General features: G+C 44.0%; 2 protein-coding genes across 2 annotated transcripts; one reads left to right on the top strand and one right to left on the bottom strand.

Annotated features, from left to right (window-relative positions):
- Positions 1-51,019: 51,019 nt before the first annotated feature.
- On the bottom strand, positions 51,020-117,961 carry pla2g10 (phospholipase A2 group X). The gene is made up of 5 exons (XM_041206919.1): positions 117,915-117,961; positions 64,493-64,647; positions 57,081-57,243; positions 55,224-55,330; positions 51,020-51,159 (listed from the first exon to the last, which is right to left on the bottom strand). Exons 2-5 carry the CDS (start codon positions 64,530-64,532, stop codon positions 51,020-51,022), a joined length of 450 nt encoding a protein of 149 aa, XP_041062853.1. The 5' UTR covers positions 64,533-64,647; positions 117,915-117,961.
- On the top strand, positions 115,700-121,845 carry mrps34 (mitochondrial ribosomal protein S34). Its single transcript, XM_041207116.1, has 3 exons — positions 115,700-116,146; positions 120,859-120,901; positions 121,452-121,845. Exons 1-3 carry the CDS (start codon positions 115,829-115,831, stop codon positions 121,742-121,744), a joined length of 654 nt encoding a protein of 217 aa, XP_041063050.1. The 5' UTR covers positions 115,700-115,828; the 3' UTR covers positions 121,745-121,845.
- The last annotated feature ends 22,334 nt before the right edge of the window (positions 121,846-144,179 follow it).

The raw sequence follows: 144,179 nt of genomic DNA, 5'->3' as shown, positions 1-144,179 counted from the left end.
CTGATGACACCCATGTAGCATCCTCAGACTGCAGCGGAGAGACAATACAACAAGGCTCATGCCGCAATCCAGACTTTGGTGGAGCAAATAATAAGCACTTTGAAAATGAGGTTCCGGTGCCTTAACAGGCCTGATGGAGCACTGCAATACAGTCCCCAGAGGGTGTCGCGCATCATCGTCACTTGCTGCACACTCCACAATGGCGGGGGAGGCGTTGGCTGCAGAGGAGGTGGAGGAGCTGGACGTTTCCTTCGATGAGGAGGAATTCAGAGGGGATGAGGGTGATGAGGTCCTCAAAGGTTAGGATGCCTGCAATGAGGCCATCACACTGGCCAGACGAGGCAGGTGTGCTCGGGAGGCCCTCAAGCAGTAAGGTTTGTGGAGGATGATGACAAGATGCAGTGAGGACACTCCATTAATCTTCACACAGCCTCTGAGAATGCCTGACTCCTGTCTGGCTGAGGGCAACTCGCTTGCACTCTGTGATCAGGGTCATATCATAGAGACACAGCCGTGAAACTTTAAATATACCTGATCCTTTGTCTGCCTTCAGCACCTGAGTCCTTTCAGGAGCACAGTGCCACTGGTCACAGATGCTGAAGAGTTGGGGGCCAGCCCACAGAGCACACAGAGAGAATGGCGGAACTCTGTGATGCCTGCTGACGACATTCTGGCAGCAATGATCAGCACCATCGAGGCACAGGTATCAGTAACGTTTCCAGGGAGTGTGAAGCCAGACCATCACTTTGGCCTGAAGGCACATGGAAGAGGCCCTGGACTGGCCTTTATCTTGTGCAGGAACCAAGGTTTCACATCTGAGTGACATGAACACTGCTCATCATAACAAGGAGACACAGACAGGGAAATATTCTTGGGAATTTATGTACAAGTGATTAACACCTGTGCCCAGGCTGTTCAACTACATCTTCTTAATCTTCCTAACTCTGCCATTACATCTTGATGCTCCCACAACATCCACAGTGGAGGTGGAGATAACCTGCTGACTGCTACACCCTGTCTGTCATGACCTTGGTGGGCATCCTCTGGAGGGCTGAGACCTGGAGGGCTCCAGCCTGCTTTGGGTGTCCTGCTGTGTGGCAAGGGAACCCTCCTTGGCTTGTGGAGCTAGAGCTGCTGGGGTCACAGGAAGAGGGGATTCAGATCGGCCAGGCATTCCCAGAGTCAGCTGGGTGGATGACCCTGGACTGTGCATCTGCTAATCCTCCTCCCTATGGGTGCCCAAGGGCCCCTGGCTGACTACTTGGGGAATAGGGGAAGCTAGAGTGAGATCGAGCTGCCCCGGACCCCTCTCACGTACACACAGTTGGAAGCCAACTATGGCATCAGTGATGGAGTTCAGTCTGTGCAGCCATGACCAATGTCCTGGACCAAGGTCTCCATGGCAGCCATCATCCTGCTAGTGTTGACCTTGATGCATTGCAATGCTGGCGCTATCACCTCAGCCTTGCAATCTGAGGAGTGCAGCGGACATCACTGCTTGATGTTCCCGAGCTTGCTTTTGCAGCTCCAGCAACTGAGGTATGACTGAGTCCAGAGGCTCCTCATCTGACTGGGACTCAGCAGACTTCTAGCCTCCAGCAGTCCTCCGAGTGCTGGAGACCTGTGAAGTCCCTGCTGCCGCCTGCTATGGATCGGACAGTGCAATGCGCTCACCAGATTGTGATCCCAAGGCTACTCTAGAACTAGGTCCCACTTAGGTGTGAGTCTCTGTGCTGGTGGAGGGTGTGGGTGAGCGCTGTGATGGGAATTCAATGAGGGTGTCATCAGATTCTTCTTCCTAGGGGTCTTCGGGGATCTGGGTCATGAACCCACTCGGCTGCTTCCCAGATGTGCCTGCGAAAGCAAGGAGAGATAATTAGTGCATGGCAGGGGACTGAGGAACAGCTGGACACACTCACATCATGGTTGTCTATTGGATATTGCACTGCTGGATCCTCACTTGGTAGAGCAGCGTCGACATCGTCATCAGCACAGGAACGGTCCAAATTGTTGCCGGCCAGCTGGATGTCCCTGTTTTCAAAGTCTGTAATGTCAGACCTTCCTTCACCAGTCTGCGACCTCTCCCTTTTGTTGTGTGCCAGCTTGTCCTTCTTGAAGACAGATGGAAAGCTTTTAAGCAGGATGCCTACCAGGCCACATGAGAAGGATGCCTGACATATGTGGGTGGTGAGTGGTGACATGGACGGGATGAGGACACGATCCACAGAGAGATGAAGGTATGTGTGAGAGACTGAATGCTGATGTCCCTTGAACTGGCAGTGAGTGCGGGCCCTGTGGGTGTGTCATTGGTTTGTGAGTGTGTGAGATAAGAGTGATGAGAAGAGTGACTTACCCTGGCGGAACGGAGAACATTCATCCTCTTTTGGCACTGGGTGGCTGTCCTCTTGTGCAGGGCGTTGGCACTGACCATCACTGTCACCACTTCCCATGCTGGATTGGTGACCTTGCTTGCTGGTCTTCACCCAGAGCGGGAGTCGAGGACTTCATGGTGGGCCTCCCCTGCATCCAGTAGGTGCCCGAGGGAGGCGTTGCTAAATTTTGGGGCAGCATGTTTCCTTCCTTTGGCAGCCATGACTTTCCAGCAGCTTCCGATCCATTAGAGAGTGCTCGCTCTGTACAGGGGCGCACTTTAAATATGGAGCCCGGATTACTGAAGGCCTGAGGTACTGAAGGCAGGGCAGGTGAATCAGAGGCCGCCCCGCCAGCGACCTGGTGTGCTTACCGTGATTGCATTATTAATGAGGTGGGACATGCCAGGAAAGGGGTGATATGGCGCAAAAAACCGCCATTGCGGCCAGCAGGTAAAAGGACTTTCTTCATGCCCGCTCCTGCACTTTGTGAAAATCTGGGACGGTTCCGTCCTTAGTTTGATAGAATTTTGAGCACCAAGGGAATCAAGGAATGTGGGGATCGGCAGGAGTTGATTTTGGAAATGATATTATAGTGATTATGTTACAGGACTAGTAATCAGCTCCAACGATCCAGAGACATAAGTTCAAACCTCACCACAGGAGTTGGGGAATTTAAAGTCAGTTGAGTAAATGAATCTGTAATGTAGCGGTCATTGTGACCACCGTAGCTACCAGATCGTTGTGAAAATTTGCCCTTTCGGGAAGGAAACCTGCCCTTGCCCATTCTGAGTCAAGACAGAGAATGCCATTGTTAACTCCAAAATGCTCAATGGCCGAGCAAGTCTCTCAGATGCCAAGAAAGTGGCTCACTGCTATCTTTTCTAAGGCTTAAGGGATGGATAATAAATCCTGGCTTTGCCATTGACACCCACATGCTGCGAATGAATCAAGAAGAATTTAGGAGTTAAACCATGAATGACAGAGCAGGCTCAAGGGCACATATGGCCTACACCTGCTCCTATTTCTCTTATCTTATGTTGAAGAGTTTGCAATAAAATGCAGCCAAAAGGCATCAGCCTTTAACTCCACTATTGAGAAATAGGATGTTACAGCCTCATAGCAAGATAATCCCATCCCCTTTCTAACTCACCCAGTTTTATCAAGGGTTAGATGTGTGCTTATTCACCACAAGTCTGCTTTAGGCAAAAAGGCAGAAACTGGTTGGAGGTTTAATCTGCTGTTGATGAAAGAAAACCGGCTGTCTGTCCACCTGACATTGCTGAAATTCCAAGCTCTGCCTGAAGGCTTTCCCAAGTTAAAATCAGGTCATAGTTTTTTTATTCTTTCACAGGATGTGGGCAACGCTGGCTAGGCCAGCATTTATTGCCCATCCCTAATTGCCCCTGAGAAGGTGGTGGTGAGCTACCTTTTTGAACCGCTGCAGTCCATGTGCTCAGGTCCTCCCACAATGCAGTTAGGAAGGGAGTTCCAGGATTTTGACCCAGTGACCAGTGAAGGAACGGCGATATATTCCCAAGTCAGGGTGGTGAGTGGCTTGGAGAGGAGCTTGCTGATGGTAATGTTCCCATGTGTCTGCTGCCCTTGTCCTTCCAGTTGGTAGAGGTCATGGGTTTGGAGGGAGCTTTCGAAGTTGCTGCAATGCACTTTGTAGATGGTACACACTGTTGCTACTGTGCATGGACTAAAAAATTAGGCAGAATCCATTTTCATGGTTTTTTGCTTCAAATTGATCCTGCCTTGAGTTTGAACATTTGATCTGGTGCTTTCCATGATTAGTCCACTAAGCCCTTGGGCAGTTTGTCATATATATGCAAATAAGGTCTATTTGATCAGAAGCATCCTGAAAGCCTAGAATTGCACCCCCTGCTGTTTATTCTGGACACATTTGCCATCAGAGCTACATTCTGTCTTTCCCTGAAGGTACAGACTGGTCCCTGGCCTCTTGGTGCCCTCTCTCAGGTACACACACGCACAGATGCGCAGCAACCTGGAAAGTACCATGCAGGCTACTCACAAGTTATCCTATTTAAGATAATACATGTATGCTACCCGGCAGAAAAATTAAAAGATACCGCGCATTGAAATGAAGAGGCTGTGCACTGCAAAATAAAATTAGAGGGAACATTGTTGGAGATCTTCTTCAGATTCCACTGAAGCTGCCTCATGCCTCATTAATGTCTGTAATGAAGAAAAAGCTTCCCTGATGTTGTTGCAAATGAAGACCAGAGACTTGAGGGACACGTCTTTTAGCTGCTACGCCCACTCCGCAGAGCCTCTATGTCGGTGTGATGTTCCTTGTATAGCCTTCTTTTCCAAAAAGCATCCCTGGTTCCTACAACCTTGGAATCATTGGGTAGCTTTCTCCCTGGCCTTTGTTGGGAAGGTGTCACATTTTCAGCTATTCCCGACTCCATTGGCTTTCTGGCACTCCGGAATAACCCGGAGCCACATCCTCACTGACGCCACCTGGGTGAAAGTACCTGCACTGGCAGGACCGGTGAAAGCTCACCTTGACCTGAAACCTTAGCTGTTTCTCTTCACACATGCTGCCTGACCTGCTCAGTGTTTACAGCAGTTTTGATCATTTTATTTCAGAGTGTGTCAGCATATTTGTGTTATGGTGTCAAACAATATCATGACACACATGCTAGAACCAGCCACATCAAAAGTGGCACTCCCTTATTGAAAACCAGCTAGTAATAGTTTTCTCATTCTTTATTCTTTGAATATTCCTGCTTGAGCAGTATGGTGGAGGGGTTGAGAGAACTGGCAGGTGGTGTTTAGAAGAGGTGATCGTTTTGAAACATATGATATTCTGAGGGGGCTCAACAGGATAGATGCTGAGAGGATATTTCTCCTCGCAAAGGAATCTAGAACTAGGGGGCACAGTTTCAAAATAAGGGGTCTCCCATTTGGATGAGGAGGAATTTCTTCTCTCAGAGGGTTGTTTGTGTTTGCAACCCTTTTCCATAGAGAGCAGTGGAGGCTGAGTCATTGAATGCACTCAGGGCTGAGTTAGACAGACTTTTAATTGACAAGGGAGTCAGGGGTTATGGGGGGACAGGCAGGAAAGTGGAGCTGGCCACATCAGATCTGCCATGTTTGAATAGTGGAGCAGGTTTGAGAGGCTGAATGGCCTATTCCTGCTCCTTTCCTTATGTTCTTATGTGATGGACAAATTGAACATCTAGACGGGCGGGAAAGGAACAGGATCAATAGTCTGGTTGGGCAAGCTGGGAAAGTCAGATGCGGAGAGGCAACAGTCTCCTTTGGGAGGTTTGACGGTGTGCACAGGCAAGCAAAGAATACGTGTTAGGGAACTGGAATATCTGTAGCCAGTGAAAGCAGATGGGCATTCTGGAAGGATAGGAAAGGAAGAGTGTAAATGGTACAAAAATTGAAAGGAATCCAGCATATGTTATTGAGTTATACTGTCAGGGAAAATCATAGATAGGAGATAAAGGCAGAATACTGCGGATGCTAGAAGTCTGGAACAAAAACAAAAAATGCTGGAAAAACTCAGCAGGTCTGACAGCATCTGTGGAGAGAAAGACAGAGTTAATGTTTCGAGTCCGTATGACTCTTCTTCAGAGCTGGATAGGAGTCTGCAGTTTACAAAATGAAACTGGAGGAAAAGATGAGATTTAAGTTCCAGGGCACCAAGACACCTGTACATAGAAACTGCATTGCAGGGATATTGAATATGATACAGGGAATACAATGTACAATTTATTGTATAATGAATTATTACATGGAATTGCATAGAATGTGCAGCCCAGAAACAGGCCATTCAGCCCAACTAGTCCATCTGATGTTTATATTCCATACCAGCTTCCTCCCATCGCTCATCATCCAACCCTATCAACATAACTCTGTATAACTTTCTCCCTCCTGTACTTGTCTCACAGCTTCTGCTTAAGTGCATGCAGGCTATTCACATCAACAACAGCTTACATGGTAACAAGTTCGGTATTCTAACCACTGTCTGGGTAAAGAGGTTTCTCCTAATCTCCATGTTGGATTCATGAGTAACTATCTTCTGGGCAGAAATTATCGTTCAGCGGGCAGGCATGCGCCGCTCTGCTCAAGTGTGAAATGATGCTGAGCGTGCCGATGTCCATGCGCAGTCGTGCAATTGTTCAGTCGGCGGACGTGCGCTAGAGTCAGCAGCGCGCTCGCCGACAATTAAAAGGCCTGTTAAGGCCATTAAATAATCAATTCACTTAAATTTTTCACTGGTCATCCATCCTAACAGTCGGTGAGCAGGCGAAAAGGCAAAATGGCCTTTGCATTTTTTTGGAAACCTCATCCACAGACAGGATGAGGTTTCTAAAAGCAAATAAAAATAAAATAAAAGTTTTTAAAAGTGTAATATAAAAGCAAATAAAAATAAAATAAAAGTTTTTAAAAGTGTAATTAATAACATGTCCCTGCTCATGTGACAGAGTCACATGAGAGGACATGTTTCATTACATTTTTATTTTCTTCATTTCCTTTTTTAAAAATACTTCACCTCCCTGAAGCAGCTCCGTGCCTCAGGGAGATTATGAAGTGCTCACTCGCGCGCACGTGCAAAGTTCGTGCTCGGCTGGCTCGCCCTCCTCCCCTTTATCTCCCCCTCAATGCACAGGCAGCGCTGAGCACTGCTGCTCGCCTTTCACATTGGGCAGGCCTTAATTGGTGCGCCAATGTGAAATCACGGTCCGGTGCCAATCATGGGCGATGGTTGGATTCCCAACTGCCCCTGCCAAGCCTGCCCGCCAAGGGCAAAATTCTGTCCATATTTCTGGCCTCCAGTTATGGTCTCCCCATATGTGGCAATATTTCTTAACGTCTACCATTTTGAATCCTCTCATGATTTTAAAGGCCTCTATCAGACCACTCCTCAGCCTTCACTTTTCTAGAGAAAAGACCTTCAGCCTGTTCAATCTTTTCTGATCAATGTGACTTCTTAGTTCTGTTTTCATTCTTGGAAATCATCTTTGTACTTTCTCTGGTGCCTCAATAAACAACCTGTACTATAGAGGACAGGGCCAGGATTCTCAATCATCCATGAGGGTGTGAATGAGAGCAGGGGGGGCTTTGAAAATCATGCTCCCAGATGGCATGTCAGTATCCCAACACCTCTGGGATGCACTGCTATTTTCAAATATTGGGATCTCGCTCACCTCCACTGATAGGCTGGAGATGGGACAAAGGCAATTTTCAAGAACCTAAGAAGAAACAGGAGTAGACCATATGGTCCCTCAAGCCTGATCCACCATTCAACACGATCATGGCTAAACATTGGCCTTAATCACACTTCTGTGCATGCTCCCCATATCCCTTGATTCCCTTAGAGACCAAAAATCTGTCTATCCCAGCCTTAATTGCATTCAAAAATGGAGCACCCATAACTCTCTGGGGTAGAGAATTCCAAAGTTCACAACCTCTTGATTGAAGAAACTTCTCCTCATCTCAGTCCTAAATGATCAGCCCTTTATCCTGAGATGGTGTCCCTGTGTTCTAGTCTCCCCAGCCAGGGGAAGCAACCTCTCAGTGTTACCCCATTAAGCCCCTTCAGAATCATGTCTGTTTCAATGAGATCACCTTCCATTGCTCTAAATTCCAGAGAATATAAGCCCAATTTACTCAGCCTGTCATCATAGGGCAACTCTCTCAACCCAAGAACTAATTTAGTGAAAATTCACTGCACCACCTCCAATGCAAATATCTTCTTCTTTAAATATGGAGACCAAAATTGCACACAGTATTCTGGGTGTCGTCTCACCAAAGCCCTCTACAATAATAGCAAGAAGTCCTTTCTACTTGTACTCAAATTCTTTTGTAATAAAGGCCAACATGCCATTTGCTTTCCTAATTACTTTCTGTACCTGCATGCAAGTATTCTGTGTTCTTTGTACAAGTGCATCCACCTCTGAACATCAATATTTAAACATTTCACGTCTTTAAAAAAATATTCTGTTTTTTCTAATCTCACGACTAAAGTACATGACCTCACACATCTTCACATTATGCTCCATTGGTATCCGGACACTTAACCTTTCTATATCTTTTTGCAGCCTCTTTGTGTCTTCCTCACAGATCATAATCCCAACCAGCTTTGTATCATCAGCAAACTTTGATAAATTACTCTCGGTCACTTTGTCTAAGTCAGGGGCATAGATTGTAAATAACTGGGCCCCAGCCCTGCTTCTAATTGCATCACTCCATAAGTCACAACCTGTCAACTTGAAAATGTCCCCTTTAACTCTACTCGCTGCTTCCTGTCCATTAACCAATTCTCTGTCCATGCTAATATACCACCCCCAACTCCATGAGCCTTTGTTTTATGTGCTTTTTGTGCGGCTCTTTATCAAATGCTTTTTGGAAATCCAAGTATACTACATCAACAAGCTCCCTTTATCCACCCTATTAGTTACATCTTCAAAACAACTCCGATCAATTGTCAAACAAGATTTCCCTTTCATAAAACCACGTTGGCTCTGTCTGATAATGCAATGATTTTCTAAGTGCATTATTAAAACTTCCTTAACAGTAGATTTCAGCACTTTCCCAATGATTGATGTCAGGCTAATTGCCCTGTAGTACCCTATTTTCTCCCTCCCTATTTTCTTAAATAACAGAGTTACATTTGATAACTTCTAATGCACTAGGGCCATTCCAGAATCTAGGGAAATTTAGAAAATCATAACTAGCGCCTCCACGATCTCTGTAGCAATCCCTTTTAGAATCCCAGGATATAGGCCAGACTTGTCCAACTCACGGCCTGTGGGCCAGATTGTGGCCCCTGGGCCCTCTGGATTCAGCCCCACCAAACTTGTTTGACTATAACTGACTTACATTTGAAAAATGCTGTAAAGCTGGTGAGCCTATCATTAGCCAAAACGGGGGGAAACCAGCCTGTGATTGGATGAACAGCAAACAGTGGGAAGATAAGTTTTCAAGGTAAGTTCCAGGGCCCGTTGTGAAAACAGGAGTGGGTTGTGCCTGGAGCAAGAACGGGAGGTGGGGGGAGGAGGCCGGAGCAAGAGCGGGAGTGCGGGGGGGTGGTGGTGGGGGGTGGCTGGGCAGAGCGAGAGCAGGAGTGGAGGGGAGCCAGGGTGAGAGCAGGGCCAGGGCCTGGAGTGAGAGAAGGGCCAGGGCCAAGAGCGAAAACAGGGCCAGGCCCAGAGCGATGGTGGGGCTGAGGTGGGTGTCAAGGTCTGGAGCAACAGCCTGGAGCCAACGAGAATGTTTTCTCTGAGGAAAAAGGTTTGGCAGTAAGACTTTTTGCCTCAGATCAGGTGTTGCTTTCTATTTTGGAGGTGTAACCACTTCTATGTGCCACGAGGATGCTGGGCCTCTACTGTCCTGCCTTTTCTATTCTGACAGGTAGCAGCAGGCCCCATCATGGCTGTCATTTGCTTTTGAGGATTGTGCTCCACAGGCTGCTACCGCCTCCTGGCAGAGCTTGGTGCCATTAATTGAGCCAGCCCAATAGGGCATCCGTGTGAAGGGAGCATCGTGTGAACAATGCAGGTTTGAGAACATTAAATTATCCATATTTTGAGTTTCTGACTCTGGGTTGAAAATCAAACCCCAGAGTTGTGCATAATTGTTTAATATGTTTAACCAAGATACTATACAAGCTTAAACATGACATACCTGCTTTGCAGTTCTGTCCTGCTAGAAATGAAGCCCAGTGCTTTTTTATTTATTTAACGGCCTTATTAACCTGCATTGCTATGCTTAGTGATTTATTATCTGTGCCCCTGAATTTCTTGGCCATCTTATTCTTCTCACCAAAATGAACCACTTCACGTTGAATCTATGTTAAAATCAATTTCCCATTTACAAACCCACCCTGCAAGTTTATTCATGTATTCTCGCATCATGTCTATTAAGATGCTTGTGACATTATAAATGCCCTTTTTAGGATTATTTATTCAGTCAGAAATTAACAGATGGCTGAAGTAATTTTGAAATGGCAGATTTTCCAAAATTAGTTCGTTTCTCCTAGAGCTACTGTAAGAGCAAGTTTTCCATTGATTCATGCGGCTTAATTGTTAGTTTTAGTCAATTTGGAGAAGAATGACATGACTTTTTTATAATCGCTCCACCATTGGTGGCCATGGCTTCAGTTGCGAGGGACTAAACTCTGGAATTCCCTCCCTAAACATCCCTGCCACTCTCTCTCATTTAACTACTTTACAACATTCTTTAAATCCTCTCCAAGGTTCTGGCCATCTACTTTAATATTTCTTTATGATGTTTGATGTCATATTTTGTTTTTTTAATGTTCCTTTGGAGCACTTGGAACATTTTATTATGTTAAAGTTACACTATAAACACAGTTGTTGTTGATATTGTTATATGAAATGTTACACACAGCACATGGATAAATTTGAAAAAGATAGAGAATGACTTCAAGGCTTTAATCTAATTCTCAGAGTGAAGGTAATATTTAGAAACTGCTGATGTACTTGTGCTTCATGATGCCATCGGAATATATCAATGAGACTGCAATCTTCTAACTTATTTCCATCTTTCCAAACAGGTAAGCTAAAAATTGCGAATTATTTCCTCCAATTATAAAGCTAGTGGGCTGAATTTTACCCCTGTTGGGGGGTACGCTGAAGGGTGGGTGTGCACAGGTGCGCTTCCGATCGGCGCCATTTTATGTGGGCGGGCAAGTAAGGCCCGCCCAGCGTGATGTCTGCCAGGAAGTGCTGTGTGCTCCCTGTGCAGGGGGAGGGGGAATCCCAAAATCGAAAATACGCACTTTCGCACATGCGCACGAAAGAGCACACTCATCTCCCTGAGGCTAAGCGCTGCCCTCAGTGAGATCGGCTCTACACTCAAAAATATTAAAAATAGAAAAAAAAAATTCCCTGACATGTCCCGCCACATGAGTTGGGACATGTCCATAATTTTTACGAAACCTTTATTAAAATTTTTAAAGCCTACATGAAACCTCATCCCGCCCGTGGATGAGGTTTCATGTTTTTTCTAGTTCCCGCCAGGGCTCCTGGCCTTCCTGCCAACCTTAAGGTTGGACGGGCAGGTCCTTCAATTACTTAATTGACTCCATCAATGGCCTCAACTGGCCATTGACAGGTCGGCTGATTTTGCTGCACCCCTGCCTCCCTGAAAATTTAAATGGGGCGCGGTGACTTCGGGATTCACCGCGCATCATTTTACGCCTCGGTGAGTGAGTCCTGCCCCCGCTCGCTGACGTGTAAAATCCTGCTCATTGTCTTCAGCCTCTGACCCAAACTCCATTCCTTAGCTATCTCCCTCTCCCTGGTCTGATGCTAAACAAGACCACTCATAATTCGGCAGCCTGTTTGACCTTAAACTAAGTTTCTGACCCCATATCCTCTCCATCACCAAGACTTCCAGCTCTTGAACACCTTCTTACCTCAGCTCATTTGCTACTGAAATTCTCATCCATGCTCTTGTTACCTTTAGACTTGACTATTCTAACACTCTCTTTGTCGACCTGCCACCCTCTGCCCTTCATATGCTCGATGCTATCTTAAACTCTGCTACCCATACCCTAACTCGTAACAAGACCCACTCACTCAATGCCCGCACCCCCCCAACCCCCCCGTCACCGTGCTCCATGAACTATGCTAGCCACCAGATCGCAAAGTCTCAATTTTAAAATTCTCATCCTTGTTCTTAAATCCGTCCATGGCCTCGCTCCCTCCCTATCCCTGTAATCTCCTCCAACCCTGCAACTATTGCCAGTCTGGACAGTGGAGCACCTGTAACTTTCATCGCTCTGCCATTGGCGGTGGTGCCTTCATCTGCCTAGTCCATGAGCTGTGGAATTCACTCCCTAAACTTTTCTGTCTCTCTTCAGCTCTCTTTCCTCCTTTCAGACGCTCCTTAAAACCTACCTCCCACCAAACTTTTGGTCATCTGTTCTGACATTTCCTTATGTGGTTCAGTGTCAAACTTTGTTTAATGCAACTTGGGAGGTTTTACATTTTAGCAGTATATTAAAAAAAGGTTGTTGATATTTGATGTAGCATGACAGCAATTCATTGCAAAGACCAGCTGTATTGTAAAAGTGAAAGGTATAAATGGAATCATTTACATTGCAGCCGCTGCATGTTTACAGAAGAAGTAGGACTTTTAAATGTGTAAACAGTTATTAATCATGTTTAGAAGGCCAATTCTCTTGATTCACATCAATGATATATTGCGACAGCCCTGGACTCCTGCATAATGTTGCTGTGGCAATACAAATCTATAGCTTATTACAAGGAGGTTCTAGAGGAGCCCAAAATCTAACAAAACACGTCCAGTATGTTCTATTCTATGGGAACTCTTAGAAAGCCAATTTGAAATCTCAAATGGGACCCACTTCATTTTATTGGGAAGTTGCATGAGCCTAGCTGTGCTTGCAAAGCAGAAAACGCAGAGCAGAAGTAAAGCCAATACAGTGAAAGATAGCCGAGGAAATGTTTGGCAAACTGCAGGGGAACGCAAAACAATCACCGCGTGTTTTAACAACTTTCCAGGTGATTTTAACATTATCTGTGATTCTAGTGAATTTAGAAATGCATAAATTGCAATTCATTTTATTCAACACAACATGACAAACACTTGGGCACAAAGGAGAAATGATTGAGTTGATATCTATCTATGATATATTAAAACAGTTGAGTGGACTACAACATTTCATTTTAAAGTGCATGTAATAGCCTGATATCATCAAAACACAAGTGTCAAATTTTAACTACAGACGCAATTCACTCCTGTAAGTGACTCTGTAATAGTGTTTCTCAGTTGGATGTTATGTAAACTTTGCTATTGAAACAACAGGGATCGCATAGTGAATTGTGTCAAATGTCCAAATAACTGGCTTGTGTCTGTGAAGAAGCCTAATCGTCTGTGCCTGCAGTCATATCAGTATAGGTCAATACAGACAATATCAACATTTATAATTAAATGCAAAACGTCACTGCTGAGCAGGGACCAATGTTTACTCCCCAGTTTCAAAGGAAAGAGAGGTTAATTGACTTTGGCCCAATTCAACTTCCTACTGAGCAGGGAAATCATCCCTGGCACAGGTCCACTTCCATCCTTCATGCCAACTAATCATCCAGACATTGTCTATGGCACCCACCTTCCCCTGTCCCTTCTCACCCCAGTCCTCATCCCCTCCTCCCTCCCCCACCATGATGTCCATCCCTTTGCCATCTCCTATAGATCCCCCCTCCTTACCCATTCTAAATTCTCCTCTCTCTCTCATCCCAGTTCCCTTCTCCTTTCTCCCCCAACCTGTCTGGATTGGTTACCCCACCCCACTCCCCCATCACTTTTGACTGAACACAGCATTTAACTTTGACTGCCTATAACGTGCTACTGGGAAGATCAGCTTGAAGTGTGTTTGATTGAAGCGACACAGTAAATGTCAGCAGCTAATTAACACTCAAAGTCCAGCTGTGCAGCTGAGGTGGATGCTCATGGTGTTAATGTCAATTTGGTCTCTAGACTGCAAATTCTGAGCCCTGAAGGAATACTCACATTGCAGGCTGTGGATGTAATGATCGCAGGGACACCCTGGTCTACCATCACTACAAATCGAATGTTGAGAAAGTTGACTTTAATTCAGGGCCATCAATGACTCCTGGGCCAGCTAAAGCCAGATCCCTTGGTCAAATGGTCTTTATCCCATTCAAACAGCCTGTGACCTCCAACATAGCTACAAGAGGCTTCCCAATACCTCCTCAAACCCCTGTGTTTCAAACTGCAAAGTAACTTCATGAAGTATTTTTATTATAATACATAATAAACTTGGGATAAGATACGGGAACAGAAAGAGATACAAGTTAAATAAACATTGAGACAACAAAAGAAAAATAAAAGTTCTGTACACTTTCTGTAAATCATAGATCAGCCATGTTGAGAACCACACAGGTCTAGGAATTAAAGTAAAAGCCATTTTAAAAATCACGGACATGTCCTTACAAGAACACAAGGAATAGGAGCAGGAGTAGACCACAAGGCCCATCGAGCCTGCTCCAACATTCAATATGATCATGGCTGATCTTGGGTTTCAACTCAATTTTCCTGTCCGCTGTCCATGTCCCTTAGTCCCCTGCGAGACCAAAAATCTGTCTATCTCAGCCTTAAATATATTCAACAATGGAGCAACCACAACCTTCTGACGTAGAGAATTCCAAAGATTCACAACCCTTTCAGTGAAGTAATTTCTCTGCACCTCAGTCCTAAATGATCGGTCCCTTATCCTGAGACTGAGACCAGTCATTAATATAACTGTTGAATAATAGCCATCTCTGGCTGCATCGATTTCAATGGTCTTCTGTCATAGGAACATAAATAGGAGCAGGAGTAGGCCATTCAGCCCTTCAAGCCCACTCCACCATTCAATGAAATCATGCTGATCTTCCCATGCTGAGGTGCAAGGGTACAGGGAAAAGCAGGGCAGTGGCACTAGGTCATTATGCTCATTTGAAGAGCCGGTACAGACATAATGGGCCAAATGGCCTCCTTCTGTGCCATTAAGATTTTGTGATTCTGTGATTCTACTTCAACACCATTTTCCTGCACTATCCCCGTATCACTATATGTTTGTAGTATGTAGCAATCTATCGATCTCAGTCTTGAACATACTCAATGACTGAGCCTCACAGATCATCAGCATTCCCTTCTGTAACAGAAAGACAAGTTTTTAAAAATTCAATATAAATAGGTGTAAATAGATTGTAGCTGGACACATCCAAGTAAACTCCAATCTGAATCTATCACAAGCCAAATATTTCAATGTGAATCTTTGAAACTTCCCCTCAACTTTAAGTGCAATGAATGGGCACCCCCTGGTGGTTTTGCCTGGTAATGTTGTATTCTGGTAAGGATTTTCCAACGGCAGCATTCCCAGGAATGCGGGGAAATGCTTGTTCATCTGGGGCAGGGTTTTTCATCCCGCAGGTGGCAGTGCACCCGCTGACAGTTAAGAGGCCTATTAAGGTCCTTAAGTAATTAATTAAAGTGAACTTCTCACTGCCTCCTTGACCGTTCGGTTGATGGGCAGGCGAAAGGGCCAGGCGGCCTTCGGGTTTTTGGCAAAACCTCATCCACGGGTGGGATGAGGTTTCGAACAGTAATTAAAAAAACAATAAAACATTTTAAAACTCATTTTTAACATGTCCCAGCTCAGGTGACAGAGTCACATGAGGGTACATGCTTTCCTTATTTTTGAAGTCTTTATATTTTAATGTTAAAAATCTTCAGCTCCCTGAGGCAGCTCTGGGCCTTCAGGGAGCTTTCACTGAGAGCACCCCTGCGCTGGCGGTCCTCCTGCCCCCACCCCGGCAGCGCTGAGGTGATCAGCGCATGTTTCACGCTGGCTGCCCGCTAAGTGGCCGGCCAGTGTGAAACTGCGGCCGGGGCCAGACCATTGCGCGTCCACTCCTGGGCCCACCTGCCACCCCCGCCCAACGTGGGGAAAATCCTCCCCCTAATTCCTACACATGTAGGCTAGGAATCTCCTGAAGCTGTACCCACTCCATCGGCGGAATCCTTGTTTACAGCTCAAAGAGAGTTTCCACAGCGTTTCCAGTGAAGTTCTGGGAACAGAGCGCTTCAGAGGGAATTCCTGCAGATTTTTAACATGAGCCGTTGGTTATTGATCAGGAATACTAGCACTGGCTGACTTTCTTTACTCACCAACTCAGAAACGCTGAGGTAGACTGATTGGTGTCTTAGATCAGCTAACCCAGCATTAAAAAACACATGTAGCCAGGAGCCAGCTATTCATTGGTTTATCCAACTGATTCTTTGGAAAAATATTACAAGTAGTTTCAGATCAAAACATTGCACAATTTAAAGCATTGTCCATTAGATTTAGTATTGTACTTAGTTGTGATCCTGATTAAATATTGAATCTCCATATTCATTTCCATACAGTGTGATATTTAAACTGTGGCCCTTTGTTCTAGATTCCCCATGAAAGGAAACGTCCTCCCTCTCAAGCGCACCCCACCCCCAGCAGAATCTTCTATGTTTCAATAAGATCACCTCTCATTCTTCTAAACTCCAATGAGTATTGGCCCGACCCACTCAACCTTTCCTCATAAGACAACCCCTTCATCCCAGGAATCAGCCTAGTGAACCTTCTCTGTATATCCCTCCTTAAGGATGGAGACCAAAGCAGCACACAGTATTCCAGGTGTGGTCTCACCTATTTCTGTAGTACTTTTATACTCCATCCCCCTTGCAATAAAGGCCAACATTCAATTGCCTTCCTAATTACTTGCTGTACCTGCATGCTAACTTTTTGTGATCCATGTACAAGGACATCCAGATCCCTCTGTACTGCAGCCTTCTGCACTCTCTCCATTTAAATAATATTCCACTTTTCTATTCTTCCTACCAAAGTGGACAACCTCACATTTTCCCACATTATACTCCAACTGCCAAATTTTTTGCCCACTCACTTAATCTATCAATATCCCTTTAAAAACTCTTTGTATCTTCCTCACGACTTGCATTCCCACCTATTTTCATAACATCAGCAAATTTGAAAACAATACGCCCCATTCTTCATTCCAAGTCATTAATATAGATCGTAAATAGTCAAGGCCCCAGCACTAATGCAGCAATGTAACTGTAATATGTTGTAGACTGTATTAAACAAAAGGCAGGATATGTGTATTCTAAATGAGAGGGGTAATTCTGCGGGCGGGATTTCCCTCCATTACACTACGTGCAGGAGTGGGCGTGAAAAACAGCATTGTGCCAGGCGCAATGATGGGTTTTCGCGCCATATCATCTGGTCCCCGCCTCATTAAATATGCGCGTGTGTGAAAAGCGCCAGGCCGCTGACAGGAGGCCTCTGATTCACCTGCCCCACTGTCAGCTCACTGCAGTGCCCGACATCAAGGTCCTCGCAGAGTTCGAGAAGTGTGCCATCAAGTTGACCGGAAAGGATGTGGGCCTTGCCTGCGGTGACGGTGAGGTGGGCAGCACACACCCAAGTGGGGCTCCTGCACCAGCTCATCCCTCAGAGTACCATGCCATGAGTGCTTTGCCATGTTTTAGAGTCGCCTGCCATACACTAATTATCTCTCCTTTCTTTCATAGCCACCTCTGGGAAGCGCCCGATGGCATCCACAAGCCTCAGCTCCAGCCCCGAGGACACCTCGAATGAGGAACCAGAGGAGAGCACCGTAGAAGACTGTCATAGCGCTCACTCACACCCTCCAGCAGCACAGAGACACACACCTCAGTGGGACCTAGTTCTAGAGCAGCTTCGGGGTCACAATCTGGTGAGCACAGCAGGTGGAGGCAGGGACATCCGAGGTCATCAGCACTCGGAGGACTGCTGGAGGCCAGGACTCTGTGAGTCCGAGTCAGGTAACGAGCCTTTGGACTTGGTCCTAAATCAGTTGGTGGAGCTGCAGCGACAATCACAGAAACATCAGGAAGGGATGTCAGCTGCATTCCTCAGATTGTAACGGATGATGGAGGAGTCCATCTGAGGTGAATGGAGTCTGTTCAGTCTGAGCTGATAGCACTGGAATGCCAATGTACCTGGATCAGCACTGGTAGGATGGTGGCCACCATGGAGACCTTGGTTCAGGACATTGGCCCTGCACTGCTGCAGGAGCAGCACTTCATTGCTGTAGCCATTGGTGGCATCCATCAGTGGCTATGCGAGAGGGGTGTGGGCATCTAGATCTCACTCCAGCTACCCCTTTCCCTCAAAGAGCCTGCCAAGGGCCCTTGGGTACCATGGGTACCCTCAGAGTACCCAAGAGGAGGACCAGCAGCTGGACACCCCAGGGCCATCCATCCAGGCAACTCCGGGACTGTTTGGCTGATCCCAATCCCCTCTTCCTGTGACCCCATCACCTCCAGCTCCACAGGCCAAGGAGGGTGCACCTGTCTCACAGCAGGACATCCAAAGCAGGCCGGGGTTCTCCAGAGAACCCTCGCCAAAGTCATCATAGACAACAGGATGTAGCAGTCTGCAGGCTGCCTCCACCTCTGCTGTGGATGTCGGGGATGCACCCAGATGTAGCGATGGGGTGTGGAGAGTTAAAAAGATTTAGGAGCACAGCGGTGGCATGGGTGTTCACAACATGTATATAATGTTCTCAAATGTAAATAGAATCGCATCCATTTCACATCTCCTCTTGGGTAAGCCGCCTTTTTAATGATGAGCTGTGTTGCTGTCTATCAAGTGAGATACCATGGTCCCTCCCCGCACTTATCGCAGGTGTCACTATCATGGGCCTCTTGTCTATGTTGTGTGCTTCCATATCTCCACAGTGTGTGTCCCTTTTGCCCATCATTCTCAACATCAGTGATGTCTCGACCTTAATGTTAAGTGTGTTCGTGGAATGAACCTTGTTCAGTTGCTTTGCAGGTTATGTCATCTTTATTCTTGGCTGTGTAAGATTGAGGCAGAGGTGTTTCCCTGTCTCGTCTGCATTCTTGAAAGGTGAAGGTGTAGTGTACAAGGAGAGATGTGTTAATGCATGGGGAAGGGTCATATATTGTGCAACTCTACGTGCTCTCTGCAGGACTTTCATGCTATGACCCATACTCAGAGCTCGTGTGTGCTCCTGTCAGCCACTTTCCGAGTGTACATCTGCTAATCTCACCAATAAGTGGGAGTACCTTGCCACCTCAAGGTGACAAAGCTTGGCTCCTCTCATTGCATTATAGTCCTGGCACCCAAACTTCCAACTTTGAGTGTCTCTCACCCTGCAGTTGTGTGTCTTGGGGGATAAAGCTCTCATCACAAACTCGGGACTCGCCTGAGTATTCGCCCAGGTCACAGCTGTTAATTCCAAAATGGTGTTTTCTGGCAGGCAACACAGGCTTTGAGCAGGCTCTGGAAGGCTATTTGGTTGCTTTAGACAGTGTGGAGGGGAGCAATGGGATAGGAGTGAGGATGTACTGAAGCTGAAGTGTGCTTTTTATTAGCAATGACGCGGGCCCTTGAGGGCCCATGGTGTATGTGCATTGTGGACTTGACAAGGGCCAGGGCTGGCCATGAGGCCGCAATGTCCATGTTAAAGAGGAGAGATTTTAATGTGCAGCAGGGAAGTGTTTGACATCATCACGCTCAGGTGCTCTGCATCCATATCAAGCTGAGGATAAATGCAGCCCAGGGCCCCTAACTGAGAGTGCCAGATATCAGTGTGATTTGGAAGAATGCAGCATAGATGACTGAGTCATCTCTAAATGGATTCACAGCTACGTAACATCATCAGCTGCCTTGCCCAAGTGTGAATTATTTGATTCACCATCGACATCACACAGAGTGCGCAGTTCTGTTGCTTCAGATGGATCTCCATGAGATAGCATGAAAATCCTGCCGGATGACAGAGAGCATATAGAGTTGCACCATATATAACCCTTCCCCATGCACTAACACATCTCTCCTTGTACATTATACCTTCACCTTTCAAGAATGCAGACGTGATAGGAGAACACCTCTGCCTCAATCTTACACAGCCAATAATAAAGATGGCATGACCCTGCAAAGCAACTGAACGGATCATGTCACATTGAAGGCATGCAGCTACGAGCCCATTGAAGATAGTGGAACAGCTCCTGGCTTTTGGCTGCAGCTGTGACTGGGATGCTGCAGAGACGCTTGAGGAGGCAGCACCTTCTGACATCTGATGCCAGGACTCCCTCCTCCAGTTAAGACCTCATCTCAGCGAGGACACAGGCTCCCAAGGCTTTATCATCCTTCAAAGGATCAGGACAATGTGAGCCTGATGTAACTATTCACTCTTACATTGAAGTGCCTGAGTGAAATGAGAGGAATAGCAACACTGGTGTTCGTGTGGGCCCATGATGGAGGGCACTTGTCCAAGAGGGTACTCACTGCAACTCGTCCTCCTGGTGGAATCTGGTGGCTATCAGAGCCTCATGCGTACAATTGCCTCGTCTGGCCCGTGCAATGGCCTCTTGCCCTGCAACCTCGGCTTCCTCAAACTCATCACCCTCATCCCCTTCAAAGTCCTCCTCCTCAGAGGAGACTTGCAGCTCCTCAATCTCGTCATCTGGTAAGCTCACCCCCCTTTGCAGTGCCAGGTTGTGGAGTGCGCAGCAAAACACACTGATCCATGAGACTCTCTGGGTAGAGTATTAGAGTGCTCAGCCAGATCCGTCCAGGCATGGGAATTGCATCTTTAGCATCCCTATGGTGTGCTTCACCAATGCTGGACTAGCAGAATGAGCCTCGTTGTACCTTCTCTTTGCAGGAGTCTGAGGCTGCCGCATGGGACATCACATCCTTTGTGGGCATTCTTGTCACCAAGGAGCCAGCCCTTGATCCTGTGTGGTCCCTCCAAGATGTCCGGGATCTGTGATCTACTCAAGATGATTGAGTCATGGATGCTTCCTGGGTATCTGGCACAAACCTGCATGATCAGTTTCTTGTGGTCACAGACCAGCTGTACATTGAGCGAGTGGTAGCCTTTCCTGGACATTTTTGCAGTGCCTGTTTCCAGGGAGCTTTGGAGCTTTTATAGTCACATGAGTGCAGTCGATGGCTCCCTGCAGCTGCGGGAATCTGGAAATCTCAGCAAAGCCCAGTGCTCTGGCGTCCCGGCTCTCTTGATCACTGTCGGGTTGTGTAATTGTGGGCCTTGGCAAAAAGGGTGTCTGTGACCTCTTGAATGCATTTGTGCATGGACTCTTGGGAGATCCGCAGAGATCCCCAGTGGGGCTCTGGGAGAAACCTCTGGCGTAGAAGTTCAGAATGGCCATAACCTTCAGAGCCACTGGCAATGGATGCCCTCCCAGTCCCTGTGGCGCCAATTCCTGGAGAATGTGGCAAATGTGAGTCACCAGATCTCTGGACACATGGAGCTGATGGCGACACTGGTTCTTTCTCATCTGCAGATAAGACATGCGAGTTCTGTAGACCCTCAGTCTTGCGAGCCATCTATGCACAATGTGTCTGTGAACTTCATCCCCAGTGTCCAGAGGGGGTCCTGCTGGCCCTTGGTCTTGAGGGTTTTGCTCTTCCCTTGGACAATCCAGGCACCTCCATCACAGTCTTCTCCTTCTTCTCCCCTGCCTGTAAGCAATTATGCAGCAGCGATAAATCCAGCCTCCATCTTCCTGATGGTCTCCTCTCTGCAGATCAGTGAGAAACAGACATGAGTCAGCATCAGCCTCCAAAGGCCCTATTTCTGTCAATGAATTATCAGTGAGTGTGGGTCCACAGGCTTTGCTCCCATGTTGGAGAGTATTCACCCCTGAAATGGTGCCCAGTGCATATCAAGGTGTGTCCCCCTCCCCCACCATCCCCCAACATGACTGACTGCTAGGACATTGCTTTGGCCAGGTGCTTGGATGTGCTGCTTTCAGCCCAGGTGCTGAGAGCCTCACTCACTGCCCTCTAATGCTGCACTCTTTGGAAAAAACATGAGGGTAAATGTCCATTCAGGAAATGAGATTATTTGAGGGGGGCCTGAGGCTTCTCTTCAGTGAACCCGTCCAGGGCCAACTTTCTAACAGGCTTCTGGAGCATGTCCATTTGTCCAATTGCTCTAGGGTCCATTATTACTCTGGGGATTAAGGGGTTAAAACAAGGAGATCAATTCATGCCACTTTTTGGGATTAGTTTCATATGAATGGGCATCATTGCTTCACTTCCCTGGTTCCTGCACTGTCATTAAAAGGCTCCTAACATGTCTGGGCTTTTCCTCTCTCCTCATTTGGGAATGCACAGTTCTCTTGGGTGCCCCTTTAATTGTCCCCCCCCCCCCCACCACAGTGCAAGAACCTGGCCTCCAATCTGCTCGCAGAGCCCTCACCAGTAGAGCTTCTCCTCATTTTAACTTTGCACTGCGCCGCCATCGATGCAGGTTAGAAGATGCTGTTGCAGAACTATCACTGCCAGACCAGCTTGGACTCTCCCTGTGTGAGTGTGGAAACCCCTCCCATCATCCCGGAGGAGTTTCATGCTCAGATTTCCCTCCCTCACAGACTTCCCCATCCACCCTCTGTATTCCTTGATCCTGTTGCGCTTCTGCTGCATGTCTGTTTGTTAGCCCCTGAACATTTTGAAGCGGATGTGCCTATGACCCGTGTGGACCTCATCTATCCCCTCTTACACTGTTCAGCTTACACTTCCCACTCACCCACCCCCCCAGTCATGTGTTTGTGTGCAACCTTCCCCAGTTGTAACCCCCACTACAGTCTTAGCCTTGCAGCATGAGGCCACTTGCCCCATTTCCCCAGTGCAGGCCAAGTCTTGCCATTAAAAGCCACCCCCGCCTTACCACTGGTCTGGTAGGTAGACACTTGCCTGTGACACCCCCTGAAAGTGAGGTTGTGCTGCCTGCGAAGCCTGGCGCTAATTCCCACAAACGCAACACCATGCAAGATAGGCCAATGAACCTCAAAGTGACGAGTGAAGTGCAGGTGCACCTCACTTATACCCTGTTGTGAAACACGTTGTTCTAATTGAGCATTGACATGCCCGGATGATCCAGCGTGGAGGGATGATTCCGGTGAACTAATAGCATGCAAATATACTGAAGTAACATTCCCGATGTTCCATGGCGAGGAACGTGGCCCGACATTGATGGCTGGAGCGTACATTTGCGACCTGGTTTTACGACATTGTAAAACCAATTTTTGGCCTTCTTGCGGTATTTTCCACTCTTGCCCACCATGACGCCCACTGTGACCGGGAGCGGAAAATGCCAGCCTGTGACTCCGCTGATGAGCTATACTCATAGGGAGTGCAGGTTGGAAACTCCGACCTGAGGTCCCTGTGTGCAGCTCCATGTTGGGAGCACGGTATCAGAGAATGTCTCCTTAGGTCATACCAGCTCAGTAATTTTCACTGTTTGCCATCCACTGACACAGGGAATACTGATTTAAGCTGTGTTACATCAAACAAATTATTTTATTTATTTTGTTACTTACAATGACTTACTTAAATAAAAACAAAAATGTTGGAAACACTTAGCAAGGCAGGCCTTATTTCTGGAGAGATACAGATTAGTATTTTATGCTCTCCCCCTGGCTAGTTTAGAGGTGAGGGAGTTTTTAAGTGAATGGGCTGCGGTGGGGTGGGGACCCTGCCAACTTCATGCCTCCACTCAGATTAAGTCCGTGGCCTCCCCACCCTGCCACCAGTTGAGGCTCTTAGCAATTAAAGCCCACTTAAGGGCTTCATCTTGCCACCACTGGGGCCACGACAAGCAAAACTGCACGGGATGCCCCAGCAGGGGTTCCTTGTTTAAAGGCACTCAGTGCCTGATCGAGGGATGCTGTATCAGGAAGGGGGAACTGCTGAGTGCCAATCCCCTGCCCTTGCTGCCAACCCCCCAACACCCCCTCCCCTGTGACCCCCACCCCTCAAAATCCCTCCAGCCATCACTTACCTCTGGCCTGGGTCATTCTGTGATCCTGAGCCTCTGCTGGGAGTATTACCTGCAGCAGCCACCACCTCGCCAGTGGCACTGCTGAGCACAAGAGCTGCAGGTCTCTGATTGGTCAGTTGCTCTCTGCCAGTGGGAATTCATGGCCCTGGGGTCCTACCCCCATGGAATGCTCACCGATGGCCTGTTGATTGCCTGATTGGCTTGTAATTCAGTGGCAAAGGAGGCAATGAGGCTGTTTCACCAGCTCTCCAGTGGCTGAGACCTTCAATGCCTCCATAAACCACCCCCCCCACCCCCAACCGAGTTTTTGGTTGCTGACCTTTCATTAGAACTGGGAGAAGTTAGATAATGGCTTATAGGCAAGCACTGAGGCAACTGGAGGAGGAAAGAAGAAAGGTCTCAGATAAGGTAGAGAGAAAGAGTGATTAAATGCCAAAAGGGTGATATGGAAGGTAAAAGTAGCTGGTAATGTAACAATAAAGAAACAAAAATATGAGGAAAATACTGTGAATGCTGGAAATCTGAAATAAAAACAGGAAATGCTAGAAGTGCTAGGTTTGGCATGTATTTCTTTCTCCACTGACCTTTCCTGACCTGCTGAATACTCCCAGCATTTTCTGTGTTATATTTAATAATGAAAGAAAAGATTAGTTCAGAGGAGGTGTAAATAGTCACAGCAGAGTGATTACCAGTATTGGCTGTCCAAGAACATGGGATTGGTGATGATAATCTGAAATTGAACTCAATGTTCAGGCTAAAGACGTTGAAAGATAAGGTGCTGCTCTTCGAACTTTCATTAAGCTTCACTGGAACAGTACAGATAAAACCTGTAAATGTTGAGAGAATCTTGGGGTACTTGTGAAAGGAACACAGTAAGTTAGCAGACAAGTACAACAAACAATTCGCAAGGCAAATGGCATGTTGACCTTTATTGCAAGGGGATTGGAGTACAAGAATATGGAATCTTGTTACAATTATACAAGGCTTTGGCGAGGCCTTGCCTGGAGTAATGTGTGCAGTTTTGGTCTCCATATTTAAGGAAGGATATACTTGCATTGGAGCCAGTACTGTGAAGGTTCACTGGATTTGTCCCTGAGGCAGGAGGATTGTCCTAATATTAGAGGATAAAAGGGGGAGGAAGACATATACTCTCTGGAGTTTAAAGGAATAAGCAGTGATCTCATTGAATCACACAAGATTCTAAAAGGCTTGGCACTGAGAGGCTGTTCTCCCTCATGGGGGGGAATCTAGATTATGGAGGGAACACAATCTCAGCATAAGGGGCTAATCGTTTTACCAGAGATGAGGAGAAACCTCTTCACTCAAAGGGTTGTAAATCTTTGGAATTCTCTACCCCAGAGGGTTGTGGTTGCTCATCTTTGAATATGAAGTGGATTGGAGACTGAAGCTTAGCCATGATTATACTGGATGGTGGCGCAGGCTCGATGGGCCATATGGCCTACTCGTGCTCCTATTTTTTACATTATTATGAAAGTGGGATGGCGAATTAAAGTGGCAAGTGACCAGAAGTTCAGGTGACTCTTGTGAACTGAACAGAAGTATTCAGCAAAGCCATTACCCAATCTGCATTTGATCTCTCCAGTGTAGAGAAGACCTCATGGTGAACAGAGAATACACCATACAAAATTGAAAGAAGTACGTGTAAATCACTGTTTCATCTGGAAAGGGTGTTTGGGGTCCAGGGTGGTGCCAAGAGAAGAGTTGAAAAGGCAGGTCTTGCATCCCCTTGTGTTTTCATGGGAAGTGGAGGGGATCTTGGGAAGTGGAGGGGACGTTGGGTAGAGGAGGGGGTGTTGGGTAGGGGACGGAGTGTTGGATAGAGGAGGCGGTGTTGGGTAGAGGAGGGTGTGTTGAGTAGAGGAGGGGCTGTTGGGGAGAGGAGGGAGTGTTGGGTAAGGGAGGGAGTGTTGGATAGGGGAGGGGGTGTTGGGTAAAGGAGGGAGTGTTTGATAATGGCGGGGAATTGGGTAGAGGAGAGGGTGTAGGGTAGAGGAGGGAGTGTTGGATAAAGGAGGGGGTGTTGGGTAGAGGAGGAGGCGTTGGATAGTGGCGGGGCATTGGGTAGAGGAGGGTGTAGGGTAGAGGAGGGGGTGTTGGGTAGAGGAGGGGGCGTTGGATAGTGGCGGGGCGTTGGGTAGAGGAGGGGGTATAGGGTTGAGGAGGGGGTGCTGGGTAGGGGAGTGGGTGTTGGGTAGGGGAGGGGGTGTTGGGCAGTGGCAGAGTTGTTGGGGATGATTGAGGAGTAGACTAGGGTCTCATAGAGGAATGGTCCCTTTAGAATGCTGTAAGGGGCTGGGAATGGAAAATGTTGTTGGAGATTATGGAAATCAGGGAGGATGATCCATGAATGTGGAGGCTGGTGGGATAGAAAGTGAGGACAAAGGGGATGGCATTGTAATTCTGGGAGAGAGGGGGAAAGATGAGAGTAGAATCGCAGGAAATGGGATGGATACAGTCGAGTGTCTTGGAACAGTGGAGTGGAATCCTCGGCTGGCAATTAAGGAAGCACCATTGTGGAAGGTGACATCTTCAGAACAGCTGAAACAGTGAGCGCGAAACTTGGAGAATGAAACTGCATACCTACAGGAAGTGGGAAGGGAGGAGGCTGAATAAAGTCTGTTGTGGTTGTTGGCAGCCTTATAGATATTGGTGGATAACGTATCCCCAAAAATAACTCACTTGTGCCTGGTTTTTTTCTTGCCATGCTCAAGGATATACAGGAGAAGATAAACAGCATTGAGAGAAAGTCTAGCCTTGCTCTGAGAACCATATTGTGCAAGTCTGTTGTCCTGCCCAAGTCCTGACACTTGAAGCAGTGAAGAGAGACAAAGAGACATTGTAAATTTAAAACAGGGTTGGGGAACCTACAGCCCATGGGCCGGATCCAGACCATTGTCCAATTTCATCTGGCTCACAGCAAGATTTCTAAAAATATAGACCTACAACAACTGTACCTTCAAAGTAGCATTTATAAATTTGCTTTGGATAAAAGCATCAGCTAAATTGCTATAATAATATTTAACAATATAATATTCAAATTCAGCCATCACATTAAAACAGCAAGTGAGTTGAACATTTCTATATTCCCTCTAAAAAAAAACGAAATTAAATTGCTTTTTATGTGTGTGGCCCATGAAGTATTTTATCTATGTGTAAATGAAGTGATAAGAAAATTCCCCACCCCTGCTTTAAGACTTTGCAAGACTTTGTGGTTAAACAAAGGCCATGTAACTTGAACTGCAATTAGACCTTGACCAGTAAACGAGATCTTCTATTTCCTTCAGTACAGGTGCCACTTAGCTCTATGAGCACCGGTGTTCAGCATTCGCAATCATTCCAGGAATGATATTTCCCAGGGGTGACATTCCTCACTGAACTGTAACGTGCAGAAATAGAAGACACACTTACTAATGGTCGTTGTTTTGTTTTGTGGCATTCATCATATTTCATTTGCGCACATTTTACTTACTGGAATTTTTAGTTTAGTAAATATTTTATGTTGATTACGCTGTAGTTCAGCTATGTGCTGACACCTGTAAATGATGCAGGCTACAGATCATCTGTAAATAGGTCATTGCTAAACGCAGGGAGTGGAAACTCTTATGCTTTTTGAATTTTACGTAATCTAGATAAAGAGGAGATTAACTGGAAGAAATTATATCTTGTAAAAACAAGAGTCCTGGTTACCTTTTTAACACTGAGGTCAAAGGCCCAAACTACATTTTTTGTCTGTGAAATTTCACTAAATTCATAGCAACAGCAGTTCAACATTTCCTTCGATATGCTCAGTCTACATTGCAGCTACCAGTACAGGCTAAAAGGATTAATCTGTGGCAAAGAGACATTCAGGCCCAGAACTAATTTTGTTGAAGCAAGGTTTTAAATCTCTGGAGCAAAAATCCATTTTAAAGCACATTTCTTTCCAACTCATTTTAAATATATATATATATATATATATATATATTTAATTATTAAGATATGGGCAACCCTGGCTGGGGCAGCATTTATTGCCCATCCCTAGTTGCCCTTGAGAAGGTGGTGGTGAGCTGCCTTCTTGAGCAGGTACACTCACAGTGATGTAGGAAGGGAGTTCCGGGATTTTGATCCACTGATAGTGAAGGAACACTGATATGTGTCCAAGTCAGAATGGGTGGGGCGGTATTTAATGCAGGCGACAGGGGTCACGCCCACCAGCTGGAGAGCCACCTGTCACCACTTTTCAGGGAGGCCTGCTGCTTTAAGTGTCAATTAGGCACTTAACTGGGCAGAGGTGTGCCTTGACCAGGATCAAGGACCCCAGGGTCAGAAGACCAACCCACCCAGAGTTGCCAGCCAATCAGAAGCCATCAGCTCTTCATTGCTTGGCAGCACCACCAAGGAGATGCTGGCTGGTGTTGGTAATGCACCTGCAAGAGGCCAAGGATTGCATCAGGACTGGGGGGGGTCCCCGAGAGCTACCCCTCTGCTCTTGTTGCTGACCTCCCCCTCACCTGTGACCCCCATTATCTTAGCCTTCGACAATAAGAATGTTGCAGCTTAACCAAGACTGGATGTTGAACACCCAGCCCAACAGCACACAGGGAGTAGAAGGATTGAGAGAGGTGGTGGAGAGGTGGAGCTGGGCATCTGTGTGAAAGGTGCCCTATGCCTGTAGATGTTGCCAAGGAGCAGTATAAAAACAAGGAAGAGAAGACAGCCAAGGATCGATGGTTAAGGTGACAGTATAGGGTTAGGAAAGAAACCCATAGATTATAATTAGATAGATAAGATTGAAACCAGAAGACAATAGTGTTCCTCACTGTTGTGGACAGAAAAGGAGAGATGCTGGAAGAATACCATCTAGTCAACCATGTCAAAAACTACAAAGTGTTTGAGGAAGAGCAAAGTGCCAGAGCTTCAGAGAATATCATTTATGCCAAATCGATTCACTCCACGTGATATAAAGAAACGACTGAAGGCACTGGATACCACAAAGTCTATGGGCCCTGACAATATTCCGACAATAGTACTGAAGACTTGTGCTTCAGAACTTGCCATGCCCCTAGCCAAGCTGTTCCACCACAGCTACAACACTGTTATGCCCTGCACAAAAAATGCAGGACAAATCCAACTCAACCAATTACTGCCCCAACAGCCTACTCTCAATCATCAGTAAAGTAATGGAAGGGGTCATCAACAGTGCTATCAAGTGGCACTTGCTTAGCAATAACCTTCTCACTGACGCTCAGTTTGGGTTCCACCAGGGCCACTCAGCTCCTGACCTCATTGCAGCCTTAATTCAAACGTAGACAAAAAAGTTGAACTCCTGAGGTGAGGTAAGAGTGACTGCTTTTGACATCAAGGCAGCATTTGACAGAGTGTGGCATCAAGGAACCCTAGCAAAACTGGGGGAAATCAGGGGGAAAACTCTCTGTTGGCTGGAGTCGTACCTAGCACTAAGGAAGATGGTTATGGCTGTTGGAGGTCAGTCATCTCAGTTCCAGGACATCACTGCAGGAGTTCCTCAGGGTAATGTCCTAGGCCCAACCATCTTCAGCTGCTTCATCCTTCCATCATAAGGTCAGAAGTGCCGATGTTTGCTGATGATTGCACATAGTTCAGAACCATTTGCAACTCCTCAGATACTGAAGCAGTCCATGTCTAAAATGCAGCAAAAGCTGGACAAGCTTGGGTTGACAAGTGGCAAGTATCATCCGCGCCACACAAGTGGCAGGCAGTGACCATCTCCAACAATAGAGAATCTAACATCACATTCAATGGCATTACCATCGCTGAATCCCCCACTATCAACATCCTGGGGTTAGCATTGACCAGAAATTGAACTGGACTATCCATATAAATACTGTGGCTACAAGAGCAGGTCACAGGCTAGGAATCCTGTGAAGAATAACCTACTTCCTGACTCCCCAAAGCCTGTCCACTATCAGGTGTGTGATGGAATACTCTCCACTTGCCTGGATGCATCTCCAACAACGCTCAAGAAGCTTGACACCATCCAGGACAAAGCCATCTGCTTGATTGGCACCACATCCACAAACATTCACTACCTCCACTACTACCGAACTGTGGCAGCAGTGTGTACCACCTATGAGATGCACTGCAGGAACTCACCAAGGCTCTTTACACAGCACCTTCCAAACCCACGACCACTACCGTCTAGAAGAACAAGGGCAGCAAATACATGGGAACACCACCACCTGGAGATTCCCCTCCAAGCCACTCACCATCCTGACTTGGAAATATATCGCTGTTCCTTCACTGTTGCTCAATCAAAATCATGGAACTCCTTCCCTAACAGCATTGTGGGTCTACTTACACCACATGGACTGCAGTTGTTGAAGAAGGCAGCTCACCACCACCTTCTCAAGGGTAATTAGGGATGGGTAATAAATGCTGGTCTTGTCTTGCCAGCAATGCCAACATCCCATGAATGGATGAAAGAAATGATCATGGCTGGTGCTATGTCAATGCCCCAGAAGGCATTGAAATCTAATTGGAAGGATTCAAACAGAGTTCCAGATGACGTGGCGTGAATCTGGGAGCAGACAACAGTTCAGCGAGTGTGAAGAGGATGAAGATGAAGCGGTAGTTAGGAAGGTGAGGTGTTGAGGGTGGATTATTTAAGAGGGGGTGATAACATTGATTTTGAAAAATCGAATGGGGAAAGTGTCTAAGGAGAAGGAACCATTTACAATGTCACCAGCATGAGGGTCAGGAAAGGAAGGACTTCATCTGGTCTAACCATATCTGGAAATGTATGGTTAAGACATACGTGCTCATGTCTATGCCCAATAACTTGAAGAAATTAATAATGGAGTCGTAATGGGAAAACACCCAGTGTGGGATTTCACTGATTCCAAGAAATCTGCAGCAGGCCTGCTCCATGCCAGTTTCAAGAACCAACTAGAGATTGTTAATGGGCCTCTACAGATGGCCATCAAGAGGTTGGTAGGAACAAGCCAGGGTGATGGACACCTTCAATCTCTTCCCCCTTCCCTGTGTCTCTGCTTCGCATGTCTCGTGGTGACACTGTTGGGATTGAGAAGTGACCCTCTGGGGAATTGTGCATGTAAACATGTGTTTGTTTTTATTCTGTTATGGGATGTGGGCGTCACTGGCACAGCCACCATTTGTTGCCCATCCTTAATTGCCCTTCACTGAGTGGCTTGCTAGGATATTTTAGAAGGCAGTTAAGAGTCAACCACATTGCTGTGGGTCTGGAGTCACATGTAGGCCAGACCAGCAAATGATGACAGATTTCCTTCCCTAAAGGAAGGAATTAGTGAATCAGATGGGTTTTTACAAAAGTAATGGTCACCATTACTGAGACTAGCTTTTCAATTCTACCAGCTGCCATGGTGGGAATTGAACCCAGGTTCCCAGGGAATTCTCCTCTGGACTAGTTTACTAGTCCAGTGAAATTACTCCTGTGCTGCCATCTCTCCCTCCATATTATGGTTTGGTGGTTAGGGCTGCTGCAGTTTGACAGAACAGTGTCTCTCTTCAGTTTTATTTAGAAACATAGAAACTAAGACCAGGAATAGGCCATTTGGCCCCTTGAGCCTGCTCCGCCATTCATTATGATCATGGCTGATCATCCAACTCAATAGCTTGTTCCTGCTTTCTCCCCATACCCTTTGATCCCTTTCACCCCAAGAGCTATATCTAACTCTAACTTTCTTTATTCTTTCATGGGAAATAAGCAAAGGCAGCAACTGCTGCCCATCCCTAATTGCCATTGAACTGAATGGCTTGCTAGATAATTTCAGAGGGAAGTTAAGAGTCAACCACATTCATATGGATCTGGAGTCACATGTAGGCCAGACTGAGATTTCCTTCCCTAAAACAGATGGATTTTTATGACAATGAATGATAGATTTGTTGTAAGATGTTGGGTCTAGTTCAGTAGGCCTTATTAAGGTATATGTAGTTTGAGGTAGTTCAACAGGAAGTATTTATTAACTGCTAGTAGCTATAGGCTTGTAGCCACTGGAGTTTAGAAGAGTAAGAGGCAACTTGATTAAAACATTTAAGATCATGAGGGGTCTTGAGAGGGTGGATGTGGAGAGGATATTTCTTCTTGTGGGAGAATCTGGAACTAAGGGCTCACTGTTTAAAAATAAGAGGTGGCCCATTTAAGACAGAGATGAGGAGAATTTTTTTCTCTCTGAGTCTTTGGAACTCTTCCTCAAAAGGCAGTGGGAACAGAGTCTTTGAATATTTTAAGGCAGAGCTAGATAGATTCTGGATAAGCAAGGTTATTAAGGGTAGGCAGTAACATGGAGTTGAGTTTACAATCAGATCACCCACGATCTTATTGAATGACAGAGCAGACTCAAGGGGCCTACTCCTGCTCCTAATTCGTATACATGTGTACAGTGTCAAATTACTTGACAAGGTTTCCAAGCTAGGAGCTATCTCCACACACAACTCTGACCTCTAGGTGCAAGTCATGTGTTCTCTTACATCACTGTGGGCAGTACTGCACCTACATTAACCCTTTATGTGCCAGACCCTTATACTACAAGTTTTATGAGATAATCATTCTATGCCTGATTTTTTTTTAATTATTAATTTGAATTTCAATTCCACTTATATTATGGTGGTATGTAAACTCATTTCCCCAGAGCATTAGCCTGGACCTCTGGATTATTAGCCCAGTGACATTACCACGACACTACCATCTCCCCTTACAGTCCCTTGGAGACTGAATTTATGTCAGCCTGTACTGCCCAAAGTTCAGTTTTTCATTAGTCCATTCTGCAGGGATTCAATTATCCGCTTGACACAATTTCTGCCTTTCAATTTACAACTATATACAAAATCAAATGTCAATATTAATAACCAGCACACTTCTCCTACGCCCAGTGTCAGACAAGCCCAGAATTGCAGTCAAGTATCTTTTCTGTGGATCAGAGTCAGATTAGTTTTATACATGTGACTATGCCGAACACTACCTTTAAATGCATCACTCACGTGCACTTGGAGCTAAAGAATGAATAGGATATTGATTTGCTGAATAAGCTATTCACTAATGGCCTTCTCCAGCTCCTATTTCTTATGTTCTTGTGTTCTTAAAATTAGATCATTTTTCTATTGTTGTTCATCCCTCTGACCTTATATCCCTTTTTTCTGTCATATGCACCATAATTGTACATTAATGATCAAGGCTTAGCAAATAGCCTCAGAATGTGTTCATAGCTTTCATCAAAAGTACACAGAGGTTCCTGCGTCATTTTACTTCAATAGCTTAGAATTTTCTTCAATAACCTATTTCCATTATTGTCCTCTGATTTATATGAACAGTACACGTGTAGGCAAGCACAAGTGGTGGAGGTAATTTTAAATGGAAGAGACGGTGGGTTTGGGCCAGCTGAGAAGACACAATTTTAAAAATTTCAACCTCGACCCCAACTTGCCCACTTCCAGTTTTAACCGCGGGGGGATAGGCCACCAACCTGCTGTCAGGACATACAAAAATACGAATTCGGAGCAGGAGTAGGCCACTCGGCCCCTCGAACCTGCTCCGCCATTCAATAAGATCAAGGCTGATCTGATTGTAACCTCCCACCTACCCCTGATAACCTTTCTCCCCCTTGCTAATCAAGAAGCTGTCTAGCTCTGCCTTAAAAATATTCAAGGAATCTGCTTCCACCGCATTTTGAGGAAGAGAGTTCCAAAGACTCACAACCCTCTGAGAGAAAAAAATTCTCCTCATCTTTGTCTTAAATGAGTGACCCCTTATTTTTAAACAGTGATCCCTAGTTCTAGATTCTCCCACAAGAGGAAACATTCTCTCCACAACCACCCTGTCAAAACCCCTCAGGATCTTATTTGTTTCAATCAAGTCACCTCCTGCTCATCTAAACTCCAGCGGATACAAGCCTATCCTGTCCAACCCTTCCTCATAAGACAACTGCTCACTCATTCCTGGTATTAGTCTAGTAAATCTGACTCATTTACATCCTTCCTTAAATAAGGAGATCAATACTGTACACAGTACTCCAGATGTGATCTCCCCAGTGTCCTGTGCAATTGAAGCATAACCTCCCTACTTATATATTTAATTCCCTTGAAATAAACAATAACATTCTATTAGCTTTCCTAATTACTTGCTTTACCTGCATGTTAACCTTTTGGGGTTCATGCACCAGGACCTGAGGTTGGATGTGGAAAGAGGGGGGGAGGGGCGGTGGGGGTAGGATGGTGGGCAGGGTGGTGTGTGTCAAACGGTAACAGTTTTTAAGAAGGCTGCAAGCTTCCATTTTAGCAAGATTTTTTATTTTTAACCTATTTTTCATGGCTTTCCCAGGCTTGGAAAATCCGTCAGGTAAAAAGGGGGTGAGAAGGAGTGCATCCATACGGTAGGTGTATTTACAGCACTGCTTGTGGGATAAGAGAAGTGACTTCCCCAGCCTTATAAACTGATCTGCTTCCAGCTCCGTGATCTCTGACAATCCCATGATCTCTCTCCCCTCTGACCCTGATCTTACCTGAGAGACGATGGGACCCACCCCCAAGCTCTCCCTCCCTCCCTACCTGTTTGACTGTGGCAATATCTGCAAGGTGTCTGAAAAATTCATACGTCCAAGTTTCCCATCCAGAACATCCCTCCCATCCCCCTGCCCCCTCTTCCCCTTCCAAGCTCTGAATATAGCTCTCCCTGAATATCAGGGCTATTAGGAGAATTTTGTGAATGTGTTGAAAGCATCCGCTAATGTTTTCTCATATAGGAGGTGCTGAATAGCTGACTCTTTATGGCATTTTCTGTTTTCATTTAAGTTTTCCAGATTGCTCAGTGGGAGAAAGTATTTTACCCTGTTGGGCTAAAGTGGACCGACGGGAAGCTCCCTGGTTTGACTGGTTACCTGGTTACTGATATAAGCCAGGATAGCAGATGAGTTTATAACCAACTATAGTGCAGGGAAGTGGAATTATCAGGCAGGATTCCTCTCTTAATTACTATCCGGTGATCCCTGTTGAAAAATGTGATGCTGATTTTCATCTTCAGGCATAGGACAGTTCTAATTTGATTTAATAGAAAGATTTTGCATTTCTAACACCTTTCATGACCACCCACAGATGTCCCAAAGTGCTTTACAACCAATTAAGTACTTTTGAGGTATAGTCACTGCTGTAATTTAGGAATCTGCAAAATGTCTGAAAAATTCATACTTCCAGGTTTCCCATCCAGAACATCCCCTGCACTCCGTTTGACTCCCCCTCACCCAACCACTGTGCCCCCTCCCCTCCCAAGATCTGAACATGACTCGCCCTGAATATTGGGGCGATTAGGTAGACTCATGATATTGTGATAAAAACAAAAAACTGCGGATGCTGGAAATCCAAAACAAAAACAGAATTGAACCATGACCCCACCACTGAATATCAAGCCATTGTTTCCAGGACTGTCACTGACCTCATCTCCTCTGGAGATCTTCCTCCCACAGCTTCCAACCTGATAGTCGCCCAACCTCGACGGCCCACTTCTACCTCCTACCCAAAATCCACAAACAGAACTGCCCCAGTAGACCGATCATGTCAGCCTGTTCCTGCCCCACGGAACTCATTTCTCGTTATCTTGACTCCCTTCTCTCTCCCCTTGTCCAGTCCCTTCCCACCTACATCCGTGATTCCTCTGACACCTTACGTCATATCAACAATTTCCAGTTCCCTGGCCCCAACCGCTTCCTCTTCACCATGGACATCCAATCCCTCTACACCTCTATCCCCCACCAGGATGGTCTGAGGGCCCTTAGTTTCTTCCTCGAACAGAGGCCCAAACAATCCCCATCTACCACTATCTCCTCCGTCTCGCTGAACTTGTTCTCATACTGAACAATTTCTCCTTTAACTCCTCTCACTTCCTCCAAATAAAAGGTGTGGCTATGGGTACCCACATGGGCCCCAGCTATGCCTGTCTCTTTATGGGGTATGTGGAACATTCCTTGCTCCAGTCCTACTCCGGCCCCCTCCGACAACTCTTTCTCCGGTACATCAATGATTACTTCGGTGCTGCTTCATGCTCTCGTCAGGACTTGGAAAAATTTATTAATTTTGCTTCCAATCTCCACCCCTCCATCATTTTCACATGGTCCATCTCTGACACTTTCCTTCCCTTCCTTGACCTCTCTGTCTCAATTTCTGGTGATAGACTGTCCACCAATATTCATTACAAGCCTACCGACTCCCACAGCTACCTCGACTACAGCTCCTCACACCCCGCTTCCTGTAAGGACTCCATCCCATTCTCTCAGTTCCTTCGCCTCCGTCGCATCTGTTCTGATGATGCTACCTTCAAAAACAGTTCCTCTGACATGTCCTCCTTCTTCCTTAACCGAGGTTTTCCACCCACGGTCGTTGACAGGGCCCTCAACCATGTCCGGCCCATCTCCCGCGCATCCGCCCTCATGCCTTCCCCTCCCTCCCAGAAACATGATAGGGGCCCCTTGTTCTCACTTATCACCCACCAGCCTCCGCATTCAAAGGATCATCCTCCGCCATTTCCACCAACTCCAGCATGATGCCACCACCAAACACATCTTCCCTTCACCCCCACCCCCGGCGGCATTCCATAGGGATCGTTCCCTCCGGGACACCTTGGTCCACTCCTCCATCACCCCCTACTCCTCAACCCCTACCTATGGCACCTCCCCATGCCCACACAAAAGATGCAACACCTGCCCCTTCACTTCCTCTCTCCTCACCGTCCAAGGGCCCAAACACTCCTTCCAAGTGAAGCAGCATTTCACTTGCATTTCCCCCAACTTAGTCTACTGCATTCGTTGCTCCCAATGTGGTCTCCTCTACATTGGAGAGACCAAACATAAACTGGGCGACCGCTTTGCAGAACACCTGCGGTCTGTCCGCAAGAAAAACCTCCCTGTCGCTTGCCATTTTAACACTCCACCCTGCTCTCTTGCCCACATGTCTGTCCTTGGCTTGCTGCATTGTTCCAGTGAAGCCCAACGCAAACTGGAGTAACAGCACCTCATCTTCCGACTAGGCACTTTACAGCCTTCTGGACTGAATATTGAATTCAACAATTTTAGATCTTGAACCCCCTCCTCCATCCCCACCCCCTTTCCGTTTCTTCCCCCTTCCTTTTGTTTTTTTCAAATAATTTATATAGATTTTTCTTTTCCCACCTATTTCCATTATTTTTAAATCTTGTATGCCCTGCTAGTCCTTCCACCCCACCCCCACTAGAGCTGTACCTTGAGTGTCCTGCCATCCATTCTTAATTAGCACATTCGTTTAGATAATATCACCACCTTCAACACCTCTTTGTTCCTTTGTCTGTGACATCTTTTGATTATCTGCTCCTATCACTGCTTGCTTGTCCCTATAACCACACCACCACCTCCCCCCCAACCTCTCTCCCCCCCCCACCCCACCCCCGACCCCCTCCACCCCACCTTAAACCAGCTTATATTTCACCCCTCTTCTAATATTCAATCAGTTCTGTTGAAGGGTCATGAGGACTCGAAACATCAACTCTTTCCTTCTCCGCCGATGCTGCCAGACCTGCTGAGTTTTTCCAGGTAATTCTGTTTTTGTCATGATGTTGTGCATGTGTTGAAAGCATCAGTTAATATTTTCTCAAATAGCAGATGCTATGTAGGCTACTAACTGGTGGGAAAGATATAGAGGAACAAATTTGCAAGGTTATTATAGAGAGGTGCAAAAACCATAGTTATAATAAGGGATTGTAATAGCTTAAAAGGCAGAGAGAGGGGGAAGTTTTGGAAGTGTTTTTCAGGAGAATTTTCTAAATCTTTACATTTCTGACACAATGAGGAAGGAGGCATTACTAGATATGGTTCTGGGGAATGCGTGGGTCAAGTGGATCAAGTTTCAGTAGGGAGTAGTGAACTTAGATTTAATTAGCTATGGGAAAGGGCAAGAAGCAATCTAGACTAAAAATAATTAATTGGAGGAGGCCCAAATTCCATAGGGGTGAGAACAGATCTGGCCCAGGTAGATTTGAATCAAAGATTGTCAGGCAAAACTATAATGGAGCAAAGGGAAGATGGTTTAGGTACAGCTGAGGTACAATCCCACATGGGGGAAAGGTTAGACATACAAAGCCAGAGCTACTAGGTGACAAAAGAGATCGAGAAAGTTGAAAGAGAAAAGGGTGTGTGCAACAGATATCAGGTTGATAATATAAGGCTGAATATAGATAATTAAGAGCCGGAGTGGACAAAGAAATAAGTGAAGCTAAAAGAAAGTACGAGAAGGGACTAACAGCTAACATCAAAGAAATACTAAAGTTTTCTCCTCCGTCAGATACCATGCCCTAAGAGGGCATTGGAGACCATGGACTTCCACTGGATTGGTCCGTGATTATGCTTGGCAAAGTACTGCAGCGGTTTGCCATTACCTTCTGCAGTATTACTGAGCAGGAAACTCTCCCACTCTTACTGTTTGCCATCTGGCATATTGGAAGGATTTACAGGCTGATAATCAACCTGTTTGGCCATGTTATGAACATACCTTCTGTGGCCATCAGGTCCTGGGGGAGACTTGAAGCTTCTGGCCCAGAGGTAAGGACATCACAAGATCTCCCTAGAAGTCTTCTTTAGGCATACTAATAATAAAAGGATGGTTAAAGGAAGAATGGGGGCAATTAGGGACTGAAAAGGAGATTTATACACGGAGGCAGAGGACATGGCTTGACTATTAAATTGATACTTTGCCAGGCAAGAAGATGTTGCCCAAGTCATGGTGAAAGAGGAGGTAGTTGAGATCTGGATAGGTTAAAAATTAATGAAAACGGGATAATAGAAAGGCTGGCAGTATAAATTGATAAGATCCCAGGACTTTATGAAATGCACCTGAGAATTCTGAAGGATCTAAGGGTGGAAATTGCGGAGGTACTGACCATAATCTTCCAATCCTCCTGCATACAGGGGTGGTGCTAGAGGACTGAAAAATTGTAAACATTACATCCTTGTTCAAAAAAGTCTGTAAGGATAAACCCAGCAATTACAGGCCAGTCAGTTTAACCTCAGTGGTAGGAAAGCTTTTAGAAATGATATTCTGGCACAAAATTAACAGTCACTTGGACAAGTGTAAATTAATTAAGGAAAGTAACCATGGATTTGTTAAAGAAAGGTTCTGTTTAACTAATTTGACTGAGTTTATTGGTGAGGTAGCAAAGAAGGTTGTTGGGGATAATGTAGTTGATGTGGTGTACATGGACTTCTAAAAGATGTTTGATAAAGTGCTACATATGAGGCTTGTCAGCAAAGTTGAAGCCCTTGGAATAGAAGGGACAGTGGCACCACACTAAGTTCGCTGAGAAAAATGGTGAACAGTTTCTTTTTGGACAGCAGTAAGTTATATAGTAGGGTTGCCCAGGGATCAGTACTAGGACCACTGCTTTTCTTGATCTATGTCAATGACTTAGACCTGGGTGCACAGGGTAAAATTACAAAATTTGCAGATGACACAAAACTTAAAAGTATTGTGAACTGTGAGGATAGTGATAGACTTCAACAGAAAATAGACAGGCTGCTGGAATGGTGGACATGTAGCAGACGATATTTAATGCAGAGAAGCCTGAAATGATACATTTTGGGAGGAAGAATGAGGAGAAGCAATGTGAAATAAGAGGTATAATTCTAAAGCAGGTGCAGGAGCAGAGGAACCTGTGGGTTCAAGTGCATAAATCATTGAAGGTGGCAAGGCAAATTGAGAAAGTGGTCAATAAGGCATTCAGGATCATGGAGGCATAGAATACAAACCAAAGAGGGTTTGGTGAACCTGTATAAAACACCAGTTCAGCATCAACTGTAGTATTGTGCCCAATTCTGGACATCATACTTTAGAAAGGATATGAAGGCATTAGTGGGGTGCAGAAAAGGTTTACAAGAATTATTTCATGGATGAGCGAATTCAGTTACATGGATAGCTTGGGGAAGCTGTTTTCCTTAATGAAGAAAAGGTTGAGGGGAGATTTGAAAGAAGTGTTCAAAATCATGAGGGGTCTGCTATTAGTATATAAGGAGAAACTGTTCCCATTAGCAAAAAGTTGAGTACCAGAGGACACAGACTTAAGGTGAATGGCAAAAGAATCAAAGGGGACATGAGAATGCACAGTTTGAGATTGTGGCAGCAGCAAATTAAAGAGTGGCTTTCAAAACGGCATTTCATAATTATCTGAAAAGAAAAGCATTGCAGGGCTAAAGGAAAAGTCAGGAGAGTGGGATTACCTGATTTGGTCTTACAGGGACACCAGGGCTGAATGGTTTCTTTCTGTAGTATATCTATTCTGTGAATGCTCAATGCAAATTCTGATCAGCCCGGGTCTTATACCAAAGGAATGATTCCAAATGAAGTAAGTCAAAAATTGAAAAAAATGAACCACTTTTAACTAAACAACGGAAAAGCACACAGACACAGGCCTTGAAGGGTGTAGCAGGATACAAATCTGTGTCTGTCTGTGTTTGCAGAATTGCCCACAGGGCAAAACCAAGGCTGAAATGAGGTCAAGGCCCATTGCTTTCATCTGCTATGGACTATATGACAAGTCCAGGGACATTTTAAGCAAGGAGCAGAGTTCCCATGTCTGTACTGGCGTAATGTGCAAGAACTAGAAAACTGAATCCCCTACAGAGAAATCCTGTAAATACTATAATTCCCAAGAGATTATGGCTGTTCCAGTACAGATACAACACTGGCATCCACCTACCAATGTGGAAAATTGCCCAGGTATGTCCTGCACACAAAAAGCAGGACGCATCCAATCTAGCCAATTGCTGCCCTATCCGTCTACTTTTAATCATCAGTAAAATGATGTAAAGGGTCTGCAACAGTGCTAACAAGCAGCCCTTGCTTAGAAATAACCTGCTCACTGATGCTCAGTTTGGGTTCCACCAGGGCCACTCAGCTTCTGCGGCAAGATTTTCCCCCCCTCAGAGGGGAAGTTGAAGTGCAGGCGTGCAGGAGGCACACCTCCAATCGACCGCCATTTTACGTCGGCAGGCCAATTAAGGCCCACCCAGTGCGATATCCGCACAGAAGCACTATGTGCTCCCTGCTAAGTGCTGCCTCAGGGAGTTCAACTCTGCAATAAAAAATATTAAAAATAGAAAAAAAATCTCTGACATGTCCCCTCATGTGAGTGTCATATGACCTGGGACATGTCCATAACTTTTTAAAAAACTTTTATTAAATTTTTTAACATCTATATGAAACCTCATCCCGCCCATAGATGAGGTTTCATGCTTTTTCTAATCCCCGCCAGGGCTCCTGGCCTTCCCGCCAACCTTAAGGTTGGACGGGCAGGTCCATTAATTATTTCAATAACTGTCAATGGCCTCAATTGGCCATTGACAGATCGGTAGGTGCACAGCTGATTTTGCTGTGTCCCCGCCGACCTGAAAATTTAAATGAGGCGAGGTGATTCCGCCCGACGTCACCGTGCATCATTTTACGTGTCACTGAGCAGGCCCCGCCCCCCACTCACTGACAGGAAGGTCCTGCCCCTGATCTCAAACATGTCCAAACAAGGACAAAAGAGCTGAACACCAGAGGTGAAGTGAGAATGACTGGTTGACTGCCCTTGGCAACATTTGACCGAGTGTGACATCAAGGAGCCCCAGCAAAACTGGAGTCAATGAAAATCGGGGGAAAACTCTTTGCTCGCTGGAGTCATACCTAGCACAAAGGAAGATGGTTGTGGTTGTTGGAGGTCAATCATCTCAGTTCCAGGACATCACTGCAGGAGTTCCTCAGGGTGGTGTCCATTTCTTGATATCACGTGGAGTGAACTGAATTGGCTGAAGACTGGCATCTGTGATGCTGGGGACCTCTGGAGGAGGCCGAGATAGATCATCTACTTGGCACTTCTGGCTGAAGGTTGTTGCGAGTGCTTCAGCCTTATCTTTTGCACTCATGTGCAGGGCACCCCCATCATTGATGATGGGGGTATTTGTGGAGCCTCTTCCTCCAGTGAGTTGTCTAATTGTCCACCATCATTCACGACCGAGTGTGACAGGACTGCAGAGCTTAGATCTGATCCATTGGTTGTGGGATCGCTTAGCTCTGTCTATCACTTGCTGCTTATGCTGTTTGGCACACAAGTAGTCCTGTGTTGGAGCTTCACCAGGTTGACACCTCATTGTTAGGCAGGCCTGGTGTTGCTCCTAGCATGCCTTCCCGCACTCTTCATTGAACCAATGTTGATCCCCTGGCTTGGTGGTAATGGTAGAGTGGGGGATATGCTGGCCATGAGGTTACACATTGTGTTCGAATACAATTCTGCTGCTGTTGATGGCCCATAGCGCCTCTTGGATGCCCAGTCTTGAGCTGCTAGATCTGTTCGAAATTGATCCCATTTAGCACAGTGGTAGTGCCACACAACATGATGGAGGGTATCCTCAATGTGAAGATGGGACTTCGTCTCAACAAGGACTGTACGGTGGTCACTCCACCAGTCCTGTCATGGACAGATGCATCTGCGGCAGGCAGGTTGGTAAGGATGAGGTCAAACATGTTTTTCCCTCTTGTTGGTTCCTTCACCATCTGCCGCAGACCCAGTCCAGCAGCTATGTCCTTTATGACTCAGCCATTTTGGTTTCTGGTAGTGCTACTGAGCCAATCTGGGTGATAGACATTGAAGTCCCCCACCCAGAGGACATTCTGTGCCTTTGACGCCCTCAGTGCAGCCTCCAAGTGGTGTTCAGCATGGAGGAGTACTGATTCAGCAGGAGATTTCCTTGCCCATGTTTGACCTGAAACCATGAGACTGCATGGGGTCGAAGTTGATGTTGAGGACTCCCAGGGCAACTCCCTCCCAGCCGTCTACCACTGTGCTGCCACCTCTGCTGGGTCTGTCCTGCCGGTGGGACAGGACATACCCAGGGATGGTGATGGTGGTGTATGGGACATTATCTGTAAGGTATGATTCTGTGTGAATGACTATGTCAGGCTGTTGCTTGACTAGTCTGTGAGGCAGCTCTCCCAATTTTGGCACAAACCCACAGATGTTAGTGAGGAAGACTTTGCAGGGTCAACAGGGCTGGGTTTACCATTGTCATTTCCGGTGACTAGGCCGATGCCGAGTGGTACGTCTGGTTTCATTCATTTTTTATTGACTTTTTAGCAGTTTGATACAACTGAATGGCTTGTTAGGCCATTTCAAATTGCAGAATGTTCAGCACCATTTACGACTCCTCAGATACTGAAGCAGTCCATGTCCAAAGGCAGCAAGACCTGGACATTATCCAGGCTTGGGCTGGCAAGTGGCAAGTAACATTCAGGTCACAAAAGTGCCAGGCAATGACCATGTCCAACAAGCAAGAAGCTAACTATCACCCCTTGACATTCAATAGCACTATCATTGCTGAATCCCCCACTAACAATATCCTGGTGGCTACCATTGACTAGAAACTGAACTGTGGCTACAAGAGCAGGTCAGAGGCTAAGAATCCTGTGGCAAGTAACTCACCTCCTGACTCCCCAAAGCCTGTCCGCCATATACAAGGCAAAAGTCAGGAGTGTGAAGTACAAGGACAGCAGATAGATGGGAACACCACCATCTGCAAGTTCCCCTCGAAGCCATTCACCACCCTGACTTGGAACTACATCACCGTTCTTTCACTGTCGCTGGGTCAAAATCCTGGAACTCCCTCCCTAGCAGCACTGTGGAATACCTACTCCACATGGACTGCAGCGGTTCAAGAAGGCAGCTCACCACCACCTTCTCAAGGGCAATTAGGGATGGGTAATAAATGCTGGCCTAGCCAGCAACGACCACATCCCATGAATTAATTTTTAAAAATTGGAAAATAAAGAAAATTGCTGTTGCAATTATTGCTGTTTTTGGCATAACACTTGAATTTGAATATATTCTATCCATAGAAGATGAGAATTAATGTGAAATAATAAAAGTAAAACTAAAAATATTACAATGTAGCATTCCCACACGAAGACAAAAAACTTCCTCAAACATCAAGATTTGTGTGTTCCAATGTTTTGCTTTTCAATTTAATCACAACATTGCAATATTTTTCATTTGATATTTGGCATTGGTCCAAAAAGTAATCAAGAACACATGACAGTTTGTTCTGTACATTTAGCTGTGGCATTTAACTCCGAGTAAACATAGAAATTTAACATTAACAAATTGGATAAAATTCATCCCTCAATAACGTTATTGTAATATAAAATGTGGCAATCTAACAGTGCTACATCTGAGTGTGCATTGCAAATGAGAAAACTTGAACAACGGCAGATTTTACACAAAAAACATGCAAGCAGAAACAAAGCTCCTAATCACCGTGATCTTTTTAACTAGAAAAAAAACATTTTCAACTGCATAAAATTAACCTTTTAAGATCAGTTTTGTGACTAAATTCTTTTCCTAATTGTATTTTTCACTATGATGTGTATAACACATCATTCAGCGTGAAAGGGTATCTAAACTTGTGTGAATCAGATGGCCTATTAACTATTAATACAGTTCGGACCAGTACTCTTATCTCCCAGTTTTTACTGGTGTCCCATTTAAAGTTATACAAGACCAGTTTGGACCAGTATTCTTATTTCCCAGTTTTTACTGTGTTTTCCTTCTGGGTTATATTCCATGGCAGCTAGTCAGATCCCATCACACGCAGGCTATCAATCACTCTCATGTCCTGCATACTTAGTGCTCTGTCATTAGTCACTTTCTATGGCTTTTTAAAAAATCCTTTAACATGGCTTTCTACTATTTGCATATCACATTTTCAAGCTTATGGCTTAGGTTAAATATCCTGCAAATCAACAGGAATAAACACTGAGACAGTATAATTTGCTAGCACGAAAGAAAATTACTGTGCACACTAGAAATCTGAAATAAAAATAGAAAATGCTGCAACTACTCAGCAGATCTGGGAGCATTGGCGAAGAGGGAAACGGAGTTTCCCTTTCAGGTTGTTTCTGTTCTGATGAAAAGTAATTGACGTTAACGAGAACTTGTGGTTGTGCTAACAGAGTTATATTGGCCCTGATCTTTACTAGGGTGAAATTTCCAAGCTGGGCCTGGAGTACTGTGGAATATTCATGTGTGTCTTCTTTTTCAGCAGGATCTCTGCCAGTCTGATTGACAGCCATGGCTCCCTGTTGATTGGGAAGACTGCAGAAGATGTAGCAGCCCAGGAGTAGGTAAGCTTGTGCTGCTAGTAGAGATGGTGAGAAATGGTGGAGGTGGTGAGGGGAGGGAGAAGGTTGTAAATGTGACTCTGACACTCAGGGGAATAGCAATTGCGGGCAGTCAGCCAAAGATCAGACTCAGAGATATGGTCAAGTGGGGGTCGGTGATTGTTGGGGGCATTGGGGAGTGGTGATCAAACAAGTCTGATCACGGGGAATGAAGCAGGTTAACTTTATGGGCTGGGAGGAAGCACTCTTGCTCCTTCTGGTCCACAGCAGTGCTGGAAAAGCATTTACCTCCTCCATGCAGAAATCTTCACCTCCTTTAAGCTGCTGTGTTTCCTGAAGCCCAGGAACCCCAATCTTCCCGGGTTAAAACTGGAAGAGAGATCAGGCAAATTTTCCCCTCAATGTGGCAATCTCAAGTCAAGCAATTTCCAACTTAGCAGTTCCATCTCCATATAAATGACTCCCGCATGCAGTACTTTGGCTCCAGGGAAGCAGGGGCATGATCCACTTGGACCCACCAAGCCCATAAGTAATTTAGATGTGACCACAGAGGCAGGCAATTGCTGACGCAGGCAGGTTAGAAGGTCTGCCTCAGTTCTCTGGGGCTTTGTCCCAGTTGTATTAAATGCCTCTACCCTTCACAATCCATCCACACCCTATGCTCTTCCATTCCCTTTTTATGTCCCCATACTACCTCAATGCCTTCTTCATGCCCCTCTGTACTCTCCATGCCCACTCACCTAGTATGCAGAACAGAACCAATGAGCCATTTAATAACAATGAAAAGTCTTGAAATACATTGAAAAATACACCCATTCAGAAGTCTGCTTTCAAAAAAACAACTGGTGTTCTTAGAACCTTATAAAAGTTTCAATCAAACAGAGCCATTCATAGTTTCAATAATAGAAGCTTTACCTCACTTCATACCTCTTAATCTTGTCCAAATAAACATATAGATATTGATTTTTTTCCCAAAGAGTAACTTGTTATAACCTCATGAAGGGGTCAAACAAACAAAGCAAGCATTCCACTTCAGTCTATGAAAACCCCTGCTGGGCTAATGCATTAGTGAGTTTTGGAACTCAGCCAAGCTTCATAATGAGGCCATCTGTGAACTGTATCAACAGAAACAAATGGCCAGGCATCTGTTTCTCCAAATTTTTAAAAACATTTTTACATCCCACTCAACACAAACAGATATATTTTTGTCATTAAAATTCCCCTCAAAGTGTAAGTAGCCCTGCAAGAACTCTCATATGCTTATATTTTTCAAATGAGTGGACAACCAACCTACCATGTTACTCTTTTACTCACTGGCAATGAAACAATACATCTGACACCTGGCAGTGGAAATTCCTGCATATTTCTGCACAGATACACAAATAATTGGGCAAAAAGCAAATATGCAGACTAAAAGATCAAGAAAACGCAGGTGAAAGTTTGTTGCATATGTGATTAAGTTTCCCAAAATGTTCTCAATCTATTGATTCCTAACATCCCATACACATCTCAGCTCATTATGATAACTCCACCCACAGGTTTAAGAATCAAACAAGCAAATTTCCTGCAATTACCCACATGCAGTGTGTGGGTAAACGTACGTGCAGAGTTTTAAGTGCAACAGGAAGTGGTCATTTTTCTGGGGTTTTTTTAATTCTTTTTTAAGCTTTTGTTATTTATCCTGACTGAGATCTGCACTGTATTTTCTGTTTCTTTGAGAGCATTTTTAGTTAATCAGTGTAGGTCACATTAAAAATGGAGAAGTTTTGAATGATTGCATCTTGCATTGTATTGCATAGTATTTAGAGCACAGGAACAGGCCATTTAGCCCAATAAGTCCATGCTAATGCTCCACTCTCGCCTCCGCCAACCCTTTGTCATCTTAACCCATCAACATATCCTTTTATTCTTTCTCACTCATGCGTTTATCTAGCTTCCTCTTGATTGTGTATATCTTAGTAACCTCAGCTAACCCTTCACAAAATCACAGAATCACACAGTGCAGAAGAGGCCCTTTAGCTCATCGAGTCTGCACCAACATGAGAAATACCTGACCTACCTACCTAATCCCACTTACCAGCACTTGGGCCCATAGCCTTAAATGTAATGATGTGCCAAGTGCTATCCAGGTACTTTTTAAAGGATGTGAGGCAACCCGCCTCCACCACCTTCCCAGGCAGTGCATTCCAGACTGTCACCACCCTCTGGGTAAAAAAGATTTTCTTCACATCCCCCCTAAACCTCCAGCCCCTCACCTTGAACTTATGACCCCTTGTGACTGACCCTTCAACTAAAGGGAACAGCTGCTCCCTAGCCACCCTGTACATGCCCCTCATTATCTTGTACACCTTGATCAGATCACTCCTCAGCTTTCGCTGCTCCAACAAAAACAACCCAAGTCGATCCAACCTCACTTCATAACTTAAATGTTTCATCCCAGGCAACATCCTGGTGAATCTCCTCTGCACCCCCTCCAGTGCAATCACATCCTTCCTATAATGTGGCGACCAGAACTGCACACAGTGCTTCAGCTGGGGCCTCACCAAGGTTCTATACAACTCCAACATGACCTCCTTACTTTTGTAATCTATGTCTCGATTGGTAAAGGCAAGTGTCCCATATGCCTTTTTCACCACCCCACTAACATGCCCCTCCACCTTCAGAGATCTATGGACACACACGCTAAGGTCCCTTTGTTCCTCAGAACTTCCTAGTGTCATGCCATTCATTGAATACTTCCTTGTCAAATTACTCCTTCCAAAGTGTATCACCTCACACTTTTCAGAGTTAATTTCCATCTGCCATGTATCTGCCCATTTGACCATTCCATCTATATCGTCCTGTAGCCCAAGACACTCAACCTCACTGTTAACCACCCGGCCAATCTTTGTGTCATCCACAAACTTACAAATCCTGCCCCCCATATAGTCTTTTATGTTGTATATATAAATGATGACTAATAGGGGACCCAGCACAGATCCCTGTGCTACGCCACTGGACACTGGCTTCCAGTCACTAAAGCATCCTTCTGTCATCACCATCTGCCTCCTACAACTAAGCCAATTTTGAATCCACCTCATCAAATTACCCTGTATCCCATGTGCATTTTCTTTCCTTATAAGTCTCCCATGTGGGACCTTGTCAAAGGCTTTGCTGAAATCCATATAAACTACATCAACTGCACTACCCTCATCTACACACCTGGTCACCTCTTCAAAAAATTCAATCAAATTTGTTAGGCACGACCTCCCTCTGACAAAGCCATGCTGACTTTCCCTGATCAAACCTTGCCTCTCCAAGTGGAGATAGATTCTCTCCTTCAGAATTTTCTCCAATAGTTTCCCTACCACTGACGTGAGACTCACTGGCCTGTAGTTCCCTGGCTTCTCTCTACAACCCTTCTTAAATAGTGGAACCACATTAGCTGTTCTCCAGTCCTCTGGTACCTCCCCCATGGCCAGAGAGGAATTAAAAATTTGGATCAGAGCCCCTGCGATCTCCTCCCTTGCCTCCCTCAGCAGTCTGGGACACAAATCATCCGGACCCTTGTGAAAGTGAGTTCCACAATCTAACCATTCTGTGGGTAAGACATTTGTCTTGAATTCCCTATTGAATGTATTAATGATTGTATATTATTATATTTATGGTTCTTGCAGGTTCTGGATCCCCCTACCCCCCACCCCGCAAGTGGAAGCATCTCTGTGTCAATCCTATCAAACCTTTTCATAATCGTAAAGATATTTGTCTGATCACCCCTCAGTCTTCTCTTTTGTAGGAAAAAAAGCCCCAATTAATTTGTTCAGTCTTTCTTGATAGATAAAGCCACTCAGTTCTGGTATCATACAGTAAATTTTGCACCTTCTCCAGGGCCTCTATATCCTAGTTATAGTATGGAGCCTAGAACTGTTCACAGTATTCACAGTACTCCAAAATTTTATACAAGTTGAACATAAATTCTCTGCTTTTGATTTTACCCCCTTAGAAATGAACCCACATTTGTTTTTTTTTTTGTTTTATTAACCTGTGTTGATACTTTGAATGATTTGGGTTTCCATATCACCATATTCATCTATACTTCCATCCCATTTAGACACTTATTTTCCAAGCAGATGTGGCCTCCCTACTAAAAACCCCCTTATGCATATCTACATTAAAGTTCTTTCTTATTTTGCAAGTTTACTAATACAAATACTTGTATCCTGTATTCTTAAACAATCTGTGTCTAAATTTATCTGAATGATGATTAGGTGGCTTAAAATTCAATTCCTGAAATTAAAAAAGAGATAAAAGGCGTATCTCTGATATTTTCCTTGCATCTTGATTGTTTGCACTGATTATCACGTATTTAAGTTGATTTTTACCTTCTGACATATGCTAACAAGATCAGCACAATTTCATAAATTGACATTGATAAAATGGTTGCATGATTGGGTGTAATTTTGTGTGGAACCACTGATTACACCCCCACAGGAAATTGCACCCCTGATTTTTAAAAATTTTCTCTGTGATTCTGTGACATGGTGCTGTTGATATGATGAGGTCACTGTGCATAAACACCAACCTGTTTAATCTCTGTACCTTCAACTGGCAGTATAGGAAGTGAGCAATTCTGGCTTTGTAGCTGAGTCCAATAATGATTGGAATGCCCCAAATCAACAATTAAATATTGGAACGCAAAAATGAACACAATTTGAACTTAGTATCAAGTGCAGTACCAGTAATTGGCTTGATGGGTAAATTCATTTCTACTAGGTAGTCCTGTTGAACCATTTGGATTAGAAAGAAAGAATTTGCATTTATAAAGCATCTTTCATAATGCCAGGGATGTCCCAAAGTAATTTAAAGCCAATAAAATACTTCTGGAGTGTAGTCACTGTTGTAATGTAGGGACATATGGCAGCAAATTTATGCTCAACAAGCCCCCACAAACAACAATGAGATTAATGACCAGATAATCAGATGACGTGATGGTGGTTGAGACATAAATTCTGTCCAGATCATGGGGGGATCTTCCCTGCTCTTCTTCAAAAAGTGGCCATGGGACTTTTTGCATCTCATCCAAAAGACAACACCTTCAACAGAGCGACAGTCCCATGGTATCTGTACAAAAGTGTCAGCCATGTTTACCTCACCACCTGGGGGCCAATAAAATTCATCCTGCTATCTTTGGTCCCTGCCACAAACTCCAACTCCCTAGCTACTGATTCCATCCTTCTCCCTGGCAACTATCTGAAGCTGAACCAGACTGTTTGTAACCTAGGTGTTATATTTGACTCCAAGATAAGCTACTGGCCACATATATAGGCTGTCACTTAATCCACCTTTGTAACATCACCCAATTCTGTCATACCTCAGTTCTGTTGCTGAAACCCTCAGCCTGATCTTTGTTGCTTCTTGACTTGACTTTTCCAATGCTCTTTTGGCCAGCTTCCAATTTTCCACCCTCTGTAAATTTGAGGATAGCTGCCTGCTGGAGTGTGTGATTCAGTTCTATACATTATCTTATCTTGATAAAATTGTGCTTTAACAGTGGTGTTAGAATACATCTCATTTATAGGGTTCCAGCATTTTCCACACACAAAAGAGTACAAAGGCAACAACAATTTACACTTAGTGTCTTTAATGTAGTAAAACAGCCCAGGAACAATTGTCAAACAAAATTTGACCCCGAGCCACAAAAGGCGTTATTAAGGTAGATGGCCTAAAGTTTGCTGCTCCCTCTCTATTCTAACACCACTGTTAAAGCACAATTTTATCAAGGTAAGATAATGTATAGAACTGAATCACACACCCCAGCAGGCAGCTATCCTCACAGGGAGCATATCATAACTGTGCAGTCTGTGATTTTCCATTCATTAATATTAAAGTGTGGAATATCAGAGGCAGCACGGAAGCAATTTCCTACAATTCACTCCCTGTGTCCTGCTGTAATTGTGGGATCATGAAAAAAACCTCATTTTTAGATAGAATTTTACTGATTGCGTATGTGTTGAGTCAACTCAAAGTTAGCTCTACATTCAACCACGACCCACATTTCAGAATATACCCATATTTTTAACAATATTAACATTGTGGTTTTCTCCTTCCACAAAGGAAATTGGGCCACAGTGCATATCTCTTCTGGTATGCAGTTTTCTTCAAGCAGTTTGATAACTTCATGTCACATTCACAAGTCATCCTTTCGCAATGGTCCAAGAAGATCCCTATAATAAAAACAAATATATTTTTTTAAATCTTGAGGCTAAGTAATTGGCATTAAGTACTCAGTTGATGGTCCTCTTGCCTGAATCAGAAAGTAGTGTGAACAAACCTCACTCCAGGGTTTGAGCACATTATCTAGGCTGACACCAGTGCAGTCATCAGGGGGTGCTGAATTGCTACAGGTGCCATTGTTTTAGGTAAAATAGCTGAGTGTAAAATAGATGAGTGTAAAAAATCCCAGAGGACTGTTTCATGAAGATTGTTCTTATCCTGATGTCCTGACCAATATCCATCCTTTAACCAACACCAGCAAAAAACTTAACTGGCTGTTTTATCTCACTGCTGTTGCAGAACATTTCAATGTACAGAACAACAATGGCTATGCTTCAAAAGTTAGCTATTGGCTATGGAGTGCTTTGGGATGTCTTGGTGATGTGCAAGGAGCTACATAAGCACAACTTCCTCAATAAAGTAAACAACCTGTTAAGTGGTTCTTCCAGGGCTATCCTGCAAGACTTGGAGGTGATGGTGTAGTTGTAATGTCACTGGACTAGTAATCCTGAGGCCCAGGCTAATGCTTTGGGGACATGGGCTCAAATCCACCATGGTAGCTGGTAAAGTTTAAATTAAATCTGGAACTGAAAGTTGATCTTAGTACTGGTGACCATAAAACTAGCATTGATTGTTGTAAAAAAACCATTTGGGGTTCACTAATCTCCTTTAGGGAAGGAAATGTGCTATCCTTACCTGGATTCCAGACCCACAGCAATGTGGTTAACTCTTATAAAAGGAAAATACTGCGGATGCTGGAGATCTGAAGTAAAAACAGAAAGTGCTTACAAAGTCATCAGATCTGGTAGCATCTGTAGAGAGAGAAACATGTTTCAAGTCCAGTGTGATGTTTGGACTCAAAACGTCAACCCTCTTTCTCTCTCCACAGATACTGCCAGACCTGCTGAGATTTCTCAGCACTTTCTGTTCTTATTTATGGCTGATCCTTAACTGCCCTTAGAATGACCTTGCAAGCCACTAAGATCAAGGGCAATTAGAGATAGGCAACAAATGCTGGCCTTGCCAACAATGCCCACATCCCATGAAAGAATAAAAGAAAAATTCCAGCACAGGTCTTTGAAACATATTTCTTCTTTTTATAAAGAAAGAGGAAATGAGAAGGAACAGCCCTGGACACTCAGTGGACAGTCAGATCAAACCTAACTCAGAAATAGCAGCACAGGTCACTTCTTGGTTTTGTGTTGCACAATGGTAAATGCAAAAGACTCACTATCCACATCTGTTACTACACCTCACTCAAGGTTACCAAGATTTGGCAGCTTTGTTTGTTTTGATACAGTACTGTATTAAAATAAGATCAAATGAAAGTAAATATGAGCTTCAGACTTTAAAATGCTCTGATTGAAATTTAAGAGCCTTGTGAAATGAGATTTGCAACCATATGAGCAAGCATTATTCAAGGGTTTGCTCAATTGACTTGTCATGAGGCAATTGAGTTGGTAACTAAATTGACTAAAAGATATTTGTCCATTCCTGAGGCCATGCACACTGTAATACTGAGGCACTCTAATTACTCAGAAGGTAAGGGAGCTACAGCCCAATCAGAAATCCAAAAATATCATCGTGAGTAGCGGGGCCATTAGAAGTATCAAAAATTCAGTGATATTACAGTTCACAGTTTGATTCATTCAAGGTAAAATGGGGTTACATATTTATTCTGCAGAGAAATAACATTTAAAGGAGAAGTTGTCTCAGTACCACTAGATTTATTAAAAGTTAAATTATTACAGACAAGGTGCTGACTTTGAGAAATCAAACACTAACTTTCAATGCTATAGAACGGGGCAAGGATAGGTACGAAGGCTGCACTGCTGAGAGGTACCAAATGGATGTCACCTTGTGCAGAGGCAGGGAATAAGGGAAAGCCTGAGCCTGGATAATTAATGCTCGAATGCTCAGTGTCACTCTCTGGCCAGTAGCCATTTGATTACTAATAGGACCCTAACTTTGCAAATCCCCTTTTTAATCCCTGCCTTAAACTTTACAGGTTCTTGTTTCTCTGCATATAAATATGGAGATACATAAGAGTAACATTCACTGGCTTTCATGTTAAAAAATCAGTTTCGAGCTTAAACTAGGAGAACTTTGCTGGGCTTTCATTGCCTCTTGACCCAGCTATTCTTAACTTCTATTAAAGACATTTTCAACTCTCAGTGTGAGGATGTAGACTGCACACCTGCTCTCTTGATGCAGGTGACTTTGCATACCAACTGTTGAAGAGTTACTGAAAATAATATGTAAATCAGTCTTTCAACCTCTCTGTTCTGCCACTTCTATCGATTTACAAAAGAAATATAGGTGAGTTCTGTTTAAATTACTGAGAGACCTGGGCTTAAGCAGCCGCTTATTTAGCAGACATAGTCAAAATAAAATAATTACTGGAGCACTTTAAGTGAGTGACTGTATCTTTGATATTAATTTAGCTGTTTTGTACAGTAACTTCTAAGCCCCGTTCACTTGATATTGTTAGCACTCACCGCCCAACAACAATTGAACGTTGAGCAGATGTTAATTAATAGTGTTTTGAAATAGTAATCTTAAGTAGTGAATTTTTGCAATTGATTTTTTAAAAGGATTCCTGGTTAAATCACCTCTTGGAAATTAAGCAATTGGGAACAACACACAAAAAAATCGTGTCTTATGAAATAAATTGCATTAGTCAAACAATGGAGAATTCTTAACAATTCCTTGCAAGTTTCCTGTGGTGCTCATTAGAGTACATTATTCCAGAGTGCAAATTGAACCTGTTTATAGACGTGATGTTTTCCCTTTGTGTACTGAATGCCTTTTTCAACACTCATCATGTTCTCCACAATAAACTTGATGAACCAAAACAACTGTGAATTTTGTGCATTGTTTTATCATGATGTTCAAACTGTGCCTCTGGGCATCTCAACATCTAATAGCTTTCAAGCCGTGAGATCAGTCTCAAGGGCTGCAAATGGAGTTGGCTCCCATTTGCTTTTAGATTAGAATTCTTTCCAGCATTCCTCCCCCTCAAATGCATCATTAATTCTAAAGTAGACATTTTTTTTGCCAACACTGATCTGATGTTTTTGAAACCTGGAGGTAAGTTTAAATTCCTCACAAGGAGCACCACATTTCTAAAATATTACATCTGAATTGGTTGTTTGATTACAAACTAGAACATCCTCGATTACTTAGCAATGCTTGTACAGGACAAATATTCTGATACAGTGATTGTTGTTACAAACATTGTGGCTTCAGTGTCCGGAAGATGAAAAACCCTTAAAACAGGCCATGTTTTAACATTTGGTAAACCTAGGACAAAAAAAAATTCCATTCTCAATACCTGATTATGTGCCCCCACCAGGCATGTTTTTGATGGGGAGGGTATGTAAAATAGGTTGGGTGACTAGCCCATCAGCTTCCTGCCCACCCCCAAGCGGATCCCCATAATATGCTAGGTGGATGGGTGCCAAAATCAGCCCACCATATGTCCTCCCCCTCCAGGTACTATGTCCTAAAAGGGCATTGGTGACCATGGACTTCTATTGGATTGGCCCATGTTTATGCTTGGCAAATTACTGCAGTGGTTTGCCATTGCCTTCTGCAGTATAGCTGACCCGGAAACTCACCCACTCTTATTGCCTGCCATCAGGCATATTGGAAAGATTTACAGGCTGATAATCAACCTGTTTGGCCATGTATGCACTTTCCTTGGTCATCAAGTCCTGCTGCCCGCTCCTCCCCCCGCCACTCTCCCCCCCCACCCACCCTGAGCCTCCTCTATCACCAATCAACCTACTTTAGTATCGGGGACTGTTGTCAGAAATCCTAGGTAGATTGGCCAGGTAGTGGGTTTAGTTGGGAAGCTGACAAGCTCCATTTAAATGAGGCCCAGCCATTAAAAAATCGACTAGGCCTCTCTTGGTTCCCAATTTCCTGGTGCACCACTCGTCTTGGCCTCATGCACCATCCCAGTCCTGCCTCCTGTTAAAATATAGCCTTTGAAGAGTAACCTCTTACTCACCACATCTAGGAGTACCATATTTGCAATACCAGTCATAACTCTCTGCTTTGGGATGACAACCAATTTTCTCTGCTTTCTCGTAGCAGCAGTCATGAGAAAAACAGCACCTTAAGCCAAAAAAAGAATAAATGAACGAGAAAAGTAACCAATTGGTTGGGCACCGAGTCTAATGTGAGTGTTTGGAGGGTCAAAATGTACTGCTGGTATCTCACCAAAATATTTTCTTCCATGGATGCCAGTGTCTGCCAACAGCCACAGAAGCAGGTGAGAAGTGGTCATTTTCCTCCCCAACACTTTTTTCTCCTCTGCTTCTGAAAGCCCTGACTCTCACTCGGAGTACAATTCTACGAGTGTCTCTCGCACCTCACTCACTGGCCTTTGCTTACCTAGATGAGTATCAGCAGATTATTTGACCATTATAGCAGAGCCCCACCCAGCATCTACACACATGCATTAACCAGCAGAAGTCACTGGATAGTAATCTGCAACAGGAATCCTGACTCAATGTTGCTCTTCCTAACCCAGGCCTCTTGCAGTGGACCCACTGTAATCCTGCCTGAGATTGCCTTAACTCAGCACAAGTCAGAGAACAGATAAAACAAAGCCTAAGAATAACTGGGTCATTTTCCTGATGGCAGATTCAGGCTAACTGGCCTACAGTTCTCTGTTTCCTTTCTCCCGCCTTTCTTGAATAGCAGGCTCATGTTTGCTACTTTCCAAACCCCACGAACCAATCTAGAATCTAGGGATTTCTGAAAAATCAAAACCAAGGCTTTCTCTGTGGCTGCCTCCTTGAAAACCCTAAGGTGTAGGCCATCAAGTCTAAGAGGATTGTTGACTTTTAGTCCCATTACTTTCTCCAGTACCATTTCTTTACGAAGACTAGTGTCTTTAAGTTCTTCAGGTGAATAGGGTGGGAAGGTGGAGTTAATGAGGAAGTTCAGCTCTGGTCTTATTGATTTTTTTATTTCTAGGAATGATTTGGGAATTGGTTTTCAGTTGAGCAGGTAAATCCTTCCATCCTGCAGAAGTAAGCCAGGCTCCATGTTCCGGTAGGGATGGTGAGATCTTTATTTAAATTATCAACATCACAAACACACATTATCTGGTCCTTATCACATTGCTGTTTGTGGACCTTGCTAATACGCAAATTGGCAGTCGAGTTTCCTGTTACAATAGTGAATACACTTCAAAAATCCTTTACTGACATAAAGCACTTTGGGACATCCTGTAGATGATATGTAAATGTAGCCTTTCTTTATTTCCCTAATTAGTTATTGCTATCAGGAGGCATCGAACATCTCAATGGCAGATACTGGTGGCAACATGTAAAAGATTTTTATTAAGATAGCAGCAGATCCCAGGGAAATTTAAATCTTTTCTCCGAGCAATAAACTTTGAAATTATTCCCAGACTTTTAAGGAACAACTGATTTGGGAGAGTGGGAGGAAGAAGGACAGAATAAACAAACATATCTTTTTTCAAGAAAGTCCTTTAAATTGCTAACTTATTACTGCTAGCTTTCAGGTGCCATTTACACATCTCTTTTTAAACCAGAAAATTCAGATTGGGAGAAGTAATCTCATTCCTGAGATCAGTGGTGAATAGATGTTTGTGAGCAGCATTGGCCTTGGTGATGTTGAACATCTGAGAGCAGACACAGGTGGCAGGTGGATACTGTGGGATCTGGTGACTGTGAAGCTTATTCACCCACGGTCTGTGGCATTTTTGTCAGACTGTTTTCACTGTCAAGACTGGGCTCTGGCTTATAAAAAAATTGATGGCTTTCAAAGTCTAATCCCCAAAGAAACAAATCCCCACCTCCTAGTAACTGCAGAGTACAGGAGCCTTCCTTACCAATCTGTGCCATCCCGTGGCCATCCTTTCCCTCCAATTCCGCAGTAGCAACCATACATGAGGTAAGAAACCGAGCGGTCGGTGCTACACTGAATCATTCCAACCAGCTCGAAAACGCTTCTTGCTTGCCTTCTGCGATGTTCTTTCATGGCTGTGACATGCACTGGATGATGACCACAAACAGAATTACATTGATGTGCATGAAATATGTCTATTCTCAGTAAAAATTATACGATATTTTCGATGTGTACCACGCACAATCTTCCCCCACGCCCGCAGCCATTGACAAAGTCAGTAGGGGCTGAAATTGGACAATGACAATGACAAAAGCCAATGGAGCCACATTTGCCAACTGTTATACATAACATCTGATATGTGGATCTTTTCAGGTCAGTAGAACAGATTATCGGGCGCAGTGTATAACAGGCAACTGATGCGATAGGGGAAGGACTGGAGACCCCCTGAGATAAGTTAAAATAATTCCACAGCAGGGTCAGGAGAAGTAAAAGTGATACTCCAGACCTCAAAAGGAAAGTCTGCACCTCTGCTGCCAAATCCCATACACCCCCTCACCACCTCTTTCCCATGTACAAAACATTGTGTTTAAGGCACTGTGGGTGCACCTACACAACACGGACTGATCATAAGAACATAAGGTTATAAGAAATAGGAGCAGAAGTAATCCATTTGGCCCATCGAACCTGCTCTGCCATTCGATAAGATCATGGCTGATCTGATTGTGACCGTAACTCCACTTTCCTGCCTGCCCCATAGCTCTTAACTCCCTTGTCGATCAAAAATCTGTCAATCGCAGCCTTTAATATATTCAATGACCCAGCCTCCACTGCTCTCTGTGGAAGAGAATTCCAAAGAATAATAACCCTTTGAGAGAAGAAATTCCTCCTTATCTCCATCTTATTTTTAAACTGTGCCCCCTAGTTCTAGATTCCTTCACAAGAGGAAACATCCTCTCAGCATCCGTCCTGTTCAAGCCCCCTCAGAATCTTATAGGTTTCAACAAGATCATCTCTCATTCTTCTAAACTCCAATGAGTATAGGCCCAGCCTTCTCAATCTTTCCTTAACAGACAACACCTTCATCCTAGCAATCAGCCTAGTGAACTTTCTCTGAACTGCCTTGATGCACATTTATCTCTCCTTAAGTAAGGAGGCCAAGACAGCACACAGTACTCGAGGTGCAGTCTCACCAATGCCCTGTACAGTTGTTCCTACTTTTATATTCCCCCTTGCAATAAAAGCTAACATTCAATTTTTCTTCCTAATTACTTGCTGTACCTGCATTCTAACATTTTGTGATTCATGTATAAGGACATCCAGATCCCTCTATACTGCTGCATTCTGCAAACTTTCCCCATTTAAATTCTGCTTTTTTATTCTTCCTGCCGAAGTGGGCAGCCTCACATTTTCCCATGTTATACTGCATTTTGCCAACTTCTTTGCCTACTCACTTAATCTGTCTATATCCCTTTGTATCTTGACTCTTTGTATCTTCCTCACAGCTTGCTTTCCTACTTATCTTAGTATCAGCAGCAAATCTGGCTGCATTACAGTCCGTACCATTATCCAAGTCATTAATATAGATTGTAAATAGTTGAGGCCCCAGCTCTGATCGCTGCAGCACTGCACTAGTTACAGTTTGCCAAGCTGTAAATGAATCATTTATCCCAACTCTATGTTTCCTGTTGTTTAGCCATTCCTCTATCCATGCTAATATATTACCCTCAACACCATGAGCTTTTATCTTGTGTCGTAACCTTTTGTGTGGCACCTTATCAAATGCCTTTTGGAAATCCAAACATGCTACATCTACTGGTACCCCTTAATCCCCCCTGCTTGTCACATTCTCAAAGAACTCTAATAATTTTGTCAAACACGATTTCCCTTTCACAAAACCATGTTGACTCTGCCTAATTGTATTATGATTTTTAAATGTCCTGCGACTACCTCCTTAATAATGGATTTTAGCATTTTTCCAATGACAGATGTTAGACTGACTGACTTACAGGGCAGAACTTTGACCTCAGAGGGCAGGGGCAGGTGGGGTTGGGGGCGGGCGGGAGAGGTCGGCAAGCCGACCACCACCCGTGATCAAAGCCGGCAGGCGGTTTCACACTGGTGGGCCAATTAATACCCGCCCAGCGTGAAACGCGAGCGGCAGCATTTAGCGCTGCCTGTGCAGTGTGCACAGAGCTGCCTCAGGGAGATGAAGAGTTTTCAGAAAAAATGATAAAGGTTAGAAAAATGTTATAAAACATGTCCCCTCATGTGACTCTCTGAAATTTAAAAAGATTTATTTTATTTTCATTTGCTGTTGAAAATCTCATCCCACCCATGGATGAGGTTTCCAAAAAAAAAATGCAAAGGCCACTTCGCCTTTTCAACCACTTGCCGAGGTGAAAATTTTGCCCACAGCTTCCTGCTTGACTGCAGAGTTTCAAGAAGGCAGCTCACCACCACCTACTCAAGGAAAATCAGGGATGGGCAATAAATGCTAACCTTGCCAGCGACACTCACATCCAAAGAATGAATAAAAACGAAACAGTCCGAGCCATCCCCACCCTCATCCTTCTTTGTTGCCAGTAGATGAACACTGGGCCCTGCAATTTTAACCTGTCCTAAGCTGGACACCTACCTCTTTCCACCTGTTTGGATGGGCAGTTAGCTACTGGGATGCAAGTGAGGCTCATCAATTAAAATAGCCTAAGCCTCAAGCTGATGACATTGGTTGGCTTTAAACTCCATATTCTGCCTGGCCCCATGTAGTTGAAACCATCTCCCAGTTAAAACTCTCCCCCTCCAAGAAAGTTAATGTTAAAGGCCAATTCTGATGAAGGTTTGCAAAATGTTAATCTGTCTTTGTCTTTCCAATACAGTGATGTGCTGTGTATTTCCAGTATTTTCTGTATAAAAACATGGCTGACAGCTCTCCTGCCCACAGCCTTCCTCCTATTTTTGAACATTGAGACACGCAAACTCATTCATGCATAGTCATCTTTTTTCCAACAAATATTTGTTTTTAAACCAAACTTCAGATTTCTGACATGAATATTTACCCAACCCAAGGTTAGGGTACGCTAGGCATAACATTCTGCAGTAGATTCATCTGACTTTCAGAGTTAGCAGACGCAAGGGAATTGGGTTCAATGCAGTCTTTTTGTTTGTAAACTTTTTTTAGCTTGAAGGATGTTAGTTCTGGGAGTGGATTTTTTTTTCACTTCAATGTCTTCAATGAGCACAAAGAACTCCCAGGCCAAGTTTTGCACAGCTCCCACATTGCATGGATGGAAACCTTAGCAGACAGAGAAAGCTTTCTTCCCAACAATAAAGACTGAATTTGAACCCAAACTTGATAAATATATGGACAGCACACTAGCTCATGGTAACTTGCAGTGCCACACCACTGCTGTGGTGCATGTCATTGTGAAATTGCATCAAAACTTATTTAGAATACCAAATTAAGATGCACACAGAGGCCCAGATTTTCACAATGAAGAGCCTCTCTGTAGTGTCAAAAATCCTGGAAATGGCCAGAAATCCTAAATCCTGCCTCCGAACATGTTATGTTCCATTTTTATGGGGGGAGATTGTGGAGTCAGGGTGGGGTTTGCACATGCACAGTTTAGGCCAGGAGTCCAAAACCTGGAATGTGCAGATTAGGCCAGGTAAGAGGGGCTCTGAACTTGGTAGATTTGTCTGAATAGCCAGGGTACTCCTTTGGAGAGGTAAAGTACCCCTTTGGATGTGGTCATGGGACACCTTTGGAAGAAGTAAGGCACCCTTTTGGAGAGGTAAAAGTAAACATGATTATGCATAAAAAGTGCATAAACTCATTGGAATTGTCAATCTGTCAAAGAAACTGTCAAAGAACTATCAAGCTGTCAAGGAGCTGCCAAACTGTCAAGGAACAGTCAAAGTATACTAGGTGAAGTTAGCATAGAGGGGGAAAGGGCAAAGGGTGGTAGACAGGGGGCATGAGTTGGTATGAGTTGGCATGAGTTGGCAAAAGGACTATAAAAGGCCATGGAGATAATTGGGGCATTGGGGGTATGAGGGGCCAAGGGGCATAGGTAGAAGGGCTTGGGTTGATATAGGAGTTTTGAAGGGCCATGAGGGGTGGGAGGCATAAGATGCATCGGTTGGCATGGATGGGGCATATGGGGTGTGTGGAGGGTTGACTGGGTAAGGGGTGAGGGCTGGAGGGCTGTTTTTTGCTTTAACCTTTTTAAAAAAAACTTAAAACAAAGTTCCAGAGCACAGAAGCAGGCCTTCCACCCAGCCCTCTGCACTCATTCCAGGGCAGGCAGGCTCAATTTCTAATGTAGCCCACACTCCCCAGCCCCAGAATGGAAATCTGACCTGCGGGCAGCCATTTTTAAAGGTTGGCTTCACACAGTTGGGAATTCTCTGTGCATCCGACCCGGGAGAGAAAATCTGGGCCAGAGTTTAGATTTGAACGCTTTACACAAAAGATAGTGTAGGCGTGAAATAAACTGTGCAGGGAGAAAGTGCAGGAAAATAATATGGAAAAATTGGTAGTTGTATAAATATTTGAAGGAATGTCTGATTGTCTTGATGAGGAAGTCTATCAAAAGAGGACATAACATTAATATCAGAGCCAGGTCATTCAGGAGAGAACTCAGGAAATGCTTTATCATGCAAAAGCTGGTAGAAGCTTAAAACTCTTCAGCCCCTCCCAACCCCACCCCCACCCCCACCAACCTCTCCAAAATCAGTAGATACAAGCTCAATTAAAGTTTTAATTCTGAGATTGATGGGTTTTTGACATTTAGGCAAGGATATAAAAGGATAATGGAAGATGGTTGGAGGTGTTGGAGACCAATCATCCCAGCTTCAGAACATGGCTGAAGGAATTCTTCAGGGCAGTGTCCGAGGCCCAACCATCATCAGCTGCTTCATCAATTATAAGGCCAGAAGCAGGCATGTTCGCTAATGATTATACAGTTTTCAGGACCTTTGCAACTCTTCAGGTAATGAAGCAGCCCTTGTCTAACGCGGAAAGATCTGGACAACATACAGGTTTTGGTTGATAGTACTCAGCAATGACAATCCCCACCAAAAGAGAGTGTAAACACCTCCAATTTACATTCACCACCGCTACCATTGTCGAACCTCCCACTATCATCCAGGGGGATAGGGTAGCCACTGCCAGAGGTCACTAATACCAGACAACGTTGAGGCGCTTGGGGATGATGACATTACGTACAGTGGCAATGTCGTCATCACACATGAGGTGATGACATCAAGCATGAAGGTGGCTTCATCAAGTACGGAGGTGCATTGCAGTTGAAGATGGAAAAGGCCCGTCTGCAAGTAAATTAGAGATAACTAAGGAGGAGGGGTTGGGATGAAAACTAACCTCTGCCTTCTGTGTCTCAATGGGATTCAAGGCTACCACAGACAGGGAAGGGAATGAGCACAGGCCCCTGGCAATGCTTCAATTTGGTGAGTGCACTAAGGCACAAAATACCAGACACGAAGCCATCTGATATGAGGCAATGGTATAAAACCAGATGAATGGCCACCGACTTGAGGGTCATCACTTATCCAGAAACTTAACTGGACTAACTACAAGAATACTGTGACTACAAGAGCGGGTCAGAATTGGGTATTCTGTGGCAAGTGACTCACCTCCTGACTCTCCAAAGTCTTTCTACCAACTTCATAGCACAAGTCAGGAGTGTGATGGAATACTCTCCACTTGCCTGGATGAGTGCAGTTCCAACAACACTCATGAAGCTCAATACCATCCAGGACAAAGCAGCCTAATCGCCACACCATCCACCAACTTAACCATTCACTCCAGCACACAGTGTATACCAACCACAAGATGCACTTCAGCATCTTGCCAAGGTTTCTTTAAGAGCACCTCCCAAACCTAAGATTTCCACCACCTGGAAGGGGAAGGGCAGTAGGTGCAAGGGGAACATCACCAGTTGCAAGTTCCTTTTCAAGTTACACACTAGCCTGATTTGAAAATATATTGCTGTTCCTTCATTGCTGAGTCAATGTCCTGGTATTTCCTACCTAACAAAACTGAGGGAGTAACCTCCGTCTCATTGGATCGCAGCAGTTCAAGAAGGCAGCTCAACACCTCCCTTTCTCAAAGACAACAATGGTAGCGACACTCACACCCCATGATAAAAAAAAATGGATATAGAGGCAACGCAGGATGATGGAGTTATACAGATCAGCCATGATCTCACTGAGTGGCAGCAGACTCAAAGGGTTGAATGATCTACTCATGTTCCTATGTATTAGTTTTAGAACCAGATGCACTGCAGAGTCTTTTCTGGTCATGCACTGAACTGTGTTCCGTACTGTGATTTGCAAGCCATACATTCAACACCAAAAGAAAATGTAATTTCAATACAATGACACTGACTTGTTGCTGTCTGATCATTATTATGTATTGTAGTAACACAAATTTGCTGCATTTACAATTTATAAAACAAAATCACATGTAAGTGCTCTCAGAAATCGCACTGAGAAAATTATGTGCATACCAGTCAATCATTGTATTAGCACCAACTAATCTTGACATTGCACATTTCTAAAAAATAATGGCAACTTGGTCCACATTGAAGTCGCACCACAAGGTGCAAAAGGAAGTGAAGCAGACCTTGAATTAAGCACCCAAATTATAAATAATGAGGCCCATGTGGAGTTAGAATAAACCAAATCAAAATACAAAACAACAATAAAGAATCATTAACCTGTTAACCTCTTTATTCCAGGGCATAGCTCTGTATAACAGACTGAAATGCATTGTCTTTATGGGAGGCAATAACCTATGTACTAAGATGACCATCGGTGAGCGTAGAGAAAGAGAAAAAAAGAGCAATCTGACAGTGCAATCTACGGAACCTCTATTATCTGCACTTCAATTAACCAGCTTCCTGATTATGTTTCAGAATTTTCACTGGAAACAGCATGTAAAAAAAAATCCATCCCATCTATTGCAAATCAATCTCACAGACCCAAAAAATCAAGCTCAATTGATGTTACTTTCATTTTATCTTTTATTCCAGGATATTGCTGCATCACAGATTTAGGTTCAAAAGTTGAGAACGCTCAATTAACCACCAACTTATGCGATCTGTCTGGGGTCTCCCTCATTAAAACAGAGAAAGAAGGTTCCGGTGTAGTTAAATTCTTTCAACAACTCGCTGGGACACTTACAATCTTTAAATATGAAATATGAAATGCACGGTTAGTTTCACCCTAAGTATTCTTTCTGTGTTTCTTGTAGAACTTTATGATGTTAATAGAAGTACTGTTCCCTGCAAAGTATTAGTGCTTAAATGTCTCCAATTAAAGGGACAGAGGTGAAATAAAATAAGAGACTTTAAGAGTTATGTGAAGATTCTTTACCTGACAGCAGTAAAAATAGCCCGAAGAGCAGGGATTCCATTGACGAAAGTGCAGGCAGATCTAGATTCGAGAACAGGATGAGCTGCTGGTTTTCTGTTTTCTCAAGTGGCCTGGAACTAATGCCAACTGCTTAAACCCTCCAACGCCATCATTTCCTGAAAGCAGGCATATAGTAACAGCTCTGTTCCACCTAGGTCTACCAAGTAACCTTTACCTCATACCTCTGAATTACATGGTAATTGAAAAGGAACCGAAAGTTAACACTTTTCATTTTCAGTCAATGCAAATCCACACTAGAAAAGCTTCTATTTACGCAAATAGTCATTCCACAAAGAGAATGCCTGGCACTGCTAGAAATCTCCAACATCAGAAGCTCTAACATCAAAAAATCTGGTACAAGTTAGTGTGAAGGAAAATCTCACAGTTTTAGAAAATTTGATGCAAGCAATGCAAGCTCATTTAAACCTGTCCTTCCTGTAGCATGAGTACAAGGGAAACTTTGTTAATTTAGATCTATGTATGTTTCCTGGGTTTCAATGTAATGTAAGAAGATTACTTTGTAGAGTCTGCATCAGCAATTTTCTGTTGTATTAGCATTCCACATTGGTGCACCAGATACCTCAGAGATAATTATTGCCATTCTGAGTAATTTTTTTACAAACATTTAGGATGTTCTGCTGAGGCATCAAGTGTTCCCAGTCAGGTACAGCAAAATAAGAATTCCTTCATCTACTCTGTCTAACTAACATGCCCTGCTCCTGATTTTGCAAAAACACCTTCAACTGAACTAGTGCAACATGCTTGGCTTGCATCAGCCATTCTTGTGGAACAATAACAGAAAATGCTGAAAATACTCAGCAGATCAGGCAGCATGTGTGTGTGCGTGTGGTGAGATAAATAGAGTTAATGTTTCAGGTCGATGACCTTTCGAAAGGTCATAGGACGGAAATGTTAATTCTATTTCTCTCTCCGCGGATGCTGCCTCACCTGCTGACTATTTCCAACATTTTTATTGCAGATTTCCAGCCTCAGCATTTGCCTTTTTAATAGCCTCTCTTTATGAAATTGCAGTTAGTGGCAGATTTGTGAAAGTTGTATGCTGTTGGCTTAAGCCTGCTGGGAACATGGTTGAAATCGTCCAAATTCATTTCATATTCATAGCTGTCATCTGTCCACTCTTCGGGTGGAATTTAATGCCCTCCTCCAAGGTGAGTTTGGTGACAGAGCACATTTAATATGGCAGAAGTGTAATAGGTGGAGACCCCCTGCCTGCCCACCTCTTCATCATTAAATTCAGCAAAGGCTCATGTTCGGCTTTCCCACCTGCCGCTGATTGAGGGCCTTCATTGGGGAATTAATGTCCAGTTAATGCCCTCATTCTGCCGCCATTGGTATTCACCGAGTAGTGGGTGGGAGATTTGCCATGTGGAGAGCCCAAAAAGCAAACCCTGCTGGGACACTGCCTGATCGAGGGACCCGGCATCAGGAAGGGTGGGTCCCACTGAGAGTGCCCCTCTGCTCTTGCTGCAAACTCCCCTCCCCTCTCTCCCATGACCCCCGTCCTCCCATCACACACCTGCAGCCTGGATCCCTCGGCGATCCTGAGCCTTAGATGGATGCATCACCAGCAGCAGCCACTGCCTCTCTGGCAGCACTGCTGAGCAATGCACAGCTGACAGCCTCTGATTGGCCAGAAGCTTGGGGTTCTTGACCTTGGGGAAGGCCTGCTGCTACCATAGGCAGAATTTTCTGCCTGGTGGGCGTGCGGGCCCATCCCAATCTCCAGCGGGCGGGGAGCCGATCCCTGTCAGAGAAGCGGGCCGCACTGCCATTTTATGTTGGCGGGCCAATTAAGGCCCGCCCAATGTGATGTCCGGCGGGAACCGCTATGTGCTTCCTGTGTGGCTGGGGTGGGGGGGGGGGGGGGGGAATTCCCCAAAAGCGAGAGTGCGCTCTTTCATGCATGCACACGATAGAGCGCACATCTCCCTGAGGCTAAGTGCTGCCTCAGGGAGGTAGCTTACACTTTTAAAAATATTAAAAATAGAAAGAAAAAAATTCCCTAACATGTCCCCCTCATGTGACAATGAGATGGGACATGTTCATAATTTACACTAAAACTTTATTAAAGTTTTTAAAACCCTGCATGAAACCTCATCCCTCCTGTGGATGAGGTTTCATGTTTTCTCTATTTGCCACTGGGGATCCTGGCCTGCCCACCAACCTTAATGTTGGACGGGCAGGTCCTTTAATTGTTTAAATGATCCTGTCAATGACCTCAGTTGGCCATTGACAGGTCAGCGGGCCTGCAGCTGATTTTGCTGTACCCCCGCCTTCCTGAAGATTTAAATGGGGTGGGATGACGTTGGGGGTTCCACCCCATGTCATCCCGTGTCATTTTATGCGTCGCGAGTGGGCCCCGCCCCCTGCTCACCGACGGCAAAATTCTGCCCCAGCTTAAGTGACAAATTGGCCTTCCTGAAAGTATGTGACCCGGGACTCTAGCTGGCTATCTAGCTGGCGGTTGAGGCCCCCATTGCCTACATTAAGTTCCATCCTTGGACTGGATATGCAAGGGATGATTTTTTCTCTACCCTCCTGGCAGGCAAGTAGTTCAAATTGACCAAGTAACTTATCTGCTGATATCCAATGTCCTCAAGTTTAATTTTCTAAAACCACTCATGGGGAAAGTGGAGTCCTTCTTTAAATACACAAATAGGGGTCCATTGATGGCCCTGACTGCAATTTTACCCCTAGTCCAGTAGGGAAGCCATTGTGGCTTCCCCTCCAGGTGAAAACAGAGCGATTAGGATCAAGGTCCTTAAAAGACCATTTAAGGTGTTTTTTTTAACTTTCCTTGTAGGGTCTGGAGCAGCAGTTGCCCTCCAGGCCCCACAAAAGAACTCTAGATGTCCTTTGCCCTGGGCTCCCATCTCCCCCTCCTGTGAGGCCTCCTGAAACCCGCTTCCATTGCTTTGCCTGAGTGTAATGAAGCCTCCCTTTGCAAGCCAGCTGCCTTCTGCTGCCCAAAATATAATATCCAGTTTGCACTCCCTGCTCATTTGAGGTGGGTTGTTGACTGATATCATGCAGATAAACCCCAGGATTTATAATTGCATGGACCTCAGGCTGCTGAAGTCAGACAGATTTAGTGCTTGTCTCACCCTTCCCCTGCCCAAGTCCTGTACCAAGTTAAAAATGGCACTAGTGTTCTTTATGTGGTGATCAATAGAACACTTTATTTGAGGACTTCTGGACTGATCTCATAATGCATTGAGATTCATCTATTCTGCACATGGGCAATTCCTTGGTGGTTCCCAGATATCAGCTGTTTTGTTGGCCCTACAGTGAACTAATGGAGACTAAAAATGTGGAAATGCGTGGAAATATGGAAATATCTTCCATATTTATCAGTTACAGGCAGCACTCCCTGAAAAACCCACTGTTTTCAGTCTCTGGTACTTTAGGCAGTAGCTGTACTGACTCACAATTGCAACTGTGAAGTGATATTTTATGAAAAATTAAATTAAGATAGATCCTAAAAAATTAGTAATGGTTTAATGTGATGTGTACTCATTATTCCTTTTTAATTGCTATATTGTTATAGCTGTATTGAAAGGTTAGGGTTAGGGTTAGGTTTTATTTCTCAGGCTTGATGCCTAAAGCTGAGAGAAAATTCATATCCTGCTCTAAGACAGCTGACAGTGCCTCTGTTATTACCTGTCAGCAGGCATCAGAAATCAACCAATGATGACTCCTCATTTCAGTTTTCCATTATTCTCGCTTAGACACAGTTCAAACCAATAATGAAACAGAAGACCACTCAAAATCATCATCTGTACCTATTTGAAACAGTTAAGTTTTAAGGTTTTAGCCATTTGGCCTGAAAACTGGGAATCTGTTTCTTTCCTCTTCTAGTTTTCCCCTCCCCCTTGCAGGTGTTGACTCCTTGCTGCGATATGCTCCACAGGTAGTGGTCACCTTCTGGTACCTCATCCAAGTAGCCATTATTGATGTAAGACAGTTGCAAGAACAGAAGAAGGTTCAAGCCTGCTCTACCATTCAACGTGGTCATGCTGATCTTTAACTTAACTTCGTCGCCTGCTCTACCATTCAATGTGGTCATGCTGATCTTTTATCTTAACTTCGTCGCCCCACACTATCCCCATATCCCTTCATTCCTTTAATATCTAAAAACTATCCATTAAATCAGCTTTGAAAATACTCAATGTCCGAGCACCCCTGGGATAGAGAATTCCAAAGAGTTTCAAATCTCTGAGTGAAGAAATTTCTCAGCTCAGTCTTAAAGGGTCAACCCCCTAGAGACTGTGACCCTTAGTTTTTGATGCTTCAGCCAAGAAGACATCCTCCCAGCATCCCCCCATCAACCCCCTTAAATATTTTGTAGGTTTCAATCAGATCACCTCTCATTCTTCAAAGTTCCAGGGAATGTAGGGCAGGTCTACTAAATTTTTCAACATAGGACAATCCCTTCATCTCAGGAACTAGTCTAGTGAACTTTCAATGTTCCACCTCCAAAGCAAGTACATCCTTCCTTTGGTAAGCAGACCAAAATTATATACAGTACTGCAGCTGTGGTCTCACCACAGTCTTATATAATTGTAGTAAGGCTTCTTTACTCTTAGGCTGGGATTTTCTGGCCCCACTGTGGTGGGACCCGCCACAGGTGATGCAGCGGCCCAACCAAAAGCCCATTGACTTTCAACGGGACCGAATGATCCTGGTGGTCAGTGGAGCCGGAAAATCGCGCTCTTAGACTCCAATCCCTTTGTAATGAAGGCTAACATACCATTTGCTTTCCTAACTGTACCTGCATGTCAACTTTCCATGTTTTGCGCACAGGGACAGCTGGATCCCTTGAATTACTAACATTTACTAGTCTCTCACCATTTCAAAAAGTATGCTTTTGTATTTTTCTTACAAAAATGGATAGCTTCGCACTTTCCTACATTATATTCCATCTGTCATGTCCTTGTCACTCTCTTAATCTGCCTATATCTCTTCGCAGCCTCTCTGTGTCCTCCTCACAGCCCAATTTCCCCCCTATCTGCAAAATTGGATACATTACACTGAGTCCAACTTAGGCCAAATCATTGCTGTAGATTATAAATAGTCAAGGCATGAGCCCTAATCCTGCTAGCTACAGTTTGCCAACCCAAAAATGGCCCATTTATTCTTATTCTCTGTTTTCTATTCCTTAACCGATCCCCAATTCTTAATCCATGCTATTATATTACTCCCAATCCCAGGAACACTAATTTTGTGTAATAACCTCTTGTGTGATACCTTACAGAATGTTTTTTAAACTCCAAATACATTACATCTACTGGTTCTCACTTATCTGTTCTTTACAATCTCAAAAACCTCTTAAGTTTGTCAAACATGCCTTCCCTTTCCTAAATCTGTGTTGATTCTGTCTAATCATATTATGAATTTCTAAATGCTCTGTTACCACGTCTCTTATAATAGATTCTAGCATTTTCGCTACGATTGACGTCAGCCTACCTGGCTACAGATGGAAAACTTTTCACCGTGGGATTTCTATTCCTTAAGGGAGGACATACTGAAAATTATGAATTAATTATTTCAATGTTTGCCTTTTCCTATCCTTTAATGTAGTTCCCCTCTCTAGCTTTTCTCTCATATGTACATAATTTGCTTTGTGCAGACTTGAGGCCCTAGTTTTGGATTTGGCTAAATTGCTCTCAAACTCAATGGGCTGAATTTTACAGGGGGCATGGTATATTGCTTTCCCCCATTGGTGTAAAAGCCAGTAGCCAACCAAGTGACTTAAAAAAAGCCCAACCCGCAGCAATAACATGCTACTGGTGGGTGAAGCGAGCAGAGAGTTGGACATCCACCCCTCAATGGGAGGAAGTCCTGACTTCTTGAGCTCCAGCAGTCCCAGCTGTGCCAGGACTGAGTAGCAGCCCCGGGATGAAAACAGCCATGGCATCTGGATCCAGGTAAGTCAGGGGCTTTGAACAAAGAAGGATTAGGGACCCTGGAGGGTGGGGGTGGTTGCGAGGGGAGTGGGAGGGTGGATTTTGAAGGCCAGGCAGGGAGGAATAAAGGTGGTGGTAACATCTTGGGGGGTGCCCCCAATGCGTGCAGGGCACACCCCCTGAATGATGTGCCCCCCCCCCGCCTTCTATCCCACTTTTTCTACAAAGTTGTTTTAAAAACAGCCTTCTCACTCCTGCTTGCCCATGCCAAGCATATTATGATGTGGGCAGCATAATATTTGGGTCAGTTGGCTTATTAATAAGCTCAATTTCTAATTAATTATGTTTTTCAAAATGGTGGGCTCTCGCCTACCTACTGTTTTATGGGGACCAGATTTGGGGTGGGTGGGAAAGCGATGGGCTAGCCACCAGACATATTTTATGTGCCCTTACCACCAAAGACATGCCCGGCGGGAGGCTGTAAAATTCAGCCCAATGTAAAATTCTTCACATTATGATCACTCCTCCCTATAGGGACCTTTACTACAAAATTTTAATTAATCCTTTCTCATTGCACAATACTAGATCAAAAATAACCTGTTCCCTAGTTGGCTCTTTAACATACTGATCTAGAAGACAATCCTGCATATATTCCATGAACTCATCCTCTGTACTATTAAAACAAATCTGTTTACATTGTCTCTATGAAGATTAAAATTCCCCAAGGTTTACTGCACTACCATTGTAACAAGTACCTCTAATTTCTTGATTTATACTCTGTCGACACTGCAACTACTGTTGCGGGAACCTATGACTTGCTATCAGTGTCTTTTGCCCCTTCTTGTTTCTTAACTCCACCTAAACTGATTCCACATCTTGATTTTCCAACCTAAAATCCTTTCTTTCTACTCTCTATATCCTATCCTTTATTATCAGGGCTACTTCCCCCAACCACCTTTCAATTTTGGCTATCTTTTACAAAACTCTTTAACTTTTCCTTCATTTCTCCCTGATGCCACCTCAGTCTCTAAAGCCATATTACTTCTCTTAAACTCTTTAACCTTTTCTGATCCACTCTGCTTAATATTACCTAAATTGCTGTTCTGCTCTTCAGCCTTGACAATTCTTACTGTTTTTGAATGTTACCTTTCCTGAATCCTCTGAACTCCTTTTATTAGTTTAAAGCCCTATCTTATTTGGCAAGTTATTTAATTAGGGGACATTATATCTGAACCTGATCCTGTCTACACACAAATGCAGCTTCCAGCTGGCATTGCTGGATCACAATCAGGGATAGTGAACACAACGTGATTTTCTCTTCCCTATCTCTGAATGATTACTTCACTCCTCAGCCCATTGTTATGATTTCCATAGAGACTGATAACTTTTAAAGAACTTCCTGTTAATAGCTGAAAGGATGACACAAGATTTCACATTTTAAGATATTTACTGTAACAATCAGACTAAAAACACTATTCACTAAACGCTATTTTTGTCAGCAACTTATACATTAAGTTACAGAACAGAACTTGTAACACAACTGAGAAAAACACTATCAAGTGTATGTTACACCGTCCTTTAGGTAGATATTCAGTTCTCCCAGAATCAGTTCAAAATGATTGTTAGCTCCCGAGGGTTTATTTCCGATCTTTTTCTTTCCGTGCCTGGAAACTTTTAACTCCGGAAATGTCTTCCATGGTGCAAGATTTTGACATCTCCCTCAAGCTAAAGCTAGGCAAACCTTCCAGTCTTATTTTAATTCCCAATGAATTTGAGATTTCCAATCCAAACAAAGCTCACACCCACATTCAGGTATAGTGAACCACAGCATCTTGCTTCTTAAAGCTGCTCTTCCTCTTCCAGATCCCGGCAGACTAGCAAACCTGTCTGTAATATTTAGTGATACTTTAGGAAAGCTTATAACCTGACCTTTACAAAGGCTTCTTCAGCACCCTTTCATATGGCAACATGATCATGTGGGCCTTATATCCTTATCCTTATACCCTATCCTGGAATCAAATGGACAGGTCAAGGTATGTTCTTTTGCAACCTAACATTCTTAAAACTTCCCTGGGGCTTGGAGACTCAGTCTGTCCACCAGCATCACAGCTGCTTTTGCTATTGTGTACAAGTATGAATACTTTGCACCATTATCCAATAAAACAATCTAGGCCTTCTTTTAATCTTTAGCAGCTCCAAGCCTTAGAGTTATGCAAATTGGGGGCCTATTGTCAATAGGAGACAAAATTGACTTTAACCTGAATGAGGGAGCTGTCAAGGCTTATCACCAGATGAAGGTAGGTCAGCAAATATCGGTAGATGTCAGGAGGGATGGAGAGATCCAAAAGGTAAATCAGAAACTTTCCTTCCTGGGGCCAGTAGAAGTGGAAGTGTTCCTCAGGGTCCCAGAAAGGGAGGTTTCATGTTCCCCAACACCAGCCTTCCTCTTCACTTCCTCTCATGAGACCCTCCAGAAACCCCCTATCAAAATTTACCTGGAAGGTGGCGAGTAGCCAAGGGATACCTAATTTTCAGTAGTCTATAGCCACTATGCACCTGTTTCTTGGCCCGGAATGTGTGAATTGGACACATAGCACTTGACTGAGGCACAGCGATTAAAATTGTCAAAGGCCTCCCATGATGCTCATGGGTAAAAAGTTTTTTAAGTGGAAACCCAACTTCCCCTTAATGCGTCTGCAACTTCAGTCACAGAGATTCTTGTCTATCATACAGGAGGCTATTTGGTTTCAGTATTCACAGTAGAATAAACAGAATTGTGGAATAATATCCCAAAATATAAATACAAATCCTGAATTTCAATTAAATAAATGAGATTTTAACTATAACAATCACCTGGGCCATTTTTCTTTATTAGGAACATAGGAATTGTTAGACGATAGAACATCAAGATCCATCAAGCTGGTCTGCTTCAGGAGACCATCTGCCCAGTTCTCCTTGACGGCCTGGATGTCACCCATTCCCTCTCTGCCTGCATACTCTTTAGCTGCAGGATGATCACATTCAGAAACATGCTATCGTAACTCTCAGCCTCACGAATGCACCACAGTGATGCCAGTTGCAGCTCAAGTTCTAAAATCCAGAGCTCAAGCTGTCGGCATTTCCTGCACACTTGGTTATCCAGAAGTCTCCTGGAGTTACCACATGGAACAGGGTGTGCGTACAATGGGACTGAGGTGCCCTGAGATGCCTCTGTTTATTAGACTAATTAAACTTAACAGAAATAACCTAAAAACTTATTGCAGACCTATGCAACAAAACTCATCAGCTACTCTGGCCAATATCTCCTTCAAATGCTTGCTTCTTACTCTGGGTTCTCCAAAAAAACAATCACTTGGCTACTGCCCGGCAGCATCACTCCTTGATATTTTTGATTTGTTCGCTCAGTGCTCTCTCTCTGTGGCTGTTTCTATCTCCACTGTACTCTTGAGCCTTCCACTGTTCTTGCAGTGCTCTCTCTCTCTCTCTTCACTGCTCCATCTATCTCTGTTGTGCTCTTGGGCTTCTCACCATTTTCGTAGTGTTCTCTCTCTCTCTCTAATAAGTATCTTCTTGGATATTTTGTCCCCATGTGAAAACCCTTTGCATTTCTCTGTATTAAATTTCATCAGCCATCTGTCTACTTAATTCTCAAATATATTCAATCCGCCTATAGCTTATCCTGTTGAGCTTTGTGACCTACCAACTTCACTAGCTTTATACCATCTGCAATGTGTAGCATCATTGTGCTTGTGATTGCTAGCTCCACATGACTTAATAAGATATTAAACAAAAATATATTTTCATGTAGGACCAGACATGTCATACTAGGTCACAGACAGATCTAGATGGTTGCTCGCAGCACAACAGTACAGGCTTTTCATGTCGAGGACAGGAAACATATGCTCTTATACAGCAAGACAATCTTTAACCTTGGTCTTTCTGTGAACAATACAGAAATGTTTTTTTAGGAGATTCCTCAAAATTGGCTTCAGCTGGAAGCATGGTAGCTAACTGAGGGACCCATGGGCAACATTTTCTAAGGTTGATGACAGCCTGTGAGCCAGTGCCCACTGGTTCCATTGGTCTACTATTTATGTACTCATCGGAAATATTTCCACTGACACTTGCTTTCTTCACTTTCATTACCAGCCTTTCCAGAGGAATTGAATCAAAAGATTTCTACAAGTTTAAGTACTCTTTATTCATTACCTTGCTAACCCTTTCAGGTTCTTTACCACATGCTGAAAGAAAAGCAGTACGTTAGATCAGCAAACTTTCCTTTCATGAATGCATATTGGTTATCTTCTTATGACTTAGTTTCTATTCAGATGCTCCATAGTTTTACCTTTGGGATTTCCATTATTTCACCCATAACAGGAATCAAATTCACTGGTCTGTATTTTCCTGGGTCACTTTACTGTCTTTTGTAAAATAGGAGTAACATCTGTCTTTCTGCAGTCCTCAGGCACCTCGCCAGTATTTGGTGGTTTCTGCAATATTTATGCCAGAATCCCTGCAATTTCCTCCCTTCTTTTCTTAAGAATCTTTGGATGATTGCAACCGGCCCCTGAGATTTCTTCGCCTTAAGTTTGCACAGCTGTTTGGCAACCATGTTGGTAGTAATGTGAACAGTGTCACAACTTACTTCTGCAATGCTAGTTCCTTTTCCAGATCTCCTCCTTGCTAAATGCTGAGGCTAGAAACTTAATTAGCATTGTTAGAGTGAGGTGGAGATGATATGTAATATCAATTGTCATGCCCATTCCTAATCTCACTTTCAGTGTGGCTGCTCCATCACACAATTTCTTTTTCTTTCAATGTGCACTCTTTTTTCATGACTTCTGGTACTACTTTGCTGCCATTTTCCTTCACAGCCTTAAGTGTTTTTCCCCTTTTTAAAGAGATGCTTGTGAGTTCTATTTGACCAGGCCGGAGTGCTCTTAAGCTTGGTACCTTCGCTTTACATACACATTGCTTCATTGTATTGCAAATCACCTCCTTGAAGGAATATAACAATTCCTCTATTCTTCTAACCATGTTCAAATCTTCCAGGCCCACTCTAACAAGACTATTAACATAAGATTATAGGAACAGGAGTTGGCCATCGAAAGTGTCAATTGATCTAGCTTCATCAGCTTTTTCGGGGAGTGGGGGAAGAGATCTGGATTTCCACTGACTCTTGTGTGAGGAAGTGTTTTCTGAATCACCCCTGAATGGCTTAGCTTTAATTTTAAGGTTGTAACCCATTGTTCTGGACTGTCTTACCAGAGGAAAGATTTCTCTCTATTCACCCTGTCAAATTCTTTGATTGTCTTAAAAGTCTCAATTAGGTCATCACTTAATCTTCTACATTCAAGGGAATATAAATGGAGTCTTTGCAATCTAATTTCAAAATTAACCCTTGTAGCCGTTATCATTTTGGTGAACCTGTGCTGCATGCCCTTAAATGTCAATATATTCTTCCTGAGTTGTGGTGTCCAGAATTGAATTCAGTACTAACCAGAGCTCTGTCCAGCTTTACCATAACTCCCAACCCTTTGCAACCAAGCCCTCTTGAGATAAAGACCAAAATTCCAGTAACCATCAATTATTATTAATCCCCAATAGCTACTTAATGATTTCTATTCTTGGATTCCTAAAACTCTGTTCTTCCACATTTCCTAGTTGCCCGACATTTAGAAAATACTGATCAATTTATTCTTGGTCCAAAGTGGATGACTTTACACTTCCCAATGTTGAACTCCATTTGCCACAGTTTTGTCCACAACCTATCAATGTCACTTTGCAACTTTCTGCTCCCATTTGCACTATTTACTGTGCTACCCAACATAGCGTTGTCATCACATTTAGATATACAGCTCTATGCTTGAATGCTGAAATCTTAAAATTTGACAGTTGTGTTTATGTTTTATTAACCTTTCCAATTATTGTAATGTCAAATGTGATCACATATGATCACTGGTACTTAAAATCCTACATTTTGATATTGGGCATTTGATTAGTTCTTTACTCCTACCCAGGAGGCAGAATATTTCGCTTGGCGGGTGGGTGCGCACCCGACCCACTCTAGCGTGAAATAACATGCAATGACATCAGCTGAGCGTGCCGATGTCAACGTGCAGTTGCGCGATAGTTCAGTCAGCAGGCACGCACTGGAGCCGGCAGTGCGCCTGCCGACAATTAAAAAGCCTGTTAATGCCATTAAGTTATCAAGTAAATTAAAAGTTTCACTGCCCGTCCAACCTAACGGCTGACAGGCAGGCAAAAAGGCCAAGCAACCTTTGCATTTTTTTTGGAAACCTCGTCCACAGGGGGGATGAAGTTTCCAAAAGTAAATAAAATAAAACTTTAATTTTTCATTAATAATATGTCCCTGCTCATGTGACAGAGTCACACATGAGGGAACATGTTTTATTACATTTTTATTTTTTAAGTGTCTCTTCATCTCCCTGAGGGAGTTCCTCATGGAGATTATGCAGCGCTCGCCCGTGCGTATGCGTGAAGTTCGTGCTTGGCTGGCTCGCACTCCTGCACAGGCAGTGCTTAGCGCTGCTGCTCGCACTTCATGCTGGGTGGGCCTTAATTGGCCCACCAGTATGAAACTGCGGTGTGGTGCCAATCGTGGGCGGCAGTCGGCTTTCCGACCACCCTTGCCCACAACCGCCAAGCACACCCGCCAAGGACAAAATTCTGCCCAAGGATGGATTTATTCCCCTATTGGTTCTTTTACAAACTAACCCATGAAATAGCCTTCCATTAGATTTAGATATCACTTCCCTGACTTACCAGTAGTCATCATTGTCCCAGTCAGTTTTGTCTAAGTTGAAATCTCCAATTATTATCATTGGTCTCTCAGCATCACCATCTATATTACAGGGTAGTTTTTCAGCTCTGCATCGTTTTTTTTTAGTTGTCAACTTTTTTGAAGCTGTTTGTCAGTTTTTTTCTGAGTATTGTATGTTGCCATGTAGGCTAATTGAACTTCTACAGTTAGCAGAGAGAGGACATTCATCCCATCAGCTGTCCAACCCAGATTTCAATCGAATGGTTATTTTTTGGCATTCAGTGAATAGGAACTGCAGGCCAAACCCCTGACATACAAGGTTGATCTTCACCTGCCTTCATCTGGTGTTAATGGGGTCACTAAGCTCACCGTTTCATTAACATTGGTTGTATTTTGAAAGCAACCCACTTGTGGGTGTTCAAAGCATCTGGCAGGATGTCCCTTTCAAAATGGAGTGCTGCACTTTGAATGTTAATGGTCTGGTAAGGTTATTGTCTGTATTTTGAGACCATTACAGCCCCATTGTTGTTTCAGGCAATAGATAACTTTTAATATAGAAACTGGGGTTCTATGATTGAAGTGGGACCCCAGTTGCCATTTTAGGTCAGAATTGATCGAGCCTGCACCAGTTCCATGAACAGTGGAGCTGAAAGCCCACCAAAAGTAAATGGTGTATTAATTCTTCTGGCCTTGGCAGAACAAGACTGTTCCTTTGGAGTTCACAAAAATAGTCAGAGCCACTGCCACCCTGGAACCCCATCCTCCGTTACCTACCCCCACCCCCTACAAAACTAAAATTTGTGATTGGCAAGGTTACATGAACAGCAATGAGATAATAACTTGATAATCTATTTTAGTGATGCTGATTGAGAGATAAATATTGGCCAACACACTGGGCAAATGCTCCTTCTCTTTGAAATAACATCATGGTTTTTTTTTTATGTCCACCTAAGACATAATCTCTCAAATCTCTACAAATCTCTCAAATCTCTGAAATTTGAATCAACAGCCTTCTGACTCAGAGATTCAGCCAGCACCAGGCACACACCATGAAGCATCAGACACAGCACCAGTCTCAATGTTGTAGAACCTTGATAGTGTGCCCTCTAGGGCTGCCACAATTTATGAAGATATCCGTACACACATCCAGAAAGCAAGTTCAACCTATGACCAACTCCATAATCGTGCCTGGGAACAACATGGCATTAAACTGAACACTAAAATCAAACTCTATTATCCTTCCCATCCTGCTATATCGTGAAGAAGGCTGGGTCTGCTATAGGCGTCACATCAAAGCTCTAGAAATCCTCCACGAAAGACACCCTGAAGTCCGTCATGAGAATTCGATGGTAGGACAAAATTGCAAACAATGAGGTCGCTAATCATACTGAGCTCAAAGCATGGAGACCATCCTCCAGAAAATTCATCTTAGATGGGCAGGCCATGACTCCCATATGGACGATTACAGAATCCCCAAGCAGATCCTCTATGGGGAACTGTCTCAGGGCAAATGAAATCAAGGTGGTCAGTACAAACGACACAAGGACAGCCTAAAATAGAGCCTTACCAACTTTTGCATTGCAGACCACCTGTCTGGAGAAAGCACTTCAGCTGACTAGCTTGTTGGGAGGCAAACACTGAAATTGGGTTCACCATGTTTTGAGGGTCATGCATGCCAAACATACAACCTCCAGCATGCTCAGCGGAAGATCAGAGGTGGCACAGCTGCAGGCGTTCCCCCGGTGAACCAACAACATCAGCATGAGCTAACACCTCTGTGGATGTCCATGCCGATCCAGCACTGGATTCTGAGGACCCACAGAAGATGATGAATTCCTTCCAGTGTGGACATACTTGAACAATGAGGAATTTACCACTTCAGGTGTGGAACTAGTGCAACGAGGAATGACTTTAGGGACCAGCATTTGGAACATCAAGAATGCCCAATTAACCTCCAGCCCAAAATTAGGATCGGTCATTTCTCAGGTGACCAGGGGGACTGCCACCTAAAACATGCATTAGGCATGTTGCATTATGCAATCACAAGATGAATAGAGTGAAAAAAAGGTTTTCATTTATCCAGTCACTGTGATTCAATTCCTATGACTTATGCTGGGAGTATGGTCATAGATATTCCTGCAGCCCTCTTAAACACTTTTCACTTGAGTCTAAATGGTGAATTTTTGCATGCCTCTTTGGCAAAGATCTGAACTCAGATCCTTTCCCTGCCTGATTGGAAACCCTGGTTGTTTTTATTCTCTATCCAACCCAAGAGCTGTGTGACCACTGACAGTCTTGATGAAGAAAGGGTAACAGGATCATTAAGCTTGAATCTGGCTCTTCTGTATGTACAGGTACCATACAAGGCTTTGTACTTAGCCTCAGATAACTTGGGGTATCCTCCATTTTCTCCTTATTAATTACCAGACAGTATTCCAACATGCAAAAAATGCACCTGATTTACCAAGCTCAGCCCCACCACTGTACTCCACAAGATTCATAAAAGTATGTTCACTTCACGATGGCTATTAACAACAGTATTACTAGATTGAATGTGATAGTCCTAAACTATTGTAAGCAATTCAACTGCACAGCTCGGAATTTTTTTGAGGGCTAATGACCCTTGAAGCATCCAATATCTTGGGCAGAAAGAGGGAGCACATTTCCAGCTAGAACAACTCATATTGGATCAGGCTGCTGCCTGAACAGGCTTCTCCATTAGTGTTACGAGCGCATGCCAGAGCTATTTAAAACAATCAATACATTAGGTGAATTACAGTCCTTCTAAGATTTTGGCTTACCCCAGTCCCTGGCTCACCACATGCTGGACTTACCCACTTGTGGAGATAGCTGGCAAGAAGGGCCCCTTCACTACTGATATTTAAACAGATCATGGAAACCTTACAAGTTAATTGCTGGTTAACATTTACCCAATTCTTTGGTGTGTTTTATCACTCTGAACGAAAATCACTTTGTGCAAAGAAAGCAAGATTTTGTTGGTGTTGGCTGTTGTTGGTATTGTTAATTTGACTGAGATGGGGTGGTCTCCTAGTGTTGTCTCTGGGGCTGGAGGACAATTGGGTCCACTGAGTAGGAGTGGCTTTCACGAGAAAGGAGGAGGAGGAGGTGGTTACTACGCAGGAATCTCCCTTGTTTATGGAGAAACATTGGCTCAGGTACCTTTACCACAGAAAGAAGGCTGGCACCAAGGTATTTCACCTGCACCAGCCACAGCTCAAACCAGGGCATGGACAGCAAAGCTTGTGACTGTGAAGGTCACCATGGACATAAATGTAGATGTGATAGGCTTCTTTTGAGCTGTAACAAGTGACATCAGTGATATATTCTCGTTTTCAGCCCACTGCAACATCAAGATTCTGCATCAAAAGGAGCACCTACATCACATTTCCCATGGAAAAGCAAAGCTGAATGGGCCACACTAGCTTTTGCATGAATGGCAGAGCGCACAGGCAGCACACTTATTGGCTTTTGTGCTCCTAATCACCAACCTGCTGCTCTGGAATGGTTGATGAACTCAGGAGTGCCAATTGCTATGTGGCAATGCTATGTTGTCAACTAGAGAGTGTTCATTTACAATACTTACTTTTATTGCGACCACAATAAAACTCCAGCTTTCATAATTTAATAATTTAATCAGACACTCGATCTGTGGAATCAGGTTATTTAACCTCAATTACTCCAATTCTCTTCAGGCTCACAGAATTCATTGGCCCCCAATATTAATTTGAAGCCAGGAAGGGAGAGTGGGGATAACAGGAGAATTAGGGATTTCATGACAGAAAACTTCCAAGTAAGGATTTCTCACATGACATGCCAAATTTAATTTTTTTCAACAGGTTTCCCCCTGAAAGCCAGCCAGATTAACAATGGTTTCAAGGGTGGGGTGGGGAGGTGGTGCTGGTGAGGGAGAGCTTGGATATTGTTGGTGGGTCCGGATGCTATTTGTGGAAGGGAATTGGACATTGTGTGGAGATGGGACATTGTGGGGGAGATGGGATATTGGAACTGAATTGGGACAACTGAGGGGTGGCGGGTGGGGGGAGGGGGGGTGGTGGTGGGGTGGTCAGACGTTATAGGGGAGATGGGAGATCGTGAAACAGATGGAGAATTACAGGACAGTTGGTAAATTGGGGGGGAGATAGGAAGTTATGGGGAAGATGGGACTTTGTGTGGGAGATAGGACATTTTGGAGGAAGTGCAACATTACTGGACAGACGGGACATTACAGGACAGGTGGGACATTGCAAAACAGATGGGATATTGTGGGAGAGATGGGATATTTCAGGACAGATGGGACATGGCAGGGCAAATGGGACATTGACGGGGAGACAGGGCATTGTGGGAGTGATGGGACATTACAGGACAGATGGGACATTGTGGGGGAGATGGGACATTGCAGGGCAAATGCGAGATCATGGGGGAGCTGGGACATCTTGTGGGAGAGTTCAGACATTGTGGGGGATTTGGGGCATTGCAGGACAGATGGAACATTGCAGGAGAGATGGGCATTGTAGGGGACATGTGGCATTACAGGGCAGATGGGACATTATGGGGGAGGAGGGACATTACAGGACAGAAGAGACATTTCAGGACCGATGGGACATTACAGGAGAGATGGGACATTGTGGGGGAGATGGGACACTAGAGGACAGAAGGGACATTACAGGACAGATGGGACATTATGGGGGAGATGGGACATCGTGGGGAAGGTGGGACATTATAGGACAGATGGGACATTATGGGGGAGCTGGAACATTGTGGGGGAGATGGGACATTACAGGACAGATGGGACATTGCAGGACAGATGGGACATTACAGGATAGATGGGACTTTGCAGGGGAGATGGAACATTACAGGACAGATGGGACATTGTGGGGGAGAGGGGACATTGGAGGGCAAATGCGAGATCATGGGGGAGGTGGGACATCTTGTGGGAGAGTTCAGACATTGTAGGGGATTTGGGCATTACAGGACAGATGGAACATTGCAGGAGAGATGGGCATTTTTGGGGTGATGTGGCATTACAGGACAGATGAGACATTATGGGGGAGGCGGGACATTACAGGACAGAAGGGACATTGCAGGACAGATGGGACATTATAGGACAGATGGGACATTACAGGACAGATGGGACATTGTGGAGGAGATGGGACATCATGGGGGAGGGGGGACATTATAGGACAGATGGGACATTGCAGGACAGATGGGACATTACAGGACCAGAAGGGACATTACAGGACAGATGGGACATTGTGGGGGAGATGTGATGTCGTAAGGGAGATGGGGCATCGTGGGGGAGATGGGACATTATAGGACAGATGGGATGTTATGGGGGAGATGGAACAATATGGGGGAAATGGGACATTACAGGACAAATGAGACATTACAGGACAGATGGGACATTGTGGGGGAGATGGGACATTACAGGGCAAATGGGACATTACAGAACAGATGGGACATTGTGGGGGAGATGGGACAATGTGAGGGAGATGGGACATTACAGGACAGATGGGACATTATGGGGGAGGCGGGACATTATAGGACAGAAGGGACATTGCAGGACAGATAGGACATTAGAGGACAAATGGAACATTGTAGGAGAGATGGGCATTGTGGGGGAGATGTGGCATTACAGGACAGATGGGACATTTTGGGGAGGCGGGACATTACAAGACTGAAGGGACATTGCAGGACAGAGGGGACATTACAGGACAGATGGGACACAGTGGGGGAGATGGGACATTACAGGACAGAAGGGACATTACAGGACAGATGGGACATTGTGGGGAGATGGAACATTTTGGGGGAGATGGGACATTACAGGATGGATGGGACATTGCACAACAGATGGGACATTACAGAACAGATGGGACATCATGGGGGAGAAGGGACATTGCAGGACAGATGGGACATTGTGGGGAAAATGGGACAATGTGAGGGAGATGGGACATTGCAGGGCAGATGGGACATTGCAGGGGAGATGGGACATCATAAGGGAGTTGGGGCATCGTGGGGGAGATGGGACATTATAGGACAGATGGGACATTATGGGGGAGATGGAACAATATGGGGAAATGGGACATTACAGAACAGATGGGAAATTGCAGAACAGATGGGATCTTGTGGGGGAAACGGGACGTTACAGGGCAAATGGGTCATTACAGGACAGTTGGGACATTATGGGGGAGACTGGACATTACAGGACAGATGGGACATTGTGGGGGAGATGGGACAAGGTGAGGGAGATGAGACATTATAGGACAAGCTGGAAATTGCGGGGTAGATGAGACATTACAGGGCAAATGGGACACTACAGGACAGATGGGACATTGTGGGGGATATGGGACAACGTGAGGGAGATGGGACATTACAGGACAGATGAGACATTGTGGGGAAAATGGGACAATGTGAGGGAGATGGGACATTGTGGGGGAAATGGGACATTGCAGGACAGATTGCACATTGTAGGACAGATGGGACATGATAAGACAGAGGGGACATTGCAGAAGAGATGGGATATTACAGGACAGATGGGATATTGGGGGGGGAGACGGGACATTACAGGGCAAGTGGGACATTACAGGACAGATGGGACATTACAGGACAGATAGGACATTTCAGGACAGATGGGACATCGTGAAAGAGATCGGACATTGCGGGGAAGTTTGTTTTTTACAGGACAGATGGGGCATTACAGGATAGATGGAACATTGCAGGAGAGATGGGACATTGTGATGTAGATGTGGCATTACAGGACAGATGGGACATTGCAGGACAGATGGGACATTGTGAGGTAGATAGGATGTTATGGGGGAGATGGGACATTGTGGGGGAGCTGGGAAATTCCAGGACAGATGGGACATTGAGGGGGAGACAGGATATTACAAGGCAAATGGGATATTACAGGACAGATGGGACATTGTGAGGGAGATGGGGCAACGTGAGGGAGATGGGACATTGCGGGGGATATGGGACAACGTGAGGGAGATGGGACATTACAGGACAGATAAGACATTGGGGGAAAATGGGACAATGTGAGGGAGATGAGACATTGTGGGTGAGATGGGACATTTTAGGACAGATGGGACATCCTGGGGGAGATGGGACATGATAGGACAGATGGGACATTGCAGAAGAGATGGGACATTGTTGAAGAGAAGGAACATTGTGGGGGAGATGGGACATTACATGACAGATGGGATATTGTGGGGGAGATGGGACATTACAGGACAGGCGGGACATTGTGTGGGAGACAGGTACACTGCAAGATGGATGGGACATTATGGGGGAGATGGGACATTGTGGGATAGATGGGTCATTACAGGATAGATGGGACATCGTGGGAGAGATCGGACATTGCTGGGGAGTTTGGTCTTTACAGGTCAGATGGGGCATTACGGGATAGATGGAACATTGCGGGAGAGATGGGACATTGTGGATTAGATGTGGCATTGCAGGACAGATGGGACATTGCAGGACAGATGGGACATTACAGGACAGATGGCACATTGTAAGAGAGATGGGCATTGTGGGGGAGATGTGGCATTACAGGACAAATGGGACATTATGGGGAGGCGGGACATTATAGGACAGAAGGGACATTGCAGGACAGATGGGACATTGCAGGACAGATGGGACATTATGGGGGAGATGGGACATTACAGGACAGAAGGGACATTACAGGACAGATTGGACATTGTGGGGAGATGGAACATTTTGGGGGAGATTGGACATTACAGGATGGATGGGACATTGCACAACAGATGGGACATTACAGAACAGATGGGACATCATGGGGGAGAAGGGACATTACAGGACAGATGGGACATTGTGGGGGAGATGGGACATCGTAAGGGAGATGCGGCATCGTGGGGGAGATGGGACATTATAGGACAGAAGGGACATTATGGTGGAGATGGAACATTACAGGACAGATGGGACATTGTGGGAGAAATGGGACATTACAGGGCAAATGGGACATTACAGGACAGATGGGACATTGTGGGGTAGATGGGACAACGTGAGGGAGATGCGACATTATAGGACAGATTGGACATTGCGGGGGAGATGAGACATTACAGGACAAATGGGACACTACAGGAAAGATTGTTGGGGATATGGGACAACGTGAGCAAGATGGGACATTACAGGACAGATGGGACATTGTGGGGAAAATGGGACAATGTGAGGGAGATGGGACATTGCAGGGCAGATGGGACATTGCAGGGGAGATGGGACATTGCAGGACAGATGGGATATTATGAGGGATCTCGGACATTACATGACAGAGGGGACATTGAGGGGGAGACGGGTATATTGCAAGACGGATGGGACATTATGGGGGAGATGGGACATTGTGGCTTAGGTGGGTCATTACAGTATAGATGGGACATTGCAGGGCAAATGGGACATTACAGGACAGATAGGATATTTCAGGACAGATGGGACATCGTGGGAGAGATCGGACATTGCGGGGAAGTTTGTTTTTTACAGGACAGATGGGACATTACAGGATAGATGGAACATTGCAGGAGAGATGGGACATTGTGATGTAGATGTGGCATTACAGGACAGATGGGACATTGTGAGGTAGATGGGATGCTGTGGGGGAGATGGGTCATTGTGGGGGAGCTGGGAAATTCCAGGACAGATGGGACATCGAGGCAGAGATGGGACATTACAAGGCAAATGGGATATTACAGGACAGATGGAACATTGTGGGGGAGATGGGACAACGTGAGGGAGATGGGACATTACAGGACAGATAAGATATTGGGGGAAAATGGGACAATGTGAGGGGGATGAGACATTGTGGGTGAGATGGGACATTTTAGGACAGATGGGACATCCTGGGGGAGATGGGGCATGATAGGACAGATGGGACATTGCAGAAGAGATGGGACATTACAGGACAGATGGGACATTGTGGGGGAGACGGGACATTCCAGGGCAAATGGGACATTACAGGACAGATGGGACATTGTGGGGGAGATGGGGCAACGTGAGGGAGATGGGACATTGCGGGGGATATGGGACAACGTGAGGAGATGGGACATTACAGGACAGATGAGACACTGGGGGAAAATGGGACACTGTGAGGGAGATGAGACATTGTGGGTGAGATGGGACATTTTAGGACAGATGGGACATTGCAGAAGAGATGGGACATTACAGGACAGATGGGACATTGTTGGGGAGAAGGGACATTACAGGGCAAATGGGACATTACAGGACAGATGGGACATTACAGGACAGATGCGACATTGTGGGGAGATGGAACATTTTGTGGGAGATGGGACATTACAGAATGGATGGGACATTGCACAACAGATGGGACATTACAGGACAGATGGGACATTGTGGGGGAGATGGGACATCGTAAGGGAGATCCGGCATCGTGGAGGAGATGGGACATTATAGGAGAGAAGGGACATTATGGTGGAGATGGAACATTACAGGACAGATGGGACATTGTGGGGGAAACGGGACATTACAGTGCAAATGGGACATTACAGGACAGATGGGACATTGTTGGGGATATGGGACAATGTGAGGGAGATGGGACGTTACAGGACAGATGGGACATTGTGGGGAAAATGGGACAATGTGAGGGAGATGGGACATTGCAGGGGAGATGGGATATTGCAGGACAGATGGGATATTGTGGGGGAGATGGGATATTATGAGGGAGCTGGGACATTACATGACAGAGGGGACATTGAGGGGGAGATGGGTATATTGCAAGACAGGTGGGACATTATGGGGAGATGGGACATTGTGGGGTAAATGGGACATTACAGGATAGATGGAACATTGCAGGAGGGATGGGACATTGTGATGTAGATGTGGCATTACAGGACAGATGGGATATTGTGAGGTAGATGGGATGTTGTCGGGGAGATGAGACATTGTGGGGGAACTGGGAAATTCCAGGACAGATGGGACATTGAGGGGGAGACGGGATATTACAGGGCAAATGGGATATTACAGGACAGATGGGACATTGTGGGGGAGATTGGGCAATGTGAGGGAGATGGGACATTGCGGGGGAGATGGGACATTACATGACAGATGGGATATTGTGGGGGAGATGGGACATTACAGGACAGGCGGGACATTGTGTGGGAGACAGGTACACTGCAAGATGGATGGGACATTATGGGGGAGATGGGACATTGTGGGATAGATGGGTCATTACAGGATAGATGGGACATCGTGGGAGAGATCGGACATTGCTGGGGAGTTTGGTCTTTACAGGTCAGATGGGGCATTACGGGATAGATGGAACATTGCGGGAGAGATGGGACATTGTGGATTAGATGTGGCATTGCAGGACAGATGGGACATTGCAGGACAGATGGGACATTACAGGACAGATGGCACATTGTAAGAGAGATGGGCATTGTGGGGGAGATGTGGCATTACAGGACAAATGGGACATTATGGGGAGGCGGGACATTATAGGACAGAAGGGACATTGCAGGACAGATGGGACATTGCAGGACAGATGGGACATTATGGGGGAGATGGGACATTACAGGACAGAAGGGACATTACAGGACAGATTGGACATTGTGGGGAGATGGAACATTTTGGGGGAGATTGGACATTACAGGATGGATGGGACATTGCACAACAGATGGGACATTACAGAACAGATGGGACATCATGGGGGAGAAGGGACATTACAGGACAGATGGGACATTGTGGGGGAGATGGGACATCGTAAGGGAGATGCGGCATCGTGGGGGAGATGGGACATTATAGGACAGAAGGGACATTATGGTGGAGATGGAACATTACAGGACAGATGGGACATTGTGGGAGAAATGGGACATTACAGGGCAAATGGGACATTACAGGACAGATGGGACATTGTGGGGTAGATGGGACAACGTGAGGGAGATGCGACATTATAGGACAGATTGGACATTGCGGGGGAGATGAGACATTACAGGACAAATGGGACACTACAGGAAAGATTGTTGGGGATATGGGACAACGTGAGCAAGATGGGACATTACAGGACAGATGGGACATTGTGGGGAAAATGGGACAATGTGAGGGAGATGGGACATTGCAGGGCAGATGGGACATTGCAGGGGAGATGGGACATTGCAGGACAGATGGGATATTATGAGGGATCTCGGACATTACATGACAGAGGGGACATTGAGGGGGAGACGGGTATATTGCAAGACGGATGGGACATTATGGGGGAGATGGGACATTGTGGCTTAGGTGGGTCATTACAGTATAGATGGGACATTGCAGGGCAAATGGGACATTACAGGACAGATAGGATATTTCAGGACAGATGGGACATCGTGGGAGAGATCGGACATTGCGGGGAAGTTTGTTTTTTACAGGACAGATGGGACATTACAGGATAGATGGAACATTGCAGGAGAGATGGGACATTGTGATGTAGATGTGGCATTACAGGACAGATGGGACATTGTGAGGTAGATGGGATGCTGTGGGGGAGATGGGTCATTGTGGGGGAGCTGGGAAATTCCAGGACAGATGGGACATCGAGGCAGAGATGGGACATTACAAGGCAAATGGGATATTACAGGACAGATGGAACATTGTGGGGGAGATGGGACAACGTGAGGGAGATGGGACATTACAGGACAGATAAGACATTGGGGGAAAATGGGACAATGTGAGGGGGATGAGACATTGTGGGTGAGATGGGACATTTTAGGACAGATGGGACATCCTGGGGGAGATGGGGCATGATAGGACAGATGGGACATTGCAGAAGAGATGGGACATTACAGGACAGATGGGACATTGTGGGGGAGACGGGACATTCCAGGGCAAATGGGACATTACAGGACAGATGGGACATTGTGGGGGAGATGGGGCAACGTGAGGGAGATGGGACATTGCGGGGGATATGGGACAACGTGAGGAGATGGGACATTACAGGACAGATGAGACACTGGGGGAAAATGGGACACTGTGAGGGAGATGAGACATTGTGGGTGAGATGGGACATTTTAGGACAGATGGGACATTGCAGAAGAGATGGGACATTACAGGACAGATGGGACATTGTTGGGGAGAAGGGACATTACAGGGCAAATGGGACATTACAGGACAGATGGGACATTACAGGACAGATGCGACATTGTGGGGAGATGGAACATTTTGTGGGAGATGGGACATTACAGAATGGATGGGACATTGCACAACAGATGGGACATTACAGGACAGATGGGACATTGTGGGGGAGATGGGACATCGTAAGGGAGATCCGGCATCGTGGAGGAGATGGGACATTATAGGAGAGAAGGGACATTATGGTGGAGATGGAACATTACAGGACAGATGGGACATTGTGGGGGAAACGGGACATTACAGTGCAAATGGGACATTACAGGACAGATGGGACATTGTTGGGGATATGGGACAATGTGAGGGAGATGGGACGTTACAGGACAGATGGGACATTGTGGGGAAAATGGGACAATGTGAGGGAGATGGGACATTGCAGGGGAGATGGGATATTGCAGGACAGATGGGATATTGTGGGGGAGATGGGATATTATGAGGGAGCTGGGACATTACATGACAGAGGGGACATTGAGGGGGAGATGGGTATATTGCAAGACAGGTGGGACATTATGGGGAGATGGGACATTGTGGGGTAAATGGGACATTACAGGATAGATGGAACATTGCAGGAGGGATGGGACATTGTGATGTAGATGTGGCATTACAGGACAGATGGGATATTGTGAGGTAGATGGGATGTTGTCGGGGAGATGAGACATTGTGGGGGAACTGGGAAATTCCAGGACAGATGGGACATTGAGGGGGAGACGGGATATTACAGGGCAAATGGGATATTACAGGACAGATGGGACATTGTGGGGGAGATTGGGCAATGTGAGGGAGATGGGACATTGCGGGGGAGATGGGACATTACAGAACAGATGGGACATTGTTGAAGAGAAGGAACATTGTGGGGGAGATGGGACATTACAGGACAGGCGGGACATTGTGTGGGAGACAGGTACACTGCAAGATGGATGGGACATTATGGGGGAGATGGGACATTGTGGGATAGATGGGTCATTACAGGATAGATGGGACATTACAGGACAGATGGGACATCGTGGGAGAGATCGGACATTGCTGGGGGGTTTGGTCTTTACCGGTCAGATGGGGCATTACGGGATAGATGGAACATTACGGGAGAGATGGGACATTGTGGATTAGATGTGGCATTGCAGGACAGATGGGACATTGCAGGACAGATGGGACATTACAGGACAGATGGGACATTGTGGGGGAGATGGGACATTACAGGACACAAGGGACATTACAGGACAGATGGGACACTGGGGAGGTGGAACATTTTGGGGGAGATTGGACATTACAGGATGGAATGAACATTGCACAACAGATGGGACATTACAGAACAGATGGGACATCATGGGGGAGAAGGGACATTACAGGACAGATGGGACATTGTGGGGGAGATGGGACATCGTAAGGGAGATGGGGCATCGTGGGGGAGATGGGACATTTTAGGACAGATGGGACATTATGGGGGAGATGGAACAATATGAGGAAATGGGACATCACAGGACAGATGGGACATTGCAGGACAGATGGGACATTACAGGACAGATGGGACATTATGGGGGATATGGAACATTTTGGGGGAGATGGGACATTGCAGAATAGATGGGTCATTGTGGGGGAAATGGGACATTACAGGGCAAATGGGTCATTACAGGACAGATAGGGCATTGTGGGGGAGACGGGACATTACAGGCCAAATGGGACATTACAGGAAAGATGAGACATTGTGTATTAGATGTGGCATTGCAGAACAGATGGGACATTGCAGGACAGATGGGACATTACAGGACAGATGGGACATTGTGGGGGACATGGGACATTACAGGACAGAAGGGACATTGCAGGACAGATGGGACATTACAGGACAGATGGGACATTGTGGGGGAGATGGGACATTACAGGACACAAGGGACATTACAGGACAGATGGGACACTGGGGAGGTGGAACATTTTGGGGGAGATTGGACATTACAGGACGGAATGAACATTGCACAACAGATGGGACATTACAGAACAGATGGGACATCATGGGGGAGAAGGGACATTACAGGACAGATGGGACATTATGGAGGAGATGGAACAATATGAGGAAATGGGACATCACAGGACAGATGGGACATTGCAGGACAGAGGGGACACTGTGGGGAGATGGAACATTTTGGGGGAGATTGGACATTACAGGCTGGATGGGACATTGCACAACAGATGGGACATCATGGGGGAGAAGGGACATTACAGGACAGATGGGACATTGTGGGGGAGATGGGACATCGTAAAGGAGATGGGGCATCGTGGGGGAGATGGGACATTTTAGGACCGAGGGGACATTATGGGGGAGATGGAACAATATGGGGAAATGGGACATCACAGGACAGATGGGACATTGCAGGACAGATGGGACATTACAGGACAGATGGGACATTATGGGGGATATGGAACATTGCGGAAGAGATGGGACATTGTGGGTTAGATGTGGCATTACAGGACAGATGGTACATTGCAGGACAGATGGGACATTGTCAGGGAGATTGGGTGTTGTGGGGGAGATGGATATTGTGCGGGAGCTGGGACATTACAGGACAGATGGGACATTGTGGGGGAGATGGGACAACGTGAGGGAGATGGGACATTATAGGACAGATGGGACATTGTGGGGGAGACAGGACATTACAGGACAGATGGGACATTGTGGGGGAGATGGGACAACGAGAGGGAGATGGGATATTGTGGGGGAGACAGGACATTACAGGACAGATGTGGCATTGCGGGGGAGATGGGACATTGCAGGACAGATGGGATATTGTGGTGGAGATGGGACATTGCAGGACAGATGGGACATTGTTGGGGCGATGGGCACATTGCAAGATGGTTGGGACATTATGGGAGAGACGAGTACATTGTGGGGTAGATGGGACATTATGGGGGAGATGGGACATTGCAGCATAAATGGGACATTTCAGGACAGATGGGACATCGTGGGACAGATGGGACATTGTGGGGGAGATGGGTTATTGTGAGGGAGGTGGGACATTGCGGGGTAGATGGGGCATTGCAGGCGATTCGGACATCATGGGGAGATGCGACTTTGTAGGAGGGGTGTTGCTTTTTACTGGGAGAGAACCAGACATCGTGGGGGGGTGGTGATGCGATACATTTTTTGGTCCCAGGGAATCACTCCTGGCCCTACCCACAAGGGGTGCAATAAAGGCACTTACCTGAGATCCAGCTTTTCTTATCTTCTTTTACCTGCCAGGACTTCTAAGGCCAGGGAAGCTCAGCTTGCATGGATTAAAGCTGGAAGTGGGCAAGTTGTAGCTGGGTTGAATTGGAGTTGAGAATTTAAAAACTGTTAGCTTCCACCCACCCAAACTCAAAAATTCTTTGGGGTTAAAATTCTCCCAGTATCAAAAAAAACACACATATATAAAATAAGCATATATGAACAGTTGTAGAACAATACATGCTTACAAATACCCACTGATGAACCAAAAGTCATCTTCCTCTTGTTCATTCTTCAGTCTCCTTTCCAAATAGCTGTAAAACTGAATATACCTGAAGAAAACATTAGCTTTTGCAGTTAAAGAAAGATTAAAACCATTGCAGTATATGTTAGGCAGTCTAAGTTAAGGCTTACAGGAAAGGGTTAACACTGCAGCTGGAAATGGGCTGGAGCCAGCTGTAGATGCCAGGCTTTTTTTTCACAGGTATTTTAAAGCCACAGCCGAAAACAAAAGAAATCCTGTAGCCTTTTGTGTGTACCATTTTTTCCTTCCAACCATTTGAATTTCTGATGTTTTCTGTAAGCTTTTAATTTATTTGTCTTCACTTTGGACGAAGGAAGATGTGTAATGCCACAGCGTACAAGGGGGGAATGGGGCATTGGGGCACCAGTCAAAAGTCCATGTTTAAGATTGCCTCTCCCACTGCTGGCCTCTACCCTAAACAACCACTCCTCCACATTCCTTTAAAAGCTATGGGTACACTCCTTACATACTTCTCCCTAAATTTATTTTACATGTGTTGCAAATGATTGATCACGACATGGCAGGTTATATATAACCCTTGGTCCAAGACTCCTCATCAAGGAATTCTCCAAACTACTTAAATCCATCTTTGTGTCCAACACAAATTGTGACCCTTGATGTTTGAGGATAAGTTTCTGTGAACTTTCATGTAGTTTAGATTTTGACTGTGACTTGTTCGATGAATTTTAATTGTAATTGAAATTCAGTGTAATTGGCTTGAAGCACTATGAAAGAAAGCAGGATGCGACCCATAAGACTCCATTCTATAATTACATAAACTCTACAACACAGAAGCACCCCAATTGGGTTCTAATGGTGTTTATTAGCGGCTCCACATGTGCCTCTTCCCATCCTGCTTCTTCTAACCCAATCAGTATACCCTTTTCTTCCTTTCCCCCTCATGTACTTAATCAGCTTCCTCTTAAATACATTATCGATAAACTGCCAATAGTTATCCTTCAATCAACATCACAAATTACAGTATTGCAGTATCTGGTCATTATCATATTGCTGTTTGTGTGAGTTTGATATGCAGAAGTTGGCTGCTGTGTTTCCTACATTATGGCAGTGAACACATTTCAAAAGTATTTCATTGGCTGTAAAACGCTTTGAGATATCCAGTGGTCATGACAGGTGCTATAGAAATGCAAGTCTTTTTTATTATGTTTTTAATTTCAACTACTCCTTATGGTAGCAATATTTTCACCACTCTCTGGGTAAAGGAGTTTCTCCTGAATTCTCTTTTGGATTTATTAGTGATTATTTTATATTTATGATCCCTATTTTTGGACACCATCACAAGTGGAAGCATCTTCTCCACATTTACCCCACCAAACCCTTCAACATTTTAATAATCACTATCACCTCACTCCTTTAGGTCAACATAAATGTTTCAGATCATGAACTCTCTCCTCCACCCCCACCCCTGTTCCAATCCCCCTTTTTCCAATAATTTATAATTTTTGTTTTACAAATTTTTCTTTTCCCACCTATTTTAAATTTATTTAGATCTATTGTTTTATCTCCACCTTTTAGCCCATTTTGATCCCTTCCCCCACCCCACCCCCACTAGGGCCATCTGCCACCAGCTTGTCCTGCTTGCTACCCTTAATGTCCCAGTAGCACATCCTTTAGATAATATCACCACCGTCAACAGCTCTTTGTCCTTTTGTCTATGACATCTTTAGCAGTCCCTTCTTGGCTTCCACCTATCACTGGCCCCCTATCGAGCTCTACCTGTCCCTCCCACCCCCCTCTACCAGCTTATATTTCACCTCATTTCTATATTTTTTAGTTCTGATGAAGGATCATACAGACTCGAAACGTCAACTGTATCCCTCTCCGCAGATGCTGTCAGACCTGCTGAGTTTTTCCAGGTACTTTTGTTTTTGTTATAAATGTCACCTTTCTCAAATACCAACTGCTACTCCTCAAAATAAAATGATTGACAGTGTTGAAAGTAGACATTTACAGATCGATTACATATAAAGCAATAACAATTATTGACAATAATTAAACAGTAGCTACAGCACTTACTACAAAATGTCAGGAAATCCAAAATGTGTTACAGTTCTGAGTTCAGTGTACTAGATCGGCCAAACCTAAGAATTCCAAAGTACCACCCATTATTTATAACCTTTTAGTAACAATTAGCATATTTCGTAGCATTACCTAATACATCGCTCAACAATGATTAGATTGTCCTGGCCTTGCAGTTCACAGATGCGTAACTCCTTAGCATATTACACTCCCCAGTTTTTTCAGTAGCTCCTTTATGTTTCAATGCTTGAGTGGACAAAGACACCTTCTCTGCATGTTCTGTGCACAATAGCCAATGATTGTTGGGAGGTTAATCACCTCAGCTCCAGGACATCACTACAGGAGTTCCTCAGGGTAGCGTCCTAGGCGTAACCATCTTCGACTGCTTCATAAATGAGGTCAGAAGTGGGGATGTTCGCTGATGACTGCACAATGTTCAGTAGCATTCACCAATCCTCAGATACTGAAGTACTGCATACCCACATGTAGCAAGATCTGGACAACGTGCAAGCTTGGCCTGATAAATGGTAAGTAACATTCGCGCCATCTCCAAAAAGAGAGAATCTAGCCATCTCCTCTTGACATTCAATTACATTACCAATATTAACATCCTGGGGTTCACATTAACCAGATCATAACTGGACCAGCCACAAAATACTGGGCCTGATTTTTAGGCCCTGCCAGGATGGCAAGCTCACCCTCTGGCCATCAATTTGCTGCTCCAGGGAAAATCATAATGAGTGACTGTTTCCCACACACTGCGGGCTTGTGACCCACATTTGAGCCTAACGTTGGAGTTCAGTAATGCAGGGAAACACCAGCCCACTATGGTACAGGTCAGAGCCTAGGAATTCTGTGGTGAGTAACTCACCCCTGATTCCCCCATGCCTGTCCACCATCTACAAGGCACAAGTCAAGAGCGTGAAAGAATACTCACCATTTGATTAGATGAGTGCAGCTCCATCAACACCCAAGAAACTCAACACCGTCCAGGACAAAACAATCTTCCAGCTTGATTGGCAACTCATTCACCACCTTCAACTTTCACTCCCTCCACCAACAGCGCACAGTAGCTGCAGTATGTACCATCTACAAGATGCACTGCAGCAACTTGACAAGAATTCAGTAGCATTCCCCAGTCCTCAGACACTGAAGTAGTGCATGCCCACATGTAGCAAGATCTGGACAACATGCAAGCTTGGCCTGATAAATCCATCAGCTCCACCACCCAAAGGACAAGGGCAGCAGATGCATGGGAACACCACCACCAGCAAGTTCCCCTCCAAGCCACCACATCACACACCAACCTGGTTTGAAAATATATTGCTGTTCCTTCATTGGGTCAAGATCCTGGAAATCTCCACCTAACAGCACTGTGGGTGTCCCTTCACCACATCAGCTGCAGCTGTTTAAAAGGCTGCTGCCAGCAGCTTCTCAAAGGCAAGGCAGGATAGGCAATAAATGCTGGCCTTGCCAGTGATGCCCACGTCCTAAAAATGAATTTAATAAAATTTGCGGAGGGCAGGGAGAGGGCATCCTTCCTCCTGTCTACTGCCTTGACCAGGGACCTCCAAGGCAGCATCAGCGAACCTGGGTCATGATCTAAAAGTTTAACAACCATTTTTCTAATTCACAATTGTCCCCCTGTTGCCTGTAGCCAGGCTGCACTTTCTGTTTAAACAGGTGCTGGCTCCCTTTATGTAACATCAAAGACGTCCAATATCCGGCTCCACATACTGGTGTGCAGGCAATGAATAATGCCAACTGCATGCTTGACCTAAATAATCAGAAGGTGACACAAAGATTATGTGCTGCCTTAGTTGATGCTGACAGGTGTGTGCATGTTCCTCTTTGTGCCTAATTTTGGCACAAACCAACGTCCCAGGTGTGCATAAAAGATGGCACAATACTACTTTGGAGAAAATCCCTCCGCTGGTTGGAGTCATACCTAACACAAAGAAAGAAAGCTGTGGTTGTTGGAGGTCAGTCATCTTAGCTCCAGGACATCACTGTGGAGTTCCTCAGGGTAGTGTTCTAGGCCCAACCATCTTCAGCTGCTTCATCAATGACCTTCCTTCCATCTTAAGGTCAGAGGTGGGGATGTTCGCTGATGATTGCACTATGTTCAGCACCATTCATGACTCCTCAGATACTTAAACAGTCCAAATGCAACAAGTCCTGGAGAATATCCAGGCTTGGGCTGACAAGTGGCAAGTAACATTCGCGCCACACAAGTGTCAGGCATTGACCATCTCCAACAAGAGAAGGTCCAACCATCTTGCCCCCTTGATGTTCAATGGCATTACCATCACTGAATCCTCCAAAATCAACATCCTGGGGGTTTCCATTGACCAGGAACGGAACTGGACTAGCCATATAAATACTGTGGCTACAAGGGCAGGTCAGAGGCCATGAATCGTGCAACGAGTAACCCACCTCCTGACTCCCCAAAGCCTGTCCACCATCTACAAGGCTCAAGTCAGGAATGTGATGGTATACTCCCCACTTGCCTGGATGAGTGCAGTTCCTACAACATTGAAGAAGTTGGGCACCGTCCAGGACAAAGCAGTCCGTTTGCTTGGCACCACAACCACAAGCATTCACTCCCTCCACCACTGATGCACAGTAGCAACAGTATGTACCATCTACAAGATGCACTGCAGGAATTCACCAAGGTTCCTTAGGCAGCACCTTCCAAATCCACAACCACTACCACCCAGAAGGACAAGGGCAGCAGATAGATGGAACACCACCACCTGGAAGTTCCCCTCCAAGCCACCCACCATCTTGACTTGGAAATATATCACCATTCCTTTACTGTCACTGGGTCAAAGTCCTGGAACTCTCTTCCTAACAGCACTGTAGGTGTACCTACACCACATGGACTGCAGCGGTTGAAGAAAGCAGCTCACCACCACCTTCTCATCAATTAGGGATGGGCAATAAATGCTGGCCCAGCCAGCGAAGCCCACATCCCATGAATGAATTTTTAAAAAGCAGAAGTTTCCTGAGGCCCTGGCCAACACTTAACCCTTAGCCACCAACACCAAGAAAACAGATTAGCTGCTTATTTACTTCATTGCTGTTTTTGGGAGCTTGCTTTGTGTAGACTGGCTGCTAGATTTCCTACATTACTAAAGATCTACATTTAAAAAAGTACTTCTTTGGCCGTAAAGGACTTTCCGTCCTGACATTGTGAAAAGCAGTTTAGAAATACAAACTCTTCTTTATTAAAAGCAGCTGGCTTTGCCAACTTCAATCATTCTGATCATCAAAAGAGTGCTTGGGAAGTATAATTTTAGCCAGAAAGGTGCTGGGCTTTTATGAAAATTACCCCATTGTGTGGAAGCGAGGCCTTACCAACTATATTAGAAAAGCTAAAGATTGTGTGCAAGCTGGAAGGGTCATGAAATATAATTCTCTAACACAGAAAGTGTGTGTTGTATTGTTGTACATTACAAAAGCAACTGGAGAATAACTTTCAACTTCACTGTTTGAGTGGTCATCTAGCAGAGCAGATTGCCCAGTGATTGTCGAACCTATCCAATTTTCATCCCATAATGCCATGCAATTGAAAATTAGCACCGTAAGCAACAACATAAACCAATGAAGACTGCAATTGTGAAAAGGTAATGAAAATTATATTAGCAGCAGACTAGGTTGTTGTTCGGATGGTCCGATTCCTCGATTCAGAAAATAGAAAAGTTACCTGAAGCTTGGAATTTATAATGTGTCAGAACCTAGGGCATCATTTCTTGTTGAGTAGCGAGCAGTCAGCATGGGATCAGGGTGTAGGTATGAACTGAAAATCACTAAGTCAGCACATATGTTACATACTTTATATGGCTCACACAGTTCCCACAGCTGTTATAAAGCAATATGACTTGGTCACTGCCCACAAAAACAACATGTCCTCTCAATCCTATGTCTCATGCTGAATTTCAACCTTTAATGTATGATTAATTTGACTTCTTACAGATCTCCATGTTCTGTGAATTAACCCAAGGCTCAATCTATTGATTATTGATGATGATCTTCCATGAAGGTGCCAATATGTTTTAGTAAACAATTTTATTGGTCTTAAGGAACATCGCGTTCATCAGAAAAGATGATATGGGCAGGGTGAATGTGCATTATCAGTGAAACTACAACCTAAGCACATATTGAATCAATTGCATTTCATGTAACAAAGTGAACACATCCATTTCTATTTATAGTTGGTGCTTTGAAGAAATTAATTTTGCACCTATTTTAATTGCTACTGCTTTTGTTTTAAAGCAATTTTTAGGTGGGAAATAATTGCTATTTTTAAGAGTTTGAAGAGTGAGTGTTAAGTTGCCACTGGTATACAATAGTATCACCTTGGAACTGAGCATTACATCAACTTATAACAAGTGGAGCTCAGTCAGTGCTGTGATATGCTTGAACTGACTGTAAATTCAGATATGAATTCTAACAGTCAATACTTCAGTGCCTCGGGTCAATATTATCATGTTGTGAATTGCATTATAATAAGTGTGTTAACTCAGATCATAATCAGATATTCAGTTAGTTCATGATTTTTACAGTTCATCTTCCTCCTTGATGTGTTTAGCAAGTGCTTAACTCATTCATTGGAAGCTTATATGCATCTAGATGGGGTTTGATGGCATAACTGTTAATATAATTTTCTCTGATTGATGTAAGGCAGATCCAGTGAGACAACTTCAGACATCTAATACTTTCTTACACCGGAGGGTAATGGATTTCCCCAGAATTATTTGATGACGAGTTAAGGTGAAGGAGTTAACAATTTGATTAATATCTCTTGCCAGATTTATGAGGTCACTAATCCCAGTACTTTTATATTAATTAGGGGCCCATCAGATGGTTGTTGCCTGGCACTTGTGTGGCATGAATGTTACTTGCTACTTAATCAGCCCAAGCCTGAAAGTTGTTTAATTTAATGCCATTGTAAGTACGTAACATCTAGGTACATTAAGTGAACTGAATCCTTGCAGAGATAAAAGGAATAGAAGTTTGAGGCACTTGTATAGTTTTAAATTTATGAAATGTGAATGAGTTGGCTAAATCAGAAGAGGCTAATAAGAGTAATAGGTTTATTGCTGCTCGCACTTTGCAGAGCTGTCTGTGAGAAAAACAGTAAACCCACCACAGCAGTCACTTAGAAAGCCGAGTGTACAGCCTAAAGGGTCTACACGTGTAACAGATCAAGTTCTGAAATAAAGGTACTACCATAACTGAATCAAGTTTGACACCAACACCCGTGGTATGAAAGGCTTCATCTGTTATATGAGGTGATCCAATCCTTAAGAAATCCTTAAGAGTATTTGATAACAGCAAATAAATGTAAAGCTGGGAGAAGGGAGGTGGTTCTGAAACTCTTTAGTGCTTTTGGTGAACTTAAAGTGTTAAAGCAACAATTTTGGGTGAAAGCCATTTCTGCTGGTTTTCTGCCCCAAATTCAATTTATTAAAATTTTCTAACATAATTTGGCCCTTCCTAAAATATGTCTGCTGGCTACTCACCTAATTAAAATGTTCGTCAGTGGCCTTAGATTACATTATTTCTGCTCACAATGCGCTAGTAAATTAGGAAGTACAGTTGATAGGATTATCTGAGACTGAAGGCAAGCCTGAAGACTGCTGAAAGCTTGGGAGTCTTTTACTGCCACAGGGAAGGACTTTCTGAGCAATATTTTTGGCATTCAACCAAGAGTCCTGGACTTGCCTCTGATTACCAATGGGACTGTAAGACCACTGAAAAAAATGTGATCCTTCCACAACCTATCATATCCACCCAAGGGAGAGTTTCTTGGGATGAGTTTGCTGCCTATGAGTTTATTTTGTATGTTAATATAATGGAGGAGGAGAAGAGCTAAGGGCAGCGAGGCAGTTTTTAAGGAGGGTTTGCCCCACAAGTATTATTCCACCCCTCCATCTACACAGAATATACACACTACACAGTTCTTAAGATGGACTTAGTGAGGTGCTGTGTATTCAGGGATTGCATTTCCCCAATTAAGAGCACCTTTTTCTGTAGAACTCAAATCTCCATGATTAACAAACATAAGTGAATATTCTCCTTTAATACCATAAACTCCAACACTAGCAGAAGCCAATCTACTCTGTCCTAGCTGACCTTTTGCTTCCCCTGGATGCTGAAATGTGCCCTTCTTTCTCCTGTTCTAGTGCTTCTCCTCAGTGCAAGAGTCAGTATCACCAGCGGACGTTCCTATGCTACAAAAGACTGATAGGACTGAGGTGTCCCTCTTCTCGTCATAGCTTGGGAGGGTATCACTGGTTGCATCCCTGCTTGGGCCTGGGCAGAATGGGATCACTTCTTATGTACCACTGGGGTGAAGCTCTGAGGGCGATAGCTGAGTCCTGGTACGTGCTGCTGTCGTAGAAATGACAGCCTCAGGTTAATCCCTTGCAGCCATCACAATCTATTGGGGCCTGACTGTGATCCCACTGATTGTGAGTTGGCTGTTCTGAGGACAGCTATCTTGAAAACCTCCCAGGTCTGAAAGCTGATATGTGGGGGATAGTGCAATCCTTCCCCTGCTACCGCCAGTGGTACAGTCTGTGCTTCAGTGGAGGAGGAAGAAGCACCAAGTGCTTCCTAACTGCTTCTTAGTTGGGGGTGCTATACACATTCCAGTGAAGATGCTACAGTAAAGATGTAGCAAAGAAAAAGCTTCTGATGTTGCATAAATGACAGCTGTGAATTCTAAAGTTATAACGGTCAGCTGCCCCACATCGTCAGAGACCAATCTCAGAGTATGGATATATGTATGAAGTTTCTCAAATATGAGGACTTTTCTTATGAGTACCTCTGGGAACTGGATCCCACAACTCCAAAGCCATAGGCAGGCTTCACCTCAGCCTCCAGAGGGAAGGTGACACATCTTGACCCTCTTCCTGTTTCCCAATTTACTTGTGCTCTGACAATCACCCAAAGTTGCATCTATACTTACATTACCTAACTCCTCCAGCATGAGAAGTGGGGATGATTATATTACTGGACTAGTAATCTAGAGGACAATGCTCTGGAGAAATGAGTTCAAATCTCACCACAGCAGGTGGGGAACTTAAATTCAATTAACTAATCTGAAATTAAAAAGCTAGTCTTAGTAATGGTGATCATGAAAGTATCAGGTTATTGTAAAAATGCCTCTGGTTCACTAATGCCCTTTTGGGAAGGAAATCTGCTGTCCTTACCCAGTCTGGCCTATATGTGACTCTACACTCACAGCAACAACACTGAATTGCCCTCTGAAAGGGCCTAGCAAGCAACCTGTATCTTCTTGAGGGCAATTTGGGTTGGGCAATAAATGCTGTTGTTGCCAGTGATGCCCACATCGTGTTGATGAACAAAAAAAAAAGAAACTATATGGTGCATGCAAGTGATATTGAAGGGAAGAAGGGCACTGTGTCAAAGTAAGATGGAGTCCCAGGTGGATTTGAGCATTACTATTGTACATGATCAACATCTTCTTCCTTCTTTGTCTCCCATCATTCTGATGGACTTGTAAGGAAGAAGGGTGCAACTAAGAGCATTACCCCATTAAGACTAAGGGGACAGAGAAGGATGTGGCATCTTAAGCTGCTTCACAGAAATGCCACAGCAACTGTGTAGCCATGCTCTCACTAACTAGCATCAGCACCATGCTATCAGCTTCACCAAACTCACTGGATTTTCCTGAATTCATTTCAATGGAAGGAAAATCAGGCTGATTCTGTTCCTGGCCTGCAGTTTCCTTTCTGTGCTTCGAACAAAGGGATATTGAACCACCAGGCGGTTGAGATGAAAACCTTCCTCAAAATGGTTCACTTCTATTACAGTCACCAACATGACCTGCATTGTTGTTCTCTGGATATTCCTGCGAGTTGTCCTGATAAGTGCAAGATGAAAATCTTCGACAGCATATGCCTTTTTTCAGAAATACTCAACTATGAATAACTTGAAAGAAAAAGGGCCACAGGTATGGATATCAGTTCACGTAATTGCCAGAGTCCAGAATCAGAGTCCAGTGAGGGTTTCTTCACAGAGGAGTTACATTTCAAGTGGGTTCAGCAAGCTGAAACAGGAGTTCCAGAATTTTTTTAAAGTTGATAGTGATGCAGTGAGATGAGGTTGGTATATAAACACTTGGTCTGCTCAGCAGGTGATGGTGGGAATCTTCCAGAGAAATAGGCTTCGAGGAGGCTGAGACTTGATGCTGGCTGTTGGTCAGCCTGGAGTCTGGCTGTGGTGTTTACAGCTGGAGGTTAAACAGCAGGACTGAGTTGCGAGTCCAGAAATGTAATATTAAAACTTCCCCAAGGCTAGAAGCTTAGTTCATGTGATGTTGTCCATTAATGAGACAGTTGCAGGCTAACAAGCAGTTTCTACGCCTCTGGTCAAAATCTGTTGTTCCCCTTAGGAGATAGAGGGTGGCTATTAGCGCCTTTGCAGGTATAACAGGTTTCAATGGCTTTACAGAATAAGGCTTGGGAGGTGGATCGTCTGCTAGTGCCTGGTTTTGTTGATTGTAATGTGTAATGAGAGGTGTGAGATTCCACAACATTGTGGATTGAGATTTTGTCCTGTAACTGCTGTTAGAAATTTCGAAAAACTGTAGCCAACTTGCAAATCATGTGACCTGTAGCAGCCACTTTTGGTTCAGCAAAGTCCACTTTTTAAATAAGCAAAATGGTAAGGTTTGATTTAAACAGTTCATGATCTCCTTCATGCCTTAGGGACATGACACTTATCAAGAGTAATATCCTGAATATTAGCCAAGTGTCCAATGTACGAAAGAGCCAAATATATCCATTGGCCATGTACAGCATGCTATTCTTCAAAGACATTACCAGACTTCTATGTGGTCTTATCTAAGATGTTTCTGCTGAGAAGTGTAAGCAGAATCTCCAAAGATCTAAGGACTTGGCAGAAAACAAGATCACCATAGCTAATACACAGCCACTGGTCAGCACTGAAGGAGACCACAGTAATCCACATTAAACATAACACATTAATTGGGCTAGATCTACCTGGTAATATTTCACTCACATTAGCAGTGTTTTAGCCCCAATGGCAGGCTGGGATCAGTCCACACAGATATTAACCCAAAGATTTATATTAAAAAGATTGATTTATTATAGAACTGATAATTTGATGTTTTAAATTTTGTGTGTGATTTTGCTAACATACTGTTGATTACAAGTCAGAAGTAACCTGGTGACACATTTTCTTGGATGGTTCGAGGTCAAAGCCTTCAAGAAGCTCAAAAAGTTAGTGTTCAGCCCCGACTATATTGAGGTGTCAAGGTGGCTCAGGCGTGTGCAGCATTCCCATCACAGCTGATTCCTGCTTGGAAGGAATTTCTCCTCAGCCCTGATACCTCCCTCGGGAGTCTCAGCCCCACAACCTGAGCCGTCTCTCAGAAATCCTCTCCATGCCATTTCACTCTGCATTTGTCCGTTGAGGATTTGGCAGGCAGTGGGTTGTATGCAACAGTCCTGTGCCACAGATTGTTAAGCTGATTCATGGAATCTTGAGCCATCTGTAATTTCTGTGGTCTGGAGGAGCCTATGTTTCACATCTACGTAGAGTTGGAGAGATTTCAGCTCCTCTTCCATAATCTGAGGAGGCGGCTCCTCAATTTCTGGCTGTGCCTCAATCCCATGTGCCTGATCTTTGGCCACCCGTGCGGAGGGGAGTGGGAAGATCGAGAGACCTCCTCGTGGGACTGGTCCTGGGCCTAACCGAGGTGGCTATCAACAGGTTCAGACAGTGGCACACACAGGGCTCATTTTGCCTGCCTGCCTGCCTCTCTTGTGTGGCTATGTCTGTGCCTGGCAGTCCCTGCAAAGGAAGCATGGAGTGTTCACCAGTATGCTTTAGGTTTTCCATGACTGGTAGACACCTGGGGGAATGGAGTGCATTATCACCCCCAGAAATAATACCTTAAGTTGAGTGACTAAGTTTCCTTTAAGGTTTTTGGCTTTTTATTACAGACTATTAGTGGTACCCCTTTCAAATGAGGTACTTGTTTTTATTTAATTGACCAATCTGTGGTTGAATCAAAAAGGGACAGAAGTCACCTGGTCATTTAATTGTTTAGTAATTTTATAACAAATACGGATGCTATTTAATAGTTATTTCATTATATTTGTATGGTGTATATTCAATATTCGACAGGTACATGCAACATGGAATCCCTAACTTAAGCTCTTTGAAAAGAAAAAGCCTCCCTCTCCCTGTCATTCACTTCACTCCTCCCTTCCCTGCTCTCCCCATTCCAAACCCCCAAACACCCATACTTCTCCTATCCTCACTCTCCCAGTTGTGCCCCTCCCTCACTCCCTCCCATTCTCTCCTCCATTCTTCTGACCCATCCCTACCTCCTTCTGTCAATCTCCTGGTAGCCCTCCCACTTATTCCGCTCACCCCACTCTTCTAGTTGCTCCCGCTGCACCAGTCTGGAAGAGGAAGGTGGTGCGGGAGGAGAAAACAGGAGAGTGGGGTGAGGGTAGTATGTGAGAGGAATGAGAGAGGAAGGGGAACGACAATAAGGTGAGGATCCCACCTTCTCCTCATTCTCCTTCCTCACTCAATGACCCTCCTTCGCAACATCTCCTCCCCAGCCACTCTCTCCTTACTCTCCTGGACGCTGTCCTAGCCCAGGCCAATCTCCTCAGTTCAGAATTCTTCTCTGGTGAGTTGCCAGAGGATGTCGAGGGGCCGGTGTTGACAGGGCCTGATGCCCGTAATGCCCATTAGCAGGAAAAAACAGTAAAACTTGGAAATGCAGGTTACCAGTAAAACTTGTCCAAACTGGTCTCGGAGACCATAAAATGGAACTCCAGTATTATTAGTGCCACTATTACTGATTTTTACTGGGATTTGAAAATTCTGAACTGTTTTTTCCTTCTGATTTGTACAGTGAATCAATTTCTTTGCCCATTTCAGGCAAGAAGGTTACAATTAAATCTACCCAAATTACAAAAGTGGGGCTGTTCACTGATGATTGCACAATGTTCAGCAGCATTCGTGCCTCCTCATGTACTGAAACAGTCCATGTCCAAATGCAGCAAGACCTGGACAATATCCAAGCTTGGGCTGACAAGTGGCAAGTAATATTTGTGCCACACAAGTGCCAGGCAATGACCATCTCCAACAAGACAGAATCTAACCATTGGCCTTTAACATTCAATGGCATTACTATTGCCAGGTCCTCCAATATCAACCCCCTGGGTGTTACCATTGACCAGAAACTGAACTGGACTAGCCATATAAATATTGTGGCCACAACATCGGGTCAGAGGCTAGGAATCGTGCGGTGAGTAACTCACCTCCTGACCCCCCCCCAAAGCTTGTCCACATCTACAAGGCACAAGTCAGGAGTGTGATGGAATACTCTCCACTTGCCTGGATGAGTGCGCCTCCAACAACACTCAAGAAGCTTGATACCATCCAGGACAAAGCAGCCTGCTTGATCTGCACCACATCCACTAACATTCACTGCCTCCACCACCGAAGGACAGTGGCAGCCATATGTCCCATCTACAAGATGCACTGCAGGACCTCACCAAGGCTGCTCAGACAGCATCTTCCAAACCCACAACAGCTGCTTTCTAGAGGCCCAGTGCAGCAGACACATGGGAACACCAGGATCTGCAGGTTCCCCTCCAAGCCACACATCATCCTGACTTGGAAATATATCGCTGTTCCTGCAGTGTCGCAGGGTCAAAATCATGGAACTCCCCCACACAACAACACTGTAGGTGTACCTACACCACATGGACTACAGCAGTTCAAGAAGGCAGCTCACCAACACCTTCTACATGGAAACATAGAAACTAGGAGCAGGAGTAGGCCATTCGGCCCTTTGAGCCTGCTCCGCCATTCATTATCATCATGGTTGATCATCCGACTCAATAGCCGGCTCCCACTTACTCCCCATATCCTTTGATCCCTTTTGCCCCAAGAGCTGTATCTAACTCCTTCTTGAAAACATGCAATGTTTTGGCCTCAACTACTTTCTGTGGTAGCGAATTCCGCAGGCTCACCACTCTCTGGATGAAGAAATTTCTCCTCATCTCAGTCCTAAATGGTTTACCCCATATCCTCAGACTGTGACCCCTGGTTCTGGACTCCCCCACCATCGGGAACATCCTTCCTGCATCTACCCTGTCTAGTCCTGTTAGAATTTTATAGGTTTCTATAAGGTTCCCCCCTCATTCTTCTGAACTCCAGCAAATATAATCCTAACCAACTCAATCTCTTCTCATATGTCAGTCCCGCTATCCCAGAAATCAGTCTGGTAAACCTTCACCGCACTCCCTCTATAGCAAGTACATCCTCCCTCAGATAAGGAGACCAAAACTGTACACAATATTCCAGGTGTGGTCTCACCAAGGCCCTGTACAATTGCAGCAAGACATCACTGTTCCTGTACTCGAATCCTCTGGTTATGAAGGCCAACATAATACTTGCCTTCTTTACCGCCTGCTGCACCTGCATGCTTATCTTCAGCGACTGGTGTATGAGAACACTCAGGTCTCGTTGCACATTCCCCTCTCTCAATTTATATCCATTCAGTTAATAATCTGCCTTCCTGTTTTTGCCATCAAAGTGGATAACCTCACACTATTCTGCATCTGCCATGCATTTGCCCACTCACTCAGCTTATCCAAATCACACTGAAGCTTCTCTGCATCCTCCTCACAGCTCACCCTCCCACCCAGCTTTGTGTCATCTGCAAATTTGGAGACATTACATTTAGTTCCCTCATCTGAATCATTAATGTATATTGTGAATAACTGGGGTACCAGCACCGATCCCTGTGGCAACCCACTAGTCACTGCCTGCCATTTGGAAAAAGACCCATTTATTCCTACTCTTTGTTTCCTGTCTGCCAACCAGTTTTCTATCCACCTCAATACACACATGAAGATTAAAGTCACCCATTGTTAATGTACAGCCTTTTCCACATGCCCTCACTATCTCCTAATTTATTCTCTGTCCTACAGTATAGCTACTGCTAGGGGGCCTATAGACTATACCCACCAGCGTCTTCTTCCCCTTGGTATTTCTTACCTCCACCCATATGGATTCTACATCTCCCGATCCAAGATAATTTCTTGCTATCGTACTTATTCCATCTCACACTAACAAAGCTACCCCACCACCCTTCCTTCCCAGCTGTCCTTTTGAAAAGTCACATACCCTTGAATGTTTAGTTCCCAGCTTTGATCTCCATGTAACCATGTCTCTGTAATGGCTAAAAGTTCGTAACCATTAACCTCCATTTGTACCGTTAATTCATTTATTTTGTTCTGAATATTACATGCATTAAGTAAAGCACCATTAATTTTGTTGCTTTTTTTATGTCTGTACTCTCTGTCTCTTCCTGTTATACTCTGGGTATCATTACCTAAATAGCTGCCCTGCAGTGCTGCAGGGCAGCTATTGTAAACCTATGTATCCCCTCTCCAGAACCCTCACCCCCCTCTATTTAGTTTAAAACCCTCCCTTGAATTAGGCAACTATGTATTTTTTAATTCATTCACAGGATGTGGGCATCGTTGGCTAGGCCAGCATTTATTGCCCATCCCTAGATGCCCTTGTGGAGTTGATGAGGAGGAGCCAGTGGATGTGGTTTATTTGGAATTTCAGAAGGCTTTTGACAAAGTCCCACATAAGTGATTGGCATGTAACATTAAAGTGCATGGTCTTGGGGGTAGTGCATTTGGGAAAATCAAATTGGCAGAGGTAGCCATGAGCAAGAATTCATTGAGTGCATTTGGGACAGTTTCCTAGAACAATGTGTTGTGGATCCAACCAGAGATCAGGCTAGTTTGGATCTGGTAATGAGGCAGGTTTAATAAATGATCTCAGAGTAAAAGATCCCCAAGGAAACAGAGACTATAACATGGTAATATTTAGCATTCAGTTTGAGAGTGAGAAACTTAGTTCAGAAACAATCGTGTTAAGCTTAAATAAGGGTAATTAGAAAGGAATGAGGGTAGAGTTGACTGGCATGGACTGGGAAAGGAGTTTAGCAGAAAAGACGGTTGATCTCCATGTAACCATGTCTCTGTAGTGGCAGATGTTTAAGAAAATAGTTCACGACTCACGACAAAGATATATCCCAGTGATGAAGGAGGATTCTAGGGGCTGAATTTTCCCCTGCTGGGGGGGAGGTTGATGGGCAGGTGCGTGCGGGCGTGCTTCCTATCGATGCCCCCAGTTGGAGGTGTGGCGCCATTTTACGTGGGTGGGCCAGTTAAGGCCCGCCCAGCGTGAGGTCCGCATGGAAGCACTTTGCGCTCCCTGTGCGGGCGGGGGAGTGGGTTCCTAAAATCGAGAGTGTGCTCTTTCGCGCATGCGGATGAAAGAGCGCACTCAACCCCCTGAGGCTAAGTGCTGCCTCAGGGAGATCGCCTCTACTTTCAAAAATATTAAAAATGGAAAAAAAACATTTCCCTTACATGTCCCCTCATGTGACACTGTCACATGAGTTGGGACATGTTCATAATCTCCAAAACAACTTTATTAAAATTTTTAAATCCCTACATGAAACCTCATACCACTCGTGGATGAGGTTTCATGTTTTTTCTGCTTCCCGCTGGGGCTCCTGGCCTTAAGGTTGGACGGGCAAGCCCACTAATTACTGTAATTACTCTGTCAATGGCCTCAATTGGCCATTGACACGTCGGCAGGCGCACAGCTGATTTTGCTGTGCCCCTGCCTTCCTGAAAATTTAAATGGGGCGGAGTGACATCGAGAGTTCCACCTGACATCACTGCGCATCATTTTACGCATTGGCAAGCGGACCCTGCCTGCTCACCGACGGTAAAATCCAGCCCTAGGAAGGGGATAAATCAACCATGGTTATCCAGGCATGTTAAGGATAGTATCAAATTGAAAAAAAAAACATAGAATGTGGAAAACAGTGGTATCCAGGGGATTGGGAAAGTTCTAAAAACCAACAAAAGATGAACAAAAAAGTAATAAAGAGGGAGAAAATAAACTTTGAGGATAAATTAGCAAGTAATATAAAAACGGACAGTAAGAGCTTCTATAAATATATAAAAAGGAAGAGAGAGGCCAAAGTGAACATGGGCCTCTTAGAGAATGAGGCTGGGGAAATAATAATGGGGAACAAGGAAATGGCAGATGCATTGAATAAATACTTTGCATCAGTCTTCACGGTAGAAGACACTAATAGCACTCCAAAAATACTAAATAATCAAGGGGCAAAAGTTGGGGGGAGGAAATAAGTAGAATAACTATCACTAGAGAAAGAATATCACAGAATCACACAGTGCAGAAGAGGCCCTTCGGCCCATCGAGTCTGCACCGACACGTGAGAAACACCTGACCTACCTACTTAATCCCATTTACCAGCACTTGGCCCATATCCTTGAATGTTATGACGTGACAAGTGCTCATCCAGGCACTTTTTAAAGGATGTGAGGCAACCCGCCTCCACCACCCTCCCAGGCAGTGCATTCCAGACTGTCACCACCCTCTGGGTAAAAAAGTTGTTCCTCACATCACCCCTAAACCTCCAACCCCTCACCTTGAACTTGTGTCCCCTTGTGACTGACCTTTCAATTAAGGGGAACAGCTGTTCCCTATCCACCTTGTCCTTGCTCCTCATAATCTTGTACACCTCGATCAGGTCGCTCCCTCAGTCTTCTCTGCTCCAACAAAAACAACCCAAGTCTATTCAACCTCTCTTCATAACTTAAATGTTTCATCCCAGGCAACATCCTGGTGAATCTCCTCTGCACCTCCTCCAGTGCAATCACATCCTTCCTATAATGTGGCAACCAGAACTGCACACATACTCCAGCTGTGGCCTCACCAAGGTTCTATACAACTCCAATATGACCTCCCTACTTTTGTAATCTATGCCTTGATTGATAAAGGCAAGTGTCCCATTTTTCACCTTTTTCACAACCCCACTAACATGCCCCTCCGCCTTCAAGATCTATGGATACACACACCAAGGTCCCTTTGTTCCTCATCCTAGTGTCATGCCGTTCATTGAATACTTCCTTGTCAAATTACTCCTTCCAAAGTGTATCAACTCACATTTTTCTGGGTTAAATTCCATCTGCCACTTATCTGCCCATTTGACCATCCCGTCTCTATCTTCCTATAGCCCAAGACACTCAACCTTACTGTTAACCACCCGGCCAATCTTTGTGTAATCCGCAAACTTACTAATCCTCCCCCCCACATAGTCATCTATGTCATTTATATAAATGATGAATAATAGGGGACCCAACACAGATCCCTGTAGTACACCACTGGACACTGGCTTCCAGTCACTAAAGCATCTTTCTGTCAACACTTTCTGCCTCCTACAACTAAGCCAATTTTGAATCCACCTTATCAAATTATCCTATATCCCATGTGCATTTCTCTTCTTTATAAGGCTCCCATGTGAGACCTTGTCAAAAGCTTTGCTGAAATCCATATAAACGACATCAACTACACTACCCTCATCTACACACCTGGTCACCTCCTCAAAAAATTCAATCAAATTTGTTAGGCATGACCTCCCTCTGACAAAGTCACGCTGACTATCCTTGATCAAACCTTGCCTCTCCAAGTAGAGGTAGATTGTCTCCTTCAGAATTTTCTCCAATAGTTTTCCCTACCACTGACGTGAAACTCACTGGTCTGTATTTCCCTGGCTTATCTCTACAACCCTTCTTAAATAGCAGAACCACATTAATGGTTCTTCAGTCCTCTGGCACTTCCCCCTTGGCCAGAGAGGAATTGAAAATTTGGATCAGAGCCCCTGTGATCTCCTCCCTTGCCTCCCTCAGCAGTCTGGGACACAAATCATCCAGAACTGGAGATTTGTCCACTTTTAAGCCCGCCAACAGATCCATTACCTTGTCACTCCCTATATCAATTTGCTCAAGAACCTCGCAGTCTCTTTCCCCGAGTTCCATACCTTCATCCTCATTCTCTTGGGTGAAGATGGATGTGGAGTATTTGTTCAACACCCAAGTGATGTCCTCTGGGTCCACCCATAGATTGCCCCCTTGGTCATAATGGGCCCTACTCTTTCCCTGGTTATCCTCTTCCCATTGATATACTTACAGAATATCTTGGGATTTTCCCTACTTTTACCTGCCAGAGCTTTCTCATATCCCCTCTTTGCCCTCCTAATTGCTTTCTTAAGCTCCACCTTGCACTTTCTGTATTCCACTAATGCCTCGACTGATTGGCTCCCCTTGTACCTGCTAAAAGCCTTTTTTTACCTTCTCATCGTATCCTGAATATCTCTGCTCATCGATGGTTCTCTGGGCTTGTTACTCCTTCCTATCACCCTAGAGGGAACATGTTGAGCCAGAACCACCCCCCCCCCCATTTCCTTTTTTAATGCCCCCCATTGCTCTTCTGTAGATTTCCCCACAAGTAGCTGTTTCCAGTCTTGGCCAGATCCTGTCTTATTTTACTAAAATCCGCTCTCCCCCAGTCCAAAACATTTTTTTGCAACTTCTCTATTTCTTTGTCCATAACAAACTTAAATTGTACCATGTTGTGATCGCTATCACTAAAATGCTCCCCCACCACCACCTCAGCCACCTGTCCGGCTTCATTCCCCAGAATTAGGTCCAGCAATGCACCGTCCCTTGTTGGACCCACTACATATTGACCTTAAAAGTTCTCCTGTACACATTTCAAGAAATCCACTCCATCCAAGCCTTAACACTATATATATCCCAATTAATGTTGGGAAAGTTGAAATCACTTAATATAATTAACCTATTGTTATTGTTTTTACACATCCCTGCAAACTGTGCACATATTTGCTCCTCAATTTCCTGCTGACTAGCTGGGGGTCTATATGAAACCTAACAATGTGGCTGCCCCTTTTGTATTCCTCAGCTCTACCCACAAAGCTTCATTCGATGCCCCCTCCAAGATATCATCTCTCCTTACTGCAGTAACTGACCCCTTAACTAATAATGCAATGCCTCCTCCTCTTTTACCCCCTCCCCTGTCTCACCTGAAGATTCTCTATCCCGGAATGTTGAGCTGCCAATCCTGCTCCTCCCTCAACCATGTCTCTGTGATGGCTACTATATCACAATTCCATGTGTCAATCCTCACCCTTAACTCGTAACCCTTAAGTTTTAAGGAAAATAATGGGGCTAAAGGCCGATATGTCCCCTGGACCTGATGGGTTGTACCCAAGATATTAAAGGAAGTAACTACAGAGATAGTGGGTGCACTGGTGGTAATCTTCTAAGAATCCTTAGATTCTGGTAAAGTCCCAGAGGATTGGAAAACTGCGAATGTAACACCCTTATTCAAAAAGTGAGGGAGACAAGAAACAGGTAATTATAGGCCAGTTAGCTTAACATCCGTCATTAGGAAAATGTTAGAGTCCATTATAAAGGATGTTATAGCAGAGCATTTAGAAATACATAATCTCATCAAACAGAGTCAGCATAGCTTCAAGAAGGGGAAATCATGCCTGACAAATTTATTAGAATTCTTTGAGGAAGTAACAAGCAGGATAGGTAAAGGTGAATCAGTAGATGTAATATATTTGGATTTCCAAAAGGCGTTTAATAGGGTTCCGCACATAAGGCTACTTAATAAGAGCCAAGGGTGTTGGGGGTAGTATGGATAGAGGATTGGCTAACTAATAAAAGACAGAGAGTTGGGATAAGGGAGGCATTTTCAGGATGGCAACCTGTAACTAGTGGAGTGCCACAGGGACCAGTGGTGGTGCCACAATTCTTTAAAATATATATTAATGACTTGGATGAGGTAAGTGAATGTACTCTCACAAATTTTTTGAACGACACAAAAATAGGTGGGAAGGCAAGCGGTGAGGATGACACAAAGCATCTGCAGTGGGATATAGACAGGCTAAGTGAATGGGCAAAAACTTGACAGATGGAATATAATGTGGGAAAATGTGAGGTTATGCATTTTGGCAGGAAGAATAGAGGAGCTGAATATTATTTAAATGGAGAAGGACTGCAGAAAGCTGCAGCACAGAAGGATTTGGGGGTCCATGTGCATGAATCACAAAAAGCTAGAATACAAATTCAACAGGTAATAGGGAAGGTAAATGGAATGTTGACCTTAATTTCTAAGGGAATGGACTATAAAAATAGGGAAGTCTTGCTAAAACTATACAAGGCACTCGTTAGACCACATCTAGAAAAATGAACAGTTTTGGTCCCCTTATCTAAGGAAAGATATATTGGCTTTGGAGCCAATCCAGAGAAGGTTCACTAGGGGCTGAAACCTCCGATTGGTGAGCGGGGCTGGGGCCAGGGGCGGGGCCCGCTTGACGACGTGTAAAATGATGTGCGATGATGTCGGGCGGGTGTCCCGACATCACTGTGCATCATTTAGATTTTCAGCTCGGCAGGCGCGCAGCCAACTCGACCGCGTGCCCACTGAACTGTCAAAGGCCTATTAAGGCCTGTTAAAAACTAATTTAAACAATTAAATGAGCTGCCCGTCCAAACTTAAGATTGGCGGGCAGGCGAAGAGCCCAGGTGGCCTTCGCATTTTTTATGGAACCTCATCCATGGCCAGGATGAGGTTTCATGACTAGTTTAAAAATTCAATAAAAATTTTAAAAAATCATTGATATGTCCCAGCTCCTGTGACACTGTCACATGAGGAGACGTTTTGAAAGTTTTCAAATAATTTTAAACTTAAACAAATACTTTATTTAGAAATTTTAAACTTATACAAATCTTCCTGAGGCACCTCTGTGCCTCAGGGAGATTTCTGTGCTCATTTGCACGCATGTTCGAAAGAACGGACTCCTGACTCAGGGAATCCTGTCCCGCCCGCACAGGGAGTGCTCAGCACTTCTGGGCGGGGGTCACGCTGGGCGGGCCTTAATTGACCTGCCCACATAAAATGGAGGTGTGAACCTGATCGGGGCGCCGTTCAGGTCGCAGTTGGTCCTGCCCACCCCCACACAACTCCCCCCCCCGTACCCCGCCCCCGGTGGGGGGAAAATTCAGCCCTAGGTTGATCCAAGGGACGGAGGGGTTTTCTTATAAGGAGAGGTTGAGTAGGATAGGCCTGCACTCATTGGAGTTTAGAAGAATTGAAAGATATAAGATTCTTGGAGGTTTGATAGGGTAGATGCTGAGAGGTTGTTTCCCCCTGCGGGAGAGTCTAGGACCAGAGGGCATAATCTCAGAGTAAGGGGTCACCCATTTGAAACAGAGATGAGGAGGAATTCCTTCTCTCAGAGGGTAGCTAAACTGTAAAGGTCTTTACCGCGGAGGGTTGTAGAGGCTGGGTTGTTAAGTATATTCAAGGCTGAGATAGACAGATTTTTAATCAGTAAGAGAATCAGGGTTATAGGGAAAAGACAGGAAAGTGGAGTTGAGGATTATCAGATCTGGATGGGACGAATGGCCTACTTCTGCTCCTACATCTTATGGTTTTATAATCTTTAAGTCCCAATTGGTTAATTTCTACCACTAAAATTCTCACTGAGCTCTTATTCAAATAATTGAATATTTGGTGCCAGAAACTATTTTGAATGACCATACGATCAACCTGCACCTGAAATCTTCTCTCCAGAATATTAACCGACCTGAGTGTTTCCACCATTTTCTTGGGTTTTTTTTTGCTTAAGCAGAATTTGTTTTATTTTACATTATCAGGGGCGGGACTTGCACAGACACAAAGCTTCAAGAGACACGCAAGTTCTGTCCCTCTCCGGGCGAGTTCAATCCCCATTCTTCCTGTGAGAGGCGCTAGAACGCCACAGGGCCTGGCGGAATCTTTGTTCGGGGCGCGGGGGAGCGCGGGACGGGTTTGGCGGGTTGCAGCCCGGGCGGGTTTTCGGTGTCACACGTCCTGTGGTCCGGGGGATTTCGGCGAGATGGGCCGTCAGAAGAGATTCCGGCCGATCGCCGCGCTCGCCCGCAAGATGCGGGAATACTGGGCTCTGAAGCACCGGCCCCGGGACAGCGAGCGCTACGCCGTGGACTATGAGAGCATGAGGCGGCCGGGCAGCGGCAAGAAGCTGCCGCTCCTGGCTCACCGGGACATCCGCAGCGAGAGCCGCCTCTTCCAGCTCGTCAACCGCCTGCCCCTCTTCGGCATCGGCCGCCTCCTCACCAAGAAGTCCTGGCTCCTGGCCTACGACGAGCCCTGTTACTGGACCATCAGCAAGGTCAAGGTGGATTACACGGCCCAGGTCAGCCCGGGGAGCTGCCCCCACCGGACCCTTAACGCCAGGCAGAGGCTTTAGAGGGTCAAGGGCACAAGAATTAGGGGCAGGAGCAAACCATTCGGCCCCTTGGACCAAAAACTCCGGCTCATTTGTGTCCTCCTGTCCAGATCTCGGCTGGGCCACAGTAAAGCAGCATGGGGTGCCTGCCCTCCCCTGTCTAAACTGGTCACCTCAGCCAGGATTTACTCCTGATAACTCCTGGGTTTGTTTTTATTTTAACGAAGCATTTGCAGATGCTGGAAATCTGTAATAAAAGTTGGAAATACTCAGCCGGTCAGGCGGGATCTCCGGAGGGAGAAACCGAGCTAAGGTTTCAGGTCGGTGCTCAGTTTTGATGAAAGGTCATTGACCTGAAATGCTAACTCTTGTTTCTCTCACCACAGATGGTGCCAGACCTGAGTATTTTCAACATTCTCTCCTTTTTATCCTGGCTTTTGACCATGGCCAACTATCTTCTTAAACTCCTGTACACCATTTACAAACAATGTGTGAGGATTTCTAATGTTGAGGCCATCTGTTCAGTTGCCTCTGCAGCTACCTTCTCTTCCTGTAGCTGCCCTAGCCCTCCACAGGCATCTATCTTTAATTATACCACCTTCAAACTAATTTCTATGAAACCCAGCTTCTATTTCACCATATTCTCATTCAAATGCTGGCTGCCCAGCTTCCCTCACTGGTTAAATAATTCTCCCCCCTCAGGAACTGTCCCCTTCCCATTGAAATCTACTCTCATTACCCCTTAAAAACCCATGCATTTCCTTGTAAACTAATGCTCATTTCAAATCTCCCTTTTCTCTCCAAAGTCTTCAGATATGCTGTTGCCTCCCAAATCTCTGTCCATCTTTCCTGCAATTCTGTGTTAAACATTTCCAGTCAGATTTCTGTCCCTGTCATTGCATATAAATGGCCTAAATCAAAGTTTAGAAGATGTTTTAAGTGACTATGACTGTTGGACATTGCCTCCTCATCTTTCTAAATCTTTGCAACTTCTGACATGTTTGACACCACCTTTCTCCATTGTCCAGCTCATTGGAAAGGCCTTTATCTGGTTCCACTCTTGCCTATCCAATTGCAACTGGAGAAGATCATGCTATGGTTTATCTTCCCACCTCTGGTGTCCCCCAAGGATCTATTTTTGTTCCCTTCCAATTTCTCATCTATATGTTGCCCCGTGTTGATGTCATCTGAAGGAATTACCTCATGAACCAGACTGTTCAGTGTCCTATTTGAGCTGGAGCTGAACTTTTAACTCAACTTCTACCTCTCTAATCTTACCCATCTGCACCATAACCTCAGCTTACCTGTTGCTGAAACCCTCATCCCTGCCTTTGTTTCCTAGCCAGCCGCTTTCTTTAAACCTCTGTAAACTTGAGCTCATCCAAAACACTGCTACCCGTATCCTACCTCGCATCAATTCCTGTTCACCCATCACCTCTATACTCACTGAGCTACATTGACTTCCCGTCCACAAACACCTCGATTTTAAAATTCTCCGTCTCGTGTTTTAAGTTCCAATGTGGCCTCGTCTCTCCCTATCCCTGTAATCTTTCATTGCTATACTGTATAACTCTCAAGGAATCCTGCGTTCCTCAACACTGGTCTTTGTATCCCTCAGTCCCTTCACTCCACCATTGCCAGCTGTGGTTGCAGCTATCTGGGTCCAAAGCTCCGGAACTCCCTCCCTAAACACCTCTACCTCTTTCTTTCCATTCAGACCCTCCACAAATCCTACCTCTTTGACCAAGCTTTTAGTTGCCCGTCCTGATATCTCCTCCTTTGGTTTGGTGTCAGTTTTTGTCTGATAATGTTCCCGTGAAGCACCTTAGGATGCTTTCCTCTGGTAAGGATGCTGTATAAATGCAAGTTGGTGTTGTCACTACATCAGCCACAGGGGTGGGTGGGAGCCTTTCTGTGGACAAGGTTTACAGTTTAGAAATTCTTTGCAGGCTTCTGGCAGTCATACATTTCAGCAGGTGCTTCTAATATGACAAGGTATTTCTATTTTGGGATGTTTGCTTTCCCATTCAATTAAAATGTTACAATCATACAACCATGAAGCAATGGCAGGGCATCTGTAAGAATTTTGTGGCTATTTCTCAATTCAATTTGTATCACAGTTGTAAAACCTTCTAAGCAAAGCCAGTTGTGCAAAGGTGGAGAGGGTTAAGAACATAGGAATGTGTAGGAGTGAAAAAGACAACAGCTAGCATTTACATAACTCCTTTAATGCAATAAAATATCCCAAGGCACTTTGAAGGAGCACTATCAGACCAAAGTTGACATCAAGTCACATAGAAATATAAGACTGGGTGATTAAACTTTGGTCAAGGATTATTGCCCCTCTGACCAGTCCTAAAGTTAGTTCTGGCTTGACTAACAGCACCTAAATGGCTTAAAATTGTTATGTAAAATTAACATCACATCTAACCAGAAATTCCTAGTTTGTTGTACATTGACTTAGGCAGCTCCGAAACATGTTATTTCAGTGGGTGTACATGCAGCACATAGAGTATTGACTAGTCTTCTAAGTTTTTCTGGAATGCGTAAAAGTTGCTTTATACTGTTTTACATTTACAGTATCATCTGTTTTAACCATGTTCCTATTGGACTTAACTTGCCTTATCCAACCATTCATGTTGCACAATTGCTCTGCACACTAACCTTATTTGTGAAGACCACTCACGCTGCTGTGATGCCAAATAATGTAATATGAAAAATTGAAGTGCCCTGTCAATCACTGCGAAACAAAAGCTGGTTTAGGACGTGTTTGACGTGGATGAGCTTTCTTGTTCAAAGTGCCTTTCTGAAGTATACACTTCAATAATGTACATCATCACGCAATAGTAATGGTGCAAACAGGTATTTATATTTGAACAAACATGACTTGGGAAAATTTCTAAATTAAACCTGTGTGGGATCAGGAGTGTGAAAGTTTGAGCATGGAAAGTGCTGTAATGATCGAGTGTTTTCCTTTGAGGTGCCCCAGGTTGTTGCTTCATACTGTAAGTTTGCAGAGTGCGAGCAGATGACCCTGAGGAGAGAATTACCAACCCTGCGTGGTCACTGGGCCGGAGTCAGCACTATAGTCCTGTCTCTTCCCCGTCTTGATCTCTGACAGAAACATCAGATTTGTGAATTTAACTTATGGTACCTTCATCTGCAGTGGTTTTCAATTTGCCTCCTATATTGAAGGAGCGTGCACCGTGACAAAAATGCCATACTGATACGTCAACAAATACAAAATGTCTGTCGAATGCAGAATTGCCAAGACATTAAGCTCATTGTGTGGAGTGTACCCATTCCCAATAGAGAGAAACCTGAAGCCTTCATGAATGGTACTTCCAGAACCTTTCCTTTAAAGATGTAGTGTTTCCTTCAATGAGTCTACTCACACCAGTCCTGCTGACAGTGATGTGATATAGATGCTATGTAGAGAAGCTGTGCCTTAAGTGTTTCCTACACTGAAATGAATGTAAAACAATATATATTGATAAAATGAACGCGTACTTTAAAAATGCTCTGGGCGAGCATGCTTTTCCCCATGCTATATTTGAACTAATCCTATTTGGAAAGAATGACAAAAGAACACTATTGTACGTTAAAACAAAAGCAAAATACTACAGATGTTAAAAATCTGAATACTGGAAATAATCAGATCAAGAGAGAGAAATAGAGTTTATGCCAAGAGTTATGGTCAATCACCTTTCAGTAGAACATTATTTAGGTCTCTGAGGTTCCAGTGTTAGGCTCAGACAGCAAGATTCTGCTGAAAACCGAATTATAAATGTTAATTCTTTTAGATTAATGTTTCATATGGCACATATGGAACCATGGAGGACTGACATTGTGCTGAATAAGACCATTCATAATCCTCCCCAAGATTTTATGTAAAATTGCCTAAGATGACATTACATAGGATATGTGGCACAGAAACAGGTCAACCAGTCCATACTACTGTTTATGCTCTACTCAAGCCTCCGCCCATCTTTCCTCATCTAATCCTACCATTGTAACCATCTAGTCCCTTCTCCTGTATATACTTGTATAGTTTCCCATTAAATACATTCGCTTTAACCACTCCTTGCGGTAGCAAGTTCCACATTCTGACCATTCTTTGGGTAAAGAGGTTTCTTCTGAATTCCCTAAATGATTTCTTCATGACTATAATGTAGAATTGGGGGCACAGTTTCGGAATAAGCAGTCTCCCATTTAAGTTGGGGATGAAGAGGAATTTCTTCTCCCAGAGGTCTTTAATCTTTGGAATTCTATAGTCCCAGTGAGCAGTGGAGACTGGGTCATTGAATGCATTCGAGACTGAGTTAAACAGTTTTTTGATCTTCAAGGGAGTCAAGGTTTCTGGGGCACAGTTAGAAGTTGAGGCCGTGATCAAATCAGCCATGACCTTATTGAATGGCAGAGCTGGCTCAAAGGGCTGAATGGCCTACTCCTGTTCCTATTATCTTCTTACCTTATAAAATTGAGCTTGGGAAGGATACATAACCATATTACACTCGATATTCTGTCAAAGCTTAATTCCTAGCTTTTCATTAGCATATTTCACTGTCATCAATTTTACAGTTGTCACCAGCACCCTCTTAAACAAGCATCCAAAACTTAGTAACAGTGAAGGATGAAAGCTACTGCTAAGAGTATTGAAGCTGTTTTTCTCTCTCCAGGATATGGACCATGGAAAAGCATGGGGAGTGCTAACATACAGAGGTATGACTTTTTGACTTGATCTTAGACTTTTAACATAATTTATCGTAAAACTCTACGGGAAAATCGTAGTGAACTTGTTGAGACTTGGATTTGCCTCGATGAGATCACGTTTATTACATGAAGGACGGACGGCGTATGAAGAGAGTGGATGGTGGAGAGCGAGGGAAGGCAAGTCTGTAGATGAATGAGGGGGCACATATTAGGAGGGAGGCTGGAAGGGGAGGGAGGCCCATGGGAATGTAAACAACCTCTGAAATGGAACAAAAATTTGGCAAATCTCCTGTGATGCTGGTGGCCTATGTCAAGCCTGACAACGTTTCATTGCTATCTTGAGTGGAAGTGGATCATGAGATGGAGAGACCAAAAACGATGCAGAGAAACTAAAAATATTAGTTAAAGATTGGAGGCAAATAGGAAGAATAAGGTTATGCAATTATATGTTTATAATATTGCACATGCACGTTTTGTTTGACTCTTGGCTTTGGTTTACTGAACCTCGACGACTTGCGTTTTCTTAGACAAATTATTTTCCTTGTTCTCCTGCAAATAGGAAAGACTGAAGATACGGTGAAAGAAATAGACAAAGTTATGTACCATGATTGGCGCCTGGTACCAAAACATGAAGAAGAAGCTTTCAAGAGCTTCACACCTGTTCCTGAGACGAGTATTCGCTATGTCCCTTATCCTCCTTTGCTTCGTGCCATGATTCTGGCTCAGCAACAGAAAGCTGGGGAACCTATAGGAGGAGAGCCTATGATTGATCTGGAAAGAAATCGCCACTTTCCAAAGGATTATTTTAGAAACCTGGACTTGAAGAAAGAAGCAGAGGGCACCCCAATTTAATAAGAATCTGCATTGCTCATAGCTACTGATGGACTGAGCATTATTGTTTCCAGCAATTTGTCATACTGGTTATGTACAATAAAATCCATTTTTTTTTTGTACCAAGCTGTAAATTCTCAGTCAAACACTTGATATCAACAGGCAGGAAAAGATTAGCTGGTCCAGCAAGACTGCCAATCACACCATAATGGCTGGGGCATCATGACTGGAACCTTCCACCCCCTATCTCCTCTAATTTCTGGAAGAGGCAAAGAAACAATAAAAACCCAGGGCCAATAGATTTTTTAAAATCTAGATAATTCTAGGTCAAGTGCTATCTAAAATGACACTTAGCTTCTACATATATCTGACCTCTTCTCCAGTCAAGAATCAATCCTGCTGCTCTTGAAGTATTCACTTCCCCAGGAAAACTCCCATTTTTGTGTTCACGATATGGCAGGATGGCCTGGTGTCTTTAGATTAGTTTGGTAGCAAAATGCATTGTTCTGGCTTATGCATGGTATTTTTTGTACTACGGGTCGAGTATCCTTTATCCGGATCTGTTTCAGATTCAGATCATTTCGGTTTTTGGATACTGCATAAAGGCCTGGGTCTACTTACGTTACAATGGCTGAAGCCTAGGCTAGCTATAGTCCAAAGTAAATAAAATGGCTAGAAAAGCAAGATGTACCACTGAATAACAAATATGGTGCCTGTAATAAGTTCCCACCCATAGCGCCATCTGCGATTCTGCTTTTAGGAGAAGGCTCGTAAGGTAAACGGTGCAGACAAAAAAACATACTTCCTGTGCTAAAGGTCAGGCACGGTTGGGAAGGTTCATGTCAGCTCTGGTCAGACCCTTCCCGTGCTAAAGTCGGGTGCAGTCAGTAAGGTTCATGTTGGCTCGGCTTGTGTTGGTTGGGGTCAGAGACTTTTGCAATAAGGGTTGGTGGATGTGTTCAGTTTTCAAATTTATGGATAAAGGATACTCAACCTATATTGTGAAAATTATTTTTGATTGATTTTTAAAAATGCATTGATTATATTTGAAATGTTAAAAATAACCCAACGCTCATTGTAAACTGTAAACCTTTTGGACATTTGGTCTTTATCAAGCTCCATCATGGAAACCTGCAGCACAGGAGGAGGCCATTTGATTTTTGTCTTTTCTGGCTCTTTGAAAGAGCAGTCGTGCTTAGTGCCACATCCCTGCTTTATGTCCATAACCTTCAAATATCTGTCTAACTCCCTTTTAAAATGACTTATGAAGTCAGCTCCTATCATCTTTTCAGGTAGAGCATTCCAAGATAACTCTGAGTGAAAACAGTTTTCCTCAACTCACCTATAGATCTTTTTCCAATGATTTTGAATCCATTACCTCTAGTTATTGATCTGCTTGCTAGGAGGAGTATTTTTTCCCCTATTTACTCATAGTAAAACCTCTCATCTTCCTCTATTAGGTTATTTCTTAACCTCTTCCAACAAGTACAGTCCTAACTTTCCTAACCTCACTTCAGAACTGAAGTTCCCCCATTCCTGGTAACATCCTGATAAATCTCCTCAGTACCTAGAATTGTCCACAATGCTCCAGCTGAGGCCTAACCAGTGACTTATAAAGTTCTAGCAGGATCTCTTTTAGCGTTTTGCTTTGATCTCTTTTAGTGTTACTGTGGCGATTGTTGCTTTAAGGCCGGCCTTACCGAGTAAAGGTCATGAGGTCAGAACAACCAATCAAAATCAAACGTGAGGAAGCTTAAGGGGTGGAGTTTTCCTAGTCTTGAGAATGTATTGTAGCCTTGCTAGAGGCTTGCTGCTAATCCAGCAACTTCTTAAAAATTCGTTCTGTCATGACTTACTGGAGATAGTGCACTGTAATATTAAGCCCCACTGCTCCCCGAGCTGTGACAAATGTGAAAAAGTTTGATTAGCCCACCTAATTGTTTAATTTAGGTTAACAGAATACAAGTACCAGGCTTGTAAACTTAATAAGTAAATAACTGTTTATTGGATAAATTGCCCTTAACCATTGGCAAAAGAAATATGCTAATTTCTAACTCTATATCCTAAACTCTACCTCTTTTTAAATCCCTATACGCATATATAAGATGCACAAAAACATGGATTTTAAGGGAGGGATAAAACAGTTCAATAGCACCAATTCCGGAGTATAGGATTCGATGGGTTGATTTTGATTGATGTCTTCCAAATTCCTTTCAGTTCTTTGTTGATGACACGAGGTGGTCTTCCAGCACTTTCGGTGTTTAGTTCAGTGGTTGAGCACGCGCTTTTCAATGTCTCTAGTGGTGATTTTCCCCTTTGCCTCTTGACAGGGATTTTCAGAAAGAGAGAGTAGGTTATAGAGATATGAGGCGAAAAAGCCAGCTAGCTATTATTGTCGAATTACTGGAACTTCTCATACACAGGAGAGAGACGTTTTGGGTCTTTTTCCTTTCAGGCTAGGAGCTATTCTGTTGCACTGCTCTCACACAAACCCTGGTCACCTGGTCAGGAGCTAATTAAAACATTTGTCAGGCAGTTCCCATTAGACCAGTCTCCTCCTCAGCACCATCCTGTCTTTCATGGCACACTCTGTTCCGGGACAGCAAAATTGTATGTATCCCTCACACTGTTCCAACGGACATGTCCCTCAAATTGTGGCCATTGAAATCCCAATCCACAGTCCAGCAAATAAGACATGTTCCTTACAGTTCATGGGATGTGGGTTTCACTGGCTGGTCAGCATTTATTGCCCATCTCTAATTGCCCTTGTTCAGGGGACATTTGAGAGTCAGCCACATTGCTGTGGGTCTGGAGACATGTGTAGGACAGACCAGGTAAGGACAGCAGATTTCCTTCTCTAAAGGGCATTAGTGAACCAGATGGGTTTCTACAACAATTGGCAATGGTTTCAAGGTCATCATTAGACCTTTAATTCCAGATTGTTATTTAATTCAAATTCCACCATCTGCCACGGAGGGATTCGAGTCCAGGTCTCCAGAGCATTCCCCTGGATCTCTGGATCACCAGTCCAGTGACAATACCCTAAATAAAGTTCATTGTTCAACCAAAGAAGCCTATCGGTAGTAAATCTCTACTGTTACCAGCTGTGATTAAATTATTCCTGGAGGTTTCACCACATGACTTGCCCCCAGCTCCAGCTAATTGTTGGCCAACACATCCATCCTTGTGATGCCCTGCCTCTCTCCACCGACCACCCCCCCCCCCCCAAACCATTTTCAATATTTTTATATCTGTAAAAGAGCAACATTAAAAGAAAATGAAAAAAACACAATATTTTTTAATGTCCCAATGATTTTTCTCCAGGGTTGCGCATCGCAGTGCCCTGGAGATTGATCTTCAATTCCTGGAAACTCCAGGCCAATCCTGGAGGGTTGGTAACCCTAATCTCTCTGCTCTTATATACTTTCCCTCTATTTATAAACCTGAGTAACCCATATGCTTTTATAACCACCTTATCAATTTGTCTTGTCACCTTTAAGGATTTGTTAATATGGACATCGGGTTCTCTCTGCTCATCTGCACTTTTCAAAACTCTAATTTATTGTCTACTGTCTTTCCATATTAGTTCTCCCAAAGTGCAGCACTTCACACTTCTTTGCATTGAACACCATTTACCAGATCTCTTTCCATTCCAACAATTTGTCTATAATCCTGAAGCCAATAACTATCTTCATCATAATCGTCCACTTTTCCAAGTTCTGTATCATCTGCAAATGGTATAATTCTCTTTTAACAAGTCTAGATCTTTTGCACAAGTTGCAAAGGGCATAAAATTGACTTTTAGGGAACACCACTGCAAACCACGTCCCAGTCTCAAAACATCCATCCACCACCACCCTTTACTTCCTATTACTATGTCAATTTGGTGTTCATACCACCACTTTCCTTTAATTCCATGGGCTTCCATTGTCTTAAGCCTTTGTCGAGTGCCTTCTGAAAGTGCACTTTTACAACATCACTGCAATACTTTATTCAACCTTCTCTATTAACCTCATCAAAGGATTCAATCAAGTTATTCAGACAAGATTTCCCTTTAACAAATCCATTCTGGATCTCCTTGATTAACCTATGCCTCTCCAAGTGCAGCAGCCTGGTTCGATTTACCCACCCAAACTCTGATCTTAATGGGGTAGCACTCTGGAGTTTCTGCTAAACCCCAAAGGTGAAAACCCTGGAGAATCAGCACAAGTGACCATCTTACTGTTTCTCTACTGATTTTCCCCTGAAGTTACAATGGCAGCTCAGGAGAACAGTTGTGGAAATTATATCCCAGCACCTTCTCAACTCTGCTACTCGATGGTCCATATCAGGAATTTAGAATAAAGCAGGTGATGAGACAGCGCTTGTGCACCTCAAGTAGCATTTTGAGTCAGTTTCCTTCCACACTGTAATTCTCCTGTCCTCTGTCTACTCATTAACCAGACCAATGACTAGAAATCAGGGTACCATATTTCCACAGGGTTACCCAATCTTAACCTGATAATAGGATTGACCTAGAAGAGATGAATGAAAAATGGATTCTGCAATATTGTTTCACTTTGTATGTGTATTACATAAAACTATTGAGGTTGAGGCATAATGGGCACTAGATGGAGCTATAGCTCTGTTTTAAGTTTCTAATAGGTGAATTCTTTATTTGATAGTCATAGCATGTCTAGTAAACAAAGGTGTTGGAGTGTTGCAACATATCTGTGCATCGATTATTGTGTGCTGTACATTCAGATCTCCTATAATCTATCTATGCACTTCTCTCACAAATGATATTTGAAATCTAGAGTTCTTTCACCACCTCTCAAAAAAAAGCTGTAGTTCAGTTGAAAATTTCCCTTTGGGAAGCAGGGATATTAAGGGTTCGAGTTTAAGCGGGGCTGCTGCTGAATGTCCCTTATAACTTTGGGGGAAGATCTGTGAAAATGCTGAGAAATGGCATGAATGCCCTGCATTTAATTTGTAGTTTGAACTGTTAATGTCTCACTTCCACAGCCTTTACTAATTATGGTCTACATATGAAATCAAGCAACACATTTAATCAGACAGTTGCAAATAACCTGTGACTAATGGTAGCAATCATATCTTACAAAATCTAGATTTACAAAAGAAGTGGCCTATTACTATGAATGCAGATAGACACAAGATGCCACAGACCAGAATTTCCTCAGAGCGATTTTGTTGTAACTTTGCTGGAAATGCAGTGAAAACCCCGCTGATGTATGTAACGAGGCTGCTATCACCCTCCAGCAGAGTTACAGCAGTGAAAAGGGAATGCTTGCAAGGACATTCCTGGCCTGTGTTTCTGACCAAGGGAGCACATATTATTTGAAGCAGATTTTGGAGAGATTACTTATACTTCATCTTCAAAATGTTTGTCATCTTCCATTTTTTCAATCGTTGATGCCACTCATCACTTCATCCTCTCAGAAGAGATTAGTAGTAGAGTGGACTGAGTCCTGGAATTGGAGGTACTTGACTCATTCCTGGGATGAGGGACTTATCTTGCAAAGAAAGGTTGAACAGGTTGGGCCTATACCCACTGGAGTTTACAAGAATGAGAAGTGATCTAATTGAAACATATGGGATTTGATAGGGTTGAAACTGAGATGTTTCAACTTGTGGGAGAGACAAGAACCGGGGGACACAGTTTAAGGATAAGATTCTACTGTTTAAGACTGAGATGAAGAGAACGGTTTTCTTTCAAAGGGTCGTTGGTATGTGGAATTCTCTTCCTCAGAAACCAGTGGAGGCTGGATCACTGAATTTATTCAAGGCAGAGCTAGACAGGTTGTTGATAGGCAAAGGAGTCAAGGGTTGGGGGGCAGTGGTGAGGAGGGGGGGGGGGGGGGGTGTGGGGGGAAGACGGCGAAGTGGAGTTCAGACCACAATCAGATCAGCCATGATCTTACTGAATTGCAGAACACGCTCGAAGGGCTGAATGGCCTACTCCTGCTCCTAAACCCTTTGTTCCTATTGATTGGTTACTATCAATGTGACTCTACTTCTAGGCAGTAGGCAGAACAACGTAAGCAAGGTGAATCAGTGGTTGAGCACTAAACATTGCTGGAATACATCAACCAACTATTGCAGTACTTCTTTTCTAAAACATAGCCATACAGTGATGCAAACCTGAAATGAAAAGAGAAAATTTGGAAATGCTCAGCAGGTCAGGCAGTTGTGGAAAGCGAGGCAGAGCTAACATTTCAAGTTGATGATCCATGGTTTTTTTCTCCACAGTGTTTCCAGCATTTTCTGTGTTAACCATTAGGATGATGGCCAACTTTCATATTATTGCACTTACTGATTTTCACTTCTGGAAATCAAGTAGGACTGATTCAGATTTTAAAAAAATTTAAAAATGGCAGAACATCACAGAAATTCTCCTCTTGTTTCCCTGAAATGAACCCTAAAAGAAACCTTGTTAAAATATTTGTCTGTTATTGGACGATGAATGAATGTCATGTTTAAAGAGTTTAAGGGAAAGCTATTCTTTTTATGTTTCACACCCTCACTGAGATTTATAAAGTCCTGACAGGTTGCAAAGACACTCTGTCTCATGAATATGCACATCCCATATGGAGTTTGCATATGTTTTGTGGCTATACTATTATGGTCCATTGTAGACAATGGCTAATTACTTATTTATTTATGCTATTCAGGCATGAGGTGCCACTCCAATCCCTGATGTAAAAAAAACCTCTGCAATTTGTGTTGCTCTTCAAACCATCAAAGCTCTTAATTTTACTTACTCTATTTGGAAATCTGAGATTAATAGATATTTGTTAACCAAAGGTATTAATGGTTACAGGACAAAGGTGGGTGTGTGGAGTTAGGCCACAGATGAGCCAAGATCTCATTGAATGGCAGAACAGGCTAGAGGGGCTAAATGGTCTACTCATGTTCCTATGAAATTTCTCACTTGTATTTGGGAAGAATTTACAACAGAAGATAGTTGTCAAGCTCTACAATGGGGAACAATTTCCATCAGGTTCTTCAGATCTATTGTCAAACTTTGGTGAAAATCTGGAGAGACAACATAAATGAGCGTTTTTAGCCCTTTCTAGGGATTCTGTTGATCCAGAGGTTTTGGCAATAGTTTGTGGGACCCCTTGTCAAAACTGTAAGCTAATATGGTTATATAATTTCAAAGGAGTACAATTTTGGAATAGCCATCAGTTCTGACAATGATCAAGAAATGTTAACCTACCTTTCATATTTACAGATATGACAGGCCGCCTGTATATTTCAAGCATTTTCTGTTTCAACTGCACATTTTTATCATTTCCAGTTTATATTTTGGACCTCTACTGTGCGCTATATTGTTCTGTAGCCCACAGCAATCTCATTGATGAGTTTTCTGAGGCTAAAAACCAGCAACAAATCATAACTGAAACTATTAGCAAATATCTGGTGTTTTCTGATGTTCTTCTCAACCACCATAAATGGCTAGAAGAAGGTTAAAAATCCTGAAGTGCAGCAGACTTTAAAAGATGCTGTCCTTTACATAGATATTTTTTAATACCACTCTGCATGAGCATAGATGCCTGCAGAGATCAGTTGGGCTGAATGGCCTGTTGCTGTGCTGTGAATCCTGTGTAAAATGTGGGTTACAAAGCCTATCAAGATTTTGCACTTTATGCCATGAAATGCAGTGGCTGAAACTTGAACTGTCACAGTGGATGCTGCTGCTGTTCATACTGTGTAGTCGTTGATGGGAACTCAGAAGTAGCTAATTCTGTTTTGCTTGGGTTCAAACAGTTTTTGTTAATGGAGTACACTGCCACACATTTAGGATTCACTGTAAGCTCTGGCGATTTAGTGAAAAATGAAACCACCGAGTGTTGCTGATCCCATAAGATCCTCATTATATACCTAAATTTTATGACACATGTTAAACGCGTTCAAAGTGAAGCTGAAAATAATTGAATGTTTTGCATTCACCATCGATGCAAGCTGGGTGTGAGATCCAATTTGCAAGTGGGTGAAACTGATTGCGATGTTGAAGGGACTAAATTGTGTTTATGTAGGCTGATTGTTTCAACTAAATAGGTTACGGAAGACCTGAGGTCATCACCTCATGTTTTGTAAAGGCAAAAACTAGGTTAGATGTTCTGACATAGCTTTCCACGAGATTAATAGACCTCTAGAACAGGCTGCTGACTGATTCGCTGAATTGCTGCAAACAAGAGCTGGATCTTTTTCTGGCTAAGGCAGAAATCAGTTCATACAAGGGGTGGGTATCATATAACATTAATCATAAATAGAGTGGTCTCCTGGGCTACTTTCAATTGCCTAGAGGGAAAAGAGGAATTAACTAGATTTTTTTTCCATTATTGCCCTGGTCTTTTATCTGCTTTCTCACCTCTCCCAGAAGATTACATGGTGAGTGCACGCACCATGGGGCAGGCCGGATGGACCATCATTCTCTTCCTATCTGTCAATTTTCATATGTTCAAATGTGAGAACGTTCTCTTCTGAGGATGCTCCTGAGGGTCTCCTGGCACCGCATGGGACCGTGGCATCTCTCCTCCTGCCCACCTGCACAACTAGTGCCTCTGACACCACATCTGTATCTTTCTTTCGCCCCTGGTGTTCAGTTTGCAAGAATTTCCACTGCAGCAATCTTTTTGTACAGCTTCCCCTAAAGAGACAGCCTGCCTTTAAGAAAGAGAGGACTGTCTCTACCACATGGTCACAGCAGTGCTACTGGGGCCTCTTGTTGTGCACGGTGCTCACCAGCAGTGTTCAGAAAGGGATTGCAGTGCTGAAGGAGCAGGGAATAGCACTAAAATCATTCAGACAGGGAGAGGTAGACAAATTTTGTGCACATGAAGCAAATCATGATAATTCCCCCAAAAATTGGAGCACATGGATTTCATGCTCTAAAAGTTTATTTTTCAGGAAGAATTTTTTTTTAGCATTGATATTATTTCCACATGTAATAGAGAAGAAAAATCATTGCAATCTATCTACTGACATAATTGCTCAAGGGACTGCAATCAAGATATTAACTGATTATATAACTGAAATAGCCTTTAAGCACAATCTTTATGTTCGTGGGTGGCATTTTGACAAACTGACATATTTCTTTATTCAAGCTGAAACTCACCATCATAATCTAAGTGAGCAATCAGGCTTCATGTTTAAATAAGATTGTTCACATTACTGTGTAGACTCTTAGTTTCAATCTTAATGCTGCCCCTTTTAATTTCCCGAGTTCTTATCATTCTCACAGTGGTGTTTTGTTCTATGAAAATTGCCAAGGGAAGGCCCCCACATATTGACTCCACAAGCTGCCACTGAATGATGGCTGCGTTTAGCTTCACTGGCGACTAATTGCTTGAATACTGGATCCTCGGAGGGAATTCCTTTCAAGTAGAATTTGATAGTTTAGCTTAACTCACTGAAGCAGGCAAATACTAAATGCTTATTTTTTCAAATAAACACAAGCTCAAAATCAATTTATGTGAAAGAAGGGATGTAAAGTCCTAATATTTTTATGTATATTTTCTCATATTCTCACATTTAATCAAAATGTCTTTACTTCCCTTGCCTTTTTGCCTAGCCTTCAAACCTGGCAGTATTTTGCACTATAGACCTGGCTCTTTGCAAAGGTGACCCACTTTTTGTCCTGCATTAAGAGCTTGACCCATTCCTTAAATGCCACAGTTTGTATTCTGTACCATAACCCCAGTCTTTACCCTCAGTTTCTTCATTAGGACCTGGCTCTTTGTGTAGGATTCTCAGTTTGTATCCTGCTCCATAGGCCTGAACCTTTGCTTAGCTGTGTCATAGCCCTGACATTTACTGGGGGGGGTTCTCCATTTATAACCTGCACCATAGACCAGACCTATTGCTAGGAACACCCATTTACCATGGCCCTGAAATTCCACAAGCATTCTCTTACACTCTTGCAATGTGGCAGACCAGCAGACCCCTCGCAGAGCAACAGTATAAATGGTTGTATGCAGACCCATGCTGTTTTCCAGGGCCCATGTTCTAAAGTTCCATGACTCCTATTCCTACATTTGTTTTCAAATTGTCATTTAACATTGTAAAAATTAGGGCAGTTTCTTCATTTGGCGATTGTCCAATGCTAAACTTCAAACTGGATATTTGGAGCACTAATGATGCATCAGTCATGGTATGATTGGTAGCACTCTTGCTTCTGAATAAGGAAAGTCCTTGGTTCAAGTCCCACTCCAGGTCTTGAGCACAAAAATCGAGACTGTCACTCTAGTATTGAGTGCTGTTTGCTGGCGTTGCTGTTTTTCAGGTGAGATGTTAAACTGAGACCCTGTCTGCCCTCTCGGGTGGATGTACATGATCCTATGGCATTATTCTGAAGAAGAGCTGGGGAGGGTGGAGGGATTATCCCTGGTGTTCTAGGCTTTATTCCTCAACATCACAGAAACAGATTATCTGGCCATTATCACATTTCAGTTTGTGGGAGCTTGCTGTGTGCAAATTGACTGCCACAATTCCTACATTACAACAGTGACCACACTTCAAAAGTATTTCATTGGCTGAGATCTTTGGTGGTTGTGAAAGGCACTATATAAATGAAAGTGTTTCTTTTTTAAAATTAAACACTGTAAACTTTTGACAACTAATATCACATCAAAAAGATTATAATATATGAATTTTTGATTGTTTAATACACTTAAAAATAAATGCAGCTTTTGAAAGTTTCTGAATTGCCACAGAAAACATTTGATTAACAGGAACGCAATTAAAAAGAGATAATGTTATATTAGTGTCTATAGTTAAAACAGAAAAGTCTGCTGATATATTACAAACTAATTGATTGAATGACTGCCATTTCCTCTTGTACCTTCACTCCATAACATTATAGTCATTATGTGAGTTAATTGATAAAGATTGGTGCTGCATTTTATATTCAGTACAATATTTCAACCCACAATGCCTGTACATAGCTGTTTGATTTGAAGGCATTTTTAAGGCAATATTCAGGGGCACATAACATATATATTTTTAGTGTGCAGAGCACGATTTACACCACTTCAAAATACAATAAAGGGCTACACAGAATATAATTAACTACTGTTGTTGAGAGGATTTTTATTGCAGTTTTATAATGACAACTGGGCATTAGCAATTAAGGTCAAATTCAAATATTGAGAAAAAAAAGACATCCCTCAGGGATTACAGGAATCACAGGTCAAGCTTTGATGCACATTGCTTTTTGAGATTTAGATCTAAATGAGAAACAAAGCCTTATGGACTTCTTGTTTGAAGGCAGGTCCAACCCACAGCACCCTGAGCTCAACCATAGGTAGAACAAGGAGGCAGACCCACCCCAGCTGAACAAGATTTGAACCCTCTGCTGTTGGTATCACAATCACCCACACCAGCTGTCCAGCCAATTGAGCCAACCAGCCCCCTGAGGGACCTTACAGGTTGTGTGAGGAGAAAATTTAGAATCAGGATTACACCAAATGTACTACTGGTGTCATGTGAAGGTGTGGGGGCTGTACCTTCTATGTTATTTGCAGCTTTCAAGTTTAATCAGCAAGGTCAGAATCATTTATCCAGTCACAACTTTGTTCAGGCAAAAACCAAATTATATCAGCTTCTCAGCATCATTGGGAAGTCACAGACAGCTAAAGAGAGATTTTGTACTGTTGCCCCACACCAGAATGTCTGAGAGCATACACTTACATCATAACCATTTAGTTAACAGAGTGTGATATCATTAAGATCAGTAGAAACATATATGCACTTTGAATGGCCCTCTTATTCTTTACAATGATTATTTAGACAGGAATGTTATTAAACCAGAACAAGCTAGTGGCAAGGTGGATTTTTACAGCAATTGCTGATAGTCAGTTGGTTACCATAACTGAGATATTCCAGATTTATTAATTTATATTAAATTCCACCTGCTGCCATGGTGGGATTGGAACTCATGCCCCCAGAGCATAAGCCTGGGCCTCTACATTACAAGCCTAGTGACATTACCACAGCACCACCATTCTCCTCAAAGTGTGTAAGCTATCCTGCCTTCTTAGAGGATTGAACTCAGCATCTTCAGACTGATGCATTGCCTACTCTGCTAAGAAGGTGTTTTTCAGAGCTTGTCTCTTTCATGATGGGACTTGACTCCCCACCACCTTTTCAAACATTTTATCCTTGTCTTGGAGTGTAGGTAAGTTTTTGGGAATGTACCACAGTCTGGGAATTGCTTTAGTCACAGGATGCCTTACTGTCTCCATCAGGTCTCACCCCAGCCTTCAAGGGTAGTATAGCAGTACAGCATTGCATTATATAACATTTTCATTTGAATGTATCCTCGAATTTATTTATTTATTATACATTGCCTGGAATTTCTCCTAATCTCCGCATGTAGCTTTGGGGAAAATTGATGTAAGCCCTGAAGAAACACTGAACATGGGCTTTCCAACAATGCTGCTTGGCTCAGCGATTGCGATCATGCCTCTGAGTTGGAAGGCTGTGGATTCAGATTCTCGCTCCAGACGCTTGAGTACTTAATCCAGGCTGGTATCAACGCAGCACTGAGGGAGTGCTGCATTATTGGATGAGATGTTAAATTGATTTCCTGTCTCTCCCCTTCAGAAGAATATATAAAAGATCAGCATAGCAGGATTCAAAGAGTAAGAGAGCAATCCCAATACCCTGGCCAATATTTTTGTCTCAACCAACAGTCAGAACAAATAAAAAAATGTGGTCATTAATTTCATCACTGTCTATGGAACCTTTGTTTCTCCTATTCAGAGTTTTCTTATGATGGAAATAAAAATGGAGCAAGATGTTTAACAGACTGCCAAATCCCTATCTTTTTAAATAATCACACAAATTCAAATTTATCCCCTCTGCGTGAAACTTAAATATGCCATTAGATTCAATCTGTGTGGCAGAACAGTTCTGATTTTCTATTGACATGTTCTCCATACTTTGAATCATGCAATTAAAGCCTTGTCCTGGTTGCATAATGTATTGTTGCAAAATATAGAATCCAAACTGTTAAGTATGAGGCTGGAACACTCAATTTTCTTTAAAAATCTAATAGTAATTGAGAAGGCTGTCTAGAACCACACTGGAGCATATGTCTTGCAAAGCGTTCACAGAAAAAAGGAAAAATCACTGGTATTGAAATGTAAAGAGTTAGTTAAATGGGGCCAGTGTAGAGTAATGGAAAATTATTTGACTCAATCTGTATTTCAGTGAATTCCAGATGAAGTAATATTCAATTTCACATCATCTACCAGTATTAGAATGAATGAAATATTAAACTATCTAAACCGTTCTGTTAATAAAATATGCTTTATCCTCTGCTGTCAGTCGACACTGGATGGTATTCAATCTTCTCTCATGTTCAGGATATCTGTTTCTGTTTCGTAATGAAATTCAGCTGTTGTGCTGATATTGATTAACCACAGCCAAGGTTATATTAGATCAAAATCAAGAAATGCTATCTCTGTAATTCTATTTAATCTGTCAGGATTGAATCTGTAAGGAGCACAGGGATCTGTCAAAGCTAGACTGGGAATCATGACCTGCAATGGAATTCTAAAATAAATAATCATTTCCAAGTTACTTCAAGTTGCAACAAGGCCATTTACCAGTGAGAGAAAGTGATGAAGAAGAAATATTTCCCATTTCTTAAACCTGTCAGTCTTGACAATCAATGCTCTTTGCTAATGTACGAACCTCCAAATTACAAGCAGGAGTAGGCCACTCAGCCCCTCAAGCCTGCTCACCATTCAATAAGATCATGTTTGATCTGATTGTAACCTCTCACCTACCCCAGTTAACCTTTCACTGCCGCACACCCCCAACCTTGTTTATCAAGAATCTATCTGCTTTTGCCTTAAAAATATTCAATTTCCACCATCTTTTGAGAAAGGGAGTTTCAAAGACTCACTACCCTCTAAGAGAAAAAAATTCTCCTCATCTCTGTTTTAAATGGGTGACCCCTTATTTGTAAACAGTGACCCCTAGTTCTAGATTCCCCCGCGAGAAGGAAATATTCTGTCCACATCCACCTATCAATACCCCTCAGGATCTTAAAGGTCTCAATCAAGTCACCTCTTACTCTTCTAAACTCCAGCGGATACAAGCCTATCCTGTCTAAATGTTCCTTTTCCTGGTATTAGTCTAGTTAAGCTTTTGGGTAATCTAACCTTCTTATCTTTCATTGGATCTGCACATTGCTAGCAAGGCCAGCATTTGTTGTCCATTCCTGATTGCCCTTGAACTGAGAGCAGTTAAGAGTCAACCACATTGACTCTTATTGTCATTGCTGTGGGGTCTGGAGTCACATATAGACCAGATCAGGTAAAACAAGAGTGAACCATATCAGTTTTTACAACAACTTACAATAGTTGGTCAGTCACAATTACTGAGATTAGCTTTATATTCCAGATTTATTAATTTATATTAAATCTCACCAGCTGCTGTGGTGGGATTTGACCACATGCCCCCAGAGAATAAGTCTGGGCCTCTAGAGTACTAGACTTTACCACTACACCATCATCTCCCCCAAAACTGTACAAGATATCCTGCCTTAGAGGATTGAACTCAGCACCTTCAGGCTATCAGACTGATGCATTGCCTACTGTGCTAAGAAGGCATATTTCAGAGCTTGTCTCTTTCCCACACCTGTTCAAACATGTTATCCTTGCCTTGGAGTGTAGGTAAGCTTTTGGGAATGTGCCACTGTCTGGGAATTGCTATAGCCACAGGATGCCTTACTGTCTCCATCAGGTCTCACTCCAGTCTTCACTCCAGGGCAGTGGAGCATCACATCGTATGACATTTTCATCTGAAAATACCCTCAAATTTATTTATAAAAAATGAAGAAGCAAACGAATACCAGTAGTTAGATATTGATCCAATTCCTTGACTGAATAAAATTATATCCCAATACTAAGATCTAAGTTAATTCTTTGCAAATAACATATAAATATTGAAGTGTTTCTTTTTCCAGAATTCCACAGTGAATGCCTAATTAATTGTTTTTTTTGCTTGAATTCAAGCTGATTTTCCTCATTCCTCAGGAGTTTCAAACTTCCTTGATGTTTTCAGACTCACAGCCCCTGCTGCATGAGGACATTTTTGGTCACAATTTGAACAGAGCTTCTGAGCAAGTGCAACTGATGGAAGCTCATGGATAAGGCCCTGTAACTTGGATGTGGGGCTAATACTTTGAGCAGATACACACTCTGGCAGGGGTATCTACAGACGATCATTAAAAAATCAAGAGGATTTAGCTGTGTGGTAACTTTTCTACGCCCAAAATACTGCCATCTTTTAGGCCACCTATTTGATTTGTATCCTGATTGTGCATGTCAGGGTGCAAATACAAGGGAAATTCCAGGCAGATGGGCCTGAAAAACATCGCTGCATTGCTGTCATCCATTTCTGGATCTCAAAGCATTATCTGGGATCAGAATAGAATTGTCTCATTTAAATATTTTGGTTGATATTGATGCCAAGATAGGGGATGAGGATAAAGGGTACGTTAAAGGAGTATGTCAGACTGTTATGACCCGGCAGATGATGTGTACCAAGGCAGATCAAATCCATGAAGCAAAGTTGGTATTGCTATCACAATGGTTTTGTAATTTGTATTTATTTTGAGATGCGTGCATTGAATTCAGAAGTAATAAGTCCACCAAGGTTAAAAAATACATTAAAATATTTAATAACAAAGTAAAATATGTCAAGCACATTCATAATACTGCAATTACTACTACAATAATTCCTAAAATTCCTAATTTTCCTGACTCCCAGTTACACCCCCTTTAAGTCAACAGTCCAAAAATAGATTTTAGATTTTTAAACAGATCCAGCAAATTAACACAATGTCGTGGTCAGTGGAATTCCAAATGGCTTTTCCCCAGCTTCAGTTTCGGTAGACAGCAGACTTATGCACAAATACTGGAGGCTTCATAAAGGCTATTTCACACACTGTTAGGTCTCACATGACTTTCTCCTGACACATAGCCTCATTCTCCTTTATATATGTTTCTCTCTTTTTAAAATGTAAATTCTATTGTTTCATGTCTTTGAAACTGCATCTTCCTCACAATATAAAAACTTTCAAGTTGCTACTACCTATTGTCAGTAATCCCTGGGAAAAATAAACACACTCCTTGGCCTTGCTTATCTGGCTAGTTGTAAACAGACTGAGATCCCTTTGAAATCCAAATCTCTCTTCATTTATTTAAAAATGCAAATTCCCATCAAACCTTACATGCTAAGCCAGCATCTATGTTTACTCATTAGCATATCAAGCACCTAGCTTCTTTTGATGAGCTAAAGCTTGCAGTTTGACTCCAAATGTAATTAAATTACACACAGACAGACCCAACTGTACTTACCCATATAAACCTACTTTACAATAAAGCACAAAGATATTATGAAAATTATTGTACTTTCATGACACAGGCCATGATATGGGTTGCCATCGGCAGGTCTCACCCAACATTTCCTGGAGTCACTTGTACTCCTGTTTGGGAAATCACCATTGTTAAAAAATAAATGTTGACTTATTTTTGCAGTTTTCCAGGCTAGGACTCTTGCCGCTGGAATGATCCAGTTGCTGTTTTATCTTTCCATCCAAACAGTTGCATGCAAAGAATGTTCTATCCTATTAACCTTTGCCTCCTTGTCATATTTGGGGAAGATGGTTTTCTTCCAATTCCCATTGGAAATTGGTCACAGGTGCTCCTCTTGACTGAGACCCAGTGGGACAATTGTCAAAATATACAATCTGGGTGGTAATATGGTGAGCAGATTGCCAGCCTATTATGGGCCTTGTTATTCCATTGAAATGGTCCCCTTGTACCCAATTCCACCACCACCATTACATGCTTAGACACCGGGGGCAGAAGTTTTCATTCAGCGGGCAGGCATGCGCCCAACCTGCTTGAGCGTGAAATGGTGCATGTTGACGTCGGCTGAGTGTGTCTTTAGTTCCCAGTCACACGATAGTTCGGTCGGCAGGCGTGCGCTGGAGTTGGCAGCCCGCCCACCGACAATTAAAAGCCCTGTTAAGGCCATTAAATAATTAATTTAATTAATGTTTTCACTGCCCATCCAATCTAACAGTTGGCAGGCAGTCAAAAAGGCCAAGCAGCCTTTGCATTTTTTTTGGAAACCTCATCCAAGGGCGGGATAAAGTTTCCAAAAGGAAAGAATAATAAAGTAAAATGTTTTAAAATTTTATTAATAACATGTCTCTGCTCATGTGACAGAGTCACATGAGGGGATATGTTTCATTACATTTTTTGTAATTAATTTTTTTATTATCTCTTCATTTCCCATGCCTCAGGGAGATTATAAAGCGCTGACTCATGCATGAGCGCAGGTCACGCTCAGCTGGCTGACCCCCCCACCGCTCCGCCCCCCGCCCCCACCCCCGGTGCACAGGCAGTGCCCAGTGCTGCTGCTTGTGTTTCACACTGGGCGGGCCTTAATTGGCCTGCCAGGGTGAAATCATGGTTCAGTGCCAATCGTGGGCAGCGGCCGACTTCCTGAATGCCCCCGCCGAGCACCCTCGCCAAGGGCAAAATTCTGCCCTAGGGAAAATTCAAGGTCCTGTTTCTGATGAGGAAAACTCCAAACTGAAATTAGACAAAATATTTGTGGCCTAGCAACAAACTTGAAGGATACATAATGGGAACAAGTGAGACAATACCAGGGTCTGAATATAGTACTCCAGTGATGAACTCTGGATCACCCTGCTATTTCCACACTATATTCTGATAGGACAGTTGGAAATCTAGCCAAATTTACTGGAAAAATGAAGATGGATAGAATGGATGCACTGGTTTTAATTTTCCAAAATTCCCTAGATTCTGGGAAAGTTCCATTTGGTCGGAAAATAGCTAATATCTTTTATTCAAAAAGGGAGGGAGACAGAAAGCAGGAAACTGTAGGCCAGTTAGCATAACAGCTGTCACAGGGAAAATGTTAGAAGCTATTAATAAAGAAGTTATAGCAGGGCACTTAGAAAAATTCAAGGGAATCAGACAGAGTCAGCATGGTTTTGTAAAAGGGAAATCATGTTTAACCAATTTACTGGAGTTCTTTGAAGGAGTCACATGTACTGTGGATAAAGGGGAACTGATGGATGCACTGCCTTAGATTTCCAGAAGGCATTTGATAAATTGATACGTCAAAAGTTATTGCAGAGAAAGCTCATGGTGCATGGGGTAACATATTGGCATGGATAGAAGATTGGTTAGCTAACAGAAAGCAGAGTAAGCATAAATGAGTCTTTTTCTGGGGGGCAGGATGTGAGGAGTGGTGTGCCACAGGGATCAGTGCTGGGGCCTCAACTTTTTACAATTTATATAAATGACTTGGATGAAGAGGTTGAAGGAATGGTTGTTAAATTTGCTGATGACACAAAAATAGATTAGAAAATAAATTGTGAAGAGGACGTAAGGAGGCTACAAAGTGACATAGATAGGTGAAGTGAGTGGGCAAAGATCTGGCAAATAAAATAGAACGTGGACAAATGTGAAATCGTTCATTTTGGCAGGAAGGATAAAACGAAGCATATTATCTAAAAGGTGAGAGATTGCAGAGCTCTGAGATTCAGGGGGATCTGGGTGTCCTAGTGCATGAATCACAACAGGTTAGCAGGGAGGTACAGCAGGGGCAGAATCTTCAGCCCTGCCCCCACTCGCTGAGATGTAAAATGACGTGGGGTGCTGTTAGGCATGCGTCCCGATGTCACCGCACATCATTCAGATTTTCAGATTTTCAGTTTGGCGGGTGCGCAGCCGACTCGGCTGTGCACCCCCTGAACTGTCAAAGGCCTATTAAGGCCAGTTAACTATCAATTAAATCAATAAACTGAGCTGCCCATCTAACCTTAAGGTTGGTGGGCAGGTGAAGAGCCCAGGTGGCCTTCGCATTGATGAGGTTTCACGAAGGTTTTTAAAGTCTTGTAAAAATTTTTAATAAAATTGATAGACATGTCCCAGCTCGTATGACAGTTTCACATGAGGGAACATGTCTTAAAATTTTTTTTTGCCTTTATTAAATTTTTTTTTAACTTAAACTAACCTCCTTGAAGCAGCATCCCCCCACCCCCCACTCGCACAGAGAGCGCTCAGTGCTTCCTGATGCGTGTCACGCGCACGTAAAATGGTGGGGTGCAGCCAATCGCGGGCAGCAATTGGCTGCATGCACGCCCGCGCCCGCTCCTGCCCAATCCCCCTTGATGGGGAGAAAATTCTCCCCCAGCTAATTAGGAAAGCTAATGGAATGTTATCATTTATTGTGAGGGGAATTGATCACAAAAGTAGGGAGATTATTCTTCAGTTGTACAGGGCACTGGTGAGGCTACATCTGGAATATTGTGTACAGGACTGATCTCCTTATTTAAAGAAAGATGTAAATGCTCCTCTTGAGGGAGAATCTAGAACTAGGGGTCACTGTTTAAAAATAAGGGGTCACTCATTTAAGACCGAGGTGAGGAGAAATGTTTTTCTCTCAGTGAGTTGTGAGTCTTTGGAATTCTTTTCCTCAAAAGGCGGTGGAAGCAGAGTCTTTGAATATTTTTAAGGCAAAGCTAGATAGATTCTTGATTAACACGGGGATGAAAGGTTATCTTGAGTAGGCAGAAATGTGGATTTGAGGTTATATTCAGATCAGCCATGATCTTATTGAATGGCAGAGCAAGCCCAAGGGGCTCAGTGGCCTATTCCTGCTCCTAATTCATGGCCAAGGTTTTTCCTATGGCGGGTAGGCTGGATAGGAACGGGCAAGGGCAGGCACAGAGCCAACTGCTGCCCACGCTCAGCACCACGCCGCCATTTTACGTGGGCGGGCCAATTAAGCATGTGCACGAAAGAGCGCAGCAATCTCCCTGAGGCACAGAGCTGCCTTAGGGAGATTGAATGGATATTAAAATAATTAACGAATTGATGTAAAAATTTATTTAAACATGTTCCCTCATGTGACTGTATCACAGAGAATTTGGAGAAATTGAACTGTGTCATATGAGTGGTGACATGTTTTCAGGAAAAACGTGAAAGCTGCTTGGGCTCTTCACCTGCCCGCTAACCTTAAGGTTGGATGGGCAGCGTTTACAAGTGGTTCAATTGATTTCTTAATGGCCTTAATAGACCGTTTACATTTTGGCAGGTGTACAGCCGACTCCAGCATGCGCCTGCCAAACGAAACATCACGATGGCATGCGATGACATCGGGACACACGCCTGACATTATCGCATGTCATTTTACACGTCAGCGTGTCAGGCCCGCCCCACACGCTGACTGGAAAATTCTGTCCCGTATGTTCATATGTATGTATGTATGCTTGTATGTGTGTTCATATGTTTGTGTCTATGTTCATATGTTCGTATGTATGCTCATACGAATATGATGCCTCTATTCAAGAAAGGAGGGAGACAGAAAACAGGAAACTACAGGCTAGTTAACTTTACATCTGTCACAGGGAAATTGCTGAAATCAGTTATTAAGGAAGTGGGGCACTTAGAAAATCTCAATGGAATTAGGCATTGTCAACATGGTTTTGTGAAAGGGAAACCATGTTTGACTAATTTATTAGAGTTCTGTGAGGAACCAACAAGTTGCGTGGGTAAAGGGTAATCTGTGGATGTGCTGTACTTAGATTTCCAGAAAGCATTTGACCTATGTAAATACCATGTGGACTAATTACTTGCTTCTCCCTCCTCAACTTCTCTTTTTAACCTCCCACCTCATGCTTGTGGTTTCTTTCCATTACCTTCAATTTCTCCAAACTCTCTGTGACCCTATTGACTCCCAATTCCAAGTCTTCTTTTAACCATTCTACTAATGCATATATCTTGTATACTTCATCTGTCCCTTAGAAGTTCCTGATGTTCCCACACTCAGCTAGGGAGACAGTTAAGGAATGTCATAGGTAGATGGAACTATCTAAACCTTTTTGTTCTCAGGTGTTATATTATTGTGGAATAGGAACAATCACCATGAAATTTCATTCAAAAAATCTAGTAAATTTGACCTTGTGCCAGAAAATGACTACTAAGGTTACACATTAATGTGAAAACCAAACTAGTTCACTGTCCGAGGCTGAACCAGAGCATTCATGACCTTGACATCCTATTTAATCCTGAGATGAACATCTGACCACATATCAGCTCCATCACCAATACCACCTACTTCTACATTAAATCGCATGACTTCACGCCTGCCTCGATCAGCTCATTGACTGCTAAAGCTCTCATCCATGTTTGTTACCCCTAGGCTTGACTATTCCAATGCCCTCCTGGAAATTCTCATCTTTGTTTTTAAATCCCTCTATAGCCTTGCCTCTCCATCCATCTGTAATCTCCAGCAGCCCCACAACCCTTCAATTTACTTGCACACCTCAAATAATGGCCTCTTGTGTAATCCAGATTTTAATTGCTCCATCATTTGGCAACGGTACCTTAATCTGTGTGGGCCCCAAGCTCTGGAATTCCCTCCCTAAACATGTTTACCTCTCTAGCTTTCTCCCTTTAAGATGCTTCTTATAATCTACTGCTTGGACCAAGCTTTTGGACATTAGTTCTAACTTTCCCTATGTGACTCTTGTGCCAAATTTTACTGAGACGCTACATAAATGCGAGTTGTTATTGATCAAATAAATACCAAATGGGGTGGAGGAACAACATGTTTGGGAAAACAAACACATAAATCACTAAAAGTAGCAACACGAGTGGATAAGGCCATAAGGAGTGAAAGCAAAGTACTGACAATTTCTCAAGGGACAGGATACAAAAGCAGGTTCGGGAGGCGGGGTGGTTGCTGGTGGTAACGCTAAAATCATATAGAACTTTCATTAGACCACACTTGAGATATTGTGCGCAATTCTCAGCCTGCGTACTACAAAAAAGGAGATTCAGACACTGAAGAAAGTGCGGGAAATATTTACAAGGATGCTGCTAGAATTAAGGGGGTGTAATTATAAGGAAAGATGGAGCCAGCTGTGGGGCCAAAATATAAGATAGTGCTAACATATCAAATAAAGAACTTAGGTGAGAATATGAAATTCCTTGCCAAGAGGAGTGGATGAAAAAGATAGAGTTGATCATTTAAGGAGTGGTTTGATACAAGCATGAGGGAGAAGAAAATAGAGGGATATGAAACAAATAGTGGGAGGAGATAATTAAAGTGGGAGGAGGCAGAAACCAGTTGGGCTGAATGGACTGTTTCTGTAAAGCAAATACTGTGTAATTCTATGTAATGCTACGTAGTGTCATTTAGGGAAGAGAACCTCCCACCCATCCCAGTCTGGCATGCATGTGACTCACATCCCACACTCTGTGATTAACACTTAATGTCCTCAGCAGAACTGGAAATAAATGTGATCTTGTCATTGTTGCCCACCCCCTGAAAACAAACAATTAAAAAAAAAACACAATTAAATGCATTGGATTAATTAAAAGGGGCA

This window comes from Carcharodon carcharias, chromosome 15 (genome assembly GCF_017639515.1).
Source record: "Carcharodon carcharias isolate sCarCar2 chromosome 15, sCarCar2.pri, whole genome shotgun sequence".
NCBI classification, from domain to species: domain Eukaryota; kingdom Metazoa; phylum Chordata; class Chondrichthyes; order Lamniformes; family Lamnidae; genus Carcharodon; species Carcharodon carcharias.
The sequence above is the reverse complement of the archived record's forward strand: the minus strand, read 5'-3'. Positions and strand labels throughout refer to the sequence as shown.

Excerpts from the sequence above, each read along its gene's own strand:
- pla2g10 (XM_041206919.1), bottom strand. The coding sequence starts at position 64,532 with ATGGAATCCCTGCTCTTCGGGCTATTTTTACTGCTGTCAG. Across the intron at positions 57,244-64,492 it reads GCTATTTTTACTGCTGTCAG|TGCATGTCACAGCCATGAAA; the intron begins GTAAAGAATCTT and ends GTCATCATCCAG. Across the intron at positions 55,331-57,080 it reads CCACGGGATGGCACAGATTG|GTGCTGTTTTTCTCATGACT; the intron begins GTAAGGAAGGCT and ends TTTTGGCTTAAG.
- mrps34 (XM_041207116.1), top strand. The coding sequence starts at position 115,829 with ATGGGCCGTCAGAAGAGATTCCGGCCGATCGCCGCGCTCGCCCGCAAG. Across the intron at positions 116,147-120,858 it reads AGGTGGATTACACGGCCCAG|GATATGGACCATGGAAAAGC; the intron begins GTCAGCCCGGGG and ends TTCTCTCTCCAG. Across the intron at positions 120,902-121,451 it reads GGGAGTGCTAACATACAGAG|GAAAGACTGAAGATACGGTG; the intron begins GTATGACTTTTT and ends TCCTGCAAATAG.